A 144179-nucleotide genomic window follows, 5' to 3' on the forward strand; every position below is an offset into this window, starting at 1 on the left:
AATATTGGTGACATATTATCTTTTTCAGAAAAGACGTGGGCTATTTGGAAAAATTGGAAATATTTTCCTAAGTGACTGAAAAGAATACATTTGAAATCTGAATGAATTCAGACATGATTCGTTCCTTCCTCTATTTCAGGCACGTACAGACGGTCAACGTCATTTTCAAACAAAGGTGCCCCTAAAACAATCACACATTCGAGTATTGTGCTTACATTCAGAACAAACTAGACCTAAAATTAAAAGACTATAAAAGACAATTTAATGAAACTGTTCGTCTTTTATTACAAATATTCAAGAGAACGGATTTAGTTACTATAAGTTTTGTTCAATATGCATTCATTATAAGATATGTTAATATATTGTTATTGGAATAGTAAAATATGAACGAGAAAAAAACTTAAGAAAATTCCCCTAAAAAGCCACCATCCAAAGATCAAGGGAAAACGTTAAAAGAACAGAAATATATAATCAGGAAAACTAAAACTATATATATAAAGAAATAATGTAAAGGAAGAAATACAAAAGTGATAAAAAGTACTCAAAGAGAAAAAAGTGATTAAAACCACACTGGGCATCACTTCGCAAAGAATTTAATTCCATGAAAGCTGAATCGGAACTGCTGACGAGACTTGAACAGACTGAAGTTATATCCTTATCCTGGAATCAATGAATATGGAATCAAACTTATCAATCTTTGTAAAAGTCGAGGTCTTCGAATTCTAAATGGCAGTCATGTTGGCAGTCTTATATTGATTACACATGCACTGGTCCAAGAGCATGAGCGTTATACAGTATGTATAAATAAGCTCATGAAATTTCAATGTCAAAATTCACAAACTTTTATCGTAGCTACAAGCAAACAGAAGACCAAAAATGCCTGATAATTAATGTGTATTTAAATAACTAGATATGGATATTACCATTGCTGATTTTATGTAAACTGTTCACGACATAAAATGGCATAAGTCAGGGTATTGATGGTTTGTTAAATGGTTTGTCTTAGAGTTTTAGAACTTTGTACTGCCTTATGTGTGTACCATATTTTAATGCAGTTATGACCTCCAGGTTTTTCGACCACTTTGCCTGATTCGATTCTAGTGCCTATATTTAAGTCCAGGATTTGAAAACCTAGCAAATTGGCAATTGTATAAGTCTTTTCAGTTATATAGGGTAAACATTAACTACAATATTGAAGATATATTATTGAAATGGGAACCAATGAACGATATTGTATATAATGAACAATTTGGTTTTCAAAATGGTTATAGTACAGAGAACCAAATCCCTTGGACTATCGGACAAAACGCAACTAAAAGTCAAGAGAGCATTTATTGACTAGTATATTATTAGAAGGACATGTATGGTTATATGAGCGGAATTTTGAAATGCTAAAATTATGGTATACATTCTTGGTACTGAAAATTTTATTATAAAGTCGTTCTTAACCAAACTTAGTAACAAGTAGTAATAAATGCACAAACTGGGCAACTTGTATTATAAAATGATTTATGGTCTTGATTATGAATAATGATTACGACAACCATTGGTTACTTTATTTGGATTGTTCGTTTTTACTATTAAGCAAACATCGGATATATAACCCTGTAACCAAGCAAAGCAAGAGATACTCTTGAAACATTACATAAGTGTAGAATATATACGTATGTTGTCTTGGATGTAGAATTACAATTTTATTTACGAAAATGTATTCCTGTAAGGTCTTGTCAATAGGTAACGAAAAACCGTTGTTCTCATACAATAAGTACAAATTGAATACGACACAGGTCGTTTTGGAGAATTATTTGAAATATGTGAATGTGTATTATGTGTAATCTAAATGTAGTATAGGACGAATTTCATTTTATTCTACAATGTCAAATGTATATTGATATATCGAAAAAGTTAATCAATAAACATAATTGATCAAAGCCTTCAACTTGGAATTTAAAGCAATTACTTTCTCTTGAAAACATTATGGAACTTTGTTATTTCGCAGAGTAATTATAATATGCGTTTATTCAAGACATACTTACATTATATGTATTTTGAAACTCACAAACTGTTTAATATGTGACTGTGATTTCTTACGATTGTCAATTATCTTTTTTGTTTTGTTTTATTTAGTGAACGCTATATAACTTGTAAATTGTATATTTCTTTTGCATACTGTACTGATAAAATTTGATTTCAAAGTAATTAAGAATTGAACTGTGTATATGTATATGCTGACATTTAATAAGGTTTACCCACATTTGTTTATTCTCAATCGATTTATGACTTTTGAACACCGGTATACAACTGTTGCCTTTATTTACTGAATAATTTATCTATTAAGTTTCTTAATTACTTAATTGTTTAATGCATTTTAAAACTTTTCAAGTAACAATACTGCTGACAACAGCACGACGTTCACAAGCAATTATGAGAAACAAATCAAATATGTGTCGATTGGATACTTAATAACTTTATTACCAAATTTCTCAATATCTTCTTTTTACCTCACCGGGCCTAAAAGGCCAAGTGAGCTTTTCTCATCACTTGGCGTCCGTCGTCGTCGTCCGTCGTCGTCGTCCGTCGTCGTCGTCCGTCGTCGTTAACTTTTACAAAAATCTTCTCCTCTGAAACTACTGGGCCAAATTTAACCAAACTTGACCACAATCATCATTGGGGTACAAATAAGTCAAATGACCAAAATGGTCAGTTGACCCCTTAAGGAGTTATTGCCCTTTAGAGTCAATTTTTAACAATTTTCATAAGAGGTAGGGCCAATTTGTCGGGAATTTTTTTCATTCGATAAATGGGTAAATCATGTTTTAAAAATCCCGATAGATGCTAATTATAATACATAAAAATACGTCACATCATCTATTTTCATACCTTGAACAGGTATTCCTACAAAAAACAAGCAAAACTATTGATTTTTTAATATTGATTTTATTTTATTATTAACATCCTTTATGCAAGGTACCATACCACGTAACTTGTCAAGGAGCCAAATAATATCGAACAAATTCAAATTGTGTTTTTTTCATTCTGAATATATGTATATCTGTATTTGTCCTGGTCTTTTAGGGTTTTATCGTCTATAAGATAAGATAAGGTAATACATGTATATATTTTAACCGAAGAACATCTTACATCAGTTGGTCATAGATCACCCTGTGTTACTAACACATGTTATATTGCCTTTTCTGGCATTTTAACAAATCGGCCCTTCATTGTGATACAGATGCAACAGCTTCTTGATGTTTTACCTACAATCACGATTTGTAGTGTAATTGATTTGTTCTGTTCTGTTGTTTTATTTTCTGATGACTTAGGTACCGGTATAGGGACGGTCGTAAAAATTTCAGTACTAGTATCTACACAGTTTGTGAATTGTCGACAAAATTGCTGTTAACTGCATTTGTTACATATACACCGTGTATCATCGTACAGCGGATATAGGTACTAACCAAGCGGGCGTGAGCGATTTTGATCTTTCACGGTAACGAAAAATCTTTGTTTTGTTCACAAAATATCAATGTGTACTTCAATCTAAACTTAACTGCTGTTTTAAGAAATGATTTGGTCGTAGGTTGATAATTAGAGATGTCTCATTATTTTCCCAAAACAAGAGGGATTACTAAAAGCATGTGCAAATACTTGCAAAAGAAGTTGGCCCTCGTCTCATCCGATATAATTCTATATTCATTGCAACTCTTTTTCTGTTAGAAGGTCAATGTGTGTGTGTAATAAGTATAGCTGTTTCAATAATTGGCATTGAAATCTTTCATACATATGTTATTTTTCGATATTTTATCCCCAAAGAAGCTTTGTGTACGGTGTTTAGCTGACCACATAGATCCTTATGTACGGTTCATAGTTAAATTGTTGTACACCGTACACAAAAACTTTATTTTCATACTCGTTTATTACCAAAAAAGTTTCAAGGAATGAGTAATAACAGGTAGGTTTATGATTGGTAACTTTTACTGTATTAGGTTTCTTTCAGATAAAACATGTAAATGTCTCAACAACTGTATCGAAATTGAAAGTTAGTGTTGACATTCACAACTATTTGCGCATGTACAAGTTAATTGTTCTTATTAGAACATCAAAGTTGTTTTATGAATAGGAAAAAATCGATGCGAAAATTATTTGGGCTCAGAAATTTCAAATGTTGAGTACATTGAATATTGAAAAGGAAAACAAAGATTTTCGTTACCGTGTAAGGTCAAAATCGGTCATGCCCGCTTGGTTAGTACCTATATCAGGTGTACTGATGATACACGGTGATATAATACCATGTTCAAAAAAGATTTTGAAAAATTGTTTGTGTTTTTGAAACTTGTTTACAATGGCATTATTTTAAGTTATGTGTATAATACACCCGCAACATTTGTTGATCAAAGACAATAACAAGTGGAAAGGAAAAAATCCTTGTCGGATAGAGTATTTTTTGGCAAATACCACGGCAGAGAGGGTAAAAAAGGCATATCCTTTTTTCATATGCCCCGGCGGCGTTGAAAAATGAACGATATTCATTTGATAACAATAAATTGGTGAAAAATACACTGGCTATCAACCAATCAAAACCAAGGATTCTTACATAAGGTCTAATTATGTATGTAATGCAAACATTTTGGAGTCCTTCATGTGTATGGATATTTCTGGTAACAACATGTGAAATGTACTATCTACAGTATAGGTGATGACAGGGCAGTGGATTAGAAAGTATGAAATAATCTCATCATAGATGCCAGGATTGAAATTTTGTATTTGCGCCAGACGCGCGTTTCTTCAAAAGACTCATTAGTGACGCTCGAATAAAAAAAAATTTAAAAAAAAAAGCCAAATAAAGTTGAAGAGCATTGAGGACCAAAAATTCCTAAAAGTTTTGCCAAATACAGCTAAGGTAATCTATTTCTGAGATAGAAAAGCCTAAGTATTTCAAAAATTCAAAACGTAAATTGTTTAACACACTGCTAACATTTTAAGTTGCAAAATGTTAAAGTTTTCGACCCTCTTTATACTTTAAACACTCTGATAGAGTGTGTCTTATATCAAAACTTCGTTTACAGAATTTGAACATGATATGAAATAACTGAGTCGAGGAAATATTTAAGGGAGTGAACCACCTTTCGTTGCTTTGTGCAATAAACACTGAACCACTTTTCGTTGCGTTGTGTACTGCATTTGTTGTTTATTTTCGATGACTGTGACTCATTTTACTTCAAACGGACATGTTTATTAATTCTTATTTATTGATATCACTAAAACTGGGATTAGAAAAATGTCTATATATACCATCAAATTTTAAAAGTGCAGATACAATCACAGAGAATACTTTTAACATCTCAGAAAGTTAAATCTATAAATCAGAAATTATACTATAGGTTATTGCATGAATATTGTCCCGAGAAGATTTTTTTATATTGCATGAGCTTTTGAATGTCTTATGTATTCGAAGCGTGAACATGTTCACCAATATTTTTCGATAACTCTTATTCTTTAACACAGCTCACAACATATACTTAAAACATCTTTTCGTCCCGTATTGCATTACTTATTTGAAGCTATGTATTATGATATATCAATGCACTCTGACTTTTGGTTACATTCTTTATGTAAAATGTTGTTGGTGGACAAGTACAATAGTTCGATATTGATGAATATAAATTATACTTTCATAGCATTCCATCAGTTTTTATTCGACTACCACAGATGAGTCTTATATATAGGTAATGGGCGTTTGGCGTATCAAATGATAAGCCTGATATTTTTTATGCATTTTGCAACCATTTGGTCGAAATGGGAGTCACCGTTAGTGAACTGTCCGTCCCATATAGTTTCACGAGCCCATGTCCGTCACATATAGTTTCACCAGCCCATGTCCTTCCCATATAGTTTCACCGGCCCATGTCCGTCCCATATAGTTTCACCAGCCCATGCCCGTCCCATATAGTTTCACCAGCCCAGTATTCAGCACTTTTGTTTTAACATAAGATATATGTTCCCTTTTCGTAAATTCATTGTATTAATCAAAACACCAAAAGATTGCCATTGTTGTATTTGACACAATTTTTCTGAATTGCTGGTTTTGCATGCTATTTAACTTTGTAAATAATTTGGTCGCCAAACTCTATTTATTCGCCACTGATATGTATGTGCAGACGAAACCCGCGTCTGTTACATTAAATCAAAATCTTGAATCTTAATTATTTGGTGCAAAATGCTGGTATCTTGATAAATAGCGTTTCAAAAATGACAACGAATTGAATGCATTCCCATTGTACTAAATGACTAGCTTTCTATAAAATCTCCATTTTTTTTTCAAAAAATGTCTTTACATAGCTGTTTTCCATTCGGCTATTTTTTTATGATAGAGTGTACAGCTTGATTTTTTTCATTTTTATGGACTTTCCCTTTTCATTTTATCGTGGAGTTCGGTATTTTTGTTTATACTTTTTTTTAAAAATGGTTACCCTCATGTAACTGCATTGTATTTGTTTTACCTGAGATAACAACCACCATAACAATTGTGAAAATATGATAATTTTGCGCCCAAATATATTGCACCGATTTATTTCAACGAATTTAAACACTAGATGCATTTTAACACAGTTTTTTTCTTCATATAGACCAACGGTAGAATTATAATTTTTTTTTAATACACCCACCGAACACACGGCTAAATTATATATCATTGAAAAGATAAAATTGTTAACTTTCATATTAATGATGCCGTAAGCATGAGAAGTGGTCGAAATTTTGCATAATTGAGGTCAAAGGTCAACAATTGAATATTACAAAATTTTGCCTTTACTGACAATTCTGGGCTAAACTTAGGACCATAAAACATATTGAACAAACAGGGGACAATATTTCATTTAGCAAATGTGGAGCCTGTTGGGAATACCATAATTTTTTTCAAATACGTCTTTTCTAACGTTAAAATTGACGTTTTTCGTTGTATGATACATTTTGATTATTTATGACTTCATTTTGTTTCCATAGAAGGATGACCTTTAACTTTGGTAATATTTTTTTTTCATCAAAATGAAGTCTGAACACTACTTGCTACTATGAAAAAGTTTAAAGTCATGTAAAGAAGGGATAAAAGTTAATTTCATGGATTTCAGTTCCAATGGTTATGATAGTTATTTTAGTAATTTTTTGACATTTTTTTATGAGACAAAAGCTGTCATCAATACTTTTGTTGTACAATCAAAATGTATTCATATAAGGTTTATGAAATATATTAGCATCATATCAACGTTTTTTTGACGTTTTTTAACATTGGGAATGTCCCAATCGCGCTATCATGATAAACGGAAATAGATTCAGTGTCAAAGTAAACTAAACGTATATTAAATGGCAGAAAAAGTGGACAACAACTGAAGGCAAAAGAAGTTTATATATGAATTAGCATTTTAAGACGTAAATAGGTCAGGTTATCAAGCATCATCATCATTATCTATATCTGTCAGGTGTTGATGTTTTTTCAAAGGTCTGATGCTTGACATTGACAAAGTTCAGTACAGGACAAATTTTTGAAGGAATACAGATGACATTTGACCTTCAAACAAGACAGGTTCAAGACCACCCTTTCCTTCTCTCCAACCAAACTGTAGAGGCGATCCAAAATCAGACTTGGCGATATGTGCAGTCATCCAGATTTTGGATTGGAACGAAGACCTAAGGACGTGCTGTTCAAAAGATGCTTCAGAAGGAGGGAGTCGGACCAAGCTAGAATCCTTACATGTGGCTAATTTAACACGGAAACTGTTCAGACTATTATGGCAGCGTTTGTACTTTCCTTTAGGATCATAAAGCCTTGTAACGAGGTTTCGACAGACGGCTACCGAATCTTCTACATCTTATGCAGATATCTTGGACAAGTCATTGAAATGATAAGGCGTTTCTTTAAGTGCCTTTAGCATGGATTTTTTGCCTATGCCAAATAAAGACGATGTAGTATCACATCCTGTAATAGCATGTGCAGCTGGTAGGATTTTACACAAAACTGACCCACACAGCTCATGAACAGGAATGTAACGCTGACAATCCTTAACGCTAGTAATCATTCCTGTTTGAAACCATAATTCAGTTATATGAGTCATCTGTGGGAAATAATGTATTAAAAATACCAACACGTCCGTATCCGGAGACCTTACAATAATGCGACGTTTACACCGTTTTCCCTGAACAGTTTGTCAGCATTCAAGGCATGCAGAATGATACGTGTATCTGCTTCTTTTTGTGTACTTGACAATTCACTGCAATCTGATATACCTTCGGGACTTATTATTTTAACTATTTCTGGATTGGGAAATGATCCAGCAAGGTACAGTTTTTGTCCATCCATTAGACAACTATTTTCTTTCAAATATTACAATGTGAATTCACAAAGAAACTTTATAAGTGACTGCTTGTTTTCACCTGAACTAAGAAAATTTTTCCAGTATAGGAATGATTCTTTTTTCGATTACCTGAAACACCTTTGGATTGTAAAACGATCGTGATCGACGTTCCCGTTTAGAGCTTTTAATGGAATTTTGAATGTCATATCTATCAAAAATGTCAGCAACCACTGAAGCATATTAAAAGCAAGCAACCTGATTGCACACAAAATCTAAAGCCAATTCACCAAATGTTTTAAACCTTTTTGCATTGACAGATTGCAACAATGCCATGCCATCTCTTATATGGGTGGTTCGAGATGTATCGAATATGTGACTTAAATCTGCCTTGCAAGTCTTCCGCATTGTACCATCGTCATAGAACATGGATGTTGGGATTGGGCCAATTGGATACGACAGAACTTTTGCAACTGTTACATCCTCTCGACAATTTGCCAAAGCCACGGCACGTCTGAAAACTAACTCTTGGTTGATACGCACATTAACTGTGTCACCAGAACGACACTTTAGTTTAGTTTTTTTCGTCATATCCTCGAAAGACTTTAGTTTATATCTTGCTATCGGGTTATAGAAACTTCGAGACTGTCCATTCGACAACGAACCATCAACAAACGATTTCACCCTTTGTGTGCCCTCATCAATAGAATGCAACAAAGAATCTTGAATTTCTTTAGATGCGTGCATCCCAGTTGAAATGTTTATGAGAGGAACTGGATGTAAGGTAACATCAAAAGGATCTGTCATGTTGTTGATGATATGATCTATCAAATCACTAACCTGTTGATTATCTCGTGTCATTGCTGCTGGTTTCATTTCCTCGTGAGATAAACCACTCTCTATGAACAAACCAGCTCTATCTCGCATTTCTGAACCGAAATGACCGAGAACATGTCTCGTTAATGTCCATCTAATCAAAGCAGATTTTTTTGCGGGTTAACCCAACGATCCCCCATGTCCTTTAGAATCTTTTATTATGTTTTTTTCGGTGGCCATGTCACTCCAAATGCCATTAAAAGTTCCCATTTTTTGGTGAATTGCAAGTTCCATTGGTTTAATTACTTCTCTGAACAGAAGTCGCAACAAAAACCAAACGGATTCTAAAGAAGCTTCACAACTTTCGGAACAAGATTTTATGTCACTATATGCATTCTCACAACGGGGAGGCCCAGGACGCTCTTTTGGCTTGTTGAATGGTACACAGTTTATCAAAGACATTGTCTGCTCGTCGACAAGTAGAGATTTTTCCTGTCCTCGTTTAACTTTTACCTTATCAGCATGTACAGCACTTGAATCTGTCATTTCAGTCTGCAGTTGGAAAACAGCTCTAGGCATAGAATGGAAAGTATCCTTGCCATACACCGTTTCCGTGTTAATGTCAATGTTATTTGATCCTTCCTGGATGGCAGAGAACATTCGGAAGGTGTTGGGTAATAATCATTGTTTAGATCAAGGCTATGTATAGCACGCCTTAAAGTATTGGCAGCGGTGTGTAAAATCTGTTCTTCACTTGTTGTATTTTTGGAACTTCAAATTTCCAAATCTAACTGCGCTATTTTGAGTTCAGATTTTAGCTGAGTTGCAGCTTTGATGGCGTCACCGATAGATAAAGAGCTGCTGAACATGATATTTGATTTACCCTGGCCTTGTTGTGGTTGTATGGCAATTGAATCGCCGTAATAATTCATTAACCTATTTTGCAATTTCTAGGTTGTGTATTTGTCGGCATAATCCTGTGGAAGCAAGAAACGAAATTTCTCAAGTAAGGTGGACATCATAAAAGCCTTATGCTTTACCATCAGGTCTGAATTAATTTATGATACCAACTTCACAAATGCAGTATCGCGGTCAGAAGATTCTGCTTTTACTTTTTTGGGTGTTTTCAGTAGATATTTAGTTATACAGGCCGAATGATAAAGGGCATTTTCAGTAAAATTTTCATGTAAAACAATTGACTCAATTTCATGATCCGAATTATTTCTAGCTGCCTCTAGTATATTCTTAATTCTGTCTTCTGATTCCACTTTGTGAAATTTAGCATCTCTTTTGTAGGTTTTGTTCTTACAAAAAAATACAGGAATACCAATTTAATCGAGTTGTGATTCTAGATTTGCTTGCAGCAGGTGAAATAATGCAAGCACCATCTATGTTCTCCTCCGTTTCCATAAATTATTGTTTATAACAAGATAGATTCTGCTTACTGGTGTAAGATTTACAACACGATCTACGATATTTAACATCAATAGTTTCCGAAAAAAAATGATTTATGGTAGCAATACACAGTTAGGAGTTTAGTTTCGCATTTTGGCCCCTGTGGATTTTTAAAATAGGAAAGTTATTGTGTAATAAAATTCATTTTTAGACAGATGAGTGCTAATTTAGCCTTCAAAGATGGTTTATAAGTTCATCAAGATTATTTTTTACATGTTTTATGGGCTGTTTTCTGTTTGACAATCCGTATTTTCATAGCTAGACCGACGATCGGTTCAGAAATTAATGTACTGTTTACAAACACTCTTTTTCTACGCGAAGTTTTTGACGCAATTTTACAAAAAAATGAGATGAAAGACATATGATTATCATTGGATTTGCTGAATGATATATGTACACAGTTTCAGAAAAGGTATTACTTCAAGCAATTGAAATTCTACTTTAAGCCAAATTTTGGGGAAATATATGACATCTTTCCCCCCCTTTTTGCAATATTTTATAACAAATAAATGCAGATTGTTGCCATGGATACACCAAAAAGAAATTATATTTTACCATTTTATATACTGGATACAAAATCTATGGAAGATTCTGATTACATACATATGCCCATATATAACACAAACAGTAAGCTTGATATTGCAAGAAAGCAATGAAAAGGGGATGGTAAAATTCATAAGGGCAAATTTTAGTATTTTTTCCTAACTGTTTATTGCTACCTTATGGCATACTTACCAAGCTCAGAATTGTATAATTTAAGACTTTTCATGCCACAAATCTATTGATATTTAGATTCTTAACCAATTTCTGAGTAAATTAAGTGTTTAAGAATGACAATATATGTCAATTTTATTGTTTACAGTCCTTAGCAACCAAAATTAGACATTTTGACACAAGGCTTATATTTGTACTCTATTGGCTTAACTCTTGCTTCTGATGGATTGGGCTGCATGTAGTAGCCTAAGTATTGAACGCGTTGGTTTTTTTCTTGCGAATATATCAAATTATTGTTTTTATCAAGATTTCATGTTACATTTTGGCATATATTAAATGTACAGTTAAATCAGATGTAAGAAATTGATTCCCTATCACCAAGTTTTTTAATCAAGTCTTTGGTATGCAATAAGCATAAAGATTACCATTTTTATGCTTGAAATTGCTAAATTTTATACAATGTTGCATCATCAGAGATCTTATTAAGATATTCAACATTAAAAAACTGACAAAAGAGGTACAGTTTTTAAGATTTGGCTAAAAATTGAGGTAGAGACAAGATTTACACTTTGACTTGGCACCTTTCTTTAAAATCAGTTTTTGTCGCGTTTCAGTGTCAACTGCTAACCTTCATAAAATATTCATTACTCAACCAATTTTCAAAAATAAAAGGCCATTTTACTCGTATTAGCTAGCAGAACTCAGAAAATAAGTTAAAAGGGAGAATTTGAAAAAAATATTTACTATTAAGGTAGCAAAACACAGTTAGGAGTTTAGTTTCGCATTTTGGCCCCTGTGGATTTTTAAAATAGGAAAGTTATTGTGTAATAAAATTCATTTTTAGACAGATGAGTGCTAATTTAGCCTTCAAAGATGGTTTATAAGTTCATCAAGATTATTTTTTACATGTTTTATGGGCTGTTTTCTGTTTGACAATCCGTATTTTCATAGCTAGACCGGCCATCGGTTCAGAAATTAATGTACTGTTTACAAACACTCTTTTTCTACGCGAAGTTTTTGACGCAATTTTACAAAAAAATGAGATGAAAGACATATGATTATCATTGGATTTGCTGAATGATATATGTACACAGTTTCAGAAAAGGTATTACTTCAAGCAATTTAAATTCTACTTTAAGCCAAATTTTTGGGGAAATATATGACATCTTTCCCCCCCTTTTTGCAATATTTTATAACAAATAAATGCAGATTGTTGCCATGGATACACCAAAAAGAAATTATATTTTACCATTTTATATACTGGATATAAAATCTATGGAAGATTCTGATTACATACATATGCCCATATATAACACAAACAGTAAGCTTGATATTGCAAGAAAGCAATGAAAAGGGGATGGTAAAATTCATAAGGGCAAATTTTAGTATTTTTTCCTAACTGTTTATTGCTACCTATAGAAGACAACTCTTCTACAATCTTTAGATATATGTCATCTTTCCGTAGTTTAGAGGCTTCAATAAAACTAACTTTGCCCTTGTCAGTAAAAAGATATAATTTTTCCGGGCATTTAATCTGACAAATTATGCATTCTTGCCAATCTAAGGAAGATTTCCCTCTCTAGGCACTTGTTGGGATGAGTTTTAAAGGACTACCTAACTGCGACATTATTCGGAAAAGTTTCACAACTGATCCGGAATAATTTTAAGTGATTATTTAACACAATGTAAACAATGATAAAAAACAATATATATTACCACTCTGGGTATTCAAAATAACAAAAAACAATGAAGTCAACAACAAATCAAATATAAAACTAGTGTAAAGACAGATATAAACCCTAAAAGTGATACTAATTAAACAATTTCAATGTGAAATGCTAATCAACATTTGGCTTGTAGGGAAAACGGTACTATTACATTTTCCCAGCATTAGGTTGGCCTTTTGTGTAACCAAGACAGGTGAAGGAAGTCAACTTAGGAGGGCTGTGATTGGATGTAAGGGTACAATATATTTTTTTATTTATCTATGAATAACTGCAGTGTGTAAATTTACAATATAAATTTTAAAACCTATTGAAATATTTTCTAGAGAATTATTCGAAAAGGCTTCCAAAATTTCATAAATTTGGTGCAAAATGACGGTGGGCATGGATACCATAAACAAGCTCCGTTGGAAATTGGTCATGATACTATTTGGCTTCAATTTTTAAAATAGAGTAATAAAGTACTAACATCACACATACCTGTTTCGTCCAGGTTTTTATTATAAAAACTGGTAAATTTAGAAAATGTTAGTATTGTCGCCTATGGCAGAATAAATAGTACCGTTTTCCCTGTACAGTGATAGAACTGAACGGAGTGAGGATTAAATAAAATAAACGTCCCGGATCGTAATTCCGGAATTAAATAAATTGTGTAACGGATTGATTTGCCCTATTCAAATTAAAAAAAGATCGACTAAATCGACTAAGACATGTTGAAAATAAAAGTTGTTTTGTATAAAGTAAATATCGAAGTGTATATTTATGCCAAATAAACAAAATTAAGTGTTTTATAAGTATCCTCAAATTAAAGGAAACTGGTGACAATAGTGTTAACTACAACTACTGAAGTAAAACGGTTTTTAAAATGTTGATGGTTAATATTTTAAAAACAATTATTGTTTATTTTTTATCGTCAGTGATATATTCTTACATTTTTATATAAAAAAATAGCCGTAATATTTTGATTCGTAATGATAATTCACATTTTAGTGTATCAGTGAATTTTGTTTTATAAACTACATAACGCTATAAAAATCCATTTTAACGGAAATTCGACCATACGATTTTCTTACGGCATGTTTAAAACATAAGTTTAACATGTATTCTTTCATTTTAAAAAAATCCAGGTGCGTGTTCTTTGGGTGTATTGAACTCATTAAAGTTTAAAGTATGTAAAGTGTTGTTGGAAGAATTTTGTAAAATATTGAATGATTGGAGAATTTCAGCAAAAGTATCATAAGTCATAGGTTATTGGGGACAGGTGACCTATAGTTGTTAATTTCTGTGTCATTTTGGTCTCTTGTGGAGAGTTGTCAACATGGCAATCATACCACATCTTCTTTTTTTTGTAATCAATGAATTTTGTAAAAGATTTAATGACTGGAGAATTTCAGAAAAGGTATCAAAAGTTCAAAATGAATAATTTTAGCGCTTATCTGTATATTATGAACATTCATTACCGAGTTCATTACTATATAAATAAAGTGTATTTACTTTCAATTCTAAGTTTTCTAATCGATCCATGGTGGTCATAGATATAGTATACAGACCCTTAATAAACTCTGTGACCGCCGTGGATAGTAAACTTGAAAATGATAGCAGATAGAATTCTGAAAATACACTTTATTCGTTCAAAGTATACAGAAAAACGCAAACCGGAAGTCTAATCTGACTTTAAATTTTGTCCAATGACGGGAAAATATCCGGATGCCTTTTTTCTCGTTTTCTCCCAAAATAACTCAATCTGAAAAGTCATATGAATGGATGACAAATGCGACTATGCACTGTACCCATAGGACACAGAGGCGTGTTGATTAATTTATTGTGGAAAGAAGAGAAGCGACACACAAAATGAGGTCTTCTCGTTTAATAGTATAGATTTAAGAATATAAGCAACATAAAGTAATTTCTATTTAACAAATTAGATTCACAGACATGTGTCTAGACTTTTTATCATATAGATCGAATATATTCTTTTGTGTCGATGACAGCTCCTGGATCGATTTCCTCATTGATATAGATTTGATATGTTTATATAGAATTTTAATTAAAAAAAAAACATGCATGTTTCAATTCATGATCACAGTAATTAAAAATGCTTATATACAAACTTTGACATTTAAAAAGATTTCAATGACTTAATTGGACCACATGAAAAAACTTCGTTTGTGTTTGCTTTGTATTTTTCTTTTGTTATGAATGTATGACAGACTTTGGTCTGTATATATAGAGATATATAATTATGAAATCCTATGGGTATTAAACCGCAAAGTACGAAATACTGCACTGTCCTAGTTAGGGGAGATTAAGTAAACTTTACCTAAATTATTATATATACCGTTCACGTAAAACTCTTTTAAAATGTTTGAAATCGGCTATAATTATAAAACATTAGTTCTGCTATGATATACAACACGATAAATATCACCAGAATTACTATTATGATTTAACAGAAGATAAAGAGCATACCCTAGTTTTCTTTGTCTATTCAGGGCATCAAGATAAATGCCCCTCATGGTAATAAAATGGTGTGACTGCAACGTTGTGGATGCGGATTAAGTACTTTTTTGTAATTTCTGAAAACCTCAGATACATAAAATATGATATCACTGTTTATGATATATTCTATTAGGCTTGGATTAACAGGAACCCCCATTCAATTAGGACCACGATCCCGCTTCGATCTAAGATATTATGGGAAAAAATGAAAATCGTATCAAAATCGTGGTTGTTATTAAGTCGTAGTTAGGACGTGCCAAGTTTTCATTATTGTGGAGGTCAACGACCAACTTTGAACATGCTCAAAATATTCGTAGTGCAGTCGTAACTATAAACAAGTCATAGAAGAAGCGTAGGAAGTTCGTACTAAGGACGTAGTTTCATTGGGATTGGCGTAGAAGCATCGTATTAAATCACGACACTAATCAGATATTGGTCTGGAAGCGTCCTAATTCAGTCGTTTCTAGTAGAATTTGTCCCGATCATCCAGTTATTAATTCAGTTTGGTTTGTATCTTTCATATGGTATTACAACAAAGACCGAATATGTCCCTACAGCTTTCCGATTCTGCCGAATACGATCCGAAAAAGACCAGACAGTAAAAAGAAACAGATGGAAGATATCCGTTTGAAAACTATCTCCATATTCGGGATGACTAGGTACTAACGGAACACAATCCTAACACATTCTCTTGTACCGCATTGCAAACAAACGGCTTTGTTTGGACTCCATCAAATCGTGTTCTGTAATTGTCGGGACTCCGACCTGTATAGTGTGCTGAATTTATAACGGAACTGTTCCGAAACAAAAACTGTTCGCATTCGGCAAGAACTTGATGCAATCAGCACTCAATCGGTAAAACTTCTCCAGATCATGTCCTTTCAACAGGACACCGTCCAGAAAACAGAACATTGTAATGATTTTGATCCGATACAACATAATCTGTCACGATATAGTCACGGCAGTAATCCGACTTTACAAAATCGACTGTTTTCCCGTAGGTTACGGGACGCACCTTACTGTCGGTGTTGCTTACCTTTTTAAATTGTTATACGATGATGACTGATGTACCCATATGTTGACTATTTTATTTATTGTGTCTGTTTAGTTAACGCATCAATGTAAATATAACGGAATTTGATGAGACTGTCATCAAAGTGAGGGGGTTGGCGCTATAAAACCAGGTTTAATCCACCAATTTCTACATATGAAAATGCCTGTACCAAGTCAGGAATATGATAGTTCTTGTCCATTCGTATTTGATACGTTTTGTTATTTGATTTTGCCATGTTATTATGGACTTTCCGAATTGATTTTCCTCTAAGTTCAGTATTTTTGTGATTTTACTTTTTTTTAGGCAACCTCTCCTTACCATTCTCGATTCGTAGTAATCTGTATACGACTGTGTGCAGACAATGATAGGACATTCAAGATCATAGGGGAAAGTAATACGACTTTTTGACTTTTCGTTTGGTGATTCGTAATCGGCACTGTGTGGACGCCACATTACAAAGATCGTGTGCGTCGTGGTAGGGTCTTTTTAGATGTAGCAAAAGCGTGACAAGATCAAAGTGGAATCGTAGCAAGATCTTATCACGATCATAGCAAGTTTGTGTTATGAACGTTGAAACTATGAAATATAGAATTTTCAAGCAGACTATACCATGATCTAACCGCGATCTTATTTTTTTATTATATAGATCACAGTTGGATCGTCATGGTCTTGAGGTACTGTGGCGGGGGCTTACAAAAAAAGTTTGATTATAAAAAAAAATGATGACTAAATAATATAGCTATGCTGACAGGAATTTTTTTATTTCGAACTAAAATAATTTTTTTATTCTCTGAAACTGACAATTCTATGCAGACAGGTAAAATGTATTTAATCTAAAGATATGCAACGATACTGATAAAAGATAATTATATACGAATAAAATGAAATATTAAAAATCTAGCTGATTTACCCAAATGAAATTAAAAACAAAATTTTATAGTTCCGAAAGTCCCACATCAAAAGTTCAGATTGATTGATTGTTGGTTGCTTTACGCCGCATTAGCACAAAAATGCTATATCGCGGCGAACAAAAGTTCAGACGGTCAATCACTATGTTATCATGGTACTGTTCTTAAATGCACAATGTTATTGTTGTTTGTTTAACAATACCAAATCAAAAGTATTTATTGAAATTACATGATAGCAGTTGTATAAGTTTTTATATATGTAAATATGACCTACTAAATACACCATCAGTCATTCAAAATGTTTTATTTAAGTTGAAACACATCGCCACACTTTTTTTCTTTTTCCTATATTCAAGACGAGTTCATGTTGGTGGTAAATGAATATGAAACGTGTCCTAAAATGCTAAACTAGACCGACACACTGTCCCTGGTTTTTTTTTATTTTGCTAGTTAACAAATTTACAGAGAAGAAATGTAACCCTACACATACAAACACGTTCTATTGTGGTTCGAAAAATCTTTGATCCCACTCGTTATTGCTAAGCGTTCCAGCCTTTACATTGATCATCTGTACAATCGACGTAGCTTAACATTCCCCCCCTACCCCCCCCCCCCCCCCCCCACCCCCAAATGATTTTCTACTTCTAGATGTTTTTATGATACTTTTTCCAAAAAAAACCCTTTCCCCCTTTTTTGCTTGAAATGAAAGTATACTTGAAGACTTTTAATATGGACAATGCTATATTTTTTTTCTATATCAACACAAATATCCTCACCCTAAGGTCTGCTGATTTTAGAACAAGACCCAAACTTTTTAACAAAGTTTAACATATGGAATTATTTTTATATCAATATATTTTTAATTAATTTATGATATTCTGAATTTTTAAATAACTTATATATATTTGTTCAATTTTGCAATTATTTTCATCTTCTATGAAGTAAGAATACATATAGTTTTTGATTTATATTGTTCTAAATTAAATATTACAAAATAAAAAACAAATAAGTAAACACCAAATATTCTCCATGTTTAATATAAGTTTTATAAGTTTTGCATTGGTGAATTACTAGTATAATTAGCTGGTGCACACTTACATATTAAATAAATTACTATAAACATTGTTATCGATTGTACAACATTTAAACTTCGAAATTGTCGTGCACACATCTACCCGTTTACTCCTAAATTTGTCACCTGTAATTTTTAAAAGGTGGGGCAAGACAATATTCACTCGTTCCAAGGTAATTGGTACCGCTTTTTGGAAAACAAATAGGTAAGAAAATATGTTTGTAATAATTTTGTTTTATAATTATACTTTAAAAATTAATTACAAGGATCTTTAAAAAAGATAGTTAAGTAATACTTCTAACTTTATCAATAGGTAAATCCATTATCCATGATATTTTGTCGAACAAATATTAAAATAACGAGTACTCGGATTGGTATGCGACTTATTCTGTGTGTTTTAACACGTCTGTTCAAAAAAAGTATGTGTCAAAAACTATAAATAAAAATATTATTAGTATTATAATCTATTCTTGTGAAAAGCTTATTAATATGATGCTACTAGTGCATGTAGGTATCGTATTTGGACTATCCGTACTCCGTTATAGAAAAGGCATTCGTTTAGGTATCAGGGATACCCTTAGGTTAGAAATATAGTTCATCCAGTAGTATATATTATAATATGATTTATGTACACGTCGTTATATATATGCGAGCGGACAAGAATGTTAAATCTGATGTCATGTGTTTCACGCATTCTGCATTTGTACTGTAACAGCTTGATGGCATAATTTCTATCTCTACACAATACACATTGTATTCATATGTTCGCACTTCATCCAGGACGAACCACTTTGCAGATCCTTCTTAAAAGAGAAGCAAAAGATACCAAAGGGATATTCAAACTTTAACTCATAAGTCGAAATTAACACGAAAACGCCATGGCTAAAACATGTGAAAAAAGAAAAACACATACATACAAACTAACGAACCAACACGAATTCCACCATAAACTGGGGATGATCTCTGGTGCTTCGGAAGGGTTGGGAGATCCTGCTTCACATGTAGTATCCGTCGTATTTCTCGTGTAAGTAAAACCCGTATATAAGCATAATTCGGGATTGAAGCTACGACAATTGGAGCATATCCGTCGTCATGGATTGATTTATGTTTTTTTTCTCACTTATATTATACAGCACTCTTCAATTTCTATTGGGTTTTTCTACAAAACAGAAATGAACAACTTATTTATATAAACAGGGTTTAACGCCAGTGAAAATGTCACGCAATGCAGCTTTTTTAGTTGTGATGATGCTTATATCCAGTTGTAATGGTAAGTTGCTATCAATAGTTTATAATTACTCTCTTTTCTTAAATGCCGTTAAAAGATCTAGAGTTCTCAAAAAGTAGCGGTCCAAAGATTTGGACTACAAAAGTTTTTAAAGGAACGATGCAAATTTGTTATTTTAAAATAGAATTAATAGTCAGGCTTTTTCTTCAAGGACCACCAGGGTTGGGTTTTTTTTGTCGAGAACTCTGATTATTTAGCCTAATGGCCAGCGGTAAATATCATATGCAATTGTATGTTGTTAATACAAACTATCAATCAGTATTTAGTGCTGTGGCATGCACAGAAGGAGGCTTAATCAAAATAGTGTATAGACTAGATTCACAATATTCAGATCTATTTGCTAGACTTTGATGCTTACCAGTTAAGCATAATAAAATACATGTAGATCCAATCAGTACCTCTGTGGTACACCAACCAATGGAGCTGCAAGTTTCGCTTAAACAAGTTCGAACTTGACCGAAGTTGTAACTAAGAGTAATGGTCAGACAGAAAAAAACCTACTTCATGGGTCAATAGTGTGGTAAATGAGGTTCAGCCAACCAAATGAAGCTGTAAGAATCTGCATCGAACCGGAGGACTTAAGTAAATAAATCAACCGGGCACACTAACTGTGTAGGATAAAGTAGCGAATATTTAAAATACTAAAGTTAAAAGTAAAATTTAACGTCAGGATATCGGCATTTCAAACTAGATGAAGGCAGCAGTAAGCTATATTGATGCATCATTTGGAAGGTATCGCTTTCTGCTAGCTCCGTTTGTAATTACGTCAATTCCGAGTGCTGACGTAAACCAAAAAAAAAAAATTTAAGAAGCAGGAGTAACCGTAGATGAAGTACTCATTTGGAGAGCTTCAGTACAGAGACGTGATGAGAGATTGAAAAAAGTTAAATAGGGTAAGACATTGCAATTTAAAACTAAGTAAATCAGAATGTCAATTGAGGGAAAAAAATATATTTTGACCACATTACCCTGAATTGAAACTAGTCCCTTAAAATGTGCGTGATGTTCAGAAAAAGAAAGAAAACAAAAATAAGAAACATGTTTTAACCTTTGTGAGTTTTGTAAACCAAAAATACATCTTTTTCGAAAGCTAGGCTCGAAAGCCTAAGATACCATATAACTTCAAGTCATTGAGCTTCTAGCCAATGCATCAAGGGCACATACTCCCTCAGCAAAGATATGCACAAATAGAAAACGATACTTTGCCTTTTGTCTTTGGATGCCAAAACAAAAACAGCCTCAGAAGCTTCGATATTACCAAGGAAAATATATGTATGTATCAGATACATTGTCAAAAATATACTTACTAAAATGTAGGAAGAATTATAATTAAAAAAACAGGACTGAGTTCAATGCTCTTGTTCTTATGTCACCCGAGAAATATTAACAAAAGTTCCAAAAACGTACAGCAATAGTTGAAGAAAACGAACGACGGTGGATGGCCACAGAAAAAAGAGGAACTAGCAAACAGAGTGAAACATTATGGACAGTTAATAAATGAAGTTAAAAAATACATTTATTGCTAATCTATAAAGGACTGAAGCTTATAATTCCACAACACGTACGCAAAGAAATTGTGTCATTAAAACATATAAAAAATAGTGTTATCCAAAACCAAAGCAAGAGAATTCATTTATAGGCCTGGCATAATGTCAGACATACAAGATATCTTAGAAAAATGTAAGAGATGCGCAGTAAACAACAGGAAAACTAACAAAATGGAACCCATGATTAAAAGGAAACTTCTAGATAAACCTTTGTGTAAGATGGCAGATGAATTCAATTCCAGTGATTAATTGTCTCATTGTAATGTTTTGATAATTGATTTACTATACATATTTTATAGTTAAAATTTCAAATCGAGAAAAAGTACTCGAATATAGATTATCGCGAATGAAGCAAACTTAGATGTCTCTTATAAAAATACTGCAATACAGTTAGTAACATTTTTGAAATTTCCAACCCACCCTAACCTGAGACAGAAGTATAACAGTTCGATGATAAGAACAAACTACTAGTATGCGAATCTTTTGAAAAGGTCTTACCTTAATTGATCGATAAAAAAAACCAAGACAAGATCTAACAAAATCGCAGACTGGACGTATCAGAGTATTTATAATTCCATCGATATACAAAAGACACAAAGTATAGATCTGAGAATACTCGCAATTAATGCTAGTAAGGACGCTTTAATGTACATTTAATTATGGTGAAATATTTGATTATTTTGCAGGTTGCTATTGCAATGTTGCATTCTCATCGTACATATCTGAAGACAGTGCAAATTCACAAAGTGCTTCTATGGCTAACAGAGACATTATTTTATTCGACAAAACAGAGGCAAATTACGGTGTTGGATATAATACAAGTACAGGAAAGTTTATAGCTCCTTCCTCGGGTGTTTACGGGTTCACATGGACCTTTTGTGTCGATTCACGTACTACTGACGGTGGTGCGTTGAATTACGGCGAATACGGCACAGAATTATTAACTGGCAATTCCGTAATTGGTGTATTGCATACCGATACGGAAATGATAGGAGATGACGCATGCTCAACAGGCTTTGTCATCAAGTACGTATCTGAAGGCACGGAAGTTTATGTCAGGAATAATTATGCTCATCAGGGCAAAATCTTGAGCGCGGATAATCATACCAGAACAACATTCTCCGGATGGAAGTTGTATCAATAATAAGTGATGAAATATTAGAATTAATGATAGTATTCGACTTCTCAAAAACTCTAAATACAAACGTAGACTGAACTTTTTTTTATATTCCATGTAGTTGGAGATGTCCTTTTTGTATATTGTATACTGTAGGATTATTTTTTTTAATTTTCTTTTCATTTATGCTTCACTCCGGATTGGACTCATTTGAAATTAATTAAGTTCTATTTAAGATTTTTTGTATGCTTAACAAAATTAAAAAAAGCAATTTCTGAAGTCAAGGTCAATATTTGTTGCTAGTTACTCACATATCCCGCGTATAAATCTGAAATATATCCTATCATAGTTTTGATTGTCGTTTTTTTGTTTTGTCTACAAATATAAGGACTTAATTGTAACATCCGTACTTTCAAACTGGTTCAAGCAAACAGTCACTTTTTTCCGGCAGTCAATTTCTATGATATGTCTAAAAACAAAATCAAAATTGTATAAGATTCGAGCGTTCCAAAAATCTCTATAAAAGCACATCCTTTGACAGCGAAATTTGACATTATCATGTCTTGTAGTCATCCTCATAAGATGACAATTAGTTTTGTAATACCAGTGAGGCCACAGTTTATTAGATAAAAAAGATACCGTTTTAAATCTTTTCCCTTTTTTATGGCATGAGGGTTAAAGGGACATATTCCACATGCTCTGAATCCACTTTTGATATTTTCTTTGCTTACAGCCTCATTCGATGCAGTTTTAAACAAACTTGGGAATGTCCATTTGTTAACTTTGTGTAGCATATTCTCCTGCAAAAACTCCGAGCAGGCTCTATCATATTGTTTATTGAATGGGCCAAATACTTATCGATCCAATGGTTGTAAATAATGAGTGGTGTGTGGTGACAAAGATAAAATTACTATGTCTACCCTGATTCCCTCTTGGATCAAAGCCAGTGACTCATGTGATGAGTGTCCGTCGAGTATCAATAGCTGTGGTCGCTCCCCTCCATATTGTTTAAGGAAAATCTCCTTAAACCATTTCTCGACGATTCGGTCGCTCATCCAACCACTTTCTTGATAATCCCACATAGTGCAACTCGGAGCCTCTGTGGTATTAAATCCAAATACTGTAAACCAACTTATTTTCGCGGATACTTTATTTGGCGTTTAGCCCTTTCTAGTCCATTTCGCGATTCTCAAATTTACTCGGTGAAGTTATGTAAGTAAAAATCCAAGTTTTACATATTCGCGACGATTTATATTCGCGATATTGTTTCACTCGCGAAAGTCGCGAAAATTAGTTGGTTTACAATACAGATCTCTCGGTCTTTCCCGTAACAATTAGCAGTGAACTCATCTTATGCCCCTCCGCGTTGGCACAAGCTATAATTGTTACGTGCTTGCTCATAGCACTTGTCCGACCGGGAACATTTGTAGTACCCTTCTCTGCCAATACTTTAACCGGATCGTGCTCAAATGATTTACCAGTCTCGTCCATGTTCCAGATCATTGTAGGTTTCTTTGCAATATCCTTTTCAATCAGTTTTCTCAAATGCATGAAAATACTCTTCTACCTTTTGTCTGTTCATCATCCTACATCTAAGAGATCCTGTTCTGTCAGGCTTCCTAATGACAAGGTCAGTGTGACGTTCTTTAAAATTCTGCCACCAATCTTTTCCTGGTATACAGTTTTTGAAAGGCGTTTTTATCTTAAGCTTCTAAACTAATGTTCCAATTCCCACAAGAAGCTGTCTGCGTGAAATGCCAACGCCTAACTGTGATGCCCGTTTGACAGATTTCACAATTGAATTCTCAAATTCTAATGGTAGGGCTGGTTCTACCAACCTCTATGTTTCTTTTTCCTATCACTCTATCCCCAACGGTTGATTTAGGCACGTTCTAATGTTCCGCTGCCTTTCTAACAGACATCTGACCAGACTTGACGCTATCGACAGCATTCTCAAGCGATTTCAGGTCATATTTCAATATGTTTAATTTCCTTTTTACTTTTAACATTCTGAAAGTATATCAGAAGACTTACTTAATATTTTGCTCAATATTTTCTGAAACTACTATTTACTGTGCGATATGGGTTTTTCTCATGTTGAAGACTGTACGATTGCCTATAATTATTCATATCCACTTTATTTGAACTCTGGTACATATTGCCTTATTGGGTATCATATCTCATTTCTTTTTTTTTTAAATAGCAGATACGGATATATAGGCAGACATTTACACTGTTTAAAATAGCAGTAAGTGCGATAGATGGATTTAGAGTTACAAGGCAAGATACAAAATTCAACTTATCCGCCAGTCTGTCTTTCTAGGATTCAATCACCAATTTATCTCAAATGTGCTTTGATGGATACACAACATTTAATGCCAATGCCAATGTAGGAATCTACATTTCGATTTTCATGTGGATCATTTTTGAATTTTTATAATGACAGAGAGTTTTGGGGTTGGTTTTTTTTACGTTGTCAGTTTCCTAGTTTACGTTTGTTTTCCGATTTTTCGGATTTTTTTCATGACAGAGACAAACAGACATACAGACAGACGACTGAGAGTAACTTTTAGTAGAAACATTCCTATTTCATGAGTCAATAGTAAGGTAACCGAATATTTAAGTCAAATGGAGATGCAATAATATGTATCGACCCACAGGACTTAAATAAAGCAGTCAGTCGGGAACACCACCATATAAATACTGAGAATGTGGTAGCAAATATTTCAAATAAGAATTAGATAGTGTTTAGTACAAATGATGCAACGTCAGGATTTTTGCATTTAAAACTAAATGAAGGCAGCAGCAAGCTAATATGTTTTAATGCACCATTTTGAAAGTATTGCTTATTGAGAGCTTCATTTAGAATTAGGTCAATTCTGGGAATTTTTAAAGGAATAATACTAGTAAATAAAATCATGAAAAGTATTGAAATAGCAGAACTAATCGTAGATATTATATAAGGAGCTACAATACAAAAACATGAAGAGAGACTGAGAAAAAAAAATAGATCAACACAATCAAATGTAATACTAAATATATAAAAATGTCCATTCAGGAAAGATGGAGTTGAGTTTGTGGACACAATTACTATTAAACATGGGTTGAAACCAGACCTTGAAAAGGAAAAAAAATAACAGAAAATAAGAAAAAATAACATGCATCTCTTGGATTCGTAACTTATCAAAGCAAATTTCTCTCTAATATGTCAGATGTCAGTGCTCCATTGAGAGAACTGTTAGAAGAAAATTAATTATTGGTGCTGGGAAAATAACACGACAATAGTTTTAACAAATTCATAGGCATTACCACAAATGCGCCTAATGATCCAAAGCAGCTACTTGTATTGATAGGTGACGCAAAATCGAAAGGCTTGGGTGCCGTGTTTCTTCAAAACGACAAGCCTACTACCTGTTCATAAAGAGCACTTACTCCAATCTAGAAAGATATGCTCAAATAAAGAAAGAGACTTTGGCTATTGTTTTTGGATGCAAAAAGTTCAATCATTATGTGTTCAGAGACAAGTTGAGGTAAAAAGCGATCACTAACCACTAGTGAAAATTTTCAGTAAACCACTTAATTAAGCACAACCCCTAATACAAAGCTTTTCTTTACAACTTTAGAAATATGACATAACTGCTAGATAAAATCCAGGGAAACCCATGTATGATTAAGATACATTATCATGAATGAACTACTAGTAACCAGAAACCGAAGAAAAACTGGTGCCTGATATAAAAATCAATAAGATTAAGTAAATGTTCATCTCCCTATCTTACCTGAGAAACAGTTAAAAAAAAAAAACACAAAAAAACAACAAAAACTGATGAAATTATAAACGGTTGTGGAAAACGACTGAAGATGGATGGCCACAGAAAAAAAGAGAAACCAACAAAAGAAGTGAAACCCGTGTCTGAAGATGGATGGCCACGTATGCATCTGGAAAATTTACGCTAAGAAATGTTGACACTTAATCTTATCAATGAAAAAGTAAAATCACAAAAATACTGAACTTAGAGGAAGATCAATTGGGAAAGTCCATAATCACATGGCAAAATAAAAAAAAACGCATCAAAAACGAATGGACAAGAACTGTCATATTCCTGACTTGGTACAGGCATTTTCAAATGTAGAAAATGGTGGATTAAACCTGGTTCTATAGCGCTAACCCTCTCACATTAATGACAGTCTCATCAATTTCCGATATTTTTACATTGATGCGTTAAATAAACAGACACAATAAATAAAATAGTCAAAATATGGGTACATCAGTCATCATCGTTTAACAATTTTAAAAGGAACAATTTAACAGAACACAAAAACATCTACTATCTACGAACACATTTATTGATTTCAGTGTCTGACGTCAGAAAATTTTATACGTCACATAAATTTGTCGTTCAATGTGCGTACCAACAATTTTAAAATTTTCATGGGAATGTTAGCATACAGGGTTAAAAAATCAAAAGTATGGAAGAATAAATTTAAGAAATAGACCGAGATTTAAACTAGTCCAAAAGTTATATATAGAATTTATAAGAATCACATATTAAAATAATGACATGCCTAATAAGAGCGTTCATGTTTGGGCCTTGCATGATGTCAGATATAATACAAGATTTCATGGAAAATGTGAAATATTCGCAGTAAACAACAAGGAACATATGATCAAAATTAAACTTAAAGATAAACCTTCATCAAAGTTAGCAGCTTACGTGTTTCAATTTAAAGGAAAACTTTATTCATTGTAAGGTATTGATAAATTGGGAATAGAAATGGTGTCATAGAGACAACAAACCGACCAAAGGACAGAAACACAACCAAAGTACACCAATGGGTCTTCAACACAGCTAGAAAAGCCAGAATCCGTAGGCCGGCTTCAACTGGCCCCTAGACAATGTTTAAGTTCAGTGAAAAAGACGTCACATTAAACTTCAAAACATATAAACGAACTAAATAGTCCGTATATTCTACGTCATCGCGCAACTTCAGTTTAAAAGTCATTCAAAAAGGTGAAAACAATAATTTAGTTGAGGATATTCTTATTCAATGCCTGTTCGCTATATTTTGCTGCATGAGAATACCAAAACTATATTTCCATACGGTAGCAAGGACGCTTTAATGTACATTAAATTATTTTATATGATGCAAGCTTTGCTTTCTTCCAGGTTGTTCTTGCAAAGTTGCATTTTCATCTTACATATCAGAAGACAGTGCAAATTCCCAGAGTGCTTCTATGGTTAACAGAGACATAATTATATTCGACAGAACAGAGGGAAATTATGGTGTTGGTTATAGTACCAGAACAGGAAAGTTTACAGCACCTTCCTCGGGTGTTTACGGGTTCACTTGGACTTTTTGCGTCGATTCGCGAACTACTGACGGTGGTCCTTTAAATTACGGAGAATATGGTACGCAATTAATGGCTGGCAATTCCTTAATTGCCGTGTTGCATACAGATACGGAAACATTATATGATGACGCATGTTCAACAGGTTTTATCATCAAGTACGTATCTGAAGGCACGGAAGTATACGTCAGGAATAATTTTGAACACCAGGGTAAAATCTTGAGCGTGAACAGTCATACCAGAACAACATTCTCTGGGTGGAAATTATAGCAATAATACCTGATAAAGTATTTAAATTAATGATGTTCTTCACCTTCTTTCATTTTCCATGTACTTTTTGTAAACTACATGTAGTACTATATATTGAGTTTTTATATGATATCTGCTTCGCTCCGGATTGAACTCGATTGAGATTAATAAAGTTCTCCTCTTTAAGATTGTTTGTAATATTACAAGATAAATTTAACAGTTTCCGAAGTCAAGTCAGAGTTTAAACAAACAAACACAAATGTGATTGCAATTCAGATCATCTGCTATTCATAATAGTTGTAAGTAAAGGAAGAATCTCTGTGTAATGATATTGAATCTGTTTCTATTTTAAACAAGTGACTGAGTTGATTTAAACAGTAGAGGACCATGGAATAAATTTGTTTCTCTAATTCTTCGTCAATTTATCCCTTTCTACACCCATTGTATAAAAAAATTTAATCAACGTATGGTTCGTTTGATCTCAGTACTTCATTGGTTAAAATCCGATTATGACGTCGAATTTTCTTGCTTTCCTCTGAAATTCCTATTGTGACGGCATGGAAAAGGCGACCATGCCTGATGACGTCACATAAAAAGAACACATCTTTTTGTAGATCATTCGAAAAGAAGGAATATGTTTGCCTGCATAATGTTAGAAAATCATTAGAGAAACAGATTCCACCGCCAAATCTCGTGTAATACGATATTTATCCACTCTCGGCAGTTAAATTTTAAATATTTAAAACGCTCGGTCAAACCTCGCGTTTTAAATTTGAAAATTTAGCTGTCTCGAGTAGATAATTATCGTATTACACTCGATGCAGTGGTAGAATCTATATATATCATATACTTAGAGCAAATAACATATAATTTCTACAGTATGATAACAGCATTGAATTAACGTGAATTCCATATTTTCCCGAAATGGTGTTGAGCGGGCTGATATAAAAAATTTATCACATGCTTCGATTGTTATCACATGCCTTTCCTTAACGTTATCGCATGGACGGCGTGCACAAAGTTGACGGCAACTGTAACATGCGCTTAAACTTGTAACATTATACAAGCAAGCAAAACGAGTTTTGACCTAGAATTCATACAAATTAAACTTATTTTCCCGCATTTTCGTATAGTAGAAGTTTTCAGATTCGGACTACGACGTTATACGAAATTGACCGCCAAACAAAATTAAAACGGCCATGGTGGATGTGTTTGGAATGCAGTTTGTTATGTGTAAGAAGTACTAATTTGAAAGGATTAATATTTGAATATGGAGGAATCGGTCAAAACAAATGTGAAATTGCTATTTTTTTTTTCATTTCAAAATAACTTGATATTCCAAATGTGCATACCAAGAGGTTTTAAAATATCTACAAAATATGAATGATTCGATAGTCCAGGTTGAATTTTTTGGATGTCCAACTATTATGTTACAATTTAAAGAAATGACGTTTTAACGCTATTTTCTTAATAGGGTCCACGATATAGTTGCTTATTGTTGCTATTATACTGCTCTTAGCATATATTTATAGATTTTTTCAGAATGTGCATTTGCTGCACATTGTTGTATGAAATGAAAAGAAATATGTTGAATGTTTATGTTTAAAGTTATGTGCTAAACTAAGTGTCCAGTGTTTTTATTACGCGTTGGTTTTCTGGGGGGAAATGCCGACTTCGTCAATGATAAAAGTAATTTACAGACGTTACGTTTGTGCACGCCGTCATGCCGGCATTCCGGAAAATACACCTCAATGGCACATTTTCAGTGAAAAGCATTACAATCAAAGTAGAGTACAAATTAATTATTACGATACTGGATAATATATTATGTTAAATAAAAAAAAAATAAAAAAATGTTCAAATAATAGCATTTTGAAAAGTTTCCAGCATGATAATTTAGAAAGTTACTTTACAAATTTCACAAACAGTGTTCATTATGTTTTGTTGATTTTTCTTTATCGTCAATATAAAAATAAACCATGCTGTTGTTTTATCCCTTCTATTGAGGCATATGTTTCAAAAACAATTCCAATCGGATGTTCTACATTTGGCGTCCGACGTCCGTAAACTTTTCACTTTTTGAACTTCTACGTGAGAACCACGAAAAAAGGTTTATAATATATTAAACTGTTATGTTTCTCCATTGTTGAAGCATATGATAAAATATCATAACATGTCATTTTTCATATCAGATGTATTGTCAGCCCTCGGTCAATATCGGCTCTTGGGCTGATGTTGAACCTTGGGTTGATAATTCATTTGATAAATAATGCCATGTTATATAATCTAATAAAACTATGGAGTTATTGAATTATTCAAAATATTAAATTTTCAAAGATATTTTTACCGCAGGGAGCTGCATCACGAAACGATTTTCCGAGTATGCTAATTAACAGGGAAATGAATCTCACTTCGTACTCCGAAAATTTAACCACATATGTGAAAATGTCTCAGCTTCGAAAGGAGCCATCATGTATTTTCATACATATCCAAGTTAACGATACCGAGTGTGCTACAGAAGAAATGTTACCGTAACTGCCTATGGCAAATCTATTGCACATATTGCCCCAACCACTCGATGATATTTTTTTTGGACAATACTTGACTTTAAATCATAATCCTTCAATGAAACATCGAAATTGGCTTGACTACAATTGCAAATACATTCTGGCGAATCGGTAACTTCTAAGTTATTTGTAGTACGGTATAGCGGATTATTTTCGTTTATTTTCGCAAATAGAACAAAATAGTCAAAATAAATTTCACCAATTTAAAAGTGCAAGTACAAAGGCATTGATAAAAGTTTTGAATCCGCCAAAACACTAACCGCCAAAATAGTAAAAAAAGTATAACTTATTCAATGAAAATTCTTTAATTTTACACCAGCGAAAACAGCCCGCTATACGGTATAATAAATTTCGTACTTTATCTGGAGCAAATTTTTTAACCATTTATATTAAGATGTTTTCGTGTGTTTCAGCAAAGATAAGCAATGTCTGTTCACAATACTCTTCGCGTTGTCCTAGACATTTGTGTTATGAGACGTCTGTTGTGAAGACATTGACAAGATGAGCTGCCCCTGCCCCCCCCCCCCCCCCCCTTTCCCCTAAATCCGCCTCTGGTATTTAAAATTTAACTAGCAGTTCAACTTAATTTATCTAATAGAAAAAAAGAACCGTTAAAAAACACCAGGATCAATTTAAATTTTATTTCCTACCTTGCGAGATTGAAAAAACGTGCGCTTGGACGTTAAAATTAGACTGACTTGCTTCTCGTGGTGATATTCATTCACACATGTATTTAAACAAAACGTTGGACCAATAAATTGTGTATAAGCCAAAAGCTTAAACATATCTTTGTCTTCGATGTGGTTAAACAAAACTGTAGGGTAGGCTCATTTTGAGCTTAAACATTGGGAGGATAAGGTAAGCCCAAAAAAAGAGATGTTTCCTATTAATTTACGCTACCTTCCCTATTTTTTAAGCTTACCCTTAAAGTTTTGTTTGCCATTTATCAATAAGCAAGTGTTAAAGTCAGATTGTCCCTCCCATAGACTCAATGTAAAAAAAAATGGCAAAAATAAGCAAAAATACAAACCTACCTCCTCTATTTTTTTCAAAGATGTATTTTTTTTTTCGGCCTAATAGGAAACATACATGTATCTTTTAATTTATTTGGCCTTTTACAAAATACAACATCATTTAACTATAATCACTCTATATTTAAATTAATGCATGTAGTTTATTTCATAAAGCCATCTTTTATTACTCAATTTTTTATTAATATCATTAAAACTATTTCGATGAACATGTAAAACTACTACACAAAGGGAAACAACTCCAATCAATAAAATATATCATGACACTTGCAAAATAGAACAAATATAAACATCTAAAACTGTCAATAATATCGTGAACATATGTATTATACATATACATGAATCTATTCATAGAGTGAGCTTATACTTATTAGCACGGATTTTCTCAAATTGTAATGCTATTTATAGACAAATCCCAATCTAGAAAATGACCTCTATACGATCCTATAGTAGCAATTTTTAGTTGTTGATTTCATTCAGGTGAACTGTGTGATAAAAATAGATTGTGTGGTATGACATGTACTATTTTGAAATTCATGTTTCCACGAAAGTCAACGTAAATAAAATTGTTAGCAAGGCTACATTACCAGCTCTACTCTCGAAAAGTGGCGTGTTGTAGACTTGCAATTAATATGCACTGTAACACAACAAAAACTGCTACGGGAAAACAATGTCTAACCACAGTATAAACAACATGGAAACGAAAACCAATCGTTGTTTTCTGTGATTTAATAACATCATTATCCAACAGGTTTTGCTAATATACGTGTGTGCTCCAACCAAGACAAGTTTTTTTACCGACCCACCTTACTCCTCTTTCTCCTGAAAACTTGTCACAAAAACAACAGAAAGTGCAATGAGGAGCAAAAGAAAAGTTAGGGTTAAAAAGAGCCAGCTGGTGACTCGAAAGTCGAAGTAAATAATGATTTCCCGCCCGGATTTACAGGAAATAAAGAAACTATTAAAATCCATAACGGACAAAACTTTCCGAACTTAGTTTTTAGAGAAATTGGGTTGAATTGAGATGTGTAGTTTTATCGTTAAAAACGTAAACTAGACTGAAGCGGTAAGCAACTACGGGTCCCTTATTAGTCCAAATGTGAGACAGGAACGACGAAAAAAGTGGGGTGTTGGTATTTTATTAGGGGGGGGGGGGGTCGTTTATCATAACAATGTTTTGTCGAAAAATACATTTTGTCGAAAAATACATTAAATTTTTTTGTCGAAAAATAGTTTTCTTCTATACTTAATTTCTCAAGATGTGTGGCTCTCCATGTATCCAAATATCAACAGGCCCGTAGCCAGGAATTTCCAGGGGGGGGGGGGGTTCGTTGGACTCATGAACTCGACTTTAACAGTCACAATTTGAACAAAACGTTGACTTTAACAGTGCTTATTTGATTTCAAAGGGGGTTCGTCCGAACCCCCCCCCCCCCCCCCCCCCCACCCCCACCCCGGCTACGGGTATGATCAACGTCACTATACGATTTACTGTATTTGTTTTTGTTTTCCCTTTACCGATGAGTGTCCTTGATAAAAATGTAACTTTTAGTTATATCGAATCACGGATTATGGTGGGGGTATTTATATTTGTCTTTCATCTTACTTTTAGTCGTCTTTTCGTTTAACTGTTTTTTCTTCATTCTAATCATTCTCTGTTCTTTTACAACTGACCTCTTTTCCTCACCTGCGTTTGTTCGGTCAGTAATACATGCCATGTATCTAAAGTTAGCAGAACTGGAAGGAGTGGAATAAGACCGAGAAACAAAGTGGCAAAAATAATAGAATTATTCAAGCCGTTCTGAACAGTGTATAATTTGTTTATTATAATTGAATTTTTAAATAATTTAAAAATAATATCATAATTTCGACAAGTTAGTGCACTTCGTTGTAACGTTACTGTAATATGATAAACGATAAACATGCAAAAATTGACATATAAATAAATCTTTAAATGTCCATTTACACGTAGTTTTTATAGGTATTTTGGACAGAGACAATTTTTTTTTATCCCACTTTATTTTTTCAATTTAAATTTTTTTTCTCGCGTTTTTTCTGTATTAATACGAACATAAAATGTATTACAGATAACTTTTATTTGCTATTTACTATCAATTTCAAGTTAACTATCCACATACTACACCGGCCGGCCGATACAATGTATATATAAATATGTATATAAAATAATTGAAATTAATAACTAAGATTCGTGTTATTATTCACAGCGGTCACTGATTTATTATGTTTGTTTAATGTAGAAAAACGCGAAAATAATAGAAATTAAAAAGAAATAACGGCTTTAGCAAAATAGGAGGATTGCTTAACAAATTGTCCTGCTCAAAGAAGACCTACCTTTGGTATATGTTTGACATACTAGATATTTACCCAAGATTTTACTACGAAAGATTTACTTTTTTATTCAATGCATGTATCTTTTAACTTTATTTTTTGGGGTAAAAAGATTTGTCTCATATAGATAATTTTGAAGAACAAAATTCGTCCCACATCATTTTTAATTGACTTGAATTTTTTGGTTTTCTGCCGACAGTTGTCAGAGTATCTCCACCAAATAAAAACTTACCGCTGATGAAGTCAAAGTCAGGTTATAATTCTTGGCATTTTTGGCACAAAATACAACGCCTCAATGCAAATATGTACATGTAAGACAAAGGACAAAATTTAACAAAGTAAATATATGCGGACGTCTAAAGGATATAATTGATGACTTTATAATAATTTTTTGTTTTCGAATTCAACGAACCAGAAAAAATGGCTTTATGATCATACATTCTCCTTTAATCTTCAAACTTCAAACATTTAAATTTTTTTAACTTTAATTATACATCAATTTATATTATTTAACCGAACATCAAAATGTTTACATTCTTTTGCTAATGAGAACAAATTACTTGAACACCTAAAAGAACGGATACAAGATAAGTAGACACCTACGCATGTCCCGTTTTGTGTTAAACACATATTTCTAACAAAAAAACTACATGGCTGACGTGTTTGACATATATGTTGTTACAGTTTGTTGGGTTTGTTTCGTCTATTTTCGTTGAAACATTACAATATATGATGCTTAGAATGCATTTCAAAAAATTTGAAAGTACTGTATAATAAAATACAAAATTCTTTTGGAAACAGTGTTTTTAAAAAAGTAATCATATTTCTGAAAAGATTTCAAATTCACGTGTTTCGAAAAAAAATCAAACCGATTGATAATTGCTTCATATCTTCAGCTGGATTGTAATAATCTGTAACACATTTGAACATTTTAAAAGTTTTCCCTCATTGATCTTGATTGTTGCTCAATTGATGACTTTCTCTTTTAATTGACATTTTATCTTGTTTCTTCAAATTCATGATTACTGGGGCTAACGGTTATTATTCAATAGCTGAGTTGAATTGTTATAGTGGCTACTGGGATTGACTGACATAATTACTTGGTGATTGTTGAAGTTGGCTGGCATGGTCTTGGTGAATACAGGGACTGAGTGACATGATTACGTTGGTGATTACTTCAGCTGATTTGATTTGTCTTGGTGATTACCGCAGTTGACTAACATCGCTACCTAGGACATAACTTTATCTGAATGGCAAGGTTATTGTTATAACTTGGTCTGAGTGACATGATTACCTTAGTGGTATCCGCGTAACTGATTGTCATTGTATCGATGATTACTAGGAAATAGTGACATGATAACCTTAGCTGATTGGCATTGTGTTGGGGACTACTTTAGATGAGTAACATGATAACCATGGTGATTACTAGGACTGACTGACACGAATACCTTGGTGATAACTGTAGCTGACTGCAGTTATTTTGATAATTACAGGGGCTGAATGACATCATGACCTTGATTATTACTGTAGCTAATGGGAACTGTCTTTGTGATTTCTGAGCTGACTGACATTGTGACCTTTGGGATTACTTTGGCTAATTTGAATTGTCTTGATGATTACTAGGGATAAATAACATTATAAACTTAGTAATAAAATTAGCTAAATAACATCGTCATTGTGGCATACTAAGTGGCATGATTACCTTGTTGATTACTTTAGCTGCTTGGAATTTTCTTGAAAACATCTTGAGCTGAATGACATGATAATCTTGTTGATTACCTGAACTAACTGACACGAATACCTTGGTGATTACTGTTACTGGCTGCAATTGTGTTTTGTGACTACTAGGGCTAAGTGACATGATTACCTTGGTGATTACTGTATCTTAGATTATTGGAATTGTATTGGTGATTACTGAGGCTGACTGATACTGTGACCTTTGTGATTACTGAAACTGACTAATATTGTGATCTTGGTGATTACTTTAGCTGATTTGAATTACTTTGTTGATTACTATGGATAACTAACATGATTACTTTGGTGATAACTTTTAAATTAGCTAGTTGGAATTGCATTGATGATCACTGGGACAGACTCATATGGTTACACGTCAGGTTTATACTGTTACTGAATGACATTGACTTGGTGATAATTGGAGATTACTGCCAGGATGACCCCGATAATTACTACGACTAAGTGATATGTTTTCACATGCAAAACAAATCTTGTTTTAACAAAACATCATTTTGAATTTCTGTTATCATGTAAACTTATGTCTCAGTACCCAGATTCCAATAAGAGCCTATTCAATTTCCGTTTTTTTGTTTGTACAGGAATGTGTATCGTCTAGCTATTACGTTAGATGTAACGACTGTTTTTGGGTTGTTTTTCTTAAAATGATTTAACGTTTTTATTTGCCATGCCGGGCCAACTTTACCTTAAACTTGATCAGATGCATCTCAAATATAAAAAAAAAAAACAGGATATAAGCTTCGTTATATACTAGCTCTTTTACCAGATGTTCGATTTGTAACATTCTTTTCTTAGGGTCCGTAGTTTCTTTAAAAAAGTATTTATTTAAATTATGTCCTTCAGCGCAAATGCTTAGATGTCGATTTTCAAGAATGTTTTACTAATAACAAAGTTACATTACTTTTAGAATAACATAATTAAGTCTCACGAAATTTAAACACACTATCGGTTTACTCCACGATCTTCAAGATGCATGTACTACATTCTTCACTTCCAAAGTACCACCTAAATGAAAGTTCGGAAGTGTATAACATTATTAAGGGTTATAGTCGGGAAACGTAAAATCTTGGTTCCTGGTATGACCTGCACGAGACAGATTGTCATATGGCACGAGTGCACTGTGACCTCATGATTGGCTGAATTCTCAGCGGAAATCTTCAGAAATTGTTTAGTATTTAAAAAAGACACAACAAAAAGGCTAACGTCATTTTAAAACATTATTTTAAAACATTATCACTTTAGCGATTACAATTAAACACTAAGAAGTCCATGTTCCTGGTGCTATAAATAATTAACAAACTATTCTACACATGTACTTTGAAAGACAAATAGTGAGACTAAATAAATCTATTAAATTATATGGCAAATAAGTTATCTTTGTCTATAATAATGAAGATGCTTCTTATTGTTGCTTCATAAAACATATTTGAGTGTTTTAGTGTGGACACACGAGAATGTCTCACCTAACAATTTGCAATTTTATTAAAAAAAAATCCCTTTAAATTATTTTATGACATGGTCGCCAGGGAAGTATTTGGTTTTTAAACGAGTTCATACTTCAAAGTTTGAGCAAAATTGTGTTTATTCCTGAGATATTTAACTGAAATGACTAGAGGGTCTGTGTGGGATTCACATAATAGAAAATGATGGCCCCGAATGCAGATAAGGTCCAAAAATATAAAGTATAGGGAATAATATGACAAAAAATCCAAAATTAGAGTCCATTTTTTTGTGGGGGAGGGGGAAGATGTGTGCTTAAACAAAAGAAAAAAGAACATTGGGCAAATATAAGGAATAGAGAAAATGGCCTTAAACAACTTTAAAAAATGATGGACATCAATCCAGACCCTCTAACATAGGCATTACTGAGAAATATAGAATTCACCACAAGAATAAGTGCATGCGGGAAATTATTGCACTCAAGAGTAAGATTTCCCGAGCAAATATCACTGAGATAAATAAAGCAACAACGGAGTAAGAAAACAATTTACCTACGTCTCACTTTACCAACTGGTATGTCACAGAGAGTACAAACACTAAATAAATGAAAACGATATATTTTACAATAAAACTCAAAAACTATGAAAATGACCAACAACCTAAGTAAAAATATTAAAACCAACATTAATCTCCACCCACTTCAGTACGTTTGGTGACAGTTTTAGCTCCACTCATTCTATATCCTGTATAATTCGGGGGCATTTCGTCTTCTGCGCATGTTCCTGTAACGCACGTGCTCGTAGCAGCATCAAACTTCCCACCGTCAACACAACGTTTGAAAGAGAACGTTCCCATGCCGCATTGTGCGTACAAAGAACATGTTCCATGACACTTGATGGCAATCCCATGTTGGCAAGGTTTGCAAGGTACACCAATGATACATCCATATCCAACATCACACGCTAAAATTAATCAAAGAAGATTGCAATATATATATATTTAAGTTTCGCTAAAAATCAATGATACACCACCATAAATTATCACTTTTGGTAACATAATCCTTTTAAATCTTAAATCTATAATGTGAGAGTTATTTCCTTTAAGTGTTTTCATTATGCCATAACTCTTTGCAGAAAAATGCAAGGTATTCAAATTGTTTTTATAGCTAAGTATATAACTAAGTTACCTTGTTATATACTAGTTATACTTCGCATGTCTTCAGATTTTCTACGTTAATCTGTATTGCTTATTTCGGATTAAGGAAGTACACTGACGTATGAATACGTTGCCCTTCAATTGTGAGCACTAAAACAACAAATCGTGCAGAAACATACTACTATAAAGATTGGAGTAGAATAATTTGTCTTAATCATTTTTCTTCATTACAATTATTTTTATTGTTATTTGAAGTACTGTTATTGATGCTGCTATCATCATTTAGTATTTTACACAAAACATTCGGGTCTTTTTATTTTCAAATAAATGATCAATTAATAAATTTGATAACTTCCGTTCAATAAAAACTTACCAACATTACTAGCAATGATAACGGCGGTTGCTTCATGAGTTGGAACCATGGGAACCATACCTCCAACTGTATTTGGTGGAACAGTAGGTAAGAAATGCATAAATCCTCGATTGTTGGGTTGAGGTTGTGGTTGCATTTGCATAGGGGGTGCTTGTATTGGCATATTACCCGGCAATGGCCATTCTTGACCATAATCACAGTAGAATGAAACAAAAACTTGATCTTCTACTAATTTTGGACAATTTCCAGTCGCCATATTCCATGTTGTTAGTACAGCGTCACCATAGTTTTTACTATATAACTTCGGATAATTTGAGGAAACCCGTACTGCTCCAGAGCATGGATGAGACTCACCAGTTGGTGATGTCGGATTACGGCAGTACGGAGTACATATTCTTCCGCAAGAATCAAAAGCAGACAACAATACATCAGTAACACCTAACTCTGGACTTTTGACAGCAATGAATGTTGTTGAAAGAGACAAAGCCATTCGATTATCAACAATTGCAAATTCTTTATAAGTCCCAAGATAATTCAATCCATTTGACTGTACATAAACCATACCAGCACCGGAAGTTGAAGATTTACAACTGGAGTACGTTGCCAGTTGAATTGTTTTCAGTCTTTGGTGAAGATTGGTGTAACCCATTGAAGAGTATATATCGTTTGTAATAGATAAAGCGCCATTGATGATTGGATAAGAATTATAATTGTAGTTTGGTGGACGTTTGTATATGATCTTTACCGGTAAATATACCCATTGGCTCATGTCGCTTAGGCCGTTGATATTAAATGAGTTTTGGTAACGTTGATTGACAGGAATAGCCGGACATGTCGTTTCCTGTTGCATTCTACTGAATCCTCTTAGAGGATTTGGAGCCATTGACTGTTCGATCATCCGTCTATTAGACGTTACAAAGTTCTTGATATTCTGTTGTACCGCACCGACTTGGTTTTGTTGGGTTCTCATTGGGTTCATCATTTGTCGACCAGATGCTGATAAAATAGATGAGGGTGACTGAGGTTGTTGTTGCATCATTTGCTGCATTGTTCCTGGACTGGACTGTCCCATCATATTTACTGAACTCTTAAAACTTCTTTGGAACATTGCACCTGAGTTAAAATTATTCGCATTGTGTATTGACTCCCATGGATTTTTGGAGAATACTGGTGTTTGTCGTTTCCACCTTCGCTGCTGAGTATTACGTCTGTTTTGCATCATTGTTTGCTGCTGTCGAATATTGGAGGAACTCATTCCAAGATCGGATCGGTCTACAGATACACAATATGAGCTTGTAAAATTTGCAGCACATTTGAGGAACGGAGAACCACAAGATGGGTTTTCAAATGTACATGTCGGGGATGGCATGTATTCATACATACCACTAATTAAATAATCACTATAACTGTCAATATTTTGAAGATTACCAAACCCGAGAGGTGCACTTGCTGCATGTAATGTATGATTTACAATGGAAGGATAATCGAGATCTGGGTTAATGCCGCGCATTCGTTGTTGTCTTCTAAATTGTTCCCACAAGTAGTCAACAAAAGCATGATGAAGGTAGAACACCGGATCATGGGCTGCTGTACTTAACTCGCCTAACTGTCCGTCTACCCAATTATGGACTTCTCCATGCTGTACTTCAATGTTATATTCTGGTAATCCAAGTGGTTCTGTAATTTCTGCAACATATGTTCTACTCATAATGTTTGCAATATTTGTTTTACTGAAAAGTTCACCGAAGTGCCCCATATTTCTAATTAACGGTCCAACTGCAGTATTCCAGTCCGCAAATGGACCGACAGTCACAATACCATCGCCATTACCAAAAAAGTGTTCACTCCATAAGCATGACTGTCTTGGGTTCGCCATTGGTTCGTCAAGGGAGGAATCCCAATACGGTATTGACACATCGGGAACTTTCTCTCTTAAAGCATTCTCAAACCTGTCAGTAGAAAAAAAGATTGAAAACAAATGAATAAATAAGATAGATAGCTGTATTTATCCACATAAAAAACGACCGCTCACAATCAGTTGCAAAGTATAATTTACATTGGTTCCTCCTTTAAACTTTTTTATACTATTTTTTTTTTTTTTTATATACATATAAAACACGCCCACTGTCCTAATATCAAATATATAATGTTGCCACAAGTTTGCTTTTTAACCAATGATACCTCCAGAAGTGTATATGAGGTGAGATACAATGATAACTTAAGCTCGATTTTTTTTGCATGTAAGTTAGTCTTTTGATATCCAAATTACACCTTAATAATGTAAAGGTACACACTTACATAAGCAGAAAATACCGATGCCATCCGAGGAAATTTGGACCACCATGAGCTGAGTCAACAGCAAGTCCCTCGTGTAATGCTGCTAGTGCACTATATTTGTTTGGTTGAACACTCTGAAAGAAGAAAAGTTACAACAATCTAAATACAATATGCCCTATTCATTCTTTGGATTACTACTGAGTACGATATCAGTCTGACATTCTGCATGACAAGCTTAACTGTGTTCCTCTAATCTACTTAGAGTGTCTGGATTTATGAACCCAATGTCTTTCCCTAGATTGAAATTCAAAATATTTTCGATTTTCTTTAAAAAGAAGTAAAAAAAATATAGATTAAGAAAATCTTATATCCGTTATTTATTTTTTTCCGCGGCAAAACAAGTAAAAGGTTGTTTGGGAAAAAAGGCATATAATCATTTTAATTTATTCAAAGTATTATAGTTATATCAATGAAATCCATGCATTTCATATCTGAACTGATTAAGAATTTTTATTTTATCAAAATTTACCAATAGCTTTTTTTTTAAATCTCCACCATCAGTTTTTAGATAAAAAATTTAGCTAGCATTACATTTCAAATGTTTTCAAATGTAATGCTAGCTATTTTTTTTATCTAAAAACTGATGGTAAACGCGTTGCAATACAGCATATTTTGGTCCAGGTGTTGATAACGCATGTTCTGTTCTCGTTTTGTCATTGTTTCATTCTTTTGGTTCGCGGTCTCATGGTTTTCGTTTCTAATAACAATTTATTTGTTCGTGTGCTTTAAAATTTGTAATATTTTGATGAATATTTCAAACGAAATATAATACATAAACTTTCTTTAGTATAATTAGTCCGACATTGACTTTATGTAACTTGATGGTTATTCCATAGAAAAAAAGGTATCAAAAATACCCAAGCTTGTAGTTTGGTATGCCGGTCGCGCATTTTGTCTACTTACTTCATATCTAGTGGCGCTCAAATAAAAAAAAGCTGTCACCAAACAAACAAATTGAGAAAAGAAACGGAGAATGTGTCAACCTTGCAAAAGAGGAAAAAACAGTAAAAGGCCACCAAAGACTCTTCAACACAGAAAGACAATTCCACACCCGGAGGGGGACTTCAAACAAAAAGTTTAGCGAAAATGGACGTCACACTAAACTCCGAAACTAAAATACGAAGCTGGAGAGCCGTGAAGACCCCAAATCCAAGGTTATATGTCTGAGTTAGAAGAACCTTAGTGATTCTAATAATTCAACACTTTTTTTAGCGTAAAGTTAGAATTGAGAGATGATAAGAAAACGTATGTTGTTTCGGTTATCAATGTAATGAGTAAATCCAAAACAAACACTTTTTTATTAATTCATTTATATGATTTTGAGTTTATTATGACGTCTATTTTCACTGAACTACTACACATTTTTGTTAAGGGGCCAGCGTAAGTCCGACTGCCGGTGCGGGATTTTTTTGCTGTATTTAAGACCCCGTGATTGGTGGCCTTTTGCTATTTTTTTTAACTGTTTGGTCGAGGTTGTTGTCTCTTTGATACATTCCCCATTTTCATTCTCAATTTGAATCTACTTACTGTGTCAGCTTTTAGTAATTGAATTGCTCGAAAGAAGTCATCTCTCTCCCTGTTGGTCATCATACGAATCTCCTTTCTTATCCGATATCCCCGAGACATCCGGGTACTCCTTTTCTTTACAGTAAAACCTTTATTGATAACAGGTAACAACGAATGGTACCAAATTCTGGCCTCGTGGGTCATGTTAAACATTAACCATCCTTTAACTCCTGACTCTCGCCACACAAATAAATGTGTACACATCCAATGAATTGATTGGCCTACTGTCTTTGCGGCACTTGTTTTAGAAGCGTAATGTTGAAAACACTCTAGTAGATTAGGTGGAACCGAAATCTCTTGAATCATGGCATTGGCGCTAATCACCAGGGACAGCGCTAAAACAATTCTGATTATCATCTGCAACAGTGAAGATATATTATGTTGTTCATTAAGCATTGTCAATTTTCTCTAAAAATTAATCACACACAACTCCTAAAGTTGGAGACTGCTATTGTGAAATCTGATTATTACAGAGTCTAAATAATTAAACTAATAAGATTCACCCCCTTCCCCCAACATGTATATATATAGTTAAAATGGTATGCATACATTGCTGCTAACGAAATTTCGGTACAATATTGTAAATTTTTACATGACACTGTAAAATTTTGGTCAAAAGACAACCATAAACAAATTGAACCAATGTGCTGTAACTGCATGACAGATAAAAGGTAAAGAATTCTCTCCTTGTTCAGTGTTTGGATTAACATTCTCAATCAACTGAAATCTTTCAAAATTACTCTGCTTTTTGGGGGTTTTCTTTGTTGTTTTTTTTTAGATGTAAAGGCATTTACAATTCGTTTTATAAAATTATGCATTAAACAAAAACAAAAACCAAACATTGTATACGAGAATATAATAGAATAGGACTCTATTAATTGTAGCAGAAGTAGACTTCTGATTGTAGTAAAGATTGAAAGATTTTTTAAAGGCAGCTAGTATGAAATAATTTGGCACTTCCTCCTAAACGTATTCAACGAGAAATCAGAAAAAAAACATAGATGTACCGATTTCATTCTTGTGAAAGATGACTTGACCTCGAATTATGACTTTGAAATATCTTCTTCCATTTTGTGACTTTCAGAGAAATTCACCTTTGCTACAGCTATACGAGTTACTTTGACGTTTTTTGTATTTGGAATGACGGTATATGATATGTTAAAGTATACATTTGTTTATAGTTATAAGCTTTTTAATGAAGAGATGCATTGAAGCAAAAATAAGCACAATAAGATAACGCTCAACATGCTTTGAATCATTTTGACTGCGAATATATTTATAAGTTTTATCTTCGAAATATATTTACTTTTATCTGCATGTTTCATGTTTTGCAAACAATCAAATTTAGAAAAAAAAATAAAAGCAATTTAAAACTACAAATACTGACCTTTTTGACAAAAAAATCCAGTAGCTAACTGTTTGTTGTGTATAAAATTAAATAATATCAGATATAAAAGGTGCTAAATGTATGCCATGTCCGACTCTGATCATGTGAGTGGAAATAGACGAATTTGTCATTCATCTTAATTCGGAAAATTGTCAAAAACTATTAAAATCAACACTCGTTAAAATAATTTAACAAACATTTTATTGAATGTTCTTTTGAAGAGGAGTTGTGTTTGACATGTCTTTATTTCCTGTAATACGCGGTAAAACAAGCTTCAAGGTCATATATAGCTATAATCGTGAGACCTAACCACGTAAAAAAATGGCCCATCTTTGAGGTTTTATTATGATTTTTGTATATATGGATATATAAATTTATCTTTATAGTTCCGTGTTATGTAAGCACATAAAAAACGAATAAACAAACTTTGTAACATTTTCCGAATGAGTTTGAAATCTTTAGTTCATTGCTTTACAAAAGTATCCACTAGGATCTTGAAAATAAAAACGTCAGGATAGATACAAAGAGTGTTGCTGAATAAATAACTCTTGACCTAGAACTGTAAACTTTTCAGTGTAAAAACAGAAATGGTGTAGTTTTTAATATCATAATGTTACCTAAGTTAACATATTGCTAGTGGAGGTAAAACCACACTTTACTTTGAAGAATGAAAGAGAGGCGAAAGATTCCAAAGCGATCTTCAAACTCTTGTAAATCGAAATAAACTGACAATGACACAGCAAAAAAACTAAAAACACAAAAAGACCAACATTAGTACATATTAAAACACTACACACAAAACTATGAGAAGAATGAACAGTTGGTAAAGGTGTAGTATATGGAGCGTAAAAATCAATTTATGAATTCTATCATTAAATCCATGTGGCACTTTCAGACGACTGAACTACTCAACTGAAATATTTTATCTAATAAAACGATATTTCAAATTTAATCCTAGGTATCATGGAATGATTTGAATGATTTTTTTTCGGACAATCCTACAAAAAAAAACCACTCAAATACTGCCTTAACATAGGGGAAACGAAATTGTTACTTAAAGACGCCTCCTTATACGTAATCATTTATCAGCTATCTATATAACAAATCTTAATCCTTTTTATTTTCATTTTTTGTTCAATTATTTTTCGGTTTTGGAGAGGGGGTATTTATTCGAGATTGTGAAGTACAAAATAGTAACTATTATTTATGCTACAAGACAGATTTCCGATGAAATTAGATTAAATGGATGTAAAAATGTATGACCCTAAAGTAGAATTACAAAAATTATTTGATAAAAGCATGTCGGAAGTTATATGCTATGAAATATAAAATGTTTTATTTATTTTTTATATAAAGACAAGTACGTGTACAAAAACTAAATTTATCTGTTCATCTCTTACGACGCATTTATTAGCGTCACAAGTGCGCGGGGACCTTCTAGGAATCTTATGTGTGCTCTTTATCCAATGAAAACAGTGGGTTTGAATCTGGTGCAAAACTTGGACAAGAACATGTTAGTGAGATATGAATAAGAACATAGCTTTGTACTAGACCTATTACAATGCAACTTTCTTGATCACAAGATAACAGTCCACATGAAGAAATGTCATCCTACCCCAGGGCGGATTCAGCCATTTTCAAAACGGGGGCAACCCAAGATAAAAAGGGGTGATTCCCAACCCAAAAATAAAAAGTTTGGGTTCCAACTCCCCGAACCTACCCTCCTGATCCGGCACTGCTTCCCGGACACATTATTTGGACTCCGAGCCGACAAGTCTTTGGTCTTACTCCTTATATTAATGTCGCTTGCTTAGCGGAAAAGCAGCAAATATCAATTTAAGACTTTGATTTGACAAGGACGGGTTTCAAACCCACGTCCTCCCGCACTCGAGGCGAATACAATTCAGAAGTATATTTCTTTCTTATTCTTGTTTCAACTAGTTCATTTTTTTCAAGCGTTCCACACCTTCTTCACAACATTATCTTAAGGCTGCATGTAAGGCATTTATAACTAAAGTTATTGTTAAGGGAGTAATGAATTATATGAACTAAGAAATAACCCAACTAACAAGAAAAAAACTAGAATAATGTAATACAAACCCGTAATTATTTTTATTACATTTATATTTGTAATGTATATATGATAAGAATGGTATTTAATACCGCAATATTGTACTTTTATTTTTCGATTTTGCATAATTTTTTTTCAAAGTATATACTAGTATCTAATTTGAATATAATACGAATGTTTGTATGTTTGTAAATATTTGTCATTTTGATGTCATGTATCATGTCTCTGTAACAAACCATTATTTGAATTTTACATCAATAAATCAATTGTTTTTTTTATTTGAATATTCTAAATATCATGTACAAAATAAAACCGGCGCAAATAAAGAAAAACATCTCGAGGTAAAATTTTATATCTGAAAGAAATCACGGTTTGTTTTTAATGTATATGCAGTTGTCCTGAATGTGTTTGGGTCTGTTTAGAGAACGTTCTAAGTTCACGACATTGACCTTTGCAGCTCGAATCAATCGCGACGTTGACCATAAGTTGGAATAAACAAGGATTTGTATAGTAAACCCCTGCTTGCCTTAAAGAACAATTACTATATAAGCAGTAGTCCTATAACATATGACCTCGGGAACTTGACCTTCATTTTGTTGTCAGTAACAACATATTAAAATTTTAAAAGCTTTGGTTCAACCGCCGTACATCCCAAAATCAATAACCGACATTTTTGTCACAAAAAATGAAAATATCAGCATGAAAATGTTAAATACGGAATATATAATGCAAAGGCATATATTATAGGACTATATAAGCAGCAGTTCGGAAGCCAGCATCCCGAAATAATAAATAACTTTAATTCTGACATTGTGACGTCGCGGGGGCATAAAAATGTAGTTTAATGATTTGTTACAGTAATATCAAAATACATGCAAATTCATCTGTACTACCTAATTTGTGAAATTAAGTACATGCAAAAGTACAAAGTAACTGAACAAGCTAAAGTCATCCTCTTAGGGATAATTTTGACTACTGACTGACAAGTTGTTTAACTAATTTGACAGTTTAAACAATACATGTTTTTGTAATGTTTACTTAAACCATATGTGTACATGTATCAATGCATATTCTTTATGATTTTTCATTCCTCGGACAATAAAAGGTTATAGGTTGAATTCAAAGAAACCAATTAACAAACTACAAAATGTATTTATCATTGTGACTGTTTGAAGATGTGCACCTCTTCAGTGGTGGTCTCTTATTATGAGAACTGGATGTTGATGTCAGAGCTTTGATCATTTTTGCTTAATTTAAAACAACTTAAATAACATGCCTATTGTTTAAAACTACCGGTATATGTCGACTTATAGGTGTCCTTTGGTGATATTTGTCATCTTATTGTCGTATAAACCACATATTGATTTGATATGGTCCCTGTTTAATCACTAGTAAGGGAGCTACCATTTGATTTTTATGGGTGGGGGAGGGGGGGGGGACTTGGATGAAAAATTTTATCCTGCATTTTTTTTAGTTGTAATCTCTGTCCAGCCTTTTTATTTTTTACTCTTTTCGGTACTGCATTTTTTTCTTAGTTTATCCTGACTGTTTTTTACATAAATTGTCATCCTGCCTTTTTTTTACTCAAAACTCCTGTTCTGCATTTTTTTTTCAAATTTCAAGACTCACTCAATCCAATAATCAAAGTGATGGAAATCACTCATGGAAAGATTAGAAGAGTAGTTTGAATTATTTCATATTAAGGTATGGTGGGGAAAAATTAACATTTATAAAGCACTATTGCTGAAAATTGCATTTACAGCAGGTCTTTAGAAGGAAACTTGCTTTTCCAGTATGAGGATTAAATGAGCTCAAATTAAATAATATGGGTCTCTTAATTTGCACAATTTTATTTAAATTGCAGTTTATATCTTATCGAAATTATGTTGCCGGTTCTGAACATATTTCAAAAAAACAAAAAAAAGCAAAAATTCTTCAAGTAAATGTTACCAACTATCCTTGTAAGGCATAAATCTGGACCAACAGCTTAAAACTTTTAAGTGTCAACAAAAAAATTGAAAAATAATGTTTTGGGGCATTTTGTAAGTTGAAACAGAGGTTATATGGCATTGAAGATTAATAGTTTTAGAGTGCCTTTTGATCAATTTTTAAAGTATTTTTCAACACAGGGCATTGAAAATGTACTTTTTCAATGTAAACCAATTAAAAAACTTATCTTATTGAAATGTGGATTCTTTCTTGATTGCAAAAATATATATTCACTTCTAATAAAAATTCAAATGACAAAAATAGACATAATGATTGATGGGAAATAAACTAATAAACAATGGTTTGTTATAATTAAAAGTTTTAAATTTTTTAAACTGTTTTAAGCCAATTCCTGATAAAAAAAAAGTGTACTAATTTAATTGTTGATTAATTACAGATGATTAATGGGAATTTATCATGTAATTTATAGGCCTTACTTGAATACCTTTTATCTATTCATGTTTATATTCATATTTCATTTTTTTTTTAAGATCTTGTTAATCCATTAATCATTTATCTTTCAGATATAATTTACAGAATCACTTTATGTAATGTAGATCAAAAGTAATTGGCAATAAATAAATCTATCATCCTTATAAATATCTAACATCTAATATACACATTTGTGTATTCAATTATGAGGTCAAATACTTGTGTATTAAGAATTATATTGAGTGGACTGTATAATTATGTAAGACTGAGGTTGATAGGTAATGTGGTCAATTTGATTGGCAGTTTAGGAGGTGGGGCATTGTAATTAAAGGTCCACCTTGTCTCTGATTGTTTAGTGATAATGACAGTTGTCAATCATACTAGTTGAATCAATACCCAGTTACCTAATTAAAATGTTTTTTTTAAAAGCATGCACATCAACACACCTTAATGACATACATTCTTGAATGAACTGCTCCAATAATATACCGGTTTTTTTCAGTTTATATGTGTATTATGTGCACATACATCAGAACCATAGGGAACTATATTTCAGTGTGAATACATTTAGTAACAGTAGCTAACCTGTCCTGTTGTTAGGGAGGCCGGTGCCTAAGTAAAGACACAAGTTCTAATCTTTCCAAAAACCAGGACAAAAATAAATGAATCCATGCTGTTCCCTATGTCTTTTATATAGTGATGCTTGACTGTTACCATCAAAATATACCCCAGATGACTTTTATCTATAAAGCTAGTATTCTATATTTGTGTTGGTTCTTTGAGAAATTTTAAACAACTGTTTTCCAGATGTAGTTTCTAATTCTTCCAGTAAGGCTATTTCTATATTGAACTAATCAGGAAAATACTATATCTATTTTATAGAAATTAAAACAAATAAAGAGACTGAATCTGGTGGATCCTTACAATTTGATTTAAAACTATGAAATATTAAAAGCATTAATAACAAATATCATTTATTACAACAAACAACTTTGAAAGACAATGGTATAATATTACATAAAATCTTTAGGTATCCTTCTGTCAGCCTCACATTCATAACATCTACCCATGATATATTAACATAACATCTGTAAACTTGAAATCTCAAATTTAAACATCATATTTTCAACATCACATTTATACTGTCAACTCAGGACATAAAATCATAACCTCTGTCAACTTGAAACCTTATATTCATACCATCAAATTGGTATCAAACATAACATCTATCAACTTTGAATTCACATTCATACCATCAACTTAGGATATAACATAACATCTGTCAACTTTAAACCTCTCAATTATACCATATACTCAAGACGTACCAAAATAAATCTGTCAACTTTAAACTTCACATTTCCAGTGTCAATTCTAACATGTCAACATAACATCTATCAACTTACAAACTCACATTCATACCATTAACTCAGGATATAACATAACATTTGTCAACTCAGGAACCATTAACATAAACATCTATCAATTTTAAACCTTGTATTTATATCATCAACATAGGCTAGGGAATATTGTTCTTCTCTGATACTGATGAGTATTACCTATGGTAGGACTCATCTGAAATATGATTGTGTCAAAAGTTAATCAATTAAACAAGAATTAACTGCTTTACAAACACTTTCAATGACTCACAATACTTGCACTCTGTTAACATGTAAGACCACACAACATCCCAATCTATCTTCAAACGATTACATAATAAATATATCTTCCGTACAGAGACATTATATAATACTGTGAACTTATTGGTAATTTTACTTCTGTTCAATACTCAAACCTCAAAATAAAAGTCTCTGACACATATAACTTTTCCGCAAATCCTCAAGGTCAAGGTGAACCTTAACATATAACTTCTGTCACATCCATTCTCAGAATGGCAAATTCCAAGGGTAAGTTATTTACAAGTGATTCTTTTCTACTGTAGGCTTATATGTATTTTGGCTTTCAAACACTGACATCCACATCCTGTCGGACATTCATTTTCTCTTTTAAACCACTCTGTTAAGTGGGCAGTATGGCCACCATGTCCACATGCAAGACAAAAGTTTGATAAACCTACAACAAAAATATTAAATTGTTACAAAATATACATGATCAATTGATTTTTTTTAGTCTCAGCACCACTTTCAGACCTTTGATTATTTCATGGTGGCTAGTTTTTATTGGTGGAGGACCTTCTGCAGGAAAACTTGTAAATCTAGTCTATTTAGATTGGAGACAAACAAATCTGCCAAGTGGAAGGGGTTGGATATCAAAACTCAGGCTTGTGGTACAGAAGTTGAAATACCTAAGACCTCTCAGCAACTGAGGCCTCCAAAATATACACACTTCAAGCTTATAAACTTATTCTTCAAGTAAATTCATAGATTTTTTGTTTATAAACTTCTGTGAACAAATCTTCATTTTCAGAATTGTCATGAACATGCATGAAATATTTGCTACTGGACGTTCAGCAAGCAACAATCAATTAATCGTTTGCAGATAATAACCAAATTTAAGACTAGTGCTCAATTAGACCCCAGACAATAGCTATAATTCAAAGAAGGGTTCATCACTCCAGAAATTTTAAATAACAGGGGCAATAATCTTGACCAGTAAAAGTCAAATATGACAAAATCAACATTATTTTTTTTATTTATAGTTTCTGACATTTATGCCAAATATTATTTTTTTAAATCAGTTAACAGGTATTATAACTTAAATTGACAATTTATAAATGTTTTGAACATTATGTGTCATATTTGCAAATATCAAGTTTAACCTGAATGTCATAGAGAATGTTTTTGTGTTAAAATTTGAAAAGGTTAAGATGTATCCATAAAGTTAATGTTTAGAAACCTAATAAAATCCCAATAACTTAAGCAATTAAACTGAAATTAATTTTGAACATTAGCGGTAATATACATCTTCAGTAATTTTATTGCTACAATGACTGAGATGAAATTTTAAAAAATGTTTTGGTCCGGACACATTATAGTAAACACCGGCAAACAAGGGAAGACATATATTAACTGGGCTATTCAAAAGTAATTTTATTTTTAATAGTTTTTACAATTTAACAGTCAAATTGGTCTGACCAAATAAATGTGTGTTATATAGTATCTCTGACTGTATATTCATGCACACCCTTCGGTAAATATAACAAAGAGACTCTACACCTTATCGCTATTTGTCCGCCATTACTGGAATTCACACAGGTTCCTGTTAAATTTTGACGTCATAAAGCAAAATATCTGACGCCACAATGGAAAAGTGATTGTTGTGTGTGTCAAAAGTTCAAGCGGCCGGGTCAGCCGGGATTAGCGATAAGGTGTATGGAAGGCAACTACATGTACAAGAATTTTTATAATTTTGATGAAATCTGTCGACTTAAATCTCACATGGTTTCTTGTTACTTCTTAGTATCACTCAATTTAACATGCTAAGAGGCATTTTCTGATAAATGAATAAATGGCTGCTTCAATTCAATCAGCAAATACTACATGCATATTCAGAACAATAAACATTTTAAAGAGATATGATTATACCCTAATTGGTAAGACTTAGACGTAAGGCTGAGTTGGATTTTAAATGTGCTAGCTCACAAGGGCCTGTGTCATAATAATTTACTCAGTATGTGCTAGCTCACCAGGGCCTGTGTCATAATAATTTACTCAGTGATCAGAGTACAATGTTTGTGCTCATAACACCAAATTCAGTATTTTGATGAGGAAGAACTGGAAAGGGGAAAAAAATAATTAATAACAAGAATGTGTCCATAGTACACGGATGCCTCACTCACACTATCATTTTCTATGTTCATTGAACTGATGACAGGTCAAATCTCTTATTTTGTCATTACAATTAGAAAGATCATATCATAGGGAACATGTGTACTAAGTTTCAAGTTGATTGATTAAAAACTACCTCAACCAAAAACTTTAACCTGGAGGGGGACAGATGGATGAAAAAACAGACAGACGAACGAAAGGATGCACAAACCAGAAAACATAATGCCACTCTACTATTGTAAGTGGTCACTGGTGCATAAAAAGAAATTTGAAATGCATTTAATCAAATCTTATATTTGAATTAAGATGACAATAGTGTTGGTTATTATGTCAAGTTTTATCCACTAGCATTGCCTATATCTAAGCTTGGTTAAAATTATAAAAAGCAAATTTCTATCACCATTAAAATATACTGACCTTTGACTCCTAAATGACAAATTGCACAATTGAATGCTGGGTATTTACATGATAAACATTGTGATCCACGGACTGGCTGGCTACATTTGTAGCAATATACACTGAATTCTGAAATAAATAAGAAATAAAACAGGAGTGAAAAAAACCCAACTAGAGGCTCTAAAGAGCCTGTGTCGCTCACCTTGGTCTATGTGCATATTAAACACATAAGGACATAGATAAATTCATGACAAAATTGTGTTTTGGGGATGATCTGCACTTTGCCCTGTAGTTAGAGAGAAAAACATTTTGTTAAAATTTACCAAAATTTACAAAATTTATGAAAATTGTTAAAATTGACTATAAAAGGCAATAACTCCTTAAGGGGTTGATTGACCATTTTGCTCATGTTTACTTATTTGTAGATCTTACTTTTCTGAACATTATTGCTGTTTTAGTTTATTTCTATCTATAATAATATTAAAGATAAAGATAATAACCAAAGACGGCAAAATTTCCTTAAAATTACCAATGCAGGGGCAGTTGTCCAATTCATCTGAAAATTTCAGGGCATATAGATCTGGACTATATTACCCCCATGTCAGATTTGGTCTAAATGCTTTGGTTTCAGAGAAATAAGCCAAAATCTACATGTTACCCCTATGTTCTTTTTTTAGCCATGGCGGCCATCTTGGTTGGCTGGGTCATCAGACACATTTTTGGAACTAGATACCCCAATGATGATAATGGCCAAGTTTGGTTAAATTTGGCAAAATAGTTTTAGAGGAGAAGATTTTTGTAAAAGTTAACAGACAACGACAGACGACGAACACCAAGTGATGAGAAAAGCTCACTTTAGGTGAGTTAAAAAACTGATGATACAGAGATATGTGTCACCTGTCTGCATATAATTCAGAAAAGACAGTCTGATGGACAGAAACTTTGCTTATTACTTCAAAGTACTTATTTGGTCGTCCTAAACATTTCAAAATTTTGAATTATTTGGCCAAACCCTCCACCTATTATTGTCTACACACCAATAACTTAGATCTTTTCCAATTCATCGAGGGGCATAACTTTGAAAAATAAAGGTGAAATCTGTCACATTGGAACTGGATCTTTGTTTACTGGTTCCTTTTGTACAACATTTTCAAATGATTAAGTAGATGATTACAAATGTTTTCATTTTGAAATCAATTTCAATGTTTGTCAGAGTAAAACAATATACAATGAAAATATTTGTTGACGGATATATGGACGGAACAACAAAGTGATTGCAAAGTAGCTCAACTTCTGGAGCGTGGAGGTTAAAAACATGTTTTGATATCCATTCTTGGTTTCATTCTTTGTTGTTCTAAATTATAGATATGATGCTTATAATTTGATTGACAATTTTTAGATAATTACATATTGTCAATGTACTTAACAATGCAGTTTCTCTGTATGAGGTTCATGAAATATCCATTCTACAGAGATGAAGAGTTTGGATTTTTAAAATATTCGATCCAGTACAGTTTTAGTATCTACACAAAGTACTGGTAATGTCTTTCACCATGCATACCTTCTTGGCAGTGTCTACAGTCTTACAAAAAAGAGAGTATTTTTATATCTAAGCTTTATTCAAGACATTTTTTAATTATTGGCAAGAAAAAGGTAAAATTAAAAAAAAAAAAAAAATTAACTCACCAATTCCTCTGTGTTCTGGTGGAGCATTTGAAACAAACTTCATCACTTCTCTACTCTGGTTCTTTAAACCCCAGCAGTCAAGGATGTTTGCGTAACATCTCAAGTATTCATCATACTTGTTCTTATCTACTGGATCTAACATTCTGTAAAATAGATAACAAAATAAATGCTTACTTAAAAAAAATTAAAATAAAATTTGAAAATCTTTAATATCCAATAAAACTATATATAAGACTAACACTTGTGAAACAATTTCCCCATTTTATAGCATCTTAAAGCAACACCAGCCATCTTGGATGCCAAACAGGAAATGATTTTGAAATGTGAACAATACATTGCTAACCTTGAAAGGTGAACTATACAAGTATAATTCTAACCTATTTATAAAGTATCTCTGATGATTATGAAATATCCACAGAAAACTTGATCCGTGTTTTGTGGGAATAAGCATTGGGTATAAGTTTCAAACCATTTGGTTGAAGCAAACTAAACCAATTTAAAGATGTACAAACAGACAAGGGTAAAACTTAAGGGAATACGATACAGTAGCAGGGGCAGATAATAATGTTTTCAAAACTTTTCGTGTTGTTTTCGCGACGTTGGTAACCAGAACGTTGTAATTTCGTGGTGTTTCTAATAAGAACGTCAACATTTCGCGACGTCGCTTTAAATGAAGCCATATTTTCGCGGAATATTCACTGACGTCATAATCAGGTTGCGCGAATTTCAAAAAAAGTACCTGCTAAATAAGAGGCTTTGTCGTTTCTAAAAGACGGCGAAATCCGCCGAAGAGCAGTCACGAGAACAAAGGAAATACTGGAGATGAACAAAAATAAATCAAATACAACTTTGCATGACGAATTGAAGAAAAGGTAAAAGACACAGAACCTTGACCTATAATGGTTTACTTTTATAAATTGTTACCTCGATTGAGAGTTGTCTCATTGCCACTCATACCACATTTTCCTATATCTATTAATAGCTGCTTGACGTTTAGCGGCAAATATTAAATTGAACATTTATGATATTAACATGTTATTTTTATGAAACTAAAAAGAAATGAGAAAACGTATGAACCCGTGATTAATAAGAACATTTTAACAAAATATATGGCGCGTAGAGTGGCCGAATCGGGTCTAGTGTTTGAAGATTTGAAATCCATACACAAAAGTCATTACTACGACGTGGGGTACAGCTGTGCAAAATTTTTCATGACGAGAACATTTATTTTCATTCATTGATAATGAAGTCAATAATACTATCTTGAATTGAAAGATAATCAGAATCAAAATAGTTTGTGTCTTTATTTTTTTTCTTCTTGTATAGCATTGGACAGACTGCAAATTGAATGGTGAATTGTTATTGTACGGTCGAAATTAACAGACAATCAATAAAATAACAAAACCGACTGCATATGCGAGACCCTCATGGGTGGACAAGGTCGTACAACATCCCTTTTCGTAAATAAAATTGTAAATAAAGAAGTCTCTCATCCTGTTCTGGACTTGCCTTGGTACATAAAAAAAATTGCAGAGTTTAATTGATTTTTTAAAATTATATGATATTATATATGTACATGTGTATGTAGAAAAGGTGTCAATAAAAGTCCGTTAAAAAGATTTAAAAAAAAATACATTGGTGTCGTTTTTGTTTTGAATTTAAGCAAAATATTGCCAATAGATGAAGAATTGTCACACGTTAGTTTGTTTAATTGGTTTATTTTTTTGTATATCAATCTGGATGTTATAGACCAAAACAAGAATTCAATGGTGTCGTTTGTTATTGTATATCATATTTGTATTTCGTTCATTGTTTTGTACTTAACTCAGGCCGTAAGTTTCGCGTTTGAGTTGTTTTGTATTTGTTTAAATGTAGGGTCTTTTCATAACTGAGGTGTGGGTCTTAATCATTGTTGAAGGCCGTCCGAAGTTTTATAGTCGTTTATGTCTTTGTCATTTGGTCTCTGGTTGAGATTTGCCTCATTGGTAATCATACCACGTCTTCTTATGTGTATAAGCATCTCCCTTTTGTACTTCAATGTATTGAGAGATATAATTTGAAGTATCGACAAATGTACACTAATTGCAGACAGACAGACAGATCAGAAAGTGTACACACGTTAAAACTCGTCGCTCTCAAGCTGATGAGCAAATATGAAGTCATGCAGTAGGGTTGTTTCTGAGAAAAGTAACACAATTATAGTTAGACGATCGGACAGAAGAACAAATAAAGTGTTTTCAATAAAACTCTAATTCTAGAAAAACAAGTACGCCAATATTCATACAGTTACGCCGTATGAAAGGTAATGCAACTTATCTATTGATAAGACATCCTTGAATATTATTCTCTAATACTAGCTGCTGTACTTCCTATGAAATGTTATACTACAACTTCATTTTCAGTCGACTGAGGCAATTATCACATGAAATTGCACAAAACAGCTCAAACTATAGAACAAGAAGTACTCTTTATAATCTAAATTTGAAAGATGATTATCTTTTGAATGTAAAAAGAAACAAATCCAAGTACGTCGGGGCCTTTTAAAGCTGACAGGTTTTGTCATTGTTGAAGGTTTTACGGTTGTTAATTAATTGTATCACCTCACTTAATTTATAGTTGGTTCACATTTAGCCATGTTAGGGCCTTTGCAATAATGTTGGCTATTCTCTTTTGGTACATGAAGCAATTTAAAACTAATGTCTGACGGAGCTGCACCTTTATACTTCTATAAGATTTTTCTGTTTTGGCGTACATCTAATCTGCTGGGATCCTTTTTTATATCCTTTTTTTATTATGAAAAGGTTCCTGTCCAATTAACTACGTTTCGTAAATGTTTAGCGATTTTACGAATAACCATCTTATGAATTTTTATGATAAGTATCAACGCTTTGGAAAACACCTTCATATTATACTTGACAGCATAGTCGTGTACGGCGGGAATGATTACACGACGTTGGTGCGATTAAAACTTTATATAACGTAATTTAGCGCCATACTGGCAGACGTCGTAAAAAATTAAGGTATATGGCTTTTATTGAAAAAACAAGCACATGGACCCATATTTTTTTCTTTTGCAATCAATTAAGTACTCTTTCAAGAACACTCCGCCAAATTTTCAAGAAAAAATCAACGATCAATTTTTTTCTGCACATCCGAAAAGACGCAAAAATATGGTCAATTTCTTTATTTCGCATATATCAATTTAAAATAAATCCGGAAAATAATAATTTGGTTTAACCTTAAATTTGTTTCAGCATGTAGATGTCATGGATCAAGGGAACGTTTTACAAAAAAAACGGTTAAGTTATGACTTTTTGTTCAAAAGTATTGTTACTTTCTTTAAAAGTCCTTATTTATGAATTTTCGGGAATTTTCTTCCAAATATGCAAATTTCGAACCAAATTATCTCAAAAAGTAAGTCATGAAGGTACTTTTTTCTTTTCATATTTGGAAAGTACACATTGAAATTGACCTACTATCAAAATTTTAGGAAAAAATCAACGAGGGATCTCTACTGTATCGTATGCCCTTAATGCTACCTTCGCTATGGTGGGGACAACAAAAATTTCAACCAAACAGAGGCATCTGATTGCCATCTTGGATTATGTTTTGGTCTTTGAAAAGGACCAACAAAGGGTAATATCATTGAAGTATTGTTCCAAATTGCCCGGTTGTTTAAAAAAAAAAGAGCTAAAAATGTAATAAGTTTTGGAATAACAATGATTGTCAGACACCAGAACATGTCCCAAACTTACTATTTTGGCCAGGTAGGAAAAATATATATACCAAGAACATATTACTTGACAAAATCATAAATATTGACTTTACCTGCAATAATTCTCATGAGCTGTCTTATCCAGTTGTTCTTGTCTTTCTTTAACATCCTCCTCATCTTCTTCTAATTTGAAATCATTGTCAATGGTGTCAATTTCAAAACCAGAATAACTGTTTGATCTTTTTAGTTTCATCACGCCTAAAAGCATGAAAACCAATCTATGAAATCTTATAGTAATAAGAATTAAAGTGAAATAGGGATTATGTTAATAAAACACCAATAACTTAATCAACCAATTTTGTCATACCCATGGTGCGCAAAAAGAGCAAATTTGCACAAATATTTTTTAGATTAATTTTCTTTTTCTATCATACTGTGATGCGTAAAAACGAAACTCACCAAAAACTCACTTCAACTAAAAATTTCTTTTCTAAAAGGCGTTAAACAAACCTTTATTTTCTATTGAAAATTTTTATTTCCTTTTAATTATATTACAGAGATACAGATTTTAGTACACAGTTTCTGTAGAGTAAAACAGATAAAATTAATTAGTAAAAGTATATTATCTACAAAAGAAAAGCTCTTGTTAACATAAATACCCAAATAACCTACATGCTTTAGATCATTTTATTTCAAAATTACACAGAAATGAAGAAAAAAAAACGCCAACCAAAAGACAGACAGATATAGCCAACATGAGAAACATTTAAAATAAATTTCTCAAATACTCCTTTATATCCCACCGTGTTGCTTCTTTTTATCACTAATATCCCCTATCTAAAACGTGTCATCACCATCAGGAATCTTTTATCAGTATAATGACATATACAGACATAGGAGGATTGAGGGTGCCGCCCCCCTCCCTTTCATGTGAAAAATTTAGTTGATAATATAAGGAATCACTGTAGTGGAACCCTCTAATTGCAGTCCTTGGGTCTCCCCTTATTAAAAGTTCTGGGTCCACCACTGCAAGACAATTTCTTTATAAGAAGTTAACTTTAGTGACAACAAGAAAACAAAAATGCATCACAGCAGTTTTGCAGTACAAAAAGATTTTTTAAAGTGCATTCTGCAGCAAAACTAATTGAAAGTTTTAACTTAAAAAAAAGGTAAAATTATTATTTACAAGTTCTGGGTTTGATAAATGTATATACAAATATCACACAGCTGTAAATCATTTCTTCTGGTAAAAAAAATAACACATGTCAATTCTCTATATGTTACATGTTTACAGGTCAATTCTATGCATGTTACAAGTTTTAAAGGCCAATTCTATGCATTTTACATGTTTTAAAACATATTTTTGAAGAAAAGTTTGGTTTATCAATTAATTATTTTCGGTTGACTTAATCATTCAACAAAAGCATAACTGGTTCTGTATTATAATTATTATGTTAGTTCTTGAATATAACATTTTACTTAAAAAAGATAAAAGAGGTTGAAATACGGTTTAAGAAAACTACACAAAATTTTGAATGTAATTTTTGTATCAGTGTTTACTTTTGAATTGGGCTAAAAGTTTAAAATGAGGAAATTCTAATTCTGAAAATTGTAAAGCATGTATTCAGCCTTTTTTGTTTCAATTACATAGCTCATTTCCTTTGTAAAAAAAGGTGTAACAGTTCTTTTCAAGCAGGACTTAAATGAAGATTAATACAGCTGATAGCTTTTCACATGTAGTGTACTCAGCCAAACTAAAAATTGTCCCATTTTGGAAATTAAAACTCAAAAGTATATGTATGATCTATTGACAAGCAAATACCAAATAGCTCCTATAAAAAAAGGTTTCAAATACCAAATAGCTCCTATAAAAAAAGGTTTCAAGTAAGATTTGTGTTGCATAACTTCTTAGAAGTCCATGTTTTGATAAATGGAAACCAAATCAAAAAGATCAAAAACTAAACAGCAGATACACAACTCTATATCCTCAAGAAGAATCTGCACAAGTTTAATGGAATAATGCCAAGCTCTTTCCAAGCAGTTGCAAATTAACAATCTGACATAAGCAAAAATACTTAGTTCCTTGTTTTAGATTGAAAACATCCAAATTCACTCAGAGAAAAAAAAGGAATTGCAGTGCACATCTTTATGTCCTTAAGAAGAATCTGTACTAGTGTTGTTGTCGATGTAGAGCCATTTTTAAGGCATTTTGGACTATCAATGATAACATGTAACACATTCAATACCAAACAGCAGATCCATATCTGCCAATAAAGCTCTAGACTGGCAAGCGGCACACAAATGTTTCGAGTCACAATTAGCATTTTCAGGGAGCAGCAAGCATAAGAAAATTTAAACAGAAATGATAATGATGGATGGATGTTTTGCATTCAGCGAACAAATTCAGGCATATTCATAAGGAGAATATGTTAACGTAGCATGAATTTTAACCCTGCTTTGTTCTGGATAGAAACACAAAGCCAGAGACACATTATTTTGATTCCAAGCTGACCAGTCTTTGTTCTTACTCCTAAATGCCACATGCTTAGCGAAAAAGTAGCAAATACTAATTCTAACATCTTTGGTTTGTCCCAGCCAGGTTCAAACCCAGAACCAACTGAACTGGAGGCTTAGATCAATATGCTTCCACCAGACCATATTGTTTTTCGAGATAAGGCCACAATTAAAAATATTTTGGTTTGCCCAAACCCTAACTAAAGGTTGAGACAGAGGGTAGGTAGGTAGGCATTTTCTTTTTATTTTTTGGAAAAGAGAAATTGAAGTATCAGGTGTTTATTAGTCTTCATGCCTATCTGATTAAAAAAAAAACTTCTTCAAATCAGGACAATAAAAGAATTTGAGTAGGCAGCTTTTTTCTGGGTAGGTAGCGTTTTGGCAAACAAACCTATTATTTTTTTGGCCTAATAGGACTGATAAAAATTTGTTAAATAGAAGTGTTAAAGCAATCAAAGCTATATTGCTCACTGGTATACAGATATACATGTCAATTATTGTGAGGAATTTGAACAGGAAATGAGTTTTTGTAAAAAATTCTTTACTTTCACCACAGAGTTTGAGAAGTTATATCTTAACATTTTGTTTCCTATAAGAAATTTGGTGTTGATATTCTATGCTAAATACATTCTTGACTTGATTAATTTAGGCTTGACATCTTGGAATTCATACTGGTCTTTTGTTGAAAACTGCATGTTAACAATCAAATGTCTTGCTGTTTTTTGTTGCTTAAATGGGTTTATGTCTCCTTGTTGTTTTTGCTAAAAAGGGGTTTATGTCTCCTTGATGTTTATACAACAACTCTTATTAATTATATATAGCAATCTTTATGGTCAGTGTGCAACTGACAAGATCCCTTTCCTAACCATAAAAATAACAATTTAGCAGTCTGGCTGTATTCACTCAGAAAATTTCAAAATTCTATTGCCATACCACTCTCTTTGATTGGTTGTATTGAACATTGAATTTTTGGGAAGAACATGACATAAATTGGTTGGTAGCATATAAAAACACATTCCTATACCATGACATACCTTGGTTGGTTTGTTGGTTGTATTAGCTCAGGAAGGTGCAGGAGTGACAAGATTCCATCCCCAACCATGCTATACTTCAGTTGGTTGAATATATGAACTTGGACATTAGGGGTGATAATACTTTGGTCTTAACCGTGATATACTTGGGTTGGTTGGTTGTATTTACTCAGAGGTGAGGTTGATACAAAACCATATCCTTAACCATGAAAATACCTGGGTTGGTTAGTTGGTTGTATTAATTCAGAAAGATTTGGATGTTACAAGATCCCATCCAACCATGATATACTTTGGTTTGTTGGTTGAATTTTCTCAGGAAGGTTAGTTGAGACAATACCCAATACTCAACCATGAATTTCCTTGGTTGGTTGGTTGCATTAACTCAGGAAGGTTAGTTGAGACAAGACCCAATACTCAACCATGAATTTCCTTGGTTGGTTGCATTAACTCAGGAAGGTTAGTTGAGACAAGACCCAATACTCAACCATGAATTTCCTTGGTTGGTTGGTTGCATTAACTCAGGAAGGTTAGTTGCGACAAGACCCATTACCCAATGATGACAAACCATGTTGGTTGGTTGCATTAACTCAGAAAGATTAGGGTGTGACAAGATCTTCTCCCTCTATATATGATACCTTGCTTGGTTGATTGTATTAACTCAGGAAGGTTAAAATGGCAAAACCACCATCCCCAACCATGAAATATCTTTATTGGTTGGTTGAATTCACTCAAGAACGATAAAGTGTGACAAAACCCCATCCCCAACCATGAAATACCTTGGTTTATATGGTTGTATCCTTTTTGGGGAGTAGTTATGTTATAAAACCCCATCTTCAAACATGCCATATCTTGGCTGGTTGGTGGTATTATCTCAGGAGTGTAAGAATATGACAAGACCCTATCCCCAACCATGACATACCTTGGTCGGTTGGTTGTATTAACTCAGGAGTGAAAGAATATGACAAGACCCTATCGCTAACCATGACATACCTTGGTCGGTTGGTTGTATTAATCCAGAAAGATTAGAATTAAACAAGACCCCATCTTCAACAATGACATACCCAAGTTGGTTGATGGTATTCATTAAATTAAGTTATCGTGTGACAAGACCCCATCCCCAACCATGACATACCTTGGTTGGTTGGTGGTATTATCTCAGGAGTGTAAGAATATGACAAGACCCTATCCCCAACCATGACATACCTTGGTTGGTTGGTGGTATTATCTCAGGAGTGTAAGAATATGACAAGACCCTATCCCCAACCATGACATACCTTGGTTGGTTGGTTGTATTAACTCAGGAAGGTTAGGGTGTGATGAGACTTCTGAGAGAGGTGGTGATAGCAGGCTAACAATATCAGCTAGCTTGTTGGCAACAGGAAGAGCTATAATGAAGCAAGGTTAGTGGTGATCAAATAAAATCAAATCAAAACAAAATGTGATAATTAGTAACAGTCACTCTAGTAAATTTTCAAAGTGATATTTTTAAGAATAATTTCTATGAAATATTAATGGTTTTAGTACATTTTTCAATGATGACAAAGGTTTTAGTAACATTGTTAATATTTTCCAGACTCAATAGAAGCCTGTTTCGCTCACCACGCACCTGTTGCTAAGCAGTAATGCAAGACAAATGTTCTCCAAAACTATAACAATAACGGAAACTATGTTCTCTAGCTGCTAGACACTTTAATAAATATAAAACTGAAACAAAACCCTTGTCTGATACATTGTACAACTTTTCAATGACAATTTTTCTATTGAAATGTACTTTTTATGATTATTAGGTTATTCAAGTGATATCATATTTTTTTTTAAATTATTCTTTAACATAAGCAGAATAATTGAAGGGGCAACTGAAACAGAACTAAAATATTTAAAGGCCAAAGGGCATAATAAGGTCAGAATTAGATCAACCAGATGACACCAACAAATTACATGTAGAAAAGAGGGCTTAAAGGTAGCAATTAGGTCAAAAGTAGGTCAAATGAAAGGAGTAGGTTCAGTAAGACCCCTTTTTGGCCCCAAAATATAACAGTTTTACAAAATTGTTAAAATGTAAACCTTTAGTTATTTATTGGACAGTAGAATGATTCTGCTACGTAAATATGGGCTGTTTTTGACAATGCAATACACATATATCCGGTACTAGCACCATTAAGTCATGCTAAATTACTGAAATCCTCATAATTCTAGCATTTTAAATTTTAGACGGTTTTCGTGTAAAACGAAAGTGGCCACATTCGTGTTCATCCTTAATATTGAAATGTAAGTTGTATTTTATGATAATACATAACATATATAAAGGTTGAGGATGAACACAGATGCAGCCACTTTCATTTTTACCAAAAACCATCTGAAAAGTGACATTTTTCGGCATATTAGGTAGATTTTTCATATTTGAGCTTGAATCGGATCGTTTTTAATGACTAAATCTGTTAAAATCTTTCACATAAACTAATTAATTCAAATAAAATAGACACTAAAGTGTTTAAAAAGTGGTCAAAATCTTTCGTCAGATGAACCTGAAATTTGAGGCCATAATCGGTCCTTACCGGACCTACTCCTTTATAACTAATTATTACACAACTATATGTATAATCTCTGATAACCATTAAGAAAGAATTTTTATAACAGACTACCATCTTAACAATATTATGGCCAAATTATCTATTACAAAGCCTGCTTCTATGAATTTTGACAACAGATTTGATCAACCATATAGTCTTAAAAAAAGATCTCTTTACAGGTTTTTAAAGAAACTTACTATGGATTTTATCCCCATGCCTTATTTTATGAATTATTGAAGAGGCTGTTTGCCAATTTTTTGTAGCTTCATTAACTATTGACATAGCTTCCTAAGATTGGTCTACCATGGCGAAGGAAAATATTGCTTTAATGTATGACAGAAAATGGACACCAAGTTATGGCAATACCTCACACTGGCATTTAGGTCAAGTGAGCTAGAGCATAGCTATTTAACATACACCACAACTCAAAGATTATTTTGTTAATAAGAGTTAATTATATCATCAAAACAGTGTGACTGTTTACAATTTTATATATCCTTCAACATAATAAATATAACAGTTGCAATTAGTACCCTTAATAGCAAATTAATAATTATAACACTTTTCATTTAAATAGTTTTGCTTTATATCACAGGTGTAAATAAAATATGGCTTCTTGGTAAAGTTAAAAGTTATATCAAAAGGTCAGGTTCAAATATGAGAGCAACACTTTTATATCAAAGTGATGTTTTGAATGAGCTGTTATAAAAATATGTTGAAGCATCTAGCAAAATTGCTATAGAATTAAAAGCTAATAAATTTAGTTGATCCTATATATTCAAGTATATGCATTTAATGTACACATAGAAAAAAATTGCCTATATACTAATTCATTTTTTTAACTGATCAGACAATACAAAGATAAGATTATGTGTGATATATCATGAAGATCAAAATAATAATACATATAGATTTCTAAATGTAACATCAAATGAAATTTGGAATACATAAAAACTTACAGATATACATGTACCAAGGGAACCTACTCTTGGTCAACATCAGAAATCATACCTGAAGACCCCCCCTCCTTTTCTTTAATTCTCTTTTTTATAATTCATTTGTATAATCTTGACAAGAAGCGAAATGTTCTTATCAATCAGATTAACTTGCGGTTATTTGCAAAAATGGCAGGGTGCACAATATTAGAAAGTTTCTTTCCAAATGTTGACGAAATTACCATTTGGAGCTCTAGTTTTCTACAAAATGAAATGCCTGTACCAAGTCAAGATAATGACAGCTGTTTCAGTTCATTTGATGTGTTTGAGTTTTCGATTTTTTTTCCATTTGACAAGGAACTTTCTGTTTTGAATTTTCCTTTGAGTTAGGTATTTTTCATATTTTACTTTTTCATAATTTATTGCCATGAAATTATTTGGCTGCAATGGCAGAATTAAAGGTGCCCTCTATTTACAAGGAGATATCAGTAAAAGAGTCTGTTTACTGTAAAGTTGGTAGTTAACACTATGAGACTCTAGATGTCATGAAATTGTACGTATATAAGAATGTGGTATCCCACGCCTACAAACTATCTAACAATAAACATTTAATTATTCATGAAATTTATAATGATTTTAAAGGAGGAGGTAGGACAAAAATTTTATAAATTCAGAAATATATTTGACTGTTTTCCTCAAATTTTCATAGATGAATCAGATATAGGTCTATCTAAAAAATCATCTAATACCATACAAATAACAGAGAAAAAAAACTAAAGATTTCCAAAAAAATTCTGAGTAAGTAACTCACGTATTTCACTTCCTTTTAAAATTTAGCATTTTCTATCAAATCAAGAGAAGATTTGAATTCATAAACTAAAGTACAAAGCATAAATAAATGTTAATTGATTGAAAATGATTTTATTTTGATTTTTTTTTGTGGTGGGGATTATTCTACCAACTCACTCAAAAACATCATAATACAAAATTACATGTATAGCTGTATTAAATAAGCAACAAAATAGCAAGCATAAACAAAGATGAAATTGATCTAAATATGACAAAACAATATCATTACACATCATATAAGTGGTATTTTTCAATGAGTCTTTGATTTTTTAACATGTGTCCCAGTACAAATTCAAACTAAATATGACAATTTAAACAATGCGTTGTAAAAATCAAGCTATCAAACTGGTTAGACCATTTTTTTTACTAAGAATTAAAGCATTGTTTTTACATTTTTTCCACTATACAGATGAAGTAATATTTTTCAAATATAAAACTCAATTGATCATATAATTTTATGCAAATGACTGATTTCATCAGATTAAAAACAATGATGTGTCCATAGTACACAGATGCCCCACTCATACTATCATTTTCTATGTTCAGTGGACCATGAAATTGGGGTCAAAACTATAATTTGGCATTAAAATTAGAAAGATCATATCATGGGGAACATGTGTATTTAGTTTCAAGTTGATTGGACTTCAACTTCTTCAAAAACTATGTGGACCAAAAACCTGAAGCAAACAGACGTACGGACAGACGAACTGACGAACGAACGGAGGCACAGACCAGAAAACATAATGCCCCTCTACTATCGTAGGTGGGGCATAAAAATACCACTTATACAATAAACAACTACATAAAGTTTGTAGGACTTCATTCTGCTATATACAGCAAGTTTGCAAAACAATCTTTCATTAAATATATAATACAGAACTGAAACATCCAAATAATATAGCATTTCTCATTCAAGGACAGTCTAAATTTGGAAGGAACTAAATGAAATAGAATTAACGACAGAAATATAACAGAAAGAAATCTTGAATATACAATACGTACGGGACAACATACTTAAATATAAACATAACATTTAATCATGCTGGATAATGTAGCTTTTAAACTTCAGGTTGACCAATCATTCTCCCCTAAATAAAATAGTCGAAGTCAAGGGTCATGTTGATAAATTGAAAATTTTAAAAATTATTTAAATGGAGCTGAAGAAATAAGAAATTAAAAAATTGAAATATGCAACTCAACAAATACCAAAAAAATAAATAGACTTCTATTTACTAAGTATCTAAAGTTGTGAAGAAGAAAAAAAAAGCTACCATCTAGAAGCTGTAAAGGCCTATATGTTGCTCACATGAATTCTATGAAAAGGCCGAAATGTTTCAGGTGAGCATAATTTTGGCCAAATTGGTCTTTGATTTCAAAGGAAGTAATTTTTAAAATTTCTGCCTTAATTTGGTTTACTGGTATATGATCATAAATTATGGTGTCAATGGGCAAACAGGTCAGTAGAAGAGACATATTTTTTCCTTGAATAATTTTGATTTATACAACAAAAAAACATGGATATAAATAAAATGATATATCTAAACACACCAAACTGTTATTAAATGTACATGTTTATACACACACACGACAAAATCAAATTCATAAGACTATTTTTTTTTTTTAAATGGCAAAATACTCAAAAACTACTGTCTTTAAAAATAATTGAATGGATGTGAAATTATTACTGACAGTGAATAAAATTACAATTTCCAATTATGTTACACTTGCATTTTTATATTTCTTAGTTTCACAGCATTGAAAGAAAATAACTTTTTTGGTGCCATATTTTAACAAATAGTTATCAAAGGTACCAAGATTATAATTTAGTACGCCAGATTCGCATTTCATCTACATTAGACTCGTCAGTGACGCTCAGATCAAAATAGTCAGAAAGCCAAACAAGTACAAAGTTGGAGAGCATTGAGGACCTAAAATTCGAAAAAGTTGTGCCAAATACGGCTAAGGTAATCTATGCCTGGGATAAGAACATCCTTAGTTTTTCGAACAATTCATAGTTTAATAAACAGGAAATTTATAAAAATGACCATATTCTTGATATTCATGTCAACACCAAAGTGATGACTACTGGGCTGGTGATACCCTCAGGGACCAAATGTCCACCAGCAGTGGCATCGACCCAGTGGTGTAAATAGTTAAAAAAGGTACCAGGATTATAATTTTATAGGCCAGACAAGTTTCGTCAACATATAAGACTCATCAGTGACACAAACCTATAAAAGAATATGTTATAAAAAAAAAAAGATCATAAATTCAAACTGCAAAATTTTCTAACTCATGAATGACACAATTATTTAATGATTAGTATAATTAAGTGAAATTCAATCATGTTCTGATGGTAAATAAAGGGAAGACTTCAAGAGTAACAAAAGGGGCAATCAAAAACCAAAAGTAGAAAAAACAGACAGCACCAAGGCCCAAATAAAACTAGAGGCTCTCAAGAGCCTGTATCGCTCACCTGATTCTACTTGGGTTTTTGAAATCATATGAAAAAATATAAAATTTGGCTAAAAGTGACAACACAACCTCATTGATAAGGAAAGGAACATGTTTAATTTCATTCAAAAGTCCCCCACTGGTGGCCATCTTGGATGGCGGATTGGCTACAAAGTAACAACACTTGGTCAGCACCTCATAAGGAACATTCATGCCATGTTTGGTTTTATTCCATTCAGTGGTTCTCTAAAAGAAGTCATTTGTATGCATTTCCCATAGGGTCCTATGTTAAACTAAGTCTCCTGCTGGGGGCCATCTTGGATGATGGATCTGCTACAAAGTAACAACACTTGGTCAGCACCTCATAAGGAACATTCATGCCATGTTTAGTTTTATTCCATTCAGTGGTTCTCTAAAAGAAGTCATTTGTATGCATTTCCAATAGGGTCCTATGTTAAACTAAGTCCCTGCTGGCGGCCATCTTGGATAATGGATCGGCTACAAAGTAACAACACTTGGTCAGCACCACATTAGGAACATTCATGCCATGTTTGATTTCATTCCATTCAGTGGTTCTCTAAAAGAAGTCATTTGTATGCATTTCCCATAGGGTCCTATGTTAAACTAAGTCCCATGCTGGCGGCCATCTTGGATGAAGGATGGGCTACAAAGAAACAACACATGGTCAGCACGGCATAAGGAACATTCATGCAATGTTTGGTTTCATTACATTCAGTTGTTCTCTAAAAGAAGTCATTTGTATGCATTTCCCATAGGGTCCTATGTTAAACTAAGTCCCCCGCTGGCGTCCATCTTGGATAATGGATCGGCTACAAAGTAACAACACTTGGTCAGCACCACATTAGGAACATTCATGCCATGTTTGATTTCATTCCATTCAGTGGTTCTCTTAAAGAAGTCATTTGTATGCATTTCCCATAGGGTCCTATGTTAAACTAAGTCCCCCGCTGGCGGCCATCTTGGATGATGGATTTGCTACAAAGTAACAACACTTGGTCAGCACTCCATAAGGAACATTCATGCTATGTTTGGTTTCATTCCATTTAGTGGTTCTCTAGAAGAAGTCATTTGTATGCATTTCCCATAGGGTCCTATGTTAAACTAAGTCCCCCGCTGGCGGCCATCTTGGATGATGGATCGGCTACAAAGTAACAACACTTGGTCAGCACTCCATAAGGAACATTCATGCTATGTTTGGTTTCATTCCATTTAGTGGTTCTCTAGAAGAAGTCATTTGTATGCATTTCCCATAGGGTCCTGTGTTAAACTAAGTCCCCCGCTGGCGGCCATCTTGGATGATGGATCGGCTACAAAGTAACAACACTTGGTCAGCACCCCATAAGGAACATTCATGCTATGTTTGGTTTTATTCCATTCAGTGGTTCTCTAAAAGAAGTCATTTGTATGCATTTCCCATAGGGTCCTATGTTAAACTAAGTTCCCGGCTGGCGGCCATCTTGGATGATGGATCGGCAACAAAGTAACAACACTTGGTCAGCACCTCATAAGGAACATTCATGCCATGTTTGGTTTCATTCCATTCAGTGGTTCTCTAGAGGAAGTCATTTGTATGCATTTCCCATAGGGTCCTATGTTAAACTAAGTCCCCCGCTGGCGGCCATCTTGGATGATGGATCGGCAACAAAGTAACAACACTTGGTCAGCACCTCATAAGGAACATTCATGCCATGTTTGGTTTCATTCAATTCAGTGGTTCTCTAAAAGAAGTCATTTGTATGCATTTCCCATAGGGTCCTATGTTAAACTAAGTCCCCTGCTGGCGGCCATCTTGGATGATGGATCGGCTACAAAGTAACAACACTTGGTCAGCACCCCATAAGGAACATTCATGCTATGTTTGGTTTTATTCCATTCAGTGGTTCTCTAAAAGAAGTCATTTGTATGCATTTCCCATAGGGTCCTATGTTAAACTAAGTCCCCGGCTAGCAGCCATCTTGGATGATGGATCGGCAACAAAGTAACAACACTTGGTCAGTACCTCATAAGGAACATTCATGCCATGTTTGGTTTCATTCCATTAAGTGGTTCTCTAAAAGAAGTCATTTGTATGCATTTCCCATAGGGTCCTATGTTAAACTAAGTCCCCCGCTGGCGGCCATCTTGGATGATGGATCGGCTACAAAGTAACAACACTTGGTCAGCACCTCATAAGGAACATTCATGCCATGTTTGGTTCCATTCCATTCAGTGGTTCTCTAGAAGAAGTTCAAAATGTAAATTGTTAACGACGACGACGACGGACGACGGACGCCAAGTGGTGAGAAAAGCTCACTTGGCCCTTCGGGCCAGGTGAGCTAAAAAGACAGACAGACACCATTTGACAAAACACTACACAAAAAACTATAGATTGAGTTAAAGAAACCCCATAAAAAACAGGCAAATAATTTGTATAAAAATTCTTTAAAGAAAGATCAATTAATGTAAATACTGTAGGTTAAAATAGTCTTATGAACTTTAATTCAGCATATACCTGTACAACAATTAACAAGTGCTACTTGACACACTACATGTATTTAGTGATTAAAATTTTGGTCGGACTGGTTGTTTGTTCAATTTTGTTTTTAAAGTAAAAAAATTCTAGCACATCACTAAACATGTTAATGTGTTTCATATCATTGGAAATTTTTTAAAAATTTTGCTCTATGTGTGAAATGCTTTATTTTCACAGAAATATATGTTATGGCGATTTAAAAGTCCAAACTTGTTTGCACGGTCTTATCGTTATTTATCTTTGCGACTCATAATGCTTCTTCACCTTGTAAATGTTATTTAAAATAGGATTTTTTTTTGTAATTTTCTCTTATTCATGAATTTATTGAAAATTCCATTTTACAGCATTTTCTATTAGCAGAATGCATGGACAGAAGCCACAGCAAATTAAACAATGGCAAAATTTCTATCAAATTTTTTTAAGAAGAGAGACCGATTCTTTAAACTTGTGTTATTAAATTTATATTTAAATCTTACAGTACATAAATCCACCTTTAAAAATTATGAAGAGAGTTATTTGGCATATAAATGGTACAAAAAAACAGTTTTTCTTAATTTTTTATTAAAAAAAAATGTGAATAATTTTTTTTTATTGTAAAGATAAATTTTTAACACCAACAATTTACCCTTACATACAAGCTATTACAAATATACTTTTCAGTTTGTTTACCTAATGTTTGCCATTGCCGTAATATAGCTTTTTTGTGCTGATGCGACGCAAAGCAACCACTGATCAATCAATGAACTAAAATTGCCTAGGAACCAGTAGTCTCTTAAAAATATTGAAAGCTCAAAATTGTAACAAACAACCAGTCTACAAATGGTCAACCTGTTAATGGAAAGCACCAGAGGGACACCAAATAAAGATCAAATCAAAAGCAACAAAATGTTTGACAGACATACTAAGCTAGTAGTTATATTCAGCTTTTTTTATGTTATTTGGTAACACTGACTTACTCTGCAAGCCCTTCACAAGGTTTGACATGGACGATACCGTATGATATGGGTTGTACTGAAGAAAAAGAAATCGGACATATTCTTGTCAGTAAGATTTTTAAATATTCATATAATTTATTAACTCACACCCAAATAATAAACTTTCTAAACAACCATTTTGAAGTAAGAATTAAAAGGTTGTGAAATTAGGTATTTAAAAGTGATAATATGCAATATGTATATGGTATTATCGGCAAAAGAGCAAAAAGTTAGATTGTATACAGTCAAAAAAGATTTATCAAGAGTGCATTTAATATTTATGAAATTAGTGAGCTCTTTTTTAATATGTCACAAGAAAAAGCAAGAAAAGATTGAAGCTTAAAAGCAGCAGGAGTGACGGCAAACACAATTATACCCTAAAACATTGACTAACAAGACGTATTAAAATTCAAATGGTTGTTTAGAAAAGCATTAAGTAAGAAGTCAGTGTTTTGAAAACCACAGCAGAAAAAAAAATGATACGTAAATGATCGAATTTAAAAAAAAAAAAAATCCTCTGGGCTTTTAATCCACACTGACAACTTGTAACCCCTCTGTTTAATGCAGCTAAGTGTAATTTACTGAACTATCCCGTAACCAATTAATGTGACTATTTTCTGTTTATTTTTCCCCTTACAGACAAGCTGTAACCTTGTTTTGTTTTTCTTAAACCGGTATTCTTAGGCCCAGTAAGGTAAAAATAAACAGTAAATAATCTCTGAAAATAAATAGTTTGATACAAATATTAAGAACTATAACAAATAGGGAACTTAAAGACTAAATAGCCACTTTCCATACATACTTCAACAACAGTTCTTGAGTACCAAAATAATGAAATGTGGTTGAGCTTGAGTTTACGATTATGAAAAGAAAATTGAAATCGATACTGCATTGTATCCTTTAAAATCAAGACATTGCAAATAATTATAAATAATAAACTCTTACTTTTTCCCAGAAAATTAAAAAATCAACTATATTTTTCAAAGAGATATATTGATAAAGTTGGATACACATTTCTTTCAAAGTCCTTGACAATGACTTAAAAAGTTTTTAATATAAGATGTTGTAAGCTGAACCAGTATGGAAATGCCTAAATACCACAATTTTTAGCCATAATTACAATTTATATGTATAAATGAGGATTATTTTTCTCATATCAACCTTCAAACTTTTTTTTTTTGTATCAAAATTTTCAATAGATTGACGGCAGAAAGAAGGAAAAACGTAGAGAAAAATAATCCTACCAGTAATTCCCGCCGTGCAAGACTTACGTAAAACATTCCAGCCACTGTCAGTACTTCCCAAAGAATAACTAGCTTCATTCTAGTAAAGAAATACCAGGCACAAACATCGCTGTTTTATGTTATTTCTTAACATTTTGTGTTGTAATGAACTTGTATAATAAATCTTTTTATTGTTTTTATAATGATTTTTTGGTTGTTTTTTGTTTTCAAAAAAAATTTCATGCATGTATCACTCATATTGAAGAAGAAATACAAATTTATAATGCTCAAAACTAGTTAATTTTCAAGTATACCATGTATACAATCTAAAGATTTTAAGATCGGACCACTTAAAAGTTTGTTGGCAGAGACTTTATAATTCTATATTTTTTCAAATCTTTAGATGATACGAAAGCTTAAAATGAATTCTATTTTTCGTAAAAGCATGTGTGCAAAGATGACAAATCCTAAAGCATAATAAGCTCCACTTATCTCTTGGCATTTTCACTTCAACAATGGCTAAAATACTGTTAATTAAGAAATTATTGTAATGTTTTATTATTGCGAAACATGTGACAGGGTTATCATCGCAATAATGTAAACTCAAAGTTCGAAATTTTTTATATGAATTAAACAGGATTTTTCACAATATTGCATAAATATGAATCACATTTTAGTCTAATATAACGAAATCGCAATAATAAATGCGTGCAATAATTTCCAAAATTTACAGGATACTGTAGTAAAAGTATCAATTTTATTGCATCCATTTTTTCATGATTTCATTAGTCACAGGAGAAATTATTTTCATGGTTACTGAAAAAGTCATGTGCTTTGTTTACATCTATTTTTGAGGTGTTATTTTCACGTCTATGTGGGTTTGAAAATTAGAACTCTTTAAACATTAATACTTTTACAGTAGCTAAATTCACCATTAAAGAATCTATAAAGACCCACGGCAATTTCATGAAAATTACTACAAATATTATCAAAGTCCTAGTCTTCTGGGTAAAAATTACTTTCCTTTTTTCAACAGGAACTAAAAATTAAACATTGCAATGTATTGAATATTTGATTTTATTTCATGCAATCTTTACCCAAAAAAACATTATAATTTATTATTGACTTCAGAAGTAAGTTATTGAGAATATTCTAAACCAATCAATATGTTCTGGCATACTTTTGAAAATAATACCCACAATTCATTTGATTCCAAAATGGTGAATTTTAAAATACAATAAGTAAACAAGTATATAATATTCCTATCAAGTTGACACTGGCTCCAATATATAGATTTAGATGTGCATTCATGTATAAGTTCCAAATTGTCATGAAATGGTATCACTGTAATAGTATTACATACTGAATTATCATCAGTGTCGTAAGACATCTTGGGATAAATTCTTGTCTTAAAGACATGTCTTATATAAAAAAAAAGTTATTTATGTCTTTAAACATTTCTCAAAGAAAAACATAATGTGTATCTTAGACATTGTTTTAGATAGATATAATGTCTTATAAACAGGTCTAAAAAGAATAACATTGTCTAAGACACTGACGATACTTTCAAATGTATTTTGTTTTGGAAAACAGAAAAATACAAGCTTAATCTGCATATATTCATTTGAAATTCTGCAATCATTCTGGAATAGTTGACTAAATCTTCATCAAATTCTTGGAATTTAATTTTCATTTATCTCTCCTTAAGGAGGTAGACCTATGTTAAGGGAAATAACTCATCAGTACGTTTGTGTCAACCATTTTCAACAAGAATGTGTCCATAGTACACGAATGCCCCACTCGCACTATCATTTTCTATGTTCAGTGGAACCTGAAATTGGGGTCAAAACTTTAATTTGGAATCAAAATTAGAAAGATCATATCATAGGGAACATGTGTACTAAGTTTCAAGTTGATGTAACTTTAACTTCATCAAAAACTACCTTGACCAAAAACTTTAACCTGAACTTCGCACTATCATTTTCTATGTTCAGTGGACCATGAAATTGGGGTCAAAACTATAATTTGGTATTAAAATTAGAAAGATTATATCATGGGGAACAAGTGTACTAAGTTTCAAGTTGATTGGACTTCAACTTCTTCAAAAACTACCTTGACCAAAAACTTTAACCTGAAGCGGACGGACGAACGGAGGCACAGACGGACGGACGGACGCACGCACGCACGAACGGAGGCACAGACCAGAAAACATAATGCCCCTCTACTATCGTAGGTGGGGCATAAAAATATATTCTAAGCTTCTAGGTTACATACATTATTTTCAATCTGTTTCAGGTAAAAGCTTAAAAAACATTGATGAACTTGACTTTTACAAACGCTTAACTGATTTAAAGAGTTATCTCCCTGAACCAAGGTCTACCCCCTTAAAACAGGGCAAACTTGTTTTTTTCTGTTTTCTGTGATTTCTTATTCTGATCCACCAGCATAAATACTCTTTTCTAAACTGTAGATTCATAATTATTTGTAAAGTACTCATTTTTGTGTATTTCAAGAGTATATTGTAGACCAAGAATTAAAATGATCCTACAGTATTGTTGCAGAATTTTTGAAATCCACAAAATCAAATTTTTATAATTTTTTTGAAATCCACAAAATCAAATTTTTATAATTTTTTTAAATCCACAAAATCAAATTTTTATAATTTTTTTAAATCCACTAAAAAGGTACCTACTAAAATTAGTGGAATCCACAGTATTCTAAGTTATGACTTTAAAACATCCATATACATGTACAACTATTATTTTCATAATGATGATACAATATTTACATGGCAGAAAATTTTGATCTTACATTTGGTGGTGTTGAATATTCTACTGATATCGACTGATGTGGTTTGGGTGGAGGTGGCGCCATCAACTCCTGACCATTCCAGAACACACAACATAACATTGCTAATGTCTGTACATCTCTCAGTTTTATATAATATTCCATTCTATGAAAATTAAAACAAACAGCATCATTAGAAAAGTGTTATCAAGGGGGAGTGTTGTATTTCTCATCTTTATAATTTCAAGTTTAAACTTTACTAAATCAGCAGCATTTCTGTCAAAAAGACTTTAAGTGAAGCTACTCAGCGAAGAGTGGAGGTAATGATACATTACATTTGTGTGAATTTAGGGATTGAATATTTTTACTAATGAGCACAAGATTTTATTAAGTGACATGTATTTACATTTCCACATTTTTATTTTTACCAGCAAAATATATAATATATAGATAATTCCTGATAAATATGTTCATCTTCAAAGCAGGCAATATGTCAGAATCTATAAATCCAACAAAAATATAAATGTCTGGAAATAAATAACTCTTGTATAGATTTTCATCTTTAAGCCGATATAGTAAAAGAATGTACAAGGTTGCACTTGTAAATACAACTGTTTTACAAGAGGGACGAAAGATACCAAAGGGACAGTCAAACTCATAAATCTAAAACAAACTGACAACTCCATGGCTAAAAATGAAAAAGACAAACAGAAAAACAATAGTACACATGACACAACATAGAAAACTAAAGAATAAACAACACGAACCCCACCAAAAACTAGGGGTGATCTCAGGTGCTCCGGAAGGGTAAGCAGATCCTGCTCCACATGTGGCACCCGTCATGTTGCCTATGTGATTACCAATCCGGTAAATAGTCTTATTCGGTAGGTCACATTCATGAAAGAGAAGTCGATTGTAGTTACGACGTAAGGAACATATCCGATATCATTTGTGAAACGGTTATTCCATAACGGTCAACCAACTCGTGATGGCGTCCGTAAAATTTACGAAGGGATGATTTCAACTTCACCATTTGGAACTCTTGGTTTAATAGCTTCCTTGTGAGCAGTAACCCTCTATCAAGAAAATCATGATAGGAAATGCAAGCACGGGAATATCGTATCAATTGGGAGATATATACCCCGTATGCAGGTGCTGCTGGAATGTTGCTACTTAGAAATGGAAAGTTCACAATTGGAAAGCTGAAATCATCTCTTTTGTCGTAAAGTTTTGTTTTCAACCGACCCTCATTGTCAATTTCTATATGTAAGTCAAGATATGAAGCCGACTTAACTGTATCTGTAGTATCCTTTATCTCCAATTCGATGGGATAGATGCGTTCCACATAGTCACCAAATTTTGAATTGTTTAGTGAAAGAACGTCATCTATATAGCGGAAAGTAGAGTTAAAAGATATTGCTAACTTCTTATCTTTCTTCCTTAGAAGTTCCTGCATGAAGTCAGCCTCATAATAATAAAGAAACAAGTCGGCAAGTAGAGGGGCACAGTTTGTTACAAACTACACCTCTCTTGGGGAGCTTCATAGTAAAATTGGCACAATACTCGCCATAAGAAGGGTTTCTATATGGGAAAATGCACTATCTATATTTACAGAAATGCAACCTACAAACCTCACAACAATTATTACTTACAATGATTGCATAAGATTTCTACCAAAAGGATGTCGACCCCAGGGAGGTCCCTCGTCTGGGTCTTCAGAGCACTGAAGTCTTTTATCAGCAGTTAGTGCCACCAATGACCACAGCTAGAAATAAATACACCATCAATATAAGCAAGGTAACAGCTTAACTCTTTAATATTTAAGAAAACAAACCATTTGCAAAAATAACAGAGAGAAAATGTATTTTTCTTTTGCAAAACTAATTTTTTATTACAATTTACAACTTTAGTTTCAATGTCTTTTTCTTTTGCAAAACTATTTTTTATTACAATCTCACTTTTATCGTTACAACTTTAGTTTTTTCTACTCATGTCTTTCTATTCAAAATGACAAAACAATTTTTGTTCAATGCATTAAAGGCTATACTATTTACAAATTCAAATACAATAAGAACTGTATTAGGCATTCTTTTAAGCTTTTCCTTCATTATTTATTGCAGAAAATCTTACCTGCACCAGATCTTTCCTACCAACAGTGGCAGCAACACTAGTATTGTGTTTACACATTGTAGATATATCTGACTTATTAATTCTGTAAAACAAAACAGGTAAATATAATAAAGTATATTAAAACTCATGTCTACATAAAGGAGCAACCTTCCTATCCTAATTTTAATTATATAAGCAGAAACCATAGAAGATTTTTTTTATTTCAACTGACTTAGAAATACAGTAAAATCAGTAAATAAAAGTTTTGTAAACCATTTCCTAACAGTTACCCTTCCGGAGCACCTGAGATCACCTCAAGTTTTGGTGGGGTTTGTGTTGTTTATTCTTTAGTTTTCTATGTTGTATCATGTGTACTAGTGTTTGTCTGTTTGTCCTTTTCATTTTTAGCCATGGCGTTGTCAGTTTATTTTCGATTTATGAGTTTGACTGTCCCTCTGGTATCTTTCGTCCCTCTTTTACGAATTATCAATAGTGTATAATTTCTGACTTAGTACTAGTATTTTCAAAAGACAAGCACACAAATGAATTGTCTTCCAGCTTTCCATTTTGTGAGTGAATTTATGTGGAAAGTTTGTAATTGGAAATGTAGAATATTTGTGTCAAAGAGACAACAACCCGCCCAAAGAGCAGAAACAGCCACAGGCCACCAATGGGTCTTCAACGCAGTGAGAAAATATGAAGGTATTACTATATATATATTGAGGTGGGTGAATTTAAGAATGATTTAATAATAGGACTAAACTTACATGTAATGTTCTCCGAGAATTTTATGCAATGCTAAAAGTCTACTACTGTCATAGATTTTAACAGGAGCAATATTTGGTTTCTTGGTTTCTGCTACTCTTACATCAGCACTGTATCTCTTTCCTGAGGCTCTATTCTTCTTTGGACCACTTTTCTTCAATGATAATGTACAACCAAGACATCAGAATTATAATAAGTATGTAATGAATAGTCAAAAATGTCAAAAAAACATTTCATTAATGTATAACGCATTTAAACAAAAAATTGAGATGAAATAATAGCTTTCTTAGACAACAAGTTATCATTTTACTAGGGTTAAAAAATTACAAACTATTTTGTTAAGGTAACTTTTTGTGAATTCATTTTTATGTGTACCAATTTTTATAGTTTGAAGAGAAATTGTCATATTTGTGAATACTCTATTTTTGTCTATAGTAAATTAATATTTCTTTGAACATATAAAGTTGTGGTACATCAAAATCAAAGATTTTCATGAATATTGGTTCCCAACAAGTGATAATGAATTGACAGCATCATCAACATCTTACATCAATCTTAATGAATATGCTGCTGTTCATAAGTAAAAAAAAGTATTGTAACTTCAGAAATTATTGCCAAGTTTTGTATTAATGTGAATAATGCAACTGGGTGAGTTTTGCAAAAAGAACTTGCATTGGGATATCTGTATGTAGATTTTCCTGAAATTCCAATAATAAATCTAGAGTTTTTGTCCATTCTACAAAAATTTGCAACAATAAATACACTCAACAATTTCTGATCGGATTTTGGTCAGGTTGCTATCTCTTTGACATATTCCCTATTTCCATTCACAATTTTACTCAATAATTTCTTAATGTACAGTAATCTTATCTATATATATACTTACATAGTAATATGTAGCTATAGTTATATCAGGTTGAGCTGTTGGAGGACTGCGGGAATAGGCAGCAAAGTTGAATGGAACTGTCTGATGTGGACGCATCTTGTTTTTCTGAACTAGACTGTTCAAGTCAGACATTGCCCTGAAAATTTAATTTAAATCAGCAGTCAGTAAAAGACACATTAATAGTAAATATTTACCTCCAAAATGACAAAGATGTATCTAAAGAAAACTGTCAGGCTCAAAACTGTTATGTTCTTCATCTCTTTCATTTTATTAATAGGATAATTGTAAATAAATGATATTTTATTTGTTTCAATAAATGTAATAAATAAAAAAAAAATGTTTATACAAATAAAAGGATCATGCAATTAAGTGGAGTCAACTTCTTCAAAATTATTTTTTTCATAGGCTGAAATAACTATAATGAATACTTATGCATATCTAAATAATCAAAACCTTATCTTGTAATTCTACTTTTTGACTATAACAAGAATGGACCCTACACATGAACACTTTTACACTTCAAAACTTTTGGACTATAATAAGAATGGACCCTACATATGAACACTTTTGGATAATAATAAGAATGGACCCTACACATGAAACAAACAGTAAACAAAGAAACTAGTATAAAACCAGATGCTCCGCAGGGCGTAGCTTTATACGACCGCAGAGGTTGAACCCTGAACGGTTGGGGCAAGTATGGACACAACATTCAAGCTGGATTCAGCTCTAAATTTGGATTGTGATTAAATAGTTGACACAGCATAGGTTTCTGACACAGAATGAATGTGTTCTAATGAACTTAAAATTTTTGTTTTCTCTTAGAGCAATTCACTATGCTGTTGAATATTAATCCTCTCAAAAAAATGTTTGAAGAAATTTTCTTTTTTATTTATGAAATTTCAAATGAGAAAAATTGAACCCAATTTTTTTAATCACATCCCCCTTTCCCTTATTCCAAAACTAATCTCAATTAAAATTTCTAATGGAGTTTGCAACAATAACTACTCATTTAAATACATCATAAAATATTAAGATGTAAAAAAACTGCTTGTTATCACTGAATGGTAAAGATTATTTTAATTTATCAGTTGGTAGTAAAAAGTGAATATACATTGTATATTGTATATAACAAAGATTTAAGTTGATTCTGGACAAAGAAAGATAACTCCAATTAAAAAAAATCTTGCTATTGCACAATATTTTGCAATTAGATATTTCTTGCTTACTATTCTGGACAAAGAAAGATAACTCTAATTAAAAAAAAATTTGCTATTTCACAATATTGTGCAATTAGATATTTCTTGCCATTGCGCAATACTGTGCAATTGAAAAGACTTGCTATTGCACAATACTTAATATAATAGTTTTAGATCCTGATTTGGACCAACTTGAAAACTGGGCCCATAATAAAAAATCTAAGTACATTTTTGGATTCAGCATATCAAAGAACCCCAAGATTTCAATTTTTGTTAAAATCAGACTAAGTTTAATTTTGGACCCTTTGGACTTTAGTGTAGACCAATTTGAAAACAGGACCAAAAATGAAGAATCTACATACACAGTTAGATTTGGTATATCAAAGAACCCCATTTATTCAATTTTTGATGAAATCAAACAAAGTTTAATTTTGGACCCCGATTTGGACCAACTTGAAAACTGGGCCAATAATCAAGAATCTAAGTACATTTTTAGATTCAGCATATCAAAGAACCTAACTGATTCATTTTTTGTCAAAATCAAACTAAGTTTAATTTTGGACCCTTTGGACCTTAATGTAGACCAATTTGAAAACGGGACCAAAAGTTAAGAATCTACATACACAGTCATGACAGTTAGATTCGGCATATCAAAGAACCCCAATTATTCAATTTTGATGAAATCAAACAAAGTTTAATTTTGGACCCTTTGGGCCCCTTATTATGTTGGGACCAAAACTCCCAAAATCAATACCAACCTTCCTTTTATGGTCATAAACCTTGTGTTTAAATTTCATAGATTTCTATTTACTTATACTAACGTTATGGGGTGAAAACCAAGAAAAATGCTTATTTGGGTCCCTTTTTGGCCCCTAATTCCTAAACTGTTGGGACCTAAACTCCCAAAATCAATACCAACCTTCCTTTTGTAGTCATTAACATTGTGTTTAAATTTCATTGATTTCTTTTTACTTAAACTAAAGTTATTGTGCGAAAACCAAGAATAATGCCTATTTGGGCCCTTTTTTGGCCCCTAATTCCTAAACTGTTGAAACCAAAACTCCCAAAATCAATCCCAACCGTTCTTTTGTGGTCATAAACCTTGTGTCAAAATTTCATAGATTTCTATTAACTTAAACTAAAGTTATAGTGCGAAAACCAAGAAAATGCTTATTTGGGCCCTTTTTGGCCCCTAATTCCTAAAATGTTGGGACCAAAACTCCCAAAATCAATACCAACCTTCCTTTTGTGGTCATAAACCTTGTGTTAAAATTTCATAGATTTCCATTCACTTTTACTAAAGTTAGAGTGCGAAAACTAAAAGTATTCGGACGACAACGACGACGACGACGACGACGCCAACGTGATAGCAATATACGACGAAAAATTTTTCAAATTTTGCGGTCGTATAAAAATTATTCAGGTGAAACCATGAATTATATCGGAATTTGTGTATTAACATAATTAACCATAATAGATGTTCTATACTAATGATAACGAGGCCAGGGTAAGGTACCGGTATTCGATGTATCTTTTAACAAATGTAAACATGTTAATAAAATTTTGTTTTAATGAAAAAAAATGAGAAAAAAAATGAAACAAACAGTAACTTACTTTGGTGTATAATCTGAACCTTTCTGTGCCTCTTTTGATCTTCCAAATGTAACTAAATAACCTATAAAAACATTAATAACAAGTTTAATGCTGTCTGAAAGTATTGACTGATTAAACTTTGCCTAATGTTCAGTGGCAAATATTTCACACTGTGATTGGTGTACGATACATATATTCTAACAATCTAATTATGTGATCTTTACTGAAATATAATTTTGTGCATAATGCTAGAAATATGTTGCCCTTTGGCTGCCTTTTATGTGTTTTGTGGTTGGGTTGCTGTCTCATTCACATATACCTCACACCTGCTTTTATATAAATTAACAAAGCAAGGTTAAAACTAAAGAATGCCATTGATAGACAAATAAAAAGCTAACCTTGGCAATAAAAATACACATATGGAAGTTCTACAAAAAGATGGGGAAAAATTACTATCATTATATTATATAAGTTTAAGGCTTTCAGAAAAACTCTAACTTATATATTTAGCATCTATCATAATGGAAAACTTTATTGATATAAAAAATACAACTAGACTCAACTCGTTGGTGGGGTTGTTGTCTCTGTGACATATTCCCCATTTCCATTCTCAATCTTATCACTTCAATAACACTTTATATATATTTTTTTTATTTATAACATTAAAATACCTGCAGAGCAAAATCTTGCACCGCTAGTTCTAGGAAACGGAATATGAGAATCCAGTCTGGATCCAAACTTGACAAAAGGTATATCTCCTCGGGAATAAGGTAAATAGAAAGGAGAAAATGCTGGCAAATTTTCTGTATCCGGTGTTATTCTTTCTTCTGTCTGAAACTGTAAATGAAGTGATTAGCAACAAAAATATTATACATTTCTAAGATGATGGTTATTTTAAACATATTGTACCTAATAAACAGTCTATCCGAGGTCATAGTCAGAAAACTGGATGAACTGTAGCTCACAAACATATAATTTCTCCAAAGTCAACGTTATAATGAAACTCTACAGTGTTTTCCTATTTTTAATGGTGGAAGAAGCCTTTCGGTAGGAAAATTAGGTGTAATTTATCCCTGAAACTATATTTCTAATAAATACTTACTGACAATGAATCTAGTGTGGTCGAAAACTGTCTCAGTAATGGTTCCAGACAATTCCTTCTGGCATGTCTGTTTGCTGTATCTTTCAATACCTAAATTAAACCAGTTCTATTTATAACAACTCCCTTCAATTTTTTTTCTAGCTATACAGTCACAAAATTATATGCACACATTCATTTCATTCAATTTATAGTTATTTTATACTAACAAACCATAAAAAATGTATGTATAAGGGAGCAGTAGACATAATTAAGTTATATTTTTTCACTGTTGCCTGCAACTTTGCCATTCACAGCGTTTAAATAATTGACCTTTAAAGATTCACAACTGTGTATCATCATTTTTCAAATTGAACATGTTCATTTTGGGAATAAATTGGGTAACAGCTTGTTATAAATAGACCAGATTTGGATTATAAATATACATGTCTATACATGCAAACATCTGACCTTTCCACAAAAATCGCGGTAAACAGACAGAAAGTCACAGGACAAAAAGTCACAAGTTTGGTAGGACAAAAAGTCACAGGACAAAAAGTCACAAATAATATGTTGACAATTGTTAGAATATATAAGAGAAATATCTTGAAATATTTACTTTTTAATACATATATTCATATTAAAGTTCAGGAAATGTGTCATTATACTTGATATATGAAGATTTATTTAATTTTAATCATGCAAAAGAAAGATATATTGGCACAATGAAGCCATTAAAGTGCCAAGCCACTTTGACATTTTTTTTTTTTTGTTGTTGTTTTTTTTAACAATTATTTGATTTACTTTGATATTTATTTGATAAATTTTGTTTACAAAGTTAGACTTTTTACAATAGTTCAAAAGAAATACAAAAATATTTTTGTAGAAATAAACGTCTTTTATTTAATGAAAAAAATGAATTGTGACTTTTTGTCCTGTGACTTTTTGTCCGTGACTTTTTGTCCTGTGACTTTCTGTCCTGTGACTTTTTGTCCTGTGACTTTCTGTCCTACATTCAAAATCGCAAACGTACCTACCCAATTTAAAAATGTCAGTGTAATTCTAAATACAGCTCTCAGTAAATTAATAAGTACCTTCAACAATCTGAGCATGACATTGTTATCCACCAATATGTCTGTGAATTCAAATAAAGGCATGCCATGGATGGGATAATGATTGGGGAATGAAATGACAAGCTTGAGACTGTTATTCCCAATCATCCCGGTTACTTTACAGGTTCTGGTACTGACATCCAGCTGAAAATAAAAATCACATACTGTAACCACAACTGTCAACGTGTTTTTGTTAAGACTGCATCCTCCTTTAATATTTCTCTAAATGACATTTTTATGTAAAGACCTAAAATAGCATGTGACTAAAAGTATATTTATTGACCTAAATACCCCAACCAATGCAGACATAATCAATGGCTGTTTTGGTCAGCATTTAAGTGTGAGGTTTAACTAGATATGAAACCAGGTTTAACTCACCATTTTGTTTGAAAAATGCCTGAACTATGTCAGAAATATGACTGAACTATGTCAAAAATATGCCTGAACTATGTCAGAAATATGCCTGAACTATGTCAGAAATATGCCAGAACTATGTCAGAAATATGCCAGAACTATGTCAGAAATATGCCAGAACTATGTCAGAAATATGACGGTTGTTTTGCAATTGGTTTGATTTCGTCAGTTTTAATGGACTCAAAATGTCTTAATTGACATGGATTTTGCTATTATTGTTATACTTTTTTACTACCTACTTCATAGACAAGACAATCACCTACAAAAAACTCTATCATCCATAGGAAGATAACAATGGTGTGTTTATTTAATTACCTCATCAACTCTCACATTATCTATAGCTACGTTGACCATCAAAAACTCCTGTTCTAACGTTCTGGGTTTCTGACCAGGGTAAACTTCAGGACTGGCGGACATCTGTCTCTGGAAGTCCATTTCTTGGTTAGTTGGAGGACTGGATCCATTGGTTTCATACGGTAATGATGTACTGTCACTTTCTGAAGAATCACTAATCTCACCAACATCTTGACCACATAACTGGTTATTTTGATGAAAATAATAATATATATCAGTTTAAGAAAATACCAAAACAAATAAATGTAATCAGAAGATATTTTTTTGAACAATATCAATATTTAGATATAAGATGTGGTATGAGTGCCAATGAGACAACTCTGCATCCAAGTCACAATTTATAAAAGAAAACCATTATAAGTCAATGCACGGCCTTCAACATGGAGCCTTGGATCACACCGAACAATAAGCTATAAAGGGTCCCAAAATTACTAGTGAAAAACCATTCAAACGGGAAAACCAACAGTCTTATCTATATAAACCAGGTGCTCCGCAGGGTGCAGCTTTATACGACCACAGATGTCAAACCTGAACAATTGGGTCAAGTATGGACACAACATTCAAGCTTGATATAGCTCTGAATTTGGATTGTGATAAAATTTTGACATAATATGAGTTTCTGACACAAAACAAATGTCAAGATCTTACAAATCTATTGCGCAATATTGTGCAATTAAAGATTTCTTCTTCAAACTTTTCAAAAATTTGGAATTTGAGAAATTTGGAAAAAAAAATTTGAAAACTACTACCACCCCCTTTTTCGCAATAAGTCCAAAACACTGACATTCCTTTATACATAATTTACAAGAAGTGCAAGGGAGGAATATCTGAACATACCCAACATTGTATGTTAAATGTTTTTAAATTACCTCCCTTACACTGCTTTTAAATTGTCTTAATTGTCCATTGACCAGAAAAACCTAGTTTTCCCCCCTTTTTTGCCCCTAATTTCAAAACATTTTGAGCTATAACCCCCTTAATCAATACTAACCATCTCTTCATGGTATGGAAACTTGTGGAATAATTTCAGAGAGATTCGTACACTTAAACACAAGTTATTGTTTGAAAACTGCCAAAATGCATATTTTGGGCTCTTTTTTGGCCCCTAATTACTTAACTATTGGGACCATAACCCCAAAAATCAATCCCAACCTTCCTTTAGTGGTATTGAACCTTCTGGAAAAAATATATAGAGATCCATTCACTTTAACTAAAGTTATTGTTCGGAAACTAAAAGCGTTTTCGAACGACAACATGATAGCATTATACGACGCAAAATTTTTTTTGTGGTCGTATAAAAATGAGAAACGAGAAACACGTATAAATAACATAAACAAACGACAACTACTGTACATCAGATTCCTGACTTAGGGCAGGTGCAAACATTTGCAGCGGGATTAAATGTTTTAATGGTAATAAACCTTCTCCCTTTTTCTGAAACAATAGTATAACATCACAACATAGAAAAACACACGATAAAATATCAATTTGAAAGGCTTAACTCAATCAAAAAACGTAAATTAACACACTATGAACGAAAAAATTTGATCTGCCATACCTAATTGCAAATACATAGTTAATAAAATATTAGGGACAAACATTCAAGGCAAAAAAGCAAACAAACAAGTCCAAACAAACCCATGGCAAGACACCACCGTGAAATACTTAATAGTTTATTTCTAACTGTTGTATCAGTGCAAACTTTACAAAACTGATTACAGTACCATTTATAAATGATATTGGAAAATTGCAGTAACAGTCAATATTGCAGTATATTTTGTGGGGATTGAGGAACAAGTGTACTTTCATGGATACTTGATTTTGAGGTTTTGCCAAAGTCAGCATGCAAGCCCATAAAAATTGTTTTTTACCTGTATCCCCAAAATTCCCCAAAAGTAGTATACAAGTATTAATAAAATTGAGAATGGAAATGGGGAATGTGTCAAAGAGACAACAACCCGACCAAATAAAAAACAACAGCAGAGGGTCACCAACAGGTCTTCAATGTAGCGAGAAATTATAAGTCCACAGTAATTATAAGTAATTTTTTTCCTTTTCAATTGATACCACAAAGATGTCATGTTAAAATTAAGACAAAAGATTAAATACAATGTGAGACCTTTTTTCCATTTCTATTTATTTATGTGTTCTAAAATGCGTCATTTTGGTCTCTTGTGGAGAGTTGTCTCATTGGCAATCATACCACATCTTCTTTTTTATATGACAGTTGTTTCCATTCGTTTGTTGAGTTTGAACTTTTGATTCTGCCATTTGATAAGGGACTTTCCATTTGTTTGATGAGTTTGAGCTTTTGATTCTGCCATTTGATAAGGGACTTTCCATTTGTTTGATGAGTTTGAGCTTTTGATTCTGCCATTTGATAAGGGACTTTCCATTTGTTTGATGAGTTTGAGCTTTTGATTCTGCCATTTGATAAGGGACTTTCCATTTGTTTGATGAGTTTGAGCTTTTGATTCTGCCATTTGATAAGGGACTTTCCATTTGTTTGATGAGTTTGAACTTTTGATTCTGCCATTTGATAAGGGACTTTCCATTTGTTTGATGAGTTTGAGCTTTTGATTCTGCCATTTGATAAGGGACTTTCCATTTGTTTGATGAGTTTGAGCTTTTGATTCTGCCATTTGATAAGGGACTTTCCATTTGTTTGATGAGTTTGAGCTTTTGATTCTGCCATTTGATAAGGGATTTTCCATTTGAAATCTTCCTTTGAATTGGCTATTTTTGTTATTTGATTTTTTTTTAACTAGCAAAAAAGTAATCACACTTATATTTTGGAATCAAATTATTGCTTTATAAATTCAACTGTTAAGTGAGGTTTATATCATTGCAAAAAATTTGACATGATTTATATTATTTTAAAAGTTATAACTCACATTTTAAAAATTCTAAATGTAGTATTTGTATCCAGATTTTCATGCAAAACCACACAAAATATCTGTGAAATAATCATTTATAGAATTACAGTTACCTTTTGTAAGTGTTGGTCTATTTTCCATATCCGTAAACTTTGATCTTTAGACCATGTGACAAGGTGATAGTCCTTGAGACCTTTATACATAGAAAAAAAAAAAACTCAAATACTCTTTAAATCTCTTTGTAAAATTATCATAAATCAATATGTTTTAATGAAAAATCAATAATTGAAATAGAGCAAGATCTGTGGGAAAAAAAATTGAAAAAATAAAACAATTAAATATTTTTTTTACATGAATTATTGAATCAGCAAGTGGCCATTTCTTGGTCATTGAACAATAATAAAAAAAAAAATTGAGGTCAATCTTCAAGGGAACTTGATGATTTGAGTATTGTAAGAAGTGTTTGTGTAAATATAGAATTTTAATTAAATTAAATCAATTTATATTAAATTACCTTCTGCTTGTTTTCTCCATTCAAATTCTAAAATAACGTCTTGATGGCCGACAAACTGATGTACAGGTGCTACATAATTCTCAAGATTCCACAAATAAAGAGAGTTTTCTCCCCTTCTCAGTTGGGGGACAACAGCTGTTATTAATCCATGGCCAAATGGCTGCAAGAATAAATTTTTGTTTTGACTATATATATGTAGAAAAAAGTTTTAAAAAATACGGGACATACAATCTTTATTTATTGTGTGCAAATGGAAAATCCAAAATTAATGGACAAAAAATATAATTAAATTTCCACGACAAAAATTGTGTATAATAAAAAAACAATTCTCATTATAAAACATAAGTTGCTCCTAAAAATATTGATAAAGCTTATGATTTAAATAAGACTTACTGTGTACCTAGCTCTCCATACAGGAGAACCAGACGTAATAACACTTTTACTCTGACGAGGGTTTGAGGTATCCCAAAACTGAAAATATACATACAAATATTATACATGATATAACAAGAGTGCAATAACCATTCATATACATGATATTGCAAATACTGCAATAACAATTTATAGACAAGATAATGCAATACAAGGGAATATTGTACGCTAAGTTATCTATACGTTTGTACAAATTTAATATGTACAATATACATCGGCCCCATTTTTCTAATGATCTTTTGCTGTCCCCTTTCTTTATATGATTTCCTTACAATGTTGTTTTTTTCTCTTTTAAGGTTGCCTAACAACCAATCACAAAGGACAGAAACCCTGGGCCATCTAATACTTATTTTAATGTAAAATCATATTTGAAGAAGGAACACTTCCTGAATGCTCCCACTCACCACCAATTAGTGCCAAAAAATTGAAGTAAACACTCCTTGCTGGACCCATCGGATCTTAAAATGATTCAAACCTTTAAAAGGTTAATCTTAACTGTTTATCATGCACTTATCGAAGCCCTATAGATGATAGAAAATTAATAATAAATCAAGTATCAGGTAAAATGTGATATGTTGGGTTTCTGTAATGGTTTGTTACACCAGTTCAAGTACATTTTAACTTATACCTACGTCACTTATTCTTAATGTGTGGGACAGACAGGAATTAGCATCAAGAATATCATAAAAATCATGAAATGATGTTAAACAAGAATGTGTCCTAAGTACACTGATGCCCCACTCGCACTATCTTTTTCCATGTCCTATGGATCGTGAAATTGGGTAATAATCTAATTTGGAATTAAAATTAGAAAGATTATACTATAGAGAACATATGTACTAAGTTTCAAAGTGATTGGACTTCAATTTCATCAAAAACTACCTTGACTAAAAACTTTAACCTGAAACTCCCACTTTCATTTTCTATGTTCAGTGGATCGTGAAATTAGGGTCAGAAGTTCAATTTGGCTTTAAAATTAGAAAGATCATATCATAAGCAACAAGTGTACTAAGTTTCAATTTGATTGGACTTCAGCTTCATCAAAAACTACCTTGACCAAAACTTTAACCTGAACGGACGCAAAGACGAACGGACGGAGGCACAGACCAGAAAACATAATGCCCCTCTACTATCGTAAGTGGGGCATAATAAAAATTGAAAAGAAGCATTTCAACCAAGCCAGCTAAGAATAGTAAAAGCATGTTATTTCTAACATTCTCATTATTTTACACTAACCTTGACAGTACCATCCTGGCTTGAGGTTGCAAAGTTTGTCTCACTGTCTGGACTCCAGTCTAAACCATGGATCTTTGACAAATGAGCAGCTATATACTGAAGAGGTGAACTTCCCTTCTGAAAAAAACAACAAAGAGAATAATGCTATCATTCAAGTAATTTTTTTTTAAAGTTATTAGATATCACCAATTAATCAGACAAGTTGCCCTTCTATCTAAATGTTTCACAACACCAAGTGATGTGAAATACTGTGGATTCAGTGTTATTCGTGGGGAAACCAATTTTCATAGATTTCATGGGTGAAGATGAATTACAAGTTCAAATATTGACCGAAGTACAAATTTCAATAGGCATGCATGCAGACTTTAGCAAACTATGAAATCAACCAAATATCCAATAAAATTTAAACAAGAATGTGTCCCAAGTACACGGATGCCCCATCTGCACTATCATTTTCTATGTTCGGTGGACCGTGAAATTGGGATAAAATTTCTAATTTGGCATTAAAATTAGAAAGATCATATCATAGGGAACATGTTTACAAAGTTTCAAGTTGATTGGACTTCAACTTCATCAAAAACTACCTCGACCAAAAACTTAAACCTGAAGCGGGACGAACGGACGAACGTACAGACGAATGAACGAATGGACGCACAGACAAGAAAACATAATGCCCATAAATAGGGCATAAAAAAAAATCTTGATCCACACAGAGCTCCAGATAAGCTGCGTATTAGCGTGATCACGCAATACAAATAATAAAAAACCCAATGCAATGGCCCATTGCAGGGTTCAATAACCCAATTAATTCAAAGGAAAACCCAATTATATGCCAAAACCATGAGTTCTCAACCCTTTTATTGGTTACCGTTTGCGTTATTTACCCATATCTGTTTACAGTCGTCGCGTAAATCTATTTTCATAATATTTATAATTGGAAATTTCCTTTCGTTCTAAAAATAGATCCCTGCATCAAGCAGCTAAAATGGGTCCTGTTGGGGTTTTCCCTTGCTCAATAGGTACACATGTTTTTGAAAACATTTCGATCTTCTCGGCGTTTATCCAATTAGCGTGTGTCATGTAGTCATATTTTTTTCGCATTGCTCGGTATTTATCATAACATACATTGAATTAAAACGAAAGTGAATGTCCGGTAAAAATATTGAATAGAAGCATGTTTTCTGCTTCTTTTGAAAAGCTGAGGGAAAGTTATGATGATAACAAGACTAGGAAGCGTCCATCGAATGCACGGGCGTGTGTGCGTACCTTAACGAGAACATTGCTTATAAACACGGGGTTTCGACAAAAACGAAATCAGTTGGAAAAAGTGAAATGGCCAAATCAATTATGACATGATAAAGCATCAGAAACCAAAAGTTCTAATAAAAGACAACTAAACCCAGATTTATGTAAATTGAATAAAACAAAAACATTCAAGTATAATTAGAGTTTATATACTATTTATTTTTTTCATTTTACGGTTAATTAATGAATACACACACAGGCACTGGTCTCAAAATTTATTATATAAGGTATAAGACGAGTGCCTGTGAATACACATATCCGTTTTTGTTAGAAAATACAAAACTGGCAGAAGGTTTGAAACGGGACACAAATTAAACCTATAATTGCTCCTCAGTGAATAAACCAAATAAAACATCTAGCAAATAACCCTAACCCTAACCCTAAACCAAATAAAACAGCTAAACAAAGAAAGAAACATAAAACATGACATATTTAAGATGGAAAAAAATCTGGGGTTGATATTGCCTAAATATTCAATATTGTGTTGATAAAAAACCCAATACATTAAGGAGCTTGGTGGTGAAAAACCCAATTTGGTATTAACTTGAGGGGTGAATTGGAATTGATAATGCAATTAAAAAACTTTATCACCCAATTATATAAGAAAATGGTGGGTAAAAACCCCAATTTGTGAATTCTTATCTGGAGCTCTGTCCACAATTTTTTGTTTTGACCATTCTAATAAAAGATATATAAAGCTTTTGAAAAAATGTAAAGAGTCAAGTTAATATTTAAAGTTTTGAAACCTATATTTGTCTATGGAACAGAAATACATCAACTGTAATATCCTTATCTATGGTTTTCTAATTCTACATTTATAACTTACTCTTGGATCCCATAGCCTTACATCTCCTTCATGTGTTGTAGCAAATAGGTTATTAGTCACTTTGTTCCATTTTACTTGAGATGCTCCAGCTATGAATAAAAGACAGCATGTGATTTAGTTTTTATTATTTTTATGGAAGTAAAGGTTAAGAGAACATACAAGGACTAAGTAATGTTACAATCTACAATTTTGTCTATTTTAATATTATTTTTTTATATATAATATTCCTTATATCAGTAAAGCTTAGAAACAAGGGTAAATTTTGTCATATTTTGACATGATCTCATTATTGATATGTGGACTTTATAATTAGCCATAAATTTCAAATTATTCATTTTCATTGATTTATCATGCATTAAGGGATGACATCAAAAGTTCAACGTAAGATAAAACAACAGAAATCAAATAGTCTGGGGGTGGGGGGTTAAAATGCTGCAAGTTTTGTTATCTATATTGCACAATCAATTTTTCCCAAATTAAGTTAAGAGGGGAGAGGGGGGGTCAGTGAAAAAACTATGTGAGTTAAGAGTTATTTTTTGATGTCGTCCGTAAAGCAAAACAACTAAACTGTTTTTAGATAGCATAATATAAATGTTTCATTATCTATTAGTTGAAATTGAACTACTAACTAGCTTTCAGTAACTACAAGTCGAGTAAGGTTAGTACTTGTTGTCTCTTGTCATTTTTGTTGCTTGCTTGAGCTCAATATGGAACTAATTTTGATAAGTCAAGTGAAGGATTTTCTAGATCTATCCTATTGTTAAGCTGTTAACCAGTGTTGTCCAAGGAAAGGAGAGAGTTGAACTCACAGAAATGTGTTTAACCCAAGCCACTTTCTTTTAGTGTCTGTACCAATTGAGGAGCCTATAAAGCAGTAGTTATCATTGTTTTATTGACTGTCATAATTGTTTTTTTGGGTGTTTTTTTTAGCCAAAATCAGGCCTTCAGGTTTTTATGTTTTTTTTCTTACATTTAATGCACTTAATGTAGATATGTTTTTGTATACCTTCTTACATGGAGACAATAACTTTTTGAGTGTGACATCACTTACCTACTGTCTGAAATGAATTTGATGGTTTCTTAGGATCCCTGTTTGGATGAAAATCAAATTATTAATTGTAAGTTTACAAAACCCTTTCTTACTATCTTAATCTTCTTATCACCTTTCCTGGATAATTCATTAACTGTAAAATCTATTCTTGTTCAACAAAACATTGGTTCAGCAAATGACAACATGTACTACCTTCTTTTAATCATTTTTTTCTCTTCAAGTTTTTTTCTTCTTCGGCAGAGTAAGGGCATAGATTGAAGCAGAGCTGATGCTGTTAATTGTTCAGTGATATGATTGACAGTACAATTAAGCCCGTCTATGTAGTCAGAGTGCTTTAGAGCTGGAGATACAATATCATATGTTATTATACCTCAGTTATCATTTTCTAAATAAAATAAGTTAATGATATTTGACTATTTTTCAAATTTCAAGCGTTGACATTTTGACTGCTCAAAAGTTTCAAACTATTGGACCTCAATGAAACTATTTGACAGCAATCATCACTATGTTGTGCAGAATTTCAAATGAAACTACAGAATTGGAGGATTTTGAAATACTGTGGGTGTTGAGACATCACAGTTTACCTATTTCATCTAGGTTTGATGTCAGTGCAGAACGTAGCCTTAGCATTTCTAATATTTATGAAATTAATGTTAAACAATATGGTTTGGTTTCTGCTTTTTATATAACAATAGTGTATTTTCCCCTGCTGTTTATTGTCTGTTGTCTTCTTCGATATAATAAAACACTTACTGACTGGATATTAGTGAAATAGCAAGTTAATTGTTCCCTCGGATACAACTATTTCTCTCTGCTTTACCTTAGGGCAATAGTTGCATCTTGGGGACAATAAACTTACTATTCCACTCATACCCAGTCAATAAGTATACACTGTTTTATAGATGTACTTTTGGGGATTAGTTTTGGGTTGCTGTTACATTAATACCCCTTTTTATTCATAGGAAATCTGTATGTGCCAAAAATATGTATTCATGCATATAGAGTTATCTAAAAGTAAATACCTTATATCCCACAAATGTGTGTATGAGTCCACAGAACAGGAAGCAATTATGTTGACATCAAAGGGAGACCAATCTAAATCACTGAAATAAAAAAATAAAAAATTTGTAAGGGTTCCACGGAACCCAGTGTCTCGCCTACTTTTGCTGTTAATCGCAGACTCAACAAAAATGAGGAAAAACATCAATAAAAATTTCCCTCTCCATACTGTCTTTTGATTGAAAGAAGTTTCCAAGTTTGTTAAAAAATCCAGGATAGTTTATGAACTAATAAATGTTTTATAAACTTTAACTGCAGACTGTGTGTAATGTTAACTGGAAGAAAAACTAAGTCCATTTATAAGTAAAATACGGAAAAAGTGATTTTTTTTTTTACAAAATTTACTTCTGAATAATATCTTATGATCAGAAACAAGCTTTTGTCTAAGTTTGGTAGAAATCCAGGATAATTTAAAAACATTATAAAAATTTTAAAAACTTAAACCACAGAGTGAATGTTTTGTTTCTGGCAAAAAAACTAAGTCTATTTATAAGTAAAATACGGAAAAGTGGAAATTTATTTTTACAAAATTTTCTTCTTGATACTATCTTATGATCATAAACAAGCTTCTGTCCAAGTTTGGTAGAAATTCAGTATAGTTTAAGAAAGTTATTTAAATTTCCAAAACTTTAACCACAGAGTGAATATTTGTGGACGCCGCCGACGGAATGTATGATCGCTTAGTCTCGCTTTTTCGACTAAAGTCGAAGGCTCGACAAAAATCCTTAAAATATAGATGATATACAAAAACAAGAATGTGTCAATAGTACATGGATGCCCCACTCTCACTATCATTTTCTGTGTTTAGTGGACCGTGAATGGGTAAAAACTCTAATTTGGCATTTAAATTAGATAAATCATATCACAGGGAACATGTATACTAAGTTTCAAGTTGATTGGACTTCAACTTTATCGAAAAACTACCTTGATCAAAAACTTTAACCTGAAATTTGCACTATAATTTTCTATGTTCAGTGAACTGTGAAATTGGGGTCAAAACACTAATTTGGCATTAAAATTAGAAAGATCATATCATAGGTCACATGTGTACTGAGTTTTAAGTTGATCAGATTGCCTAAAACTACCTTGACCAAAAACTTTAACCTGAAGCAGGATGAACGGACAGAAGGACGAATGAATGCACAGACCAGAAAACATAATGCCCCTCTACTATCATAGGTGGGGCATAATTACAAAATTCAAACAATCACAATAGTTTCAATTCAACAGTAAATATCTTTATTAAAATTTTTGAACACACCATTAAAACATTTAATCACAATAAATTGTGTATGCATTTCTAAGACATTTTGAATCATGTCACTCAATGTTGAAAAGTAAATTTATTTTTTTGCTGTCTATCATATATGCCTGTCATTAGTAGGTGTCTCTTTATTTGCTTTTCTTTATTGTTGTGTACATTATCAGGCCATTGGCTTTTCTTATTTTAAATGTTTTACATTTGTCAAGTCAAGGTCAATAATTGCTTCATTTACAGTTTGGGTTTTACTCATGATGAGTATAGTTGATTACATGCACATCATGTGGTCTCTGATGGATAGTTGTCTTATATTCTATATTAATAAGACTCGGACTTCTCTTGAACTGAGTTTTAATGTGCGTATTGTTATGCGTTTACTTTTCTGCATTGGCTAGAGGTATAGGGGGAGGGTTGAGATCTCACAAACATGTTTAACCCCGCCGCATTTTTGCGCCTGTCCCAAGTCAGGAGCCTCTGGCATTTGTTAGTCTTGTATCATTTTAACTTTTAGTTTCTTGTGTACAATTTGGAGTTTAGTATAGTGTTCATTATCACTGAACTAGTATATATTTGTTTAGGGGCCAGCTGAAGAACGACTCCGGGTGCGAGAATTTCTCGTTGCATTGAAGACCTGTTGGTGACCTTCTGCTGTTGTCTGCTCTATGGTCGGGTTGTTGTCTCTTTGACACATTCTCCATTTCCATTCTCAATTTTACCATTATTTTTTTTTAAAGTTTTATATATCATTACACCACTAACATGGTTGTGTATCACTATCATCTCTTAAGTCCAAGACAAATACCTGACCGTTCTGGAATGTCCTCTCATAGAACATTTCTGATTAATATTTCCATAACTCGTCCAAGAAAATAAATCTAATCTCTGGTTACACTGAAAATAGCAACATAGTCCTTCAGTTATAATATCTATATACTAGAGGCTCTAAAGAGCCTGTGTCGCTCACCTTGGTCTATGTGCATATTAAACAAAGGACACAAATGGATTCATGACAAAATTGTATTTTGGTGATGGTGATGTGTTTGAAGTTCTTACTTTACTGAACGATTTTGCTTCTTACAATTATATCTATAATGAACTTTGCCCATTAGTAACAGAGAACTATATTTGGTAAAAATTTACATAAATTTACCAAATTAATGAAAATTGTTAAAAATTGACTATAAAGGGCAATAACTCCTTAAGGGGTCAATTGACCATTTAGGTCATGTTGACTTATTTGTAGATCTTACTTTGCTGAACATTATTGCTGTTTACAGTTTATCGCTATCTATAATAGTATTCAAGATAACCAAAAACGGCAAAATTTCTTTAAAAATTACCAATTGGAGGGCAGCAACCCAACAACCAGTTGTCCAATTCATCTGAAAAATTCAGGGCAGATAGATATTGACTTGATTAACAATTTAACTTCTTGTCAGATTTGCTCTAGATGCTTTGGTTTCATAGTTATAAGCCAAAAACTGCATTTTACCCCTATGTTCTATTTTTAGCAGTGGCGGCCATCTTGGTTGAATGGCCAGGTCATCGGACACATTTTTCAAACTAGATACCCCAAAGATGATTGTGGCCTAGTAGTTTCAGTGGAGATTTTGTAAAAGATTACTTAGATTTATGAAAAATGGTTAAAGATTGACTATAAAGGGCAATAACTCCTAAAGGGGTCAACTGACCATTTTGGTCATGTTGACTTATTTGTAGATCTTACTTTGCTGAACATTATTGCTGTTTACAGTTTATCTCTATCTATAATAATATTCAAAATAATAACCAAAAACAGCAAAATTTCCTCAAAATTACCAATTCAGGGGCAGCAACCCAACAACCGATTGACCGATTCATCTGAAAATTTCAGGGCAGATAGATCTTGACCTGATAAACATTTTTATCCCTGTCAGATTTCCTCAAAATGCTTTGGTTTTTGAGTTATAAGCCAAAAACTGCATTTTACCCCTTTGTTCTATTTTTAGCCGTGGTGGCCATCTTGGTTGGTTGACCAGGTCACGCCACACATTTTTTAAACTAGATACCCCAAAGATGATTGTGGCCAAGTTTGGATTAATTTGGCCCAGTAGTTTCAGAGGAGAAGATTTTTGTAAAAGATTACTTTAATTAACGAAAAATGGTTAAAAATTGACTATAAAGGGCAATAACTCCTAAACGGGTCAACTGACCATTTTGGTCATGTTGACTTATTTGTAGATCTTACTTTGCTGAACATTATTGCTGTTTACAATTGATCTCTATCTATAATAATATTCAAGATAATAACCAAAAACAGCAAAATTTCCTCAAAATTACCAATTCAGGGGCAGCAACCCAACAACCGATTGACCGATTCATCTGAAAATTTCAGGGCAGATAGATCTTGACCTGATAAACATTTTTACCCCATGTCAGATTTGCTCTAAATGCTTTGGTTTTTGAGTTATAAGCCAAAAACTGCATTTTACCCCTATGTTCTATTTTTAGCCGTGGCGGCCATCTTGGTTGGTTGGCCGGGTCACGCCACACATTTTTTAAACTAGATACCCCAATGATGATTGTGGCCAAGTTTGGATTAATTTGTCCCAGTAGTTTCAGAGGAGAAGATTTTTGTAAAAGATAACTAAGATTTACGAAAAATGGTTAAAAATGGACTAAAAAGGGCAATAACTCCTAAAGGGGTCAACTGACCATTTCGGTCACGTTGACTTATTTGTAAATCTTACTTTGCTGAACATTATTGCTGTTTACAGTTTATCTCTATCTATAATAATATTCAAGATAATAACCAAAAACAGCAAAATTTCCTTAAAATTATCAATTCAGGGGCAGCAACCCAACAACGGGTTGTTCGATTCATCTGAAAATTTCAGGGCAGATAGATCGTGACCTGATGAACAATTTTACTTCCTGTCAGATTTGCTCTAAATGCTTTGGTTTTTGAGTTATAAGCCAAAAACTGCATTTTACCCCTATGTTCTATTTGTAGCCATGGCGGCCATCTTGGTTGGTTGGCCGGGTCACGCCACACATTTTTTAAACTAGATACCCCAATGATGATTGTGGCCAAGTTTGGATTAATTTGTCCCAGTTGTTTCAGAGGAGAAGATTTTTGTAAAAGATAACTAAGATTTACGAAAAATGGTTAAAAATGGACTAAAAAGGGCAATAACTCCTAAAGGGGTCAACTGACCATTTCGGTCACGTTGACTTATTTGTAAATCTTACTTTGCTGAACATTATTGCTGTTTACAGTTTATCTCTATCTATAATAATATTCAAGATAATAACCAAAAACAGCAAAATTTCCTTAAAATTATCAATTCAGGGGCAGCAACCCAACAACGGGTTGTCCGATTCATCTGAAAATTTCAGGGCAGATAGATCTTGACCTGATAAACAATTTTACCCCATGTCAGATTTGCTCTAAATGCTTTGGTTTTTGAGTTATAACCCAAAAACTGCATTTTACCCCTATGTTCTATTTTTAGCCATGGCGGCCATCTTGGTTGGTTGGCCGGGTCACGCCACACATTTTTTAAACTAGATACCCCAATGATGATTGTGGCCAAGTTTGGTTTAATTTGGCCCAGTAGTTTCAGAGGAGAAGATTTTTGTAAAAGTTAACGACGACGGACGACGACGACGGACGACGACGGACGACGGACGACGACGGACGACGGACGCCGGACGCCGGACGCAAAGTGATGGGAAAAGCTCACTTGGCCCTTCGGGCCAGGTGAGCTAATAATATGGTGACACAAAGTTTTAATGTTGTATCCATTATCAATATAGAAGAAATTGCAAATATTATATGTATTTAATTAGAGAAATTTAAAAAACTATATATATATACATGCATCACAGAACAGTCACATGTTCTCATAAGAAGATTTAGCATTGCATTTTACACAAATAAGATAATCTGTAGGTCAGATTTGACATTCATAGCACCAGGGACAAGAAAAACCAAAAAGAAATCCCAACTAACAGATTTGGACTTAGAACTTGCGAAATTTAAACTCCCTACAAATATTCCACCATACAATATTTGCGTTGGATGGCATTTGTTTTACAATCAACAGGAAGTCCAGGCACATATATAGTACCTTAGAACAGATCATAAATAAATTAAACAAATAACAGCAAAATGCATTGAATGTGTAAGTAAAGTTAATATTTTTGATTAGCTTGCTTGTCAGCTGAACCGAGAAGTCATTATTAAGTAAGGTATGCTACCCTCCTTTTGGAGTAGTTTACTCCTACAGACAGATAGATTGGTTATCTGTCGGACAAGTCTACTCTTAACGGAAGGTAGAAACCTAACTTTATAATGACTTCCCGGTCCAGCTAGCAAGCAAGCTAACCAAAGATATTACCTTTACCTACACACTCTATGCATTTTGCCTTAAGTGACAAAGTATCTCTTATGTTTTAGCTAATAAACAAAACAAACAAACTTACAGCTGTTGCAAACAGGTCTCCACAAACAGGATATGGATGCCACTGTACACAACTTATATCAAATTTACTCTGTCTTGTTAATTTTGTTACTCTATCTGTTGGATTGTCTAAATCTACCAAGGTCATCACTTTCCGGCTACATTGTACAAAAAAAAGAGAACATCAAGTACCAGGGTAAATATGAGTTATTGTAATCATGTCTTCACAAATTTTAGGCAATCTTATCATAAACAAAATGGCATGTGGATCTTTTCCATATAGAAAATGAGTTTGTTATCCATTTCAGATTTACATAGATATTTTTTATATAATATTTAATAGTATACATTTTATATAACATGTATATCCATGAAAAAGACATAACCAAAACAAGAATGTGTCCCCAGTACACGGATGCCCCACTCGCACTATCATTTTCTATGTTCAGTGGACCGTGAAATTGGGGTAAAAACTCCAATTTGGCATTAAAATTATAAAGATCATATCATATGGAACATGCGTACTAAGATTCAAGTTGATTGGACTTCCACTTCATCAAAAACTACCGTGACCAAAAACTTTAACCTGAAGCGGGACAGACTGACGGACGGTACGACAGACGGACGAACGAAAGAACGAACGGACGCACAGACCAGAAAACATAATGCCCCTCTACTATCATAGATGTATCGTGGGTGGGGCATAAAAAATTAATTTTGACCAATAAACCATGCAAATGAGGTCAAAGTCTGATAAAACCTGCAAGCAAACATCTAGTATTACACAATTTTAATAGTCAACCAATGGCTTATACATTTGTAGTATATGTAAATGTATCCAAAATGACAACATATCTGAGCATATATACCATGTCCATGGATTCATGAAATGAGGTCAAGTTCAGGTGAAACCCTAACTCATGGAAATGTAGACTTTGCAAAGATCCAAAATACCAAATATACATGTAGTAACAGTTATGTAGTCATCCTACTACTTATAAGTGAGACATTTACATCTATATGAAAATGAGGTGAATATGCACAATGAACATACAAATGACACATGCCAGACAGACACTTCAGATCAAAACTCTTGTGATACATTGTACATTTTCTTTTGTACATGCGCTTATGAAATGTAAAGCTTGATACGAATAATTTACACTCTCCTTATGGTTGCTGCATATCTACGGCAAGTATGCCTTACATTCTGTAGCAGAATTTCTGTGTTATTTAAATTTGGTCTCTTGGGAAGAGTTGTCTCATTGGCAATCACACCACATTTTCTTTTATATACAGGAGAGACAAATCCAAAACTAATTACTTACCCAGCTAAGACTGCAAATTGTCCAGTGCAGTCCACTGCCATTGCACTCGCCTGAAATGCAACAATACAATCGATTAATGATTATACTACATACATTTGTTCATGTGTTTTAAAGAGGCACTAGCTATGAGATGTATAAAACAAGAATTTATCCCCAGTACCCAGATGCCCCATACACACTATCATTTTCTATGTTCAGTGGACCGTGAAAATGGGGGAAATCTCTAATTTGGCATTCAAATTAGAAAGATCATATCATAGAGAACATGTGGACTAAGTTTCAAGTTGATTGGACTTCAACTTCATCAAAAACTACCTTGACCAAAAACTTTAACCTGAAGTGGGACAAACGGATGAACGAACAGACGGACAGACACACAGACCAGAAAACATAATGCCAATAAATGGGGCCTAAAATATATGAAATATGATTTATTTGTTCATCAATAATGACAGTGAAATAGTGAAATAATATATAGCTTTTAGCAGCTAAATGTAGTAAGGTTTAATTTTGTCAATAAAAGCTAAGGAACATTGATGATGAATTATTCACTTGCAAGAGAATAATTTGACTTCATTAAATCTGTATTCATGTAAACTTTAATTTAACCTCTTAGCAAGAGATAAATACTGCATGCTTTGAAGGTGTACAATTATTCGATTGAAAAGAATGTCAACATTGAAAGAGAAACAAAGGTAAATCATTTGATTGACTGATTCACCAAATAAACAGATTAAAAAAACATGATTTATATATACTGTAAACCAACTTATTTTCGCGGATACTTTATTTTGTGTTTAGCCCTTTCTAGCCCATTTCGCAACAATTGAATTTTACGATTCTCAAATTTAGTTCATGAAGTTAAGTAAGGGAAGATCCAAAGTTTTACATATTCGCGACGATTTACATGTATGTTCTCAATATTTTCCTAATCGCGAAATCTGCAAAAATAAATCGCTCGCAAAATAAGTAGGTTTACAGTATCTATAATCTTTAATATGAAATTAAACAGACAGAGAAAAATCCAAATGCACGAGTCTGATAGTTATATTTATATATATGTTTATATCGCTTAAATGCAATAAGAGGTCTTTGGGGGTCAACTTGTCACTTAATTCATATAATTAGATGGTGTAAAGCCTAAAATACACACGGTCACCAAATGAAGCTATATAATGTCGAGCCAATGCCCAGTAAATTGTTTATTTCATACTTTATATAATTATATATTAACTAGAGGCTCTCAAGAGCCTGTGTCGCTCACCTGTTAATGTGTTTACTGATGTCGGCCATCTTTGTTGGTAGGCGGGGTCATTAGACACTCTTTTTAAAAATAGATACCCTAGTATTATGATTGTGGCCAAGTTTGGTTAAATTTGGCCAAGTAGTTTTAGAAAAGATTTTTATACAAGTTACAAAAATGAGGAAAAGTTGTTTAATATTGACTCTAAAGGGCAATAACTCCTTAGGGGGTCCTCTAACAATTTTGATCATGCTGACTTATTTGTAGATCTTACTTTGCTGAACATTATTGCTGTTTACAGTTTATCTCTATCTCTAATAGTATTCAAGATAATAACCAAAAACTGCAAAATTTTCTTAAAATAACCAATTTAAGGGCAGCAACCCAACAACAGGTTGTCCGATTCAACTGAAAATTTGTGAGGGGATATATCCTATTCTGATGGACATTAAAATCTTGAAAGATTTGCCCTAAATGTCTTGGTTTCAAAGATATAAAGCAAAAACTGCATTTTACCACTATGTTCTATTTTTAGCCATGTCGGCCATTTTGTTTGGTAGGCTGGGTCATCGGACACATTTTTTAAACTATAAACCACAATGATAATTGTCGCCAAGTTTGATTAAATTTGGCAAAGTAGTTTTAGAGAAGAAGATTTTTAGAAAAGTTACAAAAAATGATGAAAAGTTGTTTAAAATTGACTATAAAGGGCAATAATTCCTTAAGGGGTTGACTGGCAATTTTGGTCATGTTGACTTATTTGTAGGTCTTACTCTGCTGAACATTATTGCTGTTTACAGTTTATCTCTATCTATAATAGTATTCAAGATAATAACCAAAAACTGCAAAATTTCCTTAAAATAACCATTTCAGGGGCAGCAACCCAACAAAAGGTTATCCGATTCGTCTGAAAGGGCAGATAGATCTTCACCTGATAAACAATTTTACCCCATGTCAGATTTGCTCTAAATGCTTTGGTTTTTGAGTTATAAGCCAAAAACTGCATTTTACCCCTATGTTCTATTTTTAGCCATGGCGGCCATCTTGGTTGGTTTGACGGGTCACGCCACACATTTTTTAAACTAGATATCCCAAGTATAATTGTGGCCAAGTTTGGTAGAATTTGGCCCAGTAGTTTCAGAGGAGAAGATTTTTGTAAAAGTTTACGGACGACGGACGACGGACGACGGACGACGGACGCCAAGTGATGAGAAAAGCTCACTTGACCTTTCAGGTCAGGTGAGCTAAAAATGAAGATTTAAGTCAAATCCGTGAACATGTATTTCGCAGCTAGTGCCCCTTTAAAATAATTATTTATAAACAAATTTATATAATATAATATATTCTCTCTTTACGATATTTGTATATAAAAATTTGTAAGGGAACCCAGTGTCTTGCCTACTTTTGCTGTTAATCCTAGGCTAAAAAAAAAATGAGGGAAAAATCAATCAAAATATTCGTAAGGGAACCCAGTGTCTTGCCTACTTTTGCTGTTAATCGTAGGCTCAACAAAAATGAGGGAAAAATCAATCAATAAATTTGTAAGGGAACCCAGTGTCTTGCCTACTTTTGCTGTTAATCGTAGGCTAAAAAAAATGAGGGAAAAATCAATCAAAATATTCGTAAGGGAACCCAGTGTCTTGCCTACTTTTGCTGTTAATCGTTGGCTCAACAAAAATGAGGGAAAAATCAATCAAAATATTCGTAAGGGAACCCAGTGTCTTGTCTACTTTTGCTGTTAATCATAGGCTAAAAAAAAATGAGGGAAAAATCAATCAAAATATTCGTAAGGGAACCCAGTGTCTTGCCTACTTTTGCTGTTAATCGTAGGCTCAACAAAAATGAGGGAAAAATCAATCAAAATATTCGTAAGGGAACCCAGTGTCTTGCCTACTTTAGCTGTTAATCACAGGCTCAACAAAAATGAGGGAAAAATCAATGAAAATATTCATAAGGGAACCCAGTGTCTTGCCTTCTTTTGCTGTTAATCGTAGGCTCAACAAAAATGAGGGAAAAATCAATCAAAATATTCGTAAGTGAATCCAGTGTCTTGCCTACTTTTGCTGTTAATCGTAGGCTCAACAAAAATGAGGGAAAAATCAATCAAAATATTCGTAAGGGAACCCCAGTGTCTTGCCTACTTTTGCTGTTAATCGTAGGCTAAAGAAAAATGAGGGAAAAATCAATCAAAATATTCGTAAGGGAACCCCAGTGTCTTGCCTACTTTTGCTGTTAATCATAGGCTAAAAAAAATTGAGGGAAAAATCAATGAAAATATTCATAAGGGAACCCCAGTGTCTTGCCTACTTTTGCTGTTAATCATAGGCTCAACAAAAATGAGGGAAAAATCAATCAAAATATTCGTAAGGGAACCCCAGTGTCTTGCCTACTTTTGCTGTTAATTGTAGGCTCAACAAAAATGAGGGAAAAATCAATCAAAATATTTGTAAGGGAACCCCAGTGACTTGCTTCTTTTGCTGTTAATCGTAGGCTCAACAAAAATGAGGGAAAAATCAATCAAAATATTCATAAGGGAACCCCAGTGTCTTGCCTACTTTTGCTGTTAATCGTAGGCTAAAGAAAAATGAGGGAAAAATCAATCAAAATATTCGTAAGGGAACCCCAGTGTCTTGCCTACTTTTGCTGTTAATCATAGGCTAAAAAAAATTGAGGGAAAAATCAATGAAAATATTCATAAGGGAACCCCAGTGTCTTGCCTACTTTTGCTGTTAATCATAGGCTCAACAAAAATGAGGGAAAAATCAATCAAAATATTCGTAAGGGAACCCCAGTGTCTTGCCTACTTTTGCTGTTAATTGTAGGCTCAACAAAAATGAGGGAAAAATCAATCAAAATATTTGTAAGGGAACCCCAGTGACTTGCTTCTTTTGCTGTTAATCGTAGGCTCAACAAAAATGAGGGAAAAATCAATCAAAATATTCATAAGGGAACCCCAGTGTCTTGCCTACTTTTGCTGTTAATCGTAGGCTAAAGAAAAATGAGGGAAAAAATAAATCAAAATATTCGTAAGGGAACCCCAGTGTCTTGCCTACTTTTGCTGTTAATCATAGGCTCAACAAAAATGAGGGAAAAATCAATCAAAATATTCGTAAGGGAACCCCAGTGTCTTGCCTACTTTTGCTGTTAATTGTAGGCTCAACAAAAATGAGGGAAAAATCAATCAAAATATTTGTAAGGGAACCCCAGTGACTTGCTTCTTTTGCTGTTAATCGTAGGCTCAACAAAAATGAGGGAAAAATCAATCAAAATATTCATAAGGGAACCCCAGTGTCTTGCCTACTTTTGCTGTTAATCGTAGGCTAAAGAAAAATGAGGGAAAAAATAAATCAAAATATTCGTAAGGGAACCCCAGTGTCTTGCCTACTTTTGCTGTTACCGTAGATACTCGCCTAAAAGTCGATCCGACTATAAGTCGGATGCCCTTTTCAGCTCCAAATTCTGAGGATTTAGTCTTGACCCTCGTATAAGTCGGACAAAATTTTGACATTTTTTTGGCAGCTGACAGTTACTGAACGCCGGTAAAACCAATGCATTTAGTTGATGTTGATTATGATAATTTATATAGCTGTTAATAATAAAGATGTATTTATTCGTGTTGTTTTGTTCACTGTTTGATTACAGATTAGCCATGTGTTGTTTACGTAATGCATCAATGATTTTGTAGGGTATGACTAACAACCTATTGTTTGAGAAAAGCGAACATAAACCAATATGAACCTGAAAATTTTAAAGTCAATCAATATTTTTCACAGCACACATATCTCAGTGTTAAAAGAACATGTACACTTCATAATTCTTATTATATTGTGATGATAAAGGATTAAAAAAATAAGTGAAGCTAATCAACTTTATATTAAAATTACTTCCAACTCATTAGTGTCATCAGACTGTTCACCTATCACTGATATTTTTCACACCTTTAGTGAATACAACTCTTTGTCTCTTAATTAGGGGTTATCAATGGATTATATTGGCTTGCCAATCAATTTTGTAATCTTTGTGTTTACCTGAGACATTTTAATGAATAATATTTTGATCTTGGGAATGAATCTTAAAATTATTTTTGATTATTGTATGATTTATAAGTACTGAATTGATATCATGATATCACAATAATGACACAATAACTCCGCTGAATACATCCTTTTACATAGTTGGTACATTGTTATCTCGTTTTCATTTTTGGTTCTTGGCTCTTTCTTTTGGGTTTATGCACAAACCATTTGACCATGAAAATCAATACACAAACCGGAAACAGTCGGAAATTCAACACAAATTGACATAAAAAAGTTAACAAAGTACAAATAAAACACAAAGACAGTATTGTAGTCATTTATTTTCAACAAAAACTTTTTATTCAAGGATTTATGTAGGTTTGGCAATCACCAACGTAGTTTTGACCAGGAAATTCACTCCTGACCACTTTTCTCGAGCTTGGATTTTTCCTCTGGTCTCGGGATCTCGCTTATAAGTCGGTACCCCTCTCTGGATTCTGAATTTTACTCCCAAACTTCCGACTTATAAGCGAGTATCTACGGTAATCGTAGGCTCAACAAAAATGAGGGAAAATCAATCAAAATATTTGTAAGGGAACCCCAGTGTCTTCCCTACTTTTGCTGTTAATCATAGCTATATATATAGGCTCAACAAAAATGATGGAAAAAATCAATCAAAATATTCTTCTCGATACTATCTTTTGATTGTAACATGTGTAAGAAGCTTCTGTCCAAGTTTGCTAAAAATCAAGGATAGTTTATGAAAAATGTATGAATCTAATTAATGTTTTAAAAACTTTAATTGCAGGCTGTATGTAATATTGAACTGAAGAAAAACTAAGTCCATTTATAAGTAAAATACAGATAAACAAGTACAACATTTTAACAAATTTTCTTTTAGATACTAGCTTTTGATCATCATTAACAAGCTTCTGTCCAAGTTTGGTACAAATCAAGGATAGTATAAGAAAGTTATTAAAATTTTTAAAAACTTTAACCACAGTGAATGTATGGTATCCTGGCAGAAAAACTAAGTCCATTTATAAGCAAGGCCAGTGCACACGCTGAAATGTCTCGCCTTCTATACTAATCATTGATATTATGTTGATAGTCCTAAGTATAAAGCTAAGCTTTATTACAACTGTCACATAAACTTAACATTAACCAAGATAACTAAACAAAGACCAATGAACCTTGAAAAAGAGGTCCAGGTCAGATGAACCATGCCAGGCAGACAGGTACAGATAACAATGCTTCTTACAACATATATAGTTGACACATTACTTATAGTTTAAGAAAAATAGACCAAAACACAAAAACTTAACACTGTGCAATGAACCGTGAAAATGAGGTCACGGTTAAATAAAACCTGCTCGACTGACATAAAGATCATAAAATATTTCCATACACCAAATAAAGTTGACCTATGGCATATAGCATTAGATAAAAAGACCAAAACTCAAAAACTTAACTTTGACCACTGAACCATGAAAATGAGGTCAAGGTCACATGACATCTGCCCGCTAGACATGTACACTTAACAATCATTCCATACAACAAATATAGTAGACCTATTGTATATGGTATGAGAAAAACCGACCAAAACACAAAAATTTAACTATAACCACTGAACCATGAAAATGAGGTCAAGGTCAGATGACACCTGCCAGTTGGACATGTACACCTTACAGTCCTTCCATACACCAACTATACTAGCCCTATTGCTTATAGTATCTGAGATATGGACTTGACCACCAAAACTTAACCTTGTTCACTGATCCATGAATTGAGGTCGAGGTCAAGTGAAAACTGTCTGACAGACACGAGGACCTTGCAAGGTACGCACATATCAAATATAGTTATCTTATTACTTGTAATAAGAGAGAATTCAACATTACAAAAAATTTGAACTTTTTTTTCAAGTGGTCACTGAACCATGAAAATGAGATCAAGGACATTGGACATGTGACTGACGGAAACTTCGTAACATGAAGCATCTATATACAAAGTATGAAGCATCCAGGTCTTCCACCTTCTAAAATATAAAGCTTTTAAGAAGTGAGCTAATGCCGCCGCCGGATCACTATCCCTATGTCGAGCTTTCTGCAAGACAAAAAATAAGGTGGGTAGGTCGGCAAATTCTATTTATTTTTTTTCTAAATTTTATTTTGGATTGTCAAAATCCAGAAAAAAATCGTGTTTACCGATATTGTTTCCGGTATTATACATGTCAATAATGGAAGTCGGCCATTTTAAAAGTGTTCGGTTGCAAAATAAAGACAGTCATCTACCTATTAATTTAATTTTGTTGCATTTTGACAACAAATTGTTATGAATTCTTGCATTTTATCAATAACAGATACTTCTGATGGAAATTCAGATGACAAAAATCTACGAATTTTATTATTTTAATTCACAATCTTCAAAATTTGATCGTTTGAAAATTTATTTTTCCGAAATGAAAAAAAAGTTCTAGGGTCTGGGGGTTTAAACTTGGGTCGGTCGGGTTACTGGAACCACACATATATTTTCATTTGGCCTAAAATACAGAAAAAGTGATTATTTATTTTTACAAAATTTACTTCTGGATACTATGTAATGACCGATCACACACAAGCTTCTGTCCAAGTTTGATACAAAATGACAAATCCAGAATAGTTAAAGAAAGTTATTAAAATTTCAAAAACTTTTACCACAGAGTGAATATTTGTGGACTAACTGCCGACGACTGAATGTAGGATTGCTATGTCTAGCTTTTTCAACTAAAGTCAAAAGCTCAACAAAAATGTCAAATGATGTCAGACTTATCCCCAGTTAACCAGGGATCTCCATGGATGAAAATTGAACAATGGAGGAACATTCACCATCACAAACCGTGTCTAGCCGTACAGTGTAGCATGATCGAAAGTAGTTCCTCCCTCCATGTAAGGAAAGGTGAACAGACTGATACATAGCTTATTTAAATTATTTCATTACAGAAGTATCAATATTTTAATTAATTGCCATTTGTAACCATTGAAATGCCAAGCCTTCATGGTCCCCCCTTAGTCGAGAATGACCAAAAGCTGTCATGAAGGTTCCCATGTAGTTTTCTTGCTATTTTTGGTAATTGTTATGGGGGTTTAAAATCATATGGAGCTCATTTTTCACTGACACTGTCAAATTCAGAAGTCATGAACTCATTACCGGTATTGCTGATAATATTTTGCAACAACAACAAAACGATTCGTACCGGTTATGTAAAAGGTTGAAAAGATGTTTATGGCAAACGTTGACCAATAAAAAGATTTTTAATGACTTTATCTAGCATGTTGATGCTATCTGAGACTACTATAACTTATAACTGTGTTATAGTAGTCTCAGATGCTATGCAAGATGCATCTTTCGAGTCTGAATGTAAAGTAAACCTGAAATGCGGATGTATTAATTTGATTGTAAACTAAGAAATAAATTCGGAATTACGATACGTTATTTCTTTTGGTGAACAGTAAATTATATTTTTTTACTTTTTAACTTTTAAAGTAATTCTATATTATCGTTACAACAGTACTCGAATTATTTGCGATGAAATAATGTTAATGTTTTATGTCTTATTTTGTACTTCTTAAAAAGGGGGATGCTAATTGCGTAAATCAATATAAAAGCATGTGTTTAACTGTTTTCTTTGTAACTGGATTATAAATTTATTTATTTAATCTAAATTATCATTAGCATTTGCTGAAACTTAGTTGAATAACTCTTTAAATCAATCGTCTATCTTCAGAAAGTGTTCTGTAAGGTTTGTTGATCTACATTTGTACCTGTACAAGCTCAGGTACATGTACATGTACAAGTGATTAGCAATCTTAATCAACCACAAATGGAAGTTTTTAACGACCTTGACTGGCTATATAGCCGTTGCACAGTCGGTCGATATTAATCCAGATATCCCTCAGGCACAAGAACTGTATTGGATTATAATACAAAAAGCTTAAGGGTTATGCAATTACATGCATTTGCTTATAATTGCTAAAAAAAAATGGTGCAAGGTGAAATAAATTTGAACGATGGCGCATGTCTATGACAATGGCAGAAGATATTTGAATGATGATGGGGCGCCATCATTAAACAGGTCATGGAGATCCCTGGTTAACTATATTGATCTGTGTTTTTTTGTTGTTGTGTTGGTAATAAGCATTATGTACAAGTTTCATAAGGGAAACTAAAGTTAACCTGCTACATTTTAGTGGCGTAGCTAGACAAATGTTGAAGGTGAAGCCCAAATCGGCAGGGGGTCTGGGGGCCGCTCAAGGCCACCAGTGGGTCCAGGGCAAAGCCCTGGTAGGGGGCAGGGGGCGAAGCCCCTAGAAGCTCCAGGTTTTTAGGATTTTACACCCACAAATATTAACTGAAAATATTGAATGTTAAGGTGTAGTCAAAAGCATTTTTGTTTGATACAAGTCAGATAATTTTGTGAAAAAATATATATTGTTCCTCAAAGAAACTGTAAAAACCAGGAGATTCCAGTGGGATAAAAAGGTTATATTTGCTAAGACCAGTGTCTCGCCTACTTTAAGAATCTAATAAATGTTTTAAGAACTTTAACTGCAGACTGTATGTAACTGGATGAAAAACTTAAGTCCATATATAAGTAATATACGGAAAAACAGGAAATATATTTTTTTTAAATTTCCTTCTAGATACTAGCTTTTGATCATAATCAAGCTTCTGTCCAAGTTTGGTAGAAATCCAGGGTTGTTTACTTTAAGAAAGTTATTAAAATTTCAAAAACTTTAACCACACAGTGAATATTTCTGGACGCCGCCGCCGACGACGGAATGTAAAGATCGCTATGTCTCGCGTTTGTGACAAAAGTCGCAGGCTCGACAAAAACCACACCATTAAAATTTGTTTGGTGATGAGATGTAAACAATATATTCAGGTTAATATAATGGGTACCCAGGTTAGGGCAGGATGGTGCCTTCAAATTAGTTTAGCCCCGCCACATTCGGTATGTGCCTGTCCCAAGTCAGGAGCATGTAATTCAGTGTAATGGTTGTCGTTTGTTACTGTATCATATTTGTTTTTCTTTCATTATTTTGTACATAAATCAGGCCATTAGTTTTCTTCTTTGAATTGTTTGTGTGGATATGAATTATTAAAAGAGTCAAAGCAGGGACTTTCTATAAGGCCAATTAAAATTAATTGGTAGATTTTCATCCCCGCCCGCCCCTCTGAAATCGTCCCGCCCCGATTTTTGTTATTTTGAAAATTTTTCGATTTCTGGATTTGTTCATCTCCGTTTCCAGTAACCATCAAAATTTGTGTTTCCTTCCAAACTTCCTGTTTCAAATTTGGAAATAAAAATTTAAAAAAAAAATCCTCCCACCCGCCCCATTTTTTTCAAAAATTTGGATGAAAATCTACTAATTAATTTTAGTTGGCCTAATAACTAGTATAGACTGTCCCTGGTCAGAGTCAATCTCTTTCACCAACAAAAAAGCAAGCCTAATGTCAATTACTTTATCAATGGACGTCTCCTTGTACGCGTGAAGGATACATCTATAGCCCCGAAAATTGTTCGGTTGTCATCGTATAAGGGAGCTGTCATTTGATTTTTATGGGGGGCTAGGATGAAAAATTTTGTCCTGCATATTTTTTTAGTTGTAATCTCTGTCCTGCCTTTTTATTTTTCACTCTATTCGGTCCTGCTTTTCTTTTTTAGTTTATCCTGACTTTTTTTACATAAATTGTCATTTTTTTGCAAGTGTCTCATCCTGCCCTTTTTTTTACTCAAAACTCCTGTCCTGCCTATTTTTTTCAAATTTCATCCTAGCCCCCCCCCCCCAATAAAAATTCAAATGGTAGCTCCCTAATGCAGATACGTTTTAACCCGGCACATGACACTGAAACTGCGTTGATTCAGCGGTGGAATTGGTCACAGGCATTGTCAATTCTGCGTTGCATTGTAAATAGCAGAACACCCTGCAGACACAATATTCGTCTGCTATAAAAAGAGGGGAAATAGAGCGCTGGTAATGGGAACGAATGCCGAGAGTCTGAGAAGTGATATCGACTCGTTGACTTCTACAACTTTTTGTTTATTTAACCGCACAGTGCCCATTTATTTTTCCCTTCACTTTCTCTCACTCGGAATCTCCTCCCTCTCTCTCATACAATGTACCTCTACCTCGTTTTTTTTTTTTAATTTTTTATTATGATTTTTTGTTTTTGACAAACAATGTTGAAGCCTTGGCTTCCGAGCTTCCGCCTAGCTATGCCACTGATTTTGCATGGGCCTGTATCAAGAGCCTGTAAATCAGTGGTTGTCATTTTTTGGTGTATTAGTGTATATCGTATTTTTTATTGTTCTGTATTTTTATATTATCCGGCCATTATTGGCATTTTTTCTCATTGGAATTGTTTTATGTTTGTCAGTTTTATAGCAGATTGCAGGGTTTACTCATTGTTGAAGGCCGAAGGGTGACCCTTTTTGTTGATTTCTATGCCAACCCTAAAATTATTTCCCTTTTCTTGCTTTTGACTGTTTTCAGGGAAGACTTTTGAGGGCTGACAGTTTAAATTTTAACCTTTTCTCTTGACGAATATTATACATCGTACCCTAGTGGATCATATGACAGGTCCCTTGAACTTATCTTTCACTTAATTTACCTGCAAATCCCCATATTCTGCAACTGATTGTTCGCCACTCCATTGTGACATTTTCACGGATCTCCATCAGTACGGCGATAGACACGAAGGGAATCGGTATTTTAAACAGTCTTCACTCGCCACATTATCTTTCGGTCCATGCTATTGTACGAACAAAAAAATCCTTTTTGATCATTGATGGTTTCACATACGGCCTACACTAAATAAAACAACGATTACTAATTGTTATAATTTTTCAACTCGATAAACTTAATTGTGGTCTTATACGTGTACATTAATTGGTCAAGACTAAGCTGGTCAGACTGAACAATTTAGTGTAGTCAATATTTTGACCACTATAAGAACTCATTCTTCGTTAAGATTTTGTTTATTCTTACTTACAGGGAAAACAAATTATAGATGTATAAAGCCAAGTCAGTCACAAGATTCAAAGGCAACACCATCAACAAGTGCTCTTTGGCTCACGTCAAGTCAGTAAACTAAGCATACTTGTTAAATTCGACGTACATATATGACATATAGACACAGAAAGATTTAGTTGATGTGACTTTTGAAGTATGGAATAGTGCTTTGTAAGAATGGCCAATGTTTTTTTGGGTTCAAACGTATATATAGCGCCTCGGATATTTGGAGGGGTATGTGTTACCTCATGCTTTTTTGAGCAGCAGTATCATGGTTACATTTCCAGTTGACATCGAGATAACCCCGGTTTCAGTTTGCTATGTTAGGTCAAGTTTGTATACTTTATAAGTATTTTTAATATATTTTTGCCATGGCATTGTCAGTTTTTTCGAATATCACTTTGGTACATGTATTTTTTGCTTCTCTTTTGGACGTCCATTTGGCTGAGTGGGATGTTTAAGTACGCACCCACGTGCACGTCCAGTCATAATGGGGATGTTAAATCCGATGCCACGTATAGAGAGAGTGTCACGTTGGCTATACGTTAAGAACTTTTGCAACAACATTTTGCGGGATCTGTATATGGCATATTGCAAGCCGGTTAAATATCAGTCCCTATCCGATATATTTTTTGTTTTTTGTGCTATTAAACTGTATGTGCCTGTCCCAAGTGAGGAGCCTCTGGCTTCGTTAGTTGTGCATGTTTTATTAATTTTTGTTTCGATTATGTTTCAGAGTTTATTGTATTTCCGCTGAACTAGTACACATTTTTGTTTAGGAGTCAGCTGAAACCCGCCTCTGGGTGCGGGCTTTCCCACTGTGTTAAAGAACCATTGGTAGCTTTGGGCTGCTTTCTGCTTTTTGGTTTGAATGCTGTCTGGTTGACACATTTCTCGCTTTAATTTTCAATTTTATGGATATATTTTCTCAAAAATAATTGATAGGTTTTATGATTTTGAACTTATAGTCTTGTGGATAATTTTCATGCATAATCAGATCGAGAGGAAAAAAACAACGAATGCAATATGTAGCTGTACATAGTGCGCCAACTGTATGGGGTTCGTGTTGTTTATTCTTTAGTTTTCTATGTTGTGTCGCGTGTACTATTGTTTGTCTGTTTGTCATTTTCATTTTTAGCCATGGCGTTGTCAGTTTATTCTACATTTATGAGTTTGACTGTCCCTCTGGTATCTTTCGTCCCTCTTTTATGAAAGGCAGGATAAAGACTATCGCTATAGAACAAAGATATATCAGATATGGACATAAACTATGCTATGCACCAGACCATCTACGACCCTCAAATAGTTACATGGGTTCTTAGCGTAATTATGAGTAAACATCCCCATTACAACCGAACGTCACGGTCTGAGTATTTATACACAACTGACAGCCAAACGGACAGCTTCTCGAGTATGTATAATTATATTATTGGTTTGCAAAGTTTTTGAAGTTAAGCGTTCCATAAAAGCACAATTTAGTCAACATTGAGTATAAAGTAAAATAGCAAAAATACCGAACTCCAAAACAAATTCAAAATGTAAAGTCCTTATTCAAATGGCAAAATCAATTATTGGCGCAAACGAAACATGGTTTGTGGCGAAATAAAATTAACGGTACCAATTTTCTTGCACCAGATGCGCATTTCGACAATACATGTCTCTTCAGTGATGCTCGTGGCCAGAATATTTGAAATCCAAAAGCTTATATAGAGGATGAAGAGCTATAATCCAAAAGGTCCAAAAAGTATAGCCCAAATCCGTGAAAGGAATCGGAGCTTTGCATGAGGGAGATACATTCCTTAATTTATAATAATTTCTATCATTTTGTAACAGCAAATTTTAATAGCACAATAAATCCGTATTTTCATGCCAGTACCGATCGAAGTACTGGCTACTGGCTACTGGGCTGGTGATACCCTCGGGGACTAATAGAAAACTGATGATGAAACGTTTTATTTAAGCGCAAACGAAACTTAGTTTGTGGCACAAATAAAAAAATTGTTGGCTTATATGAAATGCCAATCGTCCAACAGGAAAGCACCGATGTAAACAAAACAAACATACAGAAAATGTAAAAATGTTTTTAAAAAAGGGGGGTACATTGTGTTATAATCAGTCTATATTATTATCGAAACAAAAACAAAGATGAATGTCAACAAAAAAAGGCACATAGACAAAGCGCATTAGTAAAACTAATGACAAGAATACAAAATATTATCATAACACATTAACAGGATGCATAAGTACCGAGCCACGTCAAATGAATATTACAAAAAAAAAAGACTAAACAGAAAAAGTAATAATGTTCAATTCGTTAAATAAAAGTATTTTCTCAATATACTGCCGACATTTACCCACAGGAACTTAATAAAAGCATGGAAGTATTATATTGACAGGAACTCCGACAAAAAATCAGCACATTCGCACCCCGCTGATTTCAATAAAATACTTCCATGCTTAAAGTAAATCAAATTTAAACGTTAATAACGTTTCTTACAAGCTTTAGATATTTCGGTTTTAAACGGGAAACTCAACACTAAAATTTACGACAAGAGGGAAGATTTTTCGTTCCCTATTGTTAATTTTTTCTTTTTGGATGGTGATGTTCCTTTGGCGACATCTTGCGGTGTTTAGATTTCACAACTCGTTCACTATGCCCGTGTCTGTTATGACGTTTTTGATTTTAACGAACGTAATCTTTGCAGTACTGGTAAATTATTAAGCCAGGGATTTCGTTTCCACAAATTACTTACAACCTTTACTAAATTCTTCCATAGATATAAACATTTGGTTTTTAAGTTTGATTGTTCCTACAGAAAACTTAAATCAAACGAGGTAGCACATCGATCGTCATTTTGACGGAAATGTTGTTTACCGTGTCTGGAAATTTAGAAACAATCCTGGTAAACTTATCGATTCATTTAATAAACTTATTCTAAAAAGTTACCAATTCAACACTGTAATTAGATCATTGAATATTGTTTTTATTGGTATTAATATTGATTTTGTTATCAGTAAATTAAAAGCAAACTACATATTATTGTTTTATATATATATATATATATATTTACAAATTCATTGATCTACAATCTGTCGATACCTGTAGCTTTCCATTGCACAAGGTCGTGTTTTGCTCTAACTGTTTAAGAAGTCTTTACACTAAACCCATTGGATGTTGGATTTGTACTGATTAATAATTAAGTCTTATATGCATGATTTTTTATTAAATGTTAGTGGCTTTGAACTAGCTGTCAGTAGCTGAGAGTACTCTCAGATATGTACTTAGTGGGTTTTTTTTGTTGTTGTTGGGATGTATAAGTACCCGGCCACGTCCACTTGTATTTTTATCCATCTAATGAGTCCTGCCTTTTTCAACTAATTTTTATAGTGCGTTCTCATGTTGTACTGTTACACCACTGTCCCAGGTAAGGGGGAGGGTTAGGATCCCGGTAGCAGTGACATAGAGTTGTTAATTGCTGTGGCATTTGGACTCTTGTGGAGAGTTGTCTCATTGACAATCATACCACATCTTCTTTTTTATATTAGCAGCAGTACCTAGAATCTATACTTCTTGACCATCGTTTATGTTTGCGAAGTTGCAACGGAATATTTATCAACAAGGTTTTGGTATTCCGATGAACAGGTTTTATAAAAAAAAAAAAAAGGACGAGACATACCCCTGGTTTACAATTTTCTGCTCAGACACTACATGGTGACGTATAACAAAGTCTGAGTCGTAGCTGCGAGCTCATGAGTACCGTGCTAATGCGGCGTAAACCAACCAATAATCAATCAATCAAGAGTACCGAATGAGTCAGGGGAAAATAAAATTGAGAATGGAAATAGGGAATGTGTCAAAGAGACAACAACCCGACCATTAAGCAGACAACAGCCGAAGGCCACCAATGGGTCTTCAATGTAGCGAGAAACTCTTGCAACCGGACGCGTCCTTTAGCTGGCCCCTAAACAACTATGTATACTAGTTCAGTGATAATGCACGTCATACTAAACTCCGAATTGTACACAAGAAACTAAAATTAAAAATCATACAAGACGTGACAAAGGCCAGAGTCTCCGGACTTGGGACAGGCGCAAAAATCGCGGCGTTTTTTTTCAGATCTCAACCCTCCCCTATACATCTAGCCAATGTAGAAAAAGCAAACGCACAACAATACGCACAGTTTAAGAGAAGTCCGAATCCGATGTCAGAATATGAAACAAAAGAAAATAAACAAAATGACAATAATACAGAAATAACAACAGACTACTAGTAGTTACTGACATGCCAGCTTCAAACCTCAATTAAACTGATTGAAAGATTGTGTCATCATATGAAGTGTATCCAATACACAAGTGAAGCTGGTATATTGCTACTAAGGGCAAGGAAATTGATAATTTAGGTATCAAGTCTACAAAATCGGGCCGAAAGATACCAGAGGGACATCCAAACTCATAACTACATATGAGGCATTATAGAACCATTGTAACAATTCTGAGGGGTCATTATGAGGCCTTTTAAATGATTTGTATGCAATAAAACCCGTTTTTCGGTATTCTAGAGCTTGCAACTGCTACTCAGACAGTGTCTTAATAAAAAGTTGACGGGCCAGGGATATGTCAAAGAAAGTCTCGTCCTTTTTCTCAAAGATTTTCGGATGGTACAAAGACTTGTTGATAAATATTTCCTTACCAATATCAAAAATAATAAACGATGGTTTTGAAGTATTGATTCTGTGTACCGAAATTGTTTGTCATACAACTATTCTTTTATTTGTCTTTATGAATATTACTTTTACTGTTTACTTTATTTGGCCTTGTAACAATTTTTGATTCGAGCGTCACTGATGAGTCTTGTAGACCAAACGAGCGTCTGGCGTTAAAATGAAATTTCAACTCCTGATAACTATGTTGACGTCGATCTGTATCTATACATCCCGTCATTGTGTTATAGTTCTATAGTTAAATAAAGGCAACAGTAGTATACCGCTGTTCAAAACTCATAAATCTATGGACAAAAAACAAAATCGGGGTAACAAACTAAAACTGAGGGAAACGCATTAAATATTAGAGGAGAATAACGACACAACATTAAAATGTAACACACACAGCAACGGACTAAGAATTAGACAACATCCGATGAGAATAACCAATATAACATCAAAACCAAATACATGAATTTGGGATAGAAAAGTACCGTGACACGTCTTATAGTAATGTGAATTCACACTCAAAAATAGGAGAAAACAATCGTCACAACGGAAACACAACGTAAAAATGTTACACACACAGAAACGAACTATGATATAACAATGGCCATTTTCCTGACTTGGTACAGGACATTATTAAAGAAAAAGAAATGGTGGATTGAACCTGGTTTTGTGGCACGTCAAACCTCGCACTTTGATGGCATTGTTAAATATAACATTAAAATGAAAACATAATATTTAGTAATACAGGACTACAATACAAATAAATAGCAGAACGTATTAGGCATAGAAACACATGAATAATAGATAACAAAAGGCATTTTTTTGTATACTTGTCTTTCATTTTTGAGAATGTACTTTGTCTACATGTATTTTGTTGTTTCTTTGTTACATACAACGTGGCTCTGAACATTTACATTCCGTTATTCTGCTATAGCAAAATTTTGTATTCTTGTCTTTCATTTTTGCTTATTTGGTTTGTCTACATGTATATGCCTTTTTGTGTTTCTTTGTTACATATGACGTGGCTCTGTACTTATATATACATTCCGTCATGAAGTTTTTGTGTTGTGGTAAATTTTTTAATTCTGCTAATGTGCTTTGTCTATTTGCCTTTTTGTGTTTCTTTGTTACACGTCTGTTTTATGGTAATTAAGATAATAAGCTACACAATGTTGACTGCTGTACCCATATTTTTTACATATTTTATACGTCTCTTTATTTTGTTCACACATTTAGTCAATATAATGATTTGATTTTGATTTTATAGTTTTTTAATGCCACTTTTAAGAACCGCTTTTGGGCTATTTCGGGGCGGCCAGTTGATATTGATAGAGATAGGAAAACTGACAATCCGATAGTCAATTAAGATTGGAGTCGAGTGGACCCGCGAGGTTCAAACTTACAACCCCTCAGTGTTGACTGGCTAGTTATTACAGTAATAACTACTTAGACCACTCAGCCACCGAGTCCCCTGTCAATATAATGGAATTTTATGCGACTGTCATACAAGTGAGCGGTTTATCTAGCTATAAAACCAGTTTATCCACCATTTTCTCCATAAGAAAATGCATGTACCAAGTCAGAAATATGACAGTTGTTTATATCCATTCGTTTGAGGTGTTTGATCTTTTGATTTTGCTAATCAGAGGCGGATTTAGGGGGGGGGGCGCCCCCCCCCCCCCCCTTTTGGGAAAAAAATTGTTTGCTTATATAGTGAATCATTGAAGCGTGACTGGAGCGGGCCCCCTCTTAGGTCAGTCAGTGGGCCCCCACTTATGAAAATTTCTGGATCCGCCACTGCTATTTGATTACGGACTTTCTTTTTTTTTTAATTTTCCTGTTATTTTACCTTTTTCCGACGCTTATCCATTTAGATTTAAGAGATGATTGTATTGATCATGATTTGCATACTATGCCTTCTCGATACATGTGGTCAGAGAACTCAGTTACAGTGTTTCAGGAGGCTCTAACTTCTCCATCTGTACTTGAAAAAATATCAGATTTCATACTTAAAGGGCATTTTACTTCCAAAATAGAGATAAATGAAGCCTCAGTTAAACTAACTAACATTTTCATTGAGGCTGCTGAACAATCTTTGAAAAAAACACCTAAATATAGGAAAAACAAAAAGAAACACAAAAATTTCTTTGACTCTGATTTGCACTCAATGAGAAAGAATCTTATAAATTATGGAAAAATTTACTCTTCTAACCCGAAAGATCCAATGGTTAAAAATCATTATTACAAATTATATAGGGAATATAACAAATGCAGAAAAAACAAAAAGAAAGTTTTTAAGGCAGATATTTTAGAACAGTTAGAAACTCTTCATGAGGACAATCCAAAATTATACTGGGGATTGATTAATAAGTTACAGGACAAAAATCATGATTCTTCAGTTAACAATATATCACCATCTGATTGGCTTCATCACTTTCAAGATTTAAATAAGATTAATGATAATTTTTTAGATAGGGTTAAACATCTTGAGGAGAGTTTAGAATCTGCAGAGATATCCCCGAAATGTTTTAATGAATTAGATTTTGTAATAACTGATAATGAAATTATCACTGCCATCTCAAAATTAAAGTGGAATAAATCCCCTGGTTTGGACAATATTACAAATAATATGATTAAATGCAGCCAAAGTATTTTAGTTGGTTGCTTCAAAAAAATATTCAACTCTTGTTTGAGTAATGGTATTTATCCTGAAAAATGGGCAGAAGGATATATAGCACCCTTACATAAGGCTAATGATATTCTTGATCCTAATAACTATCGTGGTTTGACCATAACTAGTTCAATAGGAAAATTGTTTAATTCTATTTTAAATTCCCGACTAGACAAATTTCTAGTCGAACACAAAATAATTGATGGCTGCCAAATTGGCTTCACAAAAAAAGCTAGGACCTCTGACCACATGTTTGTAATCAAGACAATTATTGATAAATATTGTAATAACCCTGGTGGTAGACTATATGCCTGCTTTGTTGACTTCAAAAAGGCCTTTGATACTGTTATTCACACTGGAATCAAATTGAAACTACTAGATATTGGGGTGGGATCTTCTTTTTACAACATCATCAAAAGCATGTATGAAGTAAGTAAATCATGTGTAAAGGTAAATGAAAACTTAACAAATTCCTTTTCAACGCACCTGGGGGTGAAACAAGGAGACAATCTGAGTCCAAACCTCTTCAAGATCTTTATTAATAATTTGACAAACTATTTAAAACACTCTGAAGACCCAGTTTCAATAAATGATCAAGATTTACACTGCCTTATGTATGCTGACGATATTGTTTTATTGTCAACATCTCCGAATGGTTTGCAAAAAAAATTGGACATTTTGCAAAATTACTGCAATGATTGGTGCTTAAGTGTGAATACAAACAAAACAAAGGTTCTTATATTCAACAAGGCAGGTAGATTGATTAACAAATATGATTTTATGCTAAATGGTGTAAAACTAGAGTGTGTTAAAACATATAAATATTTGGGTATACATTTTTGTGCATCTGGCTCCTTTACAGTAGCCCAGGATGAATTGTATAAAAAGGCTCTAAAAGCCTATTTTAAGTTATCTAAAGATTTTTTATCCTTGCATCCTTCAGTCAAAACAAGCATGCATGTTTTTGATCATACCATCAAACCCATCTTGCTATACAGCTGTGAGATATGGGGTGCCTTTAATCCTATGTCGTCTAAATATAGAAATGGAATTTTTTCATTTGACCATATTTATTCTAAATTACCTGCTGAAAAACTTCATACTAAATTCTGTAAATTTATTCTTGGAGCTCCAAAAAAATGCACCAATTTTGCAGTATTAACTGAGTTGGGAAGACTACCAATATATTTTAACATGATTAAAGCAATGACTAAATACTATTACAGATTAGAAAAGTCAGACACTAACTTTCCATTGTTATATAATGCATTTATAGAATCAAAGAAATTGTATGAGTCAAAGAAACCATCATGGTATATGTCATCTGAAAAACTTCTTTCACTGATTAATAATTATCAAATATCCTCAGACATGGCTAAACCAATTGACAACAGAAAACTAAGAATTGCCATGTTAAAAGATTGGGAAAAGAATCTCAAAACTCACTCAGAAGGAAAACTTTGCACATATGTTACGTTTAAAGCAAATTTTGGTTGTGAAAAATATCTTGATATTGTTAAAAAATTTGAAGATAGACGGAGTCTAACAAGATTTCGCATATCTGCTCACCATTTACTTATAGAGAGAGGTAGATATAGTAATACTCCCCGACACAATAGAGTATGTAAGAGATGTTGTAGTAATGAGGTCGAAGATGAAACACATTTTCTTTTTAACTGTGATAGTTTATCAGATCAAAGGAAAGACATGATAACAATGATAAATAATTGCTGCAAGAATTTTCAATATCTTGACCCTAAACAAAAACTGATATGGTTAATGAATAATGAAGATGAGAATTTATTATCAGAATTATGCATGTTCATTAAGAAATATGAAAAGTTTTAATGGGATTTATTTCCCTCTACTACTTGTAATTTGAACTTTATATTTTCTCCATAGTGAGTTCTAGAGCACCGTCCCTTGATGAATATTGTCCAGTAGCAATGTTAACCCTTGCTATTGTGCATTAGTCATGAGGAGAATCACTATTGGAGTAATCTCATGTATCTGTAGCTAGTTCTGAAGGATCCCCCCTTGATGACCTTTGCATTGTTGTGATGAAGTCCCTCACTACTGTGCACTGGTCATGAGGAGAACTACTGCAGATTGAGATACTATATTCCCGGTTCTATTTTTGCTATTTTTTAGTTTCCGTATTTTAAAATAAACTTAATATCATATCCTTTTAATATTAAATCGGCCTCATTGCACTCAATGTCTCTTACTATAATTATATCCTACATTACTCATATTATCAATTTATTATTTGTGTATTACTTATTGTGTATTTCACTAATGTTTATATAATCATTGTATTATGATGTTTTTGTATCTTGCCTGACAAGGGCCCATGATTGGAAAAATAAAATAATGTCTAATGTCTAATGTCTAATGTCTATCCCGACCGAGCCCTACCTTGCAGAATCGGTATACCTATAGTGTATCAGTTGTTGATTTAGTCTTGTCCTCGACATTTTTAAAACTTTGCATTGCACGAAGAGAAAACAACCCAACGTATCCGGTGTTTCATTTAAGATAGTGTTCATTAGTATACGCATGTTTACATTGGTGTCTTTGATTTCAAGGAATGATATACAATTGCTGGTATATCTTATGGACTTTTGTGATGCTGGGTTTTCTACATAAGAAAATGCCTGTACCAAGTCAAAAACATGACAGTTGTTATCCATTCGTTTGATGTGTTTGAGCTTTGGATTTTGCCACTTGATTAAGGACTTTCCGCTTTGAATTTTCCTCGGAGTTCAGTATTGTTGTAATTTTATTGTTGTCTCCTATTGACGAATACTCAATATACTTCTCGCAATAACTTAAAAATATCCTTTCATTTATCTTCATAAATCCCCACGTTTCTTATTATCAAGACATGATATGACAAAGTGACTTTTAAACAACTGTCTCCTACACTGTGGCATGATTTCTTGGTTATACCCCATTTATCATGGATATGTGGTGCCATTGTAAATGGATATTAATTCTTCGATATCTTGGGTTAATACTTTCGTTATTTTATTAAAATAACACACGACACTGTGACATAAGCATTCAGATTGTTAATTGTTATTTGCTGCACGTCAAGTGACAAATACCTCATGAATGTGCATTGCGAGAAAAAATCATCAATACTTACAATAGGCAGATCCTGCAGGTTAAGAGTCAATCGGGATTGAAGGAAGGAAACGTACGTGTAGCTCTTTCTGTACAAAAGGCAAATGTTTTAAAGTCTTCATTTAGTCGAAATGTGGCTACGTATTTATACATGACCGCACCAACGGTCGCCTCAGTTTATCGCAAGTCATGGGTCAACCTGGATAGAGGGGGGTAAATATGCATGACACTATCTCTACACGGAGCATCGTATTCTGGCCATACGTGGCTGGGTACTTGTACATTCGCACTTTTATACGGTCGCCCCACGTTAGCATGCAGTTCAAAGTAAAGAGTAAATAAAAAGTACTGTGACTGGTCTTCCTGCATGAGTATATGACTAGTTATTAGTTTAAGAATGTTTGCTTGTTAAATGCTTGTAATCCGCTGCATGCATTTGTAGATCTTACTTTACTGAACATTCTTGCTGCTTTCAATTATCTATAATGACAAGGCCCAGTAGTTACAGTAGATAATATTTTGTAAAAAATTTACAAAATTTATGAAAATTGTTAAAAGGGCAATAACTCCGTATGGGGTCAATTGACCATTTTGGTCATGTTGACTTATTTTTAGGTCTTACTTTGCTGTACATTATTGCTGTTTACAGTATATCTGTAACTATAATAATATTGAAGATAATAACCAAAAGCTGCAAAATTTTCTTAAAATTACCAATTCAGGGACAGCATCTCAACAACGGGTTGCCTGAATGGTCTGAAAATTGTAGGATAGATAGATCTTAACCTAATGAACAATTTTATCCTATCAGATTTTCTCTAAATGCTTTGGTTTCAAACTGCATTTTACCCTTTCTACTATTTTTAGCCATGTCGGCCATCTTGGTACAGGGGCGGGGTCATCAAACACAATTTTTAAACTAGACAACCTAATGATGATTGTGGACAAGTTTGGTTAAATTTGTCTTAAAAGTTTCAGAGAAGAAGATTTTTGAAAAAGATTACAAAAATTTACGACAAATTGTTTAAAAATGACTATAGAGGGCAATAACTCCTTAAAAGGTTAACTGACCATTTTGATCAAGTTAACTTATTTATAGATTTTACTTAGCTGAACATTATTGCTGTTTACAGTTCATCTGTATCTATAATAATATTCAAGATAATGACCAAAAACGGCAAAATTCCCTTAAAGTTACCAATTTAAGGGCAGCAACCTAACAACAGGTTGTCTGATTCATCTGAAAATTTCAAGGCAAATAGATCTTAACCTGTTAAACAATTTATCCCATGGATTTGGGAAAACTTTTAGGAATTTTGGTCTTCAATGCTCTTCAATTTCGTACTTTATTTGGCCTTTTTCACTTTTTTGCATTCGAGCGTCACTGATGAGTCTTTTGTAGACGAAACGCGCGTCTGGTGTATATAAAAAAAATAGTCCTGGTATCTATGATGAGTTTATTCCCAATATCCCCATGTCAGATTTGCTTTAAATGCTTTGTTATCAGAGATACATGTATAAGCCAAAATCTACATTATTTTTACCCCTATGTTCTATGTTTAGCCATGGCGGCCATCTTGGTTGGTTTGTCGGGTCATAGGGCACATTTTTAAAACTAGATACCCCAATGATGATTGTGGCGAAGTTTTGTTAAATTTGGCCCAGTAGTTTCAGAGGAGAAGGTTTTAGTAAAAGTTCACGACGACGGACGCCAAGTGATGAGAAAAGCCACGTCTGGTTTGAATGGGGATGCTTAATCCTATGGTTCTTGATGGGAATGTGCAATGCCTTTGAGGGGTCAGCAAATAACTCGTTGAAAGGCGACATCAATACCCCTTTCCAATAAATGTGCATATATTACAGTGGCAGGCGACATCCTCGACGTTTATCCGGGACCCAAAGGGGTTGAATGTGTAGAAAAAATGATTTTTCTGTGTTCCTCTTCAGATAGTTAGTAAAACGCTTGTTAAAGTTGGACTTTCGGTTGGCTTTGTGGGATTAATAAATTCGAACCTACGTCCGGTCAGAACTTGGGGACGTTAAATCGAATACATCGAGTGTCGCGCAATCTGCACTCTAAATACTCTTGCAGCAACTCTATGAGTCCGGAGCGATTTTTCTAGGCAAAAATATAATCCCAAAAATACTGAACTCCGAGGAAAATTCAAAACGGAAAGACCCTAATCAATTAGAAAAATCAAATGATAAAACACATCAAACGAATGGACAATAACTCATATTCCTGACTTGGTACAGGCATTTTCACATGTAGACTAAAATAGTGGATTGAACCTAGTTTTATACCGCTAACCCTCTCACTTGTTTGACAGTCGCATCAAATTCCATTATATTTACAACAATGCGTGAACAAAACAGACATTATAGGTAAAATTGTCAAAATAGGGGTACAGCAGTTATCACCGTGTCACAATCTAAATCAGAACAAAAACAAACAAATATTTAACAAAGAAGCACAAAAAAGCATATATCAAATTCACAACCACGTTAATTGCTTACTTATTTTTGTATTTTAAATCAACCCATGAACATTGAAGTATTCGAAGACCTGTGACTGAATGGCTAGGTTTACATCAACTCTGGTGTAGAATCGCGTGTTATACGTCAGAATGTAAACGTCACACAGTTAGAGATACAAAATATTTTTGTCGTTCAAAGTTTTTTTCAAAATTATAATAGAACAATAACATAATGGCGGGATGTTTAAAAGTACAGAGCCACGTCGTATGTACCAAAGAAACACAAAAAGTTAAACGTACAAAGTACACCAGCAAAAATGAAAGACAATACAAACAATACATTGACGGGATGGATGCATAAGTACCGAGTCACGTAAAATGAATATCACCAAAACCAACCAAACTGTAAAACTGATATTAATAATAGAACAAGGACATCTAAAACAACAATTTAACACGTTATTAAGATGATAAACAACGTCAGTACCTAAAATCTACACACCTAGACCATCATGTATTATGTGTGAAGTTTATTCGGAATATTTATCAACTAGGTCTTGGTACCTTCCGATGAACTTTTTTTTTTAGAAAAAGGACGAAACGTTCTTTGGCGCACCCCTGGTTAATCACTATATGACTTTCTGTTCAGACACTGGTGATGTTTTACAAAGTCTGAGTCGGAGCAACATGCTCTTGAATATCGAATGAATAAGTTGGAAAATGTATATCCCATATGCAGATGGAGTTGGTATATTGCTACTATGGTGGGGGAAATTGATAATTTCAAAATTAAAAATCGTTTCGTTTGTCATAGATTCTAATACTGAGATGACTGTGTATGTAAAATTCGAGGTACAAGTCTAAAAATGAGGCGGAGGAGGCCGTGTCTGTTGTTTCTTTAATTTCTAGTTCTGGGGGATATATTAATGGAACCCAATCAGAAAAGTTCGGATGGTTAATGGAAAGAACATCATCAATATATCTGAAAGTGAAATTAGATAATCTGGCTTCTTGGGTCTGGTTTTTGACATGTGTTTGAAGGAACTCCGATTCATATGAAAACAAGAAGAGGTCGACATGGAGAGGCGCACAAGTCGTTCCTATGGGAATGTCGACTATTTGTAGAAAAAGTCTACCTCTAAATTCAACAAATATGTTGTCGATAAAAAAAAACTTGTTCTTCTGTGTAGCATATTTTACCCGTTTGTTCACTGTTAACAAACACTTTAAGAATCCACATATGGTTAATACCACTACGCGAGAAAGCAGTTTCACGGTATTTCAAAGACCCTCTTTCACTGCAGACAGAATTTAAATGGACAATTATTTAGTGGAACATGCAGGTGAGCCGGCAATGTACCGTTGTTTGTACGGAATTTTGTGAAGCTTAGGTATCCCCAATACAAACAAGTTAAGTCCTCCGATTTGTTGTTCAATGTAATGTTCATTGCAGCCATTGCTGAACATTGCTCAGGACTCCGAATCCCAAAAGGACTAAGGTGTTTACTCTTTGTGGGGTCCGTTGGCAATCTGCTACAAGGCAAATGTCTGTCCCTATCCAAGATACTCACATTATCCAGACAATTAAAATTTCACGCATTTTACCCGGTAGACATCCTATTTTAGGACGTACATATTGTTATTTTGATGATTTGTGCTCGTCCTGAACATGCATGTAATATTTTCCACTGGACGTTTAGCTGAAAACAAACAAAATATTTATCTTGTCGACCCGATATTTTGCAGATGTTACCAGTATTGCATTAATGTGTTCTAGTCATAAATATGCACGAAATATTTGCCACTTGACGTAAAGCAAATATCAATTCATCAATCAATCCATATAAGATGATAGACCCGGCTTATTTTTTATTCTTTGATGATAATTTTTTAAAATTTATAATAGCAGAAAGATAAGATGCATTGTTATATGTGAACCGAATCAAAATAAAACTTTCGCTTACGTATTTAGATCTTTTCAACAGGTACGGACACCTATAAGTGAGTAGTTTTCATGTCCACAATACATCAAATCAAGCTAGTAAATTGTCTGTGCTAATTTAATAGAAGAAAATGAACAGGGCATTAGAGATCAGTGGTAGGTTTGTATCAGTCTTTGTATCATAAATATCATATAAAAAGGATAAAAAAAATATGCCCAGACACCAATCAATAAATTGGATGTTTTTAAGGGGGAGTCTTTTAACCGCCTCGGTAGCGCGCTCACCTCGAGTGCGGGAGGTCATGGGTCTGATCCCGGGTGTGAACAGAATCGTTATACATAATTTAAGCGCCTACCCTATATACAGTTGCCTTAGTCATGAAGATAGTCTGGAATCAATCAAATAAAGAATACGGGTTTACCAAATACCATGCATATATAGGTGTACAGCACCTTATTCGAAATTACTAAACTAAACAATCGCATATACCCGAAAATGACTGAAAAGTCAATCTATTATTTAATGATGTGGTCCTGGCCATTCTATGATGGACGTTAAAGGGGACAACAGTTTAAATAATGACTCTCCGCTTTGCAAAGGACACAGAAGAGGGAATATCTGGGTGTCAGTTTAGGATACCTGGTCTTTCTGCAAACTGTCACCTTTAACTAAAGTGCAAGACAACCGTGTTGTATGTGAATAACATGTAAACGTCCTAAATACGCATACAATATTTAATATCAGCTTAAAATGTTAAGCAACTATTACTAAATCAGTTAAAAGATTATTTGCTTGAAAATTGTGTTGACTGGTTCAAAATTCAGTTTTATTCAGGTCGGTACTTTCCGGTAGCGTCGGCGTCAAGTTGTGATCAGTACATTTATCAGTTTTGAATGTGTTTGAATGTGTTTGCATGGTTTACATTTTATCTATTGCCATTGGAATTTCAAAATTATGTTAAATGGAAACATATCTTATATCAATTGTTTGTAGGTAATAAAACTCCAGTTTTAATTTTATATTACATCAAAATAAACATTTCTTTCCCCTTCATTAATTTTACATTTAATGAACAGTGTTAGCATGGTTGCAAACGAATTAAATCTGTGGTTAAGCCTGTTATTTAAGGATATCAAGACATATTTAAAATATCTATAAGCATAAAATTAGTTTTGCCACGACAATATCTTAAGATTCCCATATATTCATTTCATGTTAGTTTGTTGATGATGTAATGAAATTTTAGGGAAACATGGCTATTGTCACGGAAAAATAACATTAACAGTCCCAATTTTTATTGCACCAGATGCACATTTCGAAAATTAATGTCTCTTCGTTGATACTCGATGCCATATTATTTTAAAAGTCCAAAACCCAATACAAAAGTATTGCAAAAACTGGACAAGTATGAGGGAGCAGTGGCGGATCCAGGGGGGGGGGGGGTTCTGGGGGTGCGCACCCCCTTTATTTTTGCCGATCAATGCATTTGTATCGGGACATATGTTTTGCACCCCCTGCACCCCCCTTTGCCCTGGGTTAGCACCCCCCCCCCTTTCGAAAATTCCTGCATCCGCCCCTGGGGAGATACATTTCTTAATTTAGAATAATTTCTAAATTTTATAATATAGAATATTTAAATAGAAAAATATCTTTTAACATTGTTTGTTGCATAGCATCAAAATTCTTGATTAATCTTATGAAATCTTGCCTTAAAGGTTTTGTTTTTTATACTTTAATATTCTTAGTTTTTATATTTTTTCTACACTAAAAATTTGCGTTCATTTATTGACATTTTAAAATGCACCCTTAAAATGTAAGAATTTAATACAACAACAAAAAACAACTACTTTGTGGGTCAGTACAGATTAATATTTTATAAAACTGCATGCATTACTCTTCTTTTTATCCTTTCCAGTTTTCTGTCAAATATGTGTATCATCTGGCCATGGGTCCAAACATTCCCAAGGATAAGTAGGTTTTTATCAATATATTTATTGACGTTAAACATTTCTATATTTACATGAAAATATAGCTTGTTTGTAAATCAAAGGCTCGTGGGAATCTTACCTAATTCGAGGTACCGTAAATTTGATGCGTCTTTCTGATCCGAGTACGAAATTTCAAAATGCCAAATGTGAGTTTTCTCTATAATTGCGTCAAAGATCTCTCGTTTTTAGGGACCTATTTTTAGATTTATAAATAAGGAAATATATCTTTTGTTACGTATACCTGTGTGTCCTCGTTATTTCAGAAAAACTTAGTTTTTAATAGTTAATAAGGAGGATTGTATGTCACTTTAACTGGTAGAGTACAATACTTTATTCCAAATAAGGCATAATAAGGCTTACTGTCGCCTAAGCGTTTCTTACCACTGCTGTGGTATATACTCAGTATACTTACTTTTACTTATATGCGACCTTCCAAATTATGGAAAGTTAAATTGAGTGTTAAAACATTACGATTTTAAAAACAAAATTCTTATAATTAACTAATTTTCTGTCAGATCAAATGCGATAGTCACACCTTTTTATTAATTATCCATTCATGTATTGTGTTCATTCATCAATTAGTAGATTGCATTTAACACCAGGTGGCGTTAGTTCTACATTTATTAAACTTATCGATCTGCGGCATCTGTCAACTAGTTTTAATGACCAAACACACAATTAAATTATTTCCACCAGCTGTAGAGACATAACATTTTTCTCTCATTAAGTTTTCCATATATTTACACGTGAAAATGTACGCATAAATAGACATCGCCTTAGAAAATTGATTTCACAGGCAGTGGCACCGCCCAATCAGCATCATCAGCTACCTGTGTTCGTCTGCTGATGTTATCTACAGACAATTCATTTTGTATGCTACAAGATTTCCAAGGTATACTGAAGAAACGCGTGTTTAATATTCGATTAACAGTTTAAAGACAAAAAGTTGACATTGATTTTTATGCATTTTTAGCAACGGAGGCTGCGGATTAATGTATTAAAAGCCCGTGCGCGGACTGACGTCACTTAGTAACCCCCATAACAGAAAAGATATCTGCACAACGAAGCGATCGATTTTTACATTGGATGGTAGCAAGTTGCCGCATATTTAAACAGGCTTTGTCGTGTGGCTTGTTTGCATCTATGAAACCGGTATATGGGTAGCCATTTTGTTGATGAAATATTTAGCCGGAGATATGCTTTAGCTAAAAATATATGAAGTTTTCATACATGTCCGTGTTTTTACCGGCATCGCTAAAACGGTGTGATGAGTAAGGTAGTTGGATGTAAATACGAGAGGTGATTCTGTGAGTCAATCGCTTTTACTTGTATATTCAATGAATATATGATAATAACGAATTATTTGGATTGTACTTAAAATATATTAATACACCACATTGTTTGGTTTTTAACAATTCCATCTCTTTAGAGCTTGAGCATACATATCAGGCTCAGGGGTGGAATACATCGTTAATTAAAGGATTTTTAGATTAAAGACGTGCATAAAAATGGGGTGTACTATGAGTGCAGAGGATAGGGCGGCCCTTGAGAGAAGTAAGGCCATAGAGAAAAATTTGAAAGAGGATGGTATCCAAGCTGCGAAAGACATCAAATTACTGCTTCTAGGTAAGAATATTATCGTATTTTAATGTTAATTATGCTTGATAATCGAAAATGAACAGATATGGATGTATATTTGCTGACATTTTGGAATTTGATTTATGCATATAGTGGTCGCCATTTTGAATTGTGTGGAAACTATAATATTAATTATGAAGAAGCGGTATTATTGATGTATTATGGCCGAACAGATTGATGATAAAGCTTTGTGTTTGTACATTATATATACACATATTGATGTAAAAATAGAATTGCTTATAATTAACATTTTATCTCTCTACAGGGGCCGGCGAATCTGGAAAAAGTACTATCGTTAAACAGATGAAGTAAGTTAAAGCTACATTAGTATGTGATGGGCTAAGGAGGAAATACTACGGATTTCCTATCATATGGGGGCGCAATAAGGGATAACATTATACTATTGATGGCTTAAGTATTTAATTCATAATAAGCTTACATTTTTTAATACAATCGTACCCAAATCAAGTATTTATAACATATTGGAATACCTTTTTTTTTAAATTTGAGTTGATAGTGGATTTGCAGGCTTGTATACGTCTCAGGGATATGTATTGAGGACGTTTTTTTTTTTAAAGATATTTAGACTATCCATGCGTATGATACTATCAGTCTAATACTGAAGTATGATTCACGATTTAATGTTTTAATGTTCAAAGGTATAATATTGGGTATATTTGATAGAGGAAACTAAAATGACACATTAAAGGTGGTAACTCTTTATAGTCACTTAGGATATGAAAGACTTGAGAAGAGATGACACTCAACAAGTCTTTCGTTATATATGGTACTTGTACACATGGTACATGCATGAAATTTCAATGACTTTAGATGAAATAAGTCGTAGATATTCGGATGAATAAAGTCGTATTTATTTGAATTATATGAGATGAATCATGATTGATTCTGCTGCTTTGAATATCTGGTCTAGGAATAAAGGTGCATACTAGTAATAGATATTATAGATTAGTCCTATCAAGGATTTAAGGTGGGGTAGGCAGAGGAAGATTAAAGCTTTTAACTTAACTTTTTTTCTTGGACTTCAACACTAGTCCTAGTACCAGATGGGTGTCTGATTTATGTCGAATTTTTACAAACTTTGTTCTATTGGACAGAGTTATTATTTTTGAATGAAGAACTTGACAAACTGGAGGAGATCGATTCAAAATACTCCACAATGACACTCGTGTCAAATTGCTTTCAAACATCATGTGTATCATGGATGCACCATCAAGTCCATCTCATTGATATAAACTCGTATTTTTCATTGATGCTTTTTACAGATTTTGACTGGTTCCGATCTCTTTAAAAAATTATATACTATCAATCATTTAAATCTCCGACCGTGTCACACCCTCATGGGTCATGAGTCAAGGTCATTAAAACCCGTCCACTCTCATCATCATCATTTAAAACAAATTCTCAATTTGCGAAATGAATATACCAATCCAATATAGTATGAACTACTGTAGATGAACCAGTCTTATTTGACAACATCAAATTTAATGATATAAGAATGAATGAAAGGAGACGTGTGATAGACAGCAACCCAGCAGCAACAAAATGATAAGATACAATACAACAGAGGGGTACACTTGTACATATAGGTTATCAGTGAAGTGTCTGAAATTTGTCTAGCTCTTAAGTCCCCTCGAAATAAGACAATTTTGAAATGAATGACAAGATCAAAGGTCGAAAATAACTAGGATGTTTGTAAACATAGAACCACTGATAAGGTTTTTGACTTCATACAGATGGATTGGAAAAAAAAATAAATGTCTCTTAGTCTTTTTCCGCGTAAATGTTTAATCCCAAATCGCATGCTTTTCGTTGAACAAGACCAATGGGAATAAAGAGCTTTATTTGTTACGTAACAAAAATCAATTTGGCGATCACGCCCATTACATATTAGAATGCATATACTTAAAACGATGTTGAAGTTCAAATTGCTATTTTCAAATAACAACATTATAAAATAAAAGAATTGTATTACATTAATACCAAATCTGTATTATTCCAGCCATATAGATTTATCAAGCTTACTGACAAAGATCAACAAAGGTTCGCTGGACTCCAATGCATATTTTTTCTTGCTTTAATGTGAACTATACACACGACGTCTTTTCTATAAGTATTTTTTAAAAGTAAAATGAGAATAAAGATATGATATATAATTCCTTACAATACTCAAACCTTTTATGTAATTATCTACAAATAATTATCCTGGTCTACACAAAAAATATTGTTTACAATATTTTTCTGTCAGAGTGATTGCCTTGAAAATGACATCATTGACATTGTTTTGTCTTTGTTTGTTTATATACGAGAATGGAAAACTGACAAAAGACACTTAAATTATCAGCTAGTGTGAAATCACGTTCCCTATATTTAAAAAATTTAAGCATAAAAAATTTGACCTTTAGTAATATAAACAAAAACATCCAAACACTTCCTTTAAATAGTCATAGTTATGTGACAAACAGCACTGTCAATTGTTAATAATCTTATATTTATTTACAACAGCTCTACACATGTGTATTATATATTGAATGGTTGAAATGAATTTAGATTTGCATAGAGGTGTTAAAGTAAACATTTTAAGATTCAAAACAATAACGAAATATTATAAGACTTCTAGGCTGATATGGTGTCAAACAAAAATCAATTATACCTCTATTCGGGCTTTCGGTTTCTTTCACTTGGGAATAGAAAATTAGGAGTATATGTAATTTCACAGACACCATGTCTCTGATCAATGCTTCAACAACCCAACAATGATTATTATGCAAAACAATCTTATTATTATGAGATCAAAATTCTATTTTAATAGACAAGCGTCAAGCTCTGAATCACACTTAGTCAAGAAATGATGTAAATGAACAAGGGCTACAGATGATAATATGAAAACAAACATTGGTTGTCCGTCTCCCTCGAAAAAATACAACAACAACCATCATGACATGGTTCTGACCTTTAACTTCACATTAATATGACATACTTGACGAGGGACAAAGATAAAGACCTTATAATATCTAGTCTCAAGTCCAAGAGTTGACATTGTATTACATTTAAAAACAGTTGCAATTTTAAGAAGTTGTTTTATGATGAAATTGCTTGAAAGGAATTTTGTGATTATGGTCTATTTTCATGTCCCATAAATACTATTTTTTTCTTTCTAACTCCAAGGAGATGTCAAACAATTTGAATGCATTTAATTTCAATGTACATTTAACATGTATAAGTAGTCTAGTAAACAATCTATATCGTCTTTACAGAAGCCTCTATGACATGTACGAGGGGATATGATAGAAACAATAAGTCAATAACATATCGTTAGAAAGCAATGTAAACGTATAACAACATCTGCTTCACTCCACACGACATTAAAACATGCATGGTTTATATCGTGAATCAGCGACCCCCTTTTTTTTCTCGTTTCCGCTTGAGTCTGAAATTTTTATTGTCATTCATCACATAGTGTTGTTCACTTGGTATTATTATTATTATCACTACTTGGCTTTGTATTAAAAATGTTTAAAGTTATTGTTTAAAAACAAATACTGTTCATCCCCTTGTGGGGTACCCCATTCCAATTTTTTTTTAGCTTGTGACATTCTTTACATCTCAGAAATTATTTGATTCATTTTACTGAAACATAAAATATGTCATTGATATTGCCGAATTAGTGTGATGTTTGGTAAATTTAACTGCAAAGAAGCAGGGCTGATATGCATACCATCACTTAAATTAAGATATTATAATTATAGATGCGTGGAATATCCAATCAAGGGTATTTATCATGCTAATTCATCGTAGAACATGTAGAAAAATCCGTCCGTTCGGAACAAATCTTGACCCTAGGTAGTTTTATGCATGCGTTCCCAGACTTTATAACCTGTTTTTTTTTCAACGAAAACGGTTGTATAGACCAGTATTGTATGTATCATATAAACGATACAACAAAGAGAGAAAAACTTCCTGTTAACAAGATTATTATCGTTATCAGAATCATTAAGGTTTATGTACCCTTCTGTAGCCATTTTTGTACGAATTTTTCAAACCTCAATTGTATCAAAACTAAAGATATAATAAATAATAGAGATAGGCCATTTAGTACATGTTCCAAGGGGAAACTTGATGCAAAGCATTATTTTTTACTGTTTCATTGCATTTGATAGAAAAAGAGGACTTTGTGGCAAATAAATCAAGATTTTTATAGAAAATCCACAGCCTTTAATACAGAGATTTTTGTTATAAAATTTGAAACATAAATTACTCACTTGATTTTCTATGATGTGCTAGTGTTTATTTTTTACAAAAAGTTCTAAGTAACCTGTAAATTCCAAAACACCTCGTGCTGAGTCACTAAAGTCGAGCGCACCCTAAAAGGTGTACTTGATTTTGGCCATATTTATACTTGTCTTAACCAATAACTACATTTATAAACTTGTTTTAAGGAAATCAATGCTAGCACTGCATGTAATAATCCTATATCTATCAGTCATCAAATTGCCAAATATGAGAGTACAAGGATAAAGGCTGTGGATTTTCTATAAAAATCTTGATTTATTTGCCAAAAAGTCCTCTTTTTCTATTAAATGCAATGGAACAGTAAAAAATAATGCTTTGCATCAAGTTTCCCCTTGGAATATGTACAAAATGGCCTATCTCTATTATTCATAATATCTGTAGTTTTGATACAATTGAAGTTTGAAAAGTTCGTACAAAAATGGCTACAGAAGGGTACATAAACCTTAATATCACAAGAAAAGAGTCAAACGTCCTGTTGAAAAGAAGAAATTTAAAACTCTTGTTCAAAAGATACATATATCTCCTTCCTCCCTTTACACTTTTTACAATGCGTACGAAAAATATGAATCTCGTATTACAATGTTACAAATGTACCCCATGTATCTCTTTGCCGCGTGCATTTTTCAACTTGATAATGACTACATACACGTATTTAAATGAGAAATAAATTTACTTACTAAAAATGTCTGTTCAAAAAAGAATTTTACAAGTATTGTTTGAGGCGACAATCAATTGATCTACAAAAATATCTTAGCTTTCTTCGTTTTGGTCCTTGACCCTTGACTTTAATTTAGTGACGGAATACTCACTTGATGAATATTTAATGACCATGTTAAAAAGATAGTACATGATAAAGCCGTGCATATATGTTAAGTTGGTGCAGTACTACCATTACAGGAATTGTAAATCGACTGATTGGTTTGTGAGTGCTTAACGTCCAGTGGCAATTATTTCATGCACATATGTCAGGACGACAAACTATTATAGCTGGGTTTTCCAAGAGAGACTACAGAGAAGAGGAGCGGAAATTTTTGCCTTGCAAAGAGTTGTCATGAGTTTTTATTTAACTTGTCATAAAGAGCGTAGCATTTTTTATATACGAGGCATAGGCTCTAGTGTCACCATTCCGACTAGACGTGCACAACAAAAGCCATTCCTCCTTGTATACCTGACGTCACTCCTGAGGTCTATACCATGCAGTGTAGACTGAATGAGCGAACGTCTTACCTATTTTTAACTGCAGTTGCATTTTTCATGTTTTATTAGATGTGGATAGTAATACCATTTTTGATTTTCTGTGCCATGTATATATAAACCATATTTTGTTGTCTTATCAACATATGTCACACACCTAGAATTTTCCTTTCGGTTAAAAACTCATAACAGACACCTACCAGGCTTATGATTCAGTACGCAAGACGCGAATTCCGTCTAAATGAGACTTTCAGTGCCGATCAAATCAAAACAGTTGACAGACCAAAAATTCAAAAAATGGTTTTTGCAAATCAGATTGAAACCATCTATGTATGTACAGGACTGACCAGTCAATATAAGACCGGAAATGAAGAGACAAGTTGAAAATCTATAGGGACCATCCATTCATTAATGGCGGATTTTAAGATTTATATAAACGTTGCACACGGTATTGGTACGAATTGTATTTAGCTATATAGTTTCAGAGGCGGATTTAGGGGGAGGGCAGTTGGGAAAAAATTTGGTTGCTTATATAGGGAATCACTGAAGCGTGACTGGAGCGGGGCCCCTCTTAGGGCAGTCAGTGGGCCCCCAAATTTCTCGATCCGCCACTGAGATTATCATAAAAATTATTGCGTTATCTGGTCAGGTCGATGAAATGGTTGAAAAATAACTGGAAAAGAGGAAAGAAAAATGGAACTTAAGTCCAGGAAGAGAGGAAGGAAAAGGGAAAAATAAAATGAATGACAAAACCAGCACTTCGCTATGATTAATATATAAAATGTCCGACTTAGCTTGTTTAAGTTCACAAACAAGAGTTAAATGAAATCAGTCAAAATAAACCAAAAGAGTATGTATAGATTTTGCTTTTTTCCAAAAGTACCATGCAAAACCTATTTCCCAGTGAAATAACAGTAAATTGTTACAATTTCTAACTCTTGAATTAAATTCACAGAAAATTTATACACACTCATCGTCCGTACATGATATTGCAAAAAAAGGGGGAGGGGTTTATTTCCCCTTGACAACATGTCTATATAAAAGCATAAATAACTTTGTATTCAAAATGAAATTATTTATGTATTTTGGTAAGTAACATTACTTTAAATTGTCCAGTTTTTACTCGCATATCCTCCGCTGTACAGTCCGGTTACGCTTTTTATTTCTTTTTCAAAGATCGATTTAGAAACAATTAATTCCAGTTTAACCTTTATTAAAACAAATAAGTACATATATACTACATTTAACCATAGCGGAAGAGTGTCTATGTTTTGGAGGGGTAATGTAGTTTAATGAAACAGAGACAGACTGGTTAGTCACGAGTGGTGTACGTAGGAAAAGGAAATAGTACAGCTTAATTTAACTAAGTAAATGTGACAACTTTAATAATACAAATAATGGAATAGTACTGCTCATGCACTTATTTTATCTTATAAACCAGGCGCGGTTCCAATCATTTTGAAAAGAACACACGGAAGTAATCGGCCCATATCCTTTGTCTTTAATCGAGAGAAGAAAAAGGGGGGGGGGGGGGGTCTAACCCCTGAAAAAATCATTGGATCGGCAAATTGAAAATGTAACAACTTTTATCATAGATATAATCATTATAATGGAATTGTACGAAATCGATGATGATTTTCTTCCTCGATCCTTGTACAAAGATTTGAAATTGATAATGATAACTTCACATACTTCGTTTAATCAATGTATATGTTCTTGTCATTAGAACTTATTTGCACATGGTCAGATAAATGTCTGTATATAGTTTAACTGTACCCGTTTATCTGATAGAATATATCATGCCACCACGTGCTGATTTCAGCGATATGGATGTTGCAATCAATGCAGACGACTTTACAAAGCTGCTAATCAATTTCAATGATTCATGTAAATTGATTAAAATGAAATAAATAATTTCTGTATTATCAACTGAAAATATAGAGATGGTAATCTGATTCATACGGGCTACAGGTACGATATTATGGCATGTTTCATTCAAATTTGATAAAATTATAAAAAAACGGATACGAGGCTGGAGATCAATATTGTGTGTAACTATACATCAATACGGAGTTGGTGCCAGGGAACAGATGTCTGGCGTTAATTATATGCTGCCTGATCGATTATTGGTCTCGGAAATCGATCACCAGGCAGTTGACACGTTCATTCTGTCACAAACAGTTATACATAACGAGTATCATGTTCAACAGTTAGCCGTCCCATCAAAGAGGGCCCCCGTCAAATGTAGACGGAAGTAAGGGTTTGTTACTCTCCGAAATCCTTACTATAAATAAGTTCATTCTTCAAGGGTACACAATCCCATCCCTCCCGATCTTAATTACTAGACATTGTTTTACAGACAAACTCTGACTGGACTACAGTTGTGATCGGCATGACCCACCTTTTTAATAACTCCTTGAACATTGATTATATGTCAATAGTGTAATTACCATCATTGGGATTTTGTTTTTAAGTTCCCTGTTAATTAATGCAGAACTGTCCACTTGAGATTTCCATGAAGCCATGGTTGGATCGTTGAAATCCTTGACTTATTTAACAGATATTTTAAACGTGCATCATTGGTCATTTGAAGTATTCATGTTGTGAAAAAAATAGGTTCTTGTGGACAGGACAATTTTTGTCTAGTCCCCCCTTTTATTTCCAAAATCCGTGTTTTCGGAGTTTAACCCTGCGTTTTTCTATAGTATACGATCAGAAGTATACTACAAATAACTTGTATTTACAATTTTCTATCAATTCCAAGTTTTCAATCCACAGCGGTCACTGATATAAGATAAAAGAGAGATATTGGGAGTGACTTGTTTCCTTTTCGATCGTGAATTTCACCGAGTTAATATCTCTTGTCACCAAATTTCATTTATTATTGGATTCGTATTGATCATAAGAATTTCGCCGTGATGAGGGACTGTTTTACCTTCCCAAAACTCCGCTGTCATTCTCTGTTGAAATTCAAATGTATTTTTGAAGACTTTGTTTGTCTTTTTATCATGTTCGTCATTGTTTTAGACAAGTCTTTCTTCGTATACTTCTGATCAGTGGCGGATCCAGAAATTTTCATAAGCGAGAGCCCACTGACTTTTGAAGAGGGGGCCTGCTTCTGTCAAGCCTCGGTGATTCCCTATATAATCAACCATTTTTTTCCAGAAAGCGGTGGAGTTTTGTTATGACCATTTTAACTTATAAGTTTGGGGCTATTTTTGGAAAGTTAACAAAAATAGCGTATCTATCATTCTGCTAACATATCCATCTTAATTAAACTTAGGTGAAACCTCAAATGCATGGGAAGTAAGAAAGTTCAAGGAAGCTCCAGGAATGCGTTCAAATTCAGATGCGATCCAGGATTTTGAAAAAAGGGGCAATCTATGTAAGGAGTAGAAAATGTAAAAAGTGTTAGCATTATTCGTTTAACCATGCATATATGTGACTCCCTAAAGGAATTGGGTCCCCTGTCCCCCTTAAATCCGTATCAGTAGTTTTCTGATTTTTCATTATCGTTTCCAGAATACAGATATTGTTTCAGTCTTATCTCAATGAGGTTGTAAAGTTGCTACAAATCGATTTCTACCATTGAAGAGATTTACTCCTGAATTGTCTATTTATAGGATTATTCGATCCGTATATCTACGAAAAGAAGATAACTTTGCTTGACATCAATTTCAGATATCTTGACGTCATAGACTTCGGTTTTTCGTGTATGACTCTATAATATTTGTGTCATTCACATCACGTCGACAGAAAATATAAATAGGAAAAATAATGCAATTTTGTCGCACAATACGTCATGTATTGTCAAAAAGAATGCACCGAATATCTGAATGATATATTCTGTTTCCTATAATTAATCCAGCTTCATGTATACATCAGGTCCCAAAGTCTTATCTTTCATCTGTCTCCAAAAGAATAATTATCTAAAAGGTATATGTTTTAACATGGTCTGCACATGGTTTGCAAAAGGAGAGACATATTATAACACTTATCATTGGCGAATCCACAAATTTCAGAAAAATAGGTATGGGCAATGACTGGCTAACATGTGACCCGCTCCAGTCATGCTTTAGTGATTCCCTAAATAATCGACCAATATTTTTTCCACAAAGGGGGGGGACTAATTCCCCTGGAAAACCCTCCTAATCTGCCTCTGCTAAGTATGATTAGTCCTACCCAAGATGAATTAATTGAGGGTAACAAGAATCGTGATATTAAAACAAATATTGTTAATTTCTGTGTCATTTGGTCTCTTGTGAAGAGTAGTCTCATTGGCAATCATACCACATCTTCTTTTTTATATATCTTTGTCAACACATTTTTTTTCAAGGAACGGCATGTGTAAGCCTGCATGGCATTGTTATACACAATATTTAAAGAAGTGGATGGTGATCTTATATTTGTAAGATGCGTTTTTTTTCTGCATGACTTTTTACATTTATTTCACAAATTTCAACCATGGACGCTAACCAACCACACAAAATCTTTTAACTTAAAAAAAAAACAATTCTTGTTAGACGGATATTATTTTTAAAGTCATATGAAACCTCAAATTAAAAAAAAAATATGCATATGTTTTTTATAACTAAATGGATAGTTTTCATTATACAACTTATGTTCATATACTTTTTTCTGAGGAAAATTCTTTAATTTGTCCACATTTAAAAGAAGTTTGCTTATTTTTAATTGCTTGCTTCCAGGAAGCAATTATCCGACATATTTTCCGTATGCATGCATAGTGACCTGAGCGTGACCCTCTTCGTAAAATCCGGTGATCGCAATACGCATGGACTCTGTCATTAAAATAAACAATAATCTCAATACCCATGCTTTTTGTTATTTGTTTACAATAAAGTGACAATCGGTAAACTTCGGCTTCAAAACACGGCATTTAATGAGCTGCCATATTTGTTAAATCATAACAGACAGAGAGAAAAAAAATGAGGATTATACAATGCATTTGCGTAAAAAAGGATAAAATCGTGCACAGAGGACTAAGTTTATGATATATACATGCATTGGTTCAAAAATTGGATAAACATTATTTTCATTACTCACTCGTTTCTTATGACTTTAAATGTTTTTAGAAATGACGGATATTATTTTAGATGTCTTCAGAAATAAGGCTAAAAACAATTTCAAAAATAGATTCAGGAAAATAAATTAATTTGAAATATCATGTAACGATGTTGCACAGAAAACAGACATGGATGTTATTACAAAGATAGGAAAAACTTATTATAGAAAAATATCATGTTTTATTATATTTTGATCTATACATAGTCAATTTTCTATAAATATATTCATGCTCTTTGGAAATAGAAATTCTTCGTTTCCAATCAAGTTAAAAAGAAAATAGATAAAGTGCAATCGGTTATTTTAAGAACGGGTTTCAACTTTAATAAACCTGAATATATGACATTGGAGGAAACTTGTTTTAAGTAGATTTTTAAATTGAAATTTAACAAGTACAGAAAAGTAAAATCGTATACACGTTTCAGTATCCAACAAATATAGACTCAATTATTTTATTCTTATGAAAGATAGCATACATCTATAGTACGGAAAAGTGCGAACCAAGAAATTGCTGAATATGTATGCAGCGGCGGATCCACGGGGGGTGGTGGTGGGCGGGGGTTGGAACCCCCTTTTTGGGGGCGATCAATGTATTTGAATGGGGACATGTGGTTGGAACCCCACCCCCTTTGTCCTGGGTTGGGACCCCCCCTTTTCAAAATGGCTGGATCCGCCCCTGTGTATGCAAACAAATGAAAGGTTTGAAATGTGTTCTTTGCTATAACCGATGAAAGGATGATGATTGGTGTTCTATGCAAACCAATGAAAGGTTGATATGTGTTCTTTGCTATAACCGATGAAAGGATGATGATTGGTGTTCTATGCAAACCAATGAAAGGTTGAT

General features: G+C 33.2%; 4 protein-coding genes and 1 long non-coding RNA gene across 14 annotated transcripts in view; 3 read left to right on the plus strand and 2 right to left on the minus strand.

The window, feature by feature from the left end:
- LOC139523644 (uncharacterized) overlaps positions 1–3034 on the plus strand; it is a 13140-nt gene extending 10106 nt beyond the window's left edge. For both annotated transcript variants that reach the window (XM_071317811.1, XM_071317810.1), the window contains exon 6: positions 1–3034. This exon is cut by the window's left edge. The gene's annotated coding sequence lies outside the window, so the exon portion shown is untranslated.
- A 15614-nt stretch (positions 3035–18648) lies between these two features.
- Positions 18649–28689, plus strand: LOC139523646 (uncharacterized). Its single transcript, XR_011664658.1, has 3 exons — positions 18649–18792; positions 19785–19857; positions 27708–28689. It is a non-coding gene; the product is annotated as an uncharacterized lncRNA (long non-coding RNA).
- Positions 28690–37879: 9190 nt separating this feature from the next.
- Positions 37880–43065, minus strand: LOC139523647 (uncharacterized). Its single transcript, XM_071317812.1, has 4 exons — positions 42670–43065; positions 41104–41216; positions 38806–40754; positions 37880–38239 (listed from the first exon to the last, which is right to left on the minus strand). The coding sequence occupies exons 1-4, from the start codon at positions 43063–43065 to the stop codon at positions 37962–37964; spliced, it is 2736 nt and encodes a 911-aa protein (XP_071173913.1). The 3' UTR covers positions 37880–37961.
- A 6483-nt stretch (positions 43066–49548) lies between these two features.
- LOC139523648 (GATOR2 complex protein WDR59-like) lies at positions 49549–113902 on the minus strand. Of its 6 annotated transcripts, XR_011664660.1 has the most exons (28): positions 113793–113902; positions 101883–101932; positions 100577–100712; positions 96912–97000; positions 94812–94892; positions 93790–93827; positions 92739–92827; positions 90608–90724; positions 89333–89410; positions 88940–89099; positions 88539–88618; positions 85511–85732; positions 84764–84925; positions 83694–83783; positions 83263–83428; positions 82613–82673; positions 79800–79935; positions 78916–79067; positions 78170–78251; positions 77692–77804; positions 76064–76205; positions 73301–73352; positions 72012–72066; positions 62989–63099; positions 58283–58427; positions 54455–54597; positions 52790–52897; positions 49549–50657 (listed from the first exon to the last, which is right to left on the minus strand). XR_011664660.1 is itself a non-coding variant. In XM_071317814.1 (27 exons), exons 1-27 carry the CDS (start codon positions 113841–113843, stop codon positions 50518–50520), a joined length of 2997 nt encoding a protein of 998 aa, XP_071173915.1. In that variant the 5' UTR covers positions 113844–113902; the 3' UTR covers positions 49549–50517. The 6 variants fall into 6 exon arrangements, 4 of the variants coding, with proteins under 4 accessions (XP_071173915.1, XP_071173916.1, XP_071173917.1 ...); XR_011664659.1 differs by lacking the exon at positions 62989–63099; XM_071317814.1 differs by lacking the exon at positions 73301–73352.
- Positions 113903–129189: 15287 nt separating this feature from the next.
- The window catches only part of LOC139523659 (guanine nucleotide-binding protein G(o) subunit alpha), a 43675-nt gene continuing 28685 nt past the window's right edge, over positions 129190–144179 (plus strand). Inside the window, exons 1-3 of one of the 4 annotated variants that reach the window (XM_071317842.1) lie at positions 129190–129281; positions 132600–132736; positions 133014–133056. In XM_071317842.1, the coding sequence (XP_071173943.1) occupies positions 129253–129281; positions 132600–132736; positions 133014–133056 (209 nt within the window). In that variant the 5' untranslated portion in view covers positions 129190–129252. Of the gene's footprint in view, positions 129282–131376; positions 131426–131701; positions 132737–133013; positions 133057–144179 lie in introns of those variants that run through there. The other 3 variants (XM_071317844.1, XM_071317845.1, XM_071317843.1) reach the window with 3 other exon arrangements.

The sequence above is a fragment of the Mytilus edulis genome, chromosome 5 (genome assembly GCF_963676685.1).
Source record: "Mytilus edulis chromosome 5, xbMytEdul2.2, whole genome shotgun sequence".
In the NCBI taxonomy this organism is placed as follows: Eukaryota; Metazoa; Mollusca; class Bivalvia; order Mytilida; family Mytilidae; genus Mytilus; species Mytilus edulis.

What these genes read in the sequence shown, in the direction of transcription:
- LOC139523648 (XM_071317814.1), bottom strand. Translation starts at nt 113,843, where the DNA reads ATGTCACAATGGAGTGGCGAACAATCAGTTGCAGAATATGGGGATTTG. An exon ending in CAATTTGCAGTCTTAGCTGG is followed by an intron (nt 100,713 to 101,882) that starts GTAAGTAATTAG and finishes TGTACAATGTAG; the next exon opens with CCGGAAAGTGATGACCTTGG. An exon ending in TTGTCATTTAGGAGTCAAAG is followed by an intron (nt 50,658 to 52,789) that starts GTCAGTATATTT and finishes TTTTTGTTGTAG; the next exon opens with GTTTATCAAACTTTTGTCTT.
- LOC139523647 (XM_071317812.1), bottom strand. Translation starts at nt 43,065, where the DNA reads ATGATAATCAGAATTGTTTTAGCGCTGTCCCTGGTGATTAGCGCCAAT. An exon ending in CATCGGTATTTTCTGCTTAT is followed by an intron (nt 40,755 to 41,103) that starts GTAAGTGTGTAC and finishes TTCTACTGACAG; the next exon opens with GTTTGAGAATGCTTTAAGAG. An exon ending in TATCATTGCTAGTAATGTTG is followed by an intron (nt 38,240 to 38,805) that starts GTAAGTTTTTAT and finishes GATTAATTTTAG; the next exon opens with CGTGTGATGTTGGATATGGA.